Here is a 121,896-nt window from a genome sequence, read left to right on the forward strand (position 1 = left end):
AAGTCCCGAAAACAAAAACGAATTTTCTCCCATGTTATGATATTGGTCCATTCCGTTCTTCGGAAAAGTGTTAACACCAAATGATAAAATTACCAGTGATTTTAATAAGCGTCGTCGAGTGTATTTCTAAAGTTAAAGAAAACAAAACTAATTTCTCTTCTCTCTAAGGAAAAGTCATTTATAATGAAATACCTATGTTTGACTAATGTCTCTTTCCAACTGTTTTCTTTCTTCTTTTTTTACCTTGTGATATTCTAGAAAATGCCTTTTTGCTGGCTGCTACTGACAAATTACTGTCAGAATTTTCTCATAAACTTCTCTCTTTACAAGACATAACGGACTCTCTCTCCGTTGCCTCGAGTCATTTTCCTTCTTCCTTCTTTTTAAGACACTTTCATTTCCGATTTGAGATCGTTTGAAATATTGCTTTCCCAAGGAAAAATAGTATTTTTTTAAAAAATCCGCAAAGTGTCGATATAGGGCAAGATAGATATAAAAACTTTAAAAAAAAAGAAAATGGGGAAAACATTTCTTAGAAGAAATGGTTTTTAACGTTGAATACTATTTCACTTTTTTCGCGTTTTTTTCCCCTTTTTTAGTGAAATAGTATTTTCTTCTCCACTCAAATATTTGTTATCCCTTGATATTTCTCTGTAAGCTCTTACTCTAAATTATGCGCAGTGTCTTCTAGCATCTATTGCAACATGGAAACCCAGGAATCTACCATTTACACTTGTGATAGACAGATAGCAGCACTTCTCGAACACAGAGCGCGTGTTAATCTGACGTCCCAGATGCGTTAAGGTAAGGGTTCTTAACCTACTACTAGACCAGACATGCATTTCGTCCATATTCCTCCGCGGACCTTCTAACTAATTGGTACACGTTGGAATGTGTGTGTGTGTGTGTGTGTATGTATAGCGAACCTGCCGTGAAGTTTGCTTCTGTGTAATGCTTGTTATGTGTAGTGGTGCCATCTACAATCAATTTTTTAAACTATGAGTTTTTTTTCTCAACTCTTAGTGAGTGATGTGTAATGAATGAATAATCGTAACGTTGTAGGCCTGGTGCTCTCTGCGGCGAGACTTTTTAACGGAGAGATCAGCTCGCATTCGCTGCTTGAAGTTGGAAACCGCAGAAAATCAACTTCAGCCATCAACTTCAAGCCACTGCGCCGACGGTGGGGTTCGTAACCTATGGGTCGTCACCAAATCTAGGGTAGCAGAGGCTTCTTCCGACATGGTTCGTTCAAATCCACCAGCAGCCAAGGACTCGCGAGCAACGAATCCCGACTCAAACTTGATTCGCAAGGACTTCTTCGTAAAAATTCACTTACAGCCACTAGAGCAGTGGTGCGCAAACCGTGGGTCAATGAACTAGGGTGGTCACGACAGACTCTCAAAAATGATAACTTCCTTGTTTAAAAATATGTTAAATCTAAAGAATATGTCTTTATTCAGCTGAGCTAATTATCATGTGTCATGCAATGTAATTTTATAAAATTCTACTTATACGATAATTAGGGTGGCCATGCATCCCGTATTTCCTGGGACAGTCCCGGTTACTTCTGTTTTTCTGCTCATCCCGACTTTTTTCACAAACATGTCTCGGTTTTTCCCGGTTTTCAAACAGAGTTTACTTGAGCACTTGAATTTGTTATTTTCATCATAAATGCTGACACAGGTATGACTGAGAGTTGACTTGTTGACATTATTTCCAGTGTTCTGTGTTTTCTCTCAAAATTACACGTATTGACAACATTTGAATTGTCAAAAGTAAGTCGAAGGATTTTGAAATAGTGAGGCAGTATTTTTCAACATACATAAACCATACAGAGTAGTAGTAGTATTTTTATTAACTTTTTTTTCTGTCAGAATCCTGCAGCTTTTCTCATTGGACAGGCGGCTGTAAATAAGTTAATTTCATTCAACATCCTCTGCGTTGAGTATAACATTGGTTTTGAAATAAAACGTGGACATCCCTTTTTTATTATTGTATATTCTGCAGAATAAACACATTCAGAGCACAAATTAAAACCGAAAACAAATGTGTGAAAATGTTATGGTAGCAGTCTCTTCTCTGCACTTGGGGAGGAAAGAGGGGGGAATGGAAAAAATTAATTTAAATCCATGACTGAAAATAGCCATGTTTTGTTATATTTTAGAAAATTTTGGTTACTTATAATCAGCAATTTCGTCGTAATTAGGTGGCAATTGGTGATGTCCCGTATTTGTGAACCGAATTCCCCATATTTTTCTCGAAGAAATATGGTCACCCTTACAATAATCAATATATCGATTCCGTCATGCCAGAATCACGAATGTACAATGTCCTTGCAAAAAAAAAGAACATAGAAAATGGCGTTTGAATGTTTACTTTACCCATGTTACTCTATGGAAGTTATTTTCATAAAATATTGTGTAACGCGTCTTTCAATAGGGGATACACATTAGCATTTAAGGCACAACTTAGACAGTAAAACAAGCTATCCAAACAGCTGATAAAAAAAGAAAAATTTGTACATTCGTGCTTCTGGCATGCGGCGGACGATATCAAGTTAGTACTTCTACAGGGTGACTTGGAAAAAATCACCCGATTTCAAAATTGTATATTTCTTAAAAATTAGAAACACAGAATAGAATAAGTGATATGTGAATATACGGGGGAAAATGTGTCTACGTTTTATAAACAACTTTTTTGAATGGTCGATTTCAAATGTAGAATCATTTTGAAATCGGATGATTCCTTCTAATCACCCTGATCAATCACCCTGTACACGAAAATTAAGGACCATACATCTCGCCGCACTTCCACCTTGCATAAGGGACACTAAATACATCAAAAACGAAGTAAATATTTGTATGATATTAATAAAACCGAATAACTTTGGAAGTCAATATCGCGTGATTAAAATCGAAACAAGAGTTCCGAAAAGTGCTTTCGGGGCAGAACATTTGCTGGAAAAAAAATCGGAATGTCCCGGAAAACCAGAATATATGGTCAGCCTATGTAGGGATAGCAGATAAATTTTTTTGTTCAAGAGGGGGTGAGGCTTCTCAAAAAGTATGCACACCACTGCACTAGAGGGACATCAGCTTTGGGAGGAACTATGGACGGTCGGTACATCAAAATGCATGAGTTGCGTTTGTAAAGCGTAAAGAAACTCATGCGTGAGCGGAAAGAAGGAAAGCAAAGGGGCTGATTTTTTTTTTTTTTCTTTACAGTCAAAGCGAGTGAGCATACGTAGACGTAACTTCAGATGAACCAACTTTCATCAGCTTGAGAAATAATGCAATAAAACGCTTCTTAAAGGACACCTCTCAAAGGCGGCCGCCCCCTCTTTTATGGCCAAATAATATTTTCCCTCTATCCCTTATAAATAAAAGTATGCATTTTAAACTCCTGGTTAACGGTCACCCCCTCTAATACGGATGAAATTTCTTGTCCCGTCGGTGACCGTAAAACAGAGGTTTTACTGTAGCCTATGTTTTTCGCTTCCTGGCTTCATGAAAAGCGACACTGATGCAGATTCATTGACAAATCTATGAAGTATATGATCCGAATGTGATTGACCCAAGCTATTAACGGCAGTAACTCATTTTTAGGGAGATGAGTTTGAGTTCGGTGTCAAGTTCCGAATGCCATGAGTGATTACAAAGTTATTAAATGGGTGAGATTGTCTGAGGAAACCTGATAGAACGTGCTAATTATGCATAAGATCGTCAGCAAGTACACTGGTGACTAGCAAATACCTTTCTCTTCCATTCATTGTACATTCCAGTACATACTACTGGTCCTTTGGAAGATCATACCCTTGTATTCAGTTGAGTGTAATTTAAGTCTTGTGCTGTTTTTTGTGTTATTTGTTTGTATTGTATTTATACGAGTGAAAAAATTTAAATATATGTCTTTCACATATTCAAAGACATGAATTCCATACACTGCATGTCAAAGATGTCTTTCGACTGATTACGCTATAAAGATAATCTTAAACATTCGTGAAATGAAAAGACAAATTCAAGAACCACAACAGGCAAAATTCCAACTATGTGGTTGTTTAAAAAAATGCAAATAAAACTATGTCAGATAGATATAGTATCTAAAAAAGCAACCTAAAATAGAAGAAAATTTTACCAAATATTAAGAACTGTGAGCTAATAAAATGCACTTCCCATAAATATTAAGACTGTCTTAATTTAAAAAAAACTTGCAAGATTAGTTTTTAAACGTTAGTTTTATTAAATGTGCAAGGCTAATCAAGCTTGAACATTTCACTGAGGAGCCAAACTAAGTTGTTTATGTAATATGTGTTAGGTAATGAATACTATTTGATGTTTACATTGCGATACAATTGGTCATATATGCATGTGTTATTTAATTCTATTTTAACGTCAATCACAAGCGCATCCCGAGTGGGATAAGCATAAAACGTTAACCGCAACTCTATATAACACTACAAGTATTATACTAGCAGCTTTAGAGAAATATATATAAAAATATACGCTTTAGAGAAATGCTCATGTATTATTCATGTGAATATTCTTTCGACCAAACTCAGTTAAATTCAGTTTCGCATAAGAAATAAGTGAACAAAAATATTCGAGGATAATAGAAAAACGAAAGTCTTTAGTTTTTCTTTCGAAAACACAACTGTACATATTAAAAATGCATTTTTCAAATCCTACTGAGAAAGAAAAAGGAAACGAAATAGAAGTTTTTCGAATTGAAGTCAGACAAGAAAACGGTAGAAATGAATTTAAGCATTATTTCTTTTTTCTGGAAAATAGAATAAAAGTAGGTTGTACTCCCATAATGGAGCCATCAAGAATAAAATGTTCAGTCGTAAACAAAAAGGTGAAACAATAAATGTTGCCTTGTTACCTTCATTTTATTTCTTTTTCACTAAATGTTCATCGTGAACAAAAAAAGGCTGAATCAGGATAATGAAGAAAATACAATCCAAATTTTATTTTGCTCGCCATTTATTTCTAAAATGTTATGTTATCTCTCTTTCCTTTTCTCTTTCTCTCTCTCTTCCTCTATGAAGGTTCAAGAAGGAACTTAATGGGTTCAGAAGCGTTTTTATTAAAATAAGAGCGCTTTTATATGATGGTACTTTCAAATATTTCTGCTTTTAAAAGCAAAAATGCTCTTCTTTTACTTCATTTTCTTAATATTTCAGATTCTTAGAAATAAATGACTGTTTTCTCAGTATTCACTGTATGTATTGATCATTCGATAAAAAAAATTATTTCTTATAATGTGGGATAAGACGAATGAAAGATGTTGCTCCCTGTTCCATCAGGTTGAGCAGGAACCTTCAAATTTTTATAGAGCACAGCACATTTAGCATTTTAATGAGTCCCGTGGTCCCACTAAGCTGTATTACACACACGTTTCTAAAGAGCTCGTTGAGTCACAATTTGTTGTGGCTCATACGTTCGAGACGTTTCCCATCTCTGTAATTGGGCTCAGCCTGTTGAGATATGTAAGTATTAAATAAATAAATAAATAAGACGCATGAGAGAGTAATGATAAGCAAACTAGGACCCGCTAATAATAAGTTGTTAAAAAAATTTACAAAATATACTTATTCTCACCGTTGTAAAGGGTAAACCATTTTGTCTCATTTGCAATGAGAAACAGCGGCAGTTTTCAAAAAGAATGCAACATTTCCCCCACTATATATATATAATTAGGATATCTTATTTTATAACGTTAATAAATTAAGTGGTAAAGGTTTTAATTCAAATGCTATAATGTCATCAATTTATTAAAATTTATTTATACTAACAACAGCTAAAAGCAGTGTATATGGCTTTTGCGCTACATAATGATCCAAATAGACCTTATTTCAAAGTTAAACGAAGGAGACGCACCACTATGACATAAAAGATTACTTTACCACACACCAACTCCTACCTAGGACTTGGGTATTGCTGGTATTGGCCATACTCAATTTACTTCCATTTACGAGTTGGGTCGGAAATGAAGGCACCATGTATCGGTGGTCGCCTGAAGCTCATTAGGGAAAATTATCTTTTCTTTCCCCTGTTCGAACCTGGGACCTGGCAGCAACCTTCACGGTGGTAGACGAGCATCCTACCGTCACACAAAACACTGACAGCTCTGACAACATAGATATGTTATGTCACTCATACACTCAGAACATAAATTCTGGACTTTCAATTCCTTAAAAAAATCCCCAATGCAATGTTTATGAGGTGTATGTACTTAAGTAGTGTGGTATATATAGTGCAAATAGATTGATACACCATAACAGCTATGGTATAACAGCACAGTACTACGATGGCGATCATGCTCCGAGTAAGCACTTATTTGAATTCACGTTTCGAAAACTACATACAGTAGAACCGCGACTATCCAGGCTAATGTTGGGGAAAAGTTAAAACGGATAATTGGAAAACACGGTTGAACCACCGGGAGTGAAAAAAAAATTATTTTAAATAACAAAATATATATTGGAATAAAAAAGTATTTATTTATTTTGCCTGTATAAAATGACTATTCACTGGTGACCTAGACCTAGAGAGTGTGCAGGAAAAGGGGCGACAAAATTTACATAACTCACAGGTGGCAAAACCATAAATCTGCCTTCACCTATGCATACCGGTTTCTGGCCCGCGGACCGAGAAGGTTGTGCAACAGTGCTCGGCGGTCTGAACAATAGTATTCCTGGGCTATAAATGTTCTATAAATATTTCGTAGGGCCACTAAACCACACATGCACCTCGTCAATATTCCTCTGCGGAACTTCTAACGAAATGATACATGTTGGAATGTGCGTGTCCATGTTGTGAACCGAACGTGGAGCTCGTTTCTGTGTAATGCGTGCTCTTCCATCTGCCACCACCTTTTTTTCGAACAATGAGTGAAGTATAATGATTGAATAATTGTTCCGTTGTGAGCCTGTTGTCTCTGCGGCGAGCCATTTTAATGGGGAGATCGACTCGCATTTGCTCCTCGAAGTTGGGACCCACAGAAAAACAACTTCAGACGACCACCACTGTGGTGACGGTGGGATTCGAATCCGGGTCCTCGAGATGCGAGTCCGTCACTATGACAATTCGACCACCACAGCGGCTATTTCCTAGGACTTGGGTATTGCTGCAAGGAATCCCCAGGATATAGATAATGTGATCATGGAACAGTATGTTTTCGAGTAAAATTAAAATTTCAATCAATAACATTAATATGGCCTCAATCGACAGAGCTAGAGACCGTTAAAATTCAAAGACGTTAACGCGTCGAAAACTGACCAGAAACAATGATTTCTCGGCTTCAAACAATGGCTTTCGAAGTGTTCAATTCAACTGCTTGTTTTCGAAAAGCATTTTTCAACATTTCTATACATTTACAATGACTAGCTACCTCCAGGGCAGCCACTTAAGGGTGTGCGCAACCGGTGTGGTCGCACCAGGCCCCCGTGGTTTGTTGGGGGGGGGGGGCACCGCACTTATCGTAATAGAAGTGGAACAAATATGTTCATATACACAAAAAAGTACGTTTTTTAGACATATTTTCAATTCTAGGATTTTTCCTCATTAATTCTGAATTTTCATCAGTACTGGGATTTTTTCTTTAATTAATTCTGAATATTATTAATTATGGGATTTTTCCTCTCATTAATTATGAATTTGCATGCATTTTGGGATTTTTTTCTCTCGTAAATGCTGAATCTTTATCAATTCTTGGATTTTTTACTTTCATAAATTCCGAGTTTTCACATTGTCAAATACACTGCTCAAAACAATTAGGGGAGCAAGCAAAAAAGTGAAGAAAACCGTGCGAGACAGCCACGGCATACAATGGATAGTACACGCGTGTCAATGCGCAATACAGAAAAAAGACGTAAAAAAATTTGGAATTAAGCTTTAATTCTTTGAAAATATGGAAAAAACATGAAAAGATGATTTAGGGCAACAATTTGGTTACATGTAAACGATAAAAAAAAGTACTGTTTAGACATGATACATGAGTTTTAATAGGGCGTGTGGTCTCCTCGAACAGCTAAGACTGCCGCACACCTGTTTGCCATGGATGCGATGAGGTTATCGATCAGACTTTGGGCAATACTGTTCCACTCCTCAAGAAGTGCAATCTGCAAGTCTCGGACAGTAACAGGCGGCCTTGGTCGCGCAGCAATGCGTCGTCCGAGCATGTCCCATTCAGGTCAGGAGAGCACGCTGGCCATTCCATACGCTGTATTGTTTCAGCTTCAAGCATGTTCTCCACCAGACGAGCTCTATGCGGTCGGGCATTATCATCCTGGAAAACAAAGGAATCTCCAATGGCTCCAGCGTAAGGGATGACATGAGGTCGCAGTATCTCGTCTGTATACCTTCGGGCCGTCAAAGTGCCATTCCGAATGATATGCAGGTCCGTACGTCCGCCTATGCTGATTCCACCCCATACCATCCAACCAGCTCGTCTGTATTGTGACCTTTCCCGAACGAATGCGGGGTTATTTCGAGTGCCCCTGTCCCTTCATACCTGAACACGGCGGGTGTCACACTCCAGACTGAATCGGGACTCGTCTGTAAACAGCACTTCGCTCCAATCATGTTGCTCCCAATCTCGATGTTCAGCAGCCCATCTTCTTCGGGCCGCACGGTGGCGTGGGGTCAACGGAATGCAGACCATTGGCCTACGTGCATAGAGCCCTCCCTCATGAAGCCGATTACGTACTGTTTGGCTGGACACCCTCCGTCCTGTTGCCAAGAGCAACCGTCTTTGCAGCTGCGTAGCATTCTCTGTTCTGTTTCGACGGGCTGTTAACCGCACATACCGGTCATCAGTTGCTGTAGTGGCGCGTGGCCGACCTTGCCCTGGTCGACGTCTAACATTTCCTGTTTCTTGGAATCGATTCCACAGCCTTGCAACAACACTTCTGGCGAGTCCAACAGCGTCCGCGACACTACGTTGTGTTTGCCCGGATTCCAGTCTGCCTATAACACGCCATGCCATGGATTCCGGGAAATCACGTTGTTGAGACATCCTCAAGTCACCTTGTCTCACAAAAAAAAAACTGCGCAATCGAATTTCACAGTTACGGCAGTAAAACAGACGTTTCTGCAACATCCCGATTTCTGCCCTTATCTCCTTTTTCTGGTTTTTGACGTCATGAACTTTGATTTGCATATGAAGTTTTCTTCTTCCGTTTCCTGCTAGGCTTTAAATTATGGATGATTCATTTTATGTTACTTATTGGTATACATCTTTGCGTAATTTTGTTAAAACCATGTGCTCCCCTAATTGTTTTGAGCAGTGTATATGTGCAGATGGATAACTATATTAATGAAATAATATGAAAACAACTGAAAAAACACTCGAGATGGAAGTTTCCCCCATTGTTTACGTGCTGAAATAGCAATGTTTTGCCCGTCTCTCTCGCTCCGTCACGCCCTTCTGTGTTATTGTATAGGGAGTCTTGACTTCAGTTTACTTACAGCTCAGTGGGGTCCGTAGACACTGATTTGGTCATGTCGGTAGACATTGGACTTGTAACTTTTTCGGTCTGTTCTGTTCTTGCGGACTGATTTTTCACAGATTTTTCGGAGAATTCTTGGTGTTGTTGCGTGCCTCTCTGAACTTTTCCCACACGCTGCGCGGTAGGAAAGTGGTGTTCCCGTATTCTTTTCCCGATTTACCACAGATGTTCGTTGCAATTTTTATCTTGTCTGATTTTGCGGGACGAGTCCCGTTTCTTCTTGCCGATTGTGTGCCGCTTATTTAGTTCAGCAAGATAAACGCTACACTTTTTGTAGTTAGCTAGGTGCACACGAATATGAGGGAAGCCATCCAATATCATCGATAAATCCAGTATTTTATGCTTTCTTTCAACTTTATCCGGATAACCTTCATCCGTCACTTGCCACCAAGGCCGGAACTACAGGAAGGGAAGGCAACTTTCCCGGACGACAAACTTTGAAGAGGGGGGGAGGAGTACATTTTAAGAGAAAGAGGACAAAAAATCGGGGGGGGGGGGTCGCAAAAAACCATGCCCCCCCCCCACAAAAATCCTATAGTTGCCGTCCGGCTTCCCACAGACGTGGCAGGGGCGTCATTTCAACTTTTTCCAGTGCGGGGGGGGGGGAGCACATGTACTTAATGTATGTATATATATTGTTCCGGATAATTTTCCACAAGACTTCGAGATTGCAAAACAAGAAGCGGTTCGACGGACAAACACAGATTTATTTACAGAACAGCAATTTACACGTATTTACAGGCTAATCAGAGAGCTAACAACTTTCTCGCAAAGCTTAAACACGACTGACTGAATCTCCTTGTGCCTCTCTGAGACTGTCTAGCCTGCCATCTTGTGAGCGCCGCACTATTTATAACCCCGGAGAAACTTCGAGAAAAAGAACATTCCAAAAAATTCTATTATACAGTTTCCTAGTCGGGAATGTTCTCACCAATAGCATTTTCCTCCGATGAACCGAAACCCGCATCAACCGATTTCGATATTTCTGAGAGCCATCGAACAAATCGCGCCATCTATCGCCTACAGATCGTAACAATATATATACCATTTTTAGTGTATTTTCAAAAAAGCTGGGGGGGGGGGGGACATCCCCCCTACCCCCCCCCCCCCCAAATGGGCCTGAGACATGGCGTATTTCTCATAAGTCTCAGACCCTGCACACTCACCAATTCAATGCTCCCCCTCCCTATTTCCATATAACATTGTTTGAAGCATAGTTACGGGGTATTAATGAGTATCAATTATGTGTAATCACTGTCAAAATAAATTCTGAAATATGCGATGATAATTTTTTCTTATTCCGCCTCTTCGTCAATTCAAAATATCAACAAAATAGGAAAATGGCAATATTGTACAAAAAGGTGTACGAGGGAGATAGGGGACTAAAATATAACATGCAGCAATGTTGCCCCCCCCCCTCCCGCGAAAATTTGTGGGCCTAGTGAGCACATTTCTCGTTTGTCCATGCGAGAAACAAGTACTTGCCACGATGACATCAAGAAGAAAATCACGTCCGCTTGAAGAAATCATTCCCCCGACTCATGTCCGATTCTATACTGAATAGATTTCGGATCGAAAATTCCCACCCTTGGCGATACTGGCGAGTTTTTTTTTTCCTGCATTTGATGAGATTTCCCACACACAGTGTGACTCGCTTAGATGAAACCTAGCTCAGACACACTCCCTTTGAGTTGGATTGGTGAGGACCTGTTTTATTTCAGAACGAGAACTCAGGTCTATCGCCAAGGGCAATTACTTAGCACTACATTGTGAATTGTGCCGGAAGTGTAACTGCGTGTGCCTAACAGTCTGAGTGGGTATGTAGTGTTGTGTCTGATTTTTCCTTGTAGCGTTTCGAAGCCTGTTGCTCTCGCTACAACATGGCTGAAAAGTTCAACCGAGCGCTTGGGGGCTCAACTGGGAGCCCGCAACACAAAGTCAACACCTGGACCACTAAATCGCACATGCACCTCGTCTATATTTCTCTACGGAACTTCTAACGAATTGGTGCATGTTGGAATGTGCGTGTACGTATAGTGAACCTGACGTGAGGTTTGTTTTTGTGTAATGCTTGTTATGTGTAGTGCTGCCATCTGTCATTACTTTTTTCTAACTATGAGTGAAGTGTAATGATTGCAGTGTTTACCGTTGTAGGCCTGTTGCTCTCTGTGGCGAGACAATTGATTATTCATACATGAATTATCATGTACAATATATCATGATAATCCATACAGTATGGCATAGTATAATTACGATTCATCGTGTTTACCATGACCGTCTTGAGATAGGTTAGTTTTAACCTACTGTGTGTTGATGGGCTGGGTTTCTCCAGATTGATACAGCTTGGTGCACGTAGCACTATGCCATGGGGTCAACGGCTTTGGCGCTGTAGCCATAGCCAAAAACCACACTACGGACATTAAGAGGGTTGGTACCACCTCTCGAATCACATTCTCGCCGGCTCTCGATTCGGAGAATCATTTTCCGTTTCGCCCGTCGGTCTTAAATATGTACTGAGCGGGATGGTGACGTCTGTTCTGACTTAACCTGTATGACTGGGTCAGGGGTGTATCCTTGAAGATTATCATGATTGCCAACAAATTGACGCATGGGTATTATTAATAATAGCTAATAACAGTGATAAGATTTTAGTACTTACTAAATTTATACCAGGATACTTGAGAGCTATGCATAATCGCCGGTAGATTTGGCAAAAATTTAGGGAAATTTATCAAACTTACTAAAATACTTGGTATATATATATATATATATATATATATATATATATATATATATATATATATATATATATATATAAGTATGCATGACAGGTTATTATATATATATGATAACCGGTTGTTATACATACTTACCAAGGATTTTGGTAAGTTTGGTAAATCCCTTTTAATGTATCACTTTTACCGACGATTATGCATATTATCCAAGCGTCTTGCCGTTGGTGAACATGATAAATCATACTATATGATATATTATGCATTATATGTCAAGTCTGAATACTGAGTGATTATAAAAAAACTATCCCGACATATGGGCCCCTAACTATCATACCATTCACAGAAACTGAATGAAATTTTGGCGGCATAAGGTATTTTGAGGTATGCACTCAAGAATGATATGGAAAACAACAGTGTCACTCTAACAGTTACGGTTACAGTGAGAAAATTTCGAAAATATCAAATGGCAACACCAAGTTTTTTGTATTGGAATGCGATCTCCATACTGAAAAACACTAAATAGCGTTGGAATGGCACCTGTAGCACGAAAATCCCCGGAGCTAGGCGAGGAAAAAGTAAAAAGGACTTTGCCGTGCACCGGAGCATTAATGTTCATTTCATTCGCCTGAGATGCCAGCCTGATTAGTCCTCCACAAGGTCATGTGGAAAATTTGTGAAACACTAAAATGCTTTATTTTATGCTGATTCTCTGTCCTTATTGGTTGTCCTCACTTTTAGCCTATCTACCGCCGGTGATTTTCATGCTACGGTTGCCGTTCGAACGCTATTTAGGGTTTTTCACAATGGAGATCACATTCCAATACAAAGAACTTGGTGTTGTCATTTGATATTTTCTCACTGTAACCGTAACTGTTAGAGTCATACTGTTGTTTTCCATATCATTCTTGAGCGCATACCTCAAAATACCTTATGCCAAAATTTCATTCAGTTTCTGTGAATGGTATGATAGTTAGGGGCCCATATGTCGGGATAGTTTTTTTATAATCACCCTGTATATTGCACATTGCAAGTCAATGCAATATATTCAGATTTTCGCTTCTGCATCAGCTGCTACAAAGCCGTTCTTATCAGAGAGGTGCAGAGACCTCGATCCTTTCATTTCCGCGAGCAAAGCGTTCCATGAGAGATTTAGAGTACTGTCAACAGAAATGTATCATACACATAATTTCCAGAAAGCAACCAGTCACAGAGAGTTTGTTTTTCCGTTCAGCGAAACTGACTTCATCTAAATTACATCAGAACGGGTGAGTTCCTCAGTCTTACACACGTTATATTTCCCATTGTGTTTGAATGTTTAAACGGATCGTCATTTAAATCCGGCTATCGCGGGGGTTATGATAAACCTAAATGGAATTCGGGTTCGATAGATAATGCCTATAATGAATAATCGATGAGGCATTTCTCTCCGAATGGGGTGGGGGGTGTTAGGGTGTAGCGATACTATTGTATAGCAACCAATAGTCCAGCAGATGGCGTTAGTCATCCATGATTGTCGCTGTGAATGCTGCGAGTGTATACTTATATATATGTATATGTGTACTACGAAGAGAGAGAGTCGAGACTTCGGAATGTCCGAATGTGTTCTGATACGAAGGCCGGTTGTATCAATTAAAATTAGACATGAATAAAATAATTACATATAACTCCAGATTCATTTTCCTCACATTTATTCCGTATCCATCTCACTGTTCAACAGATAATAAATTACATGTTCATTTAATTACGCGAGGTGGCAAGTAGTGAAGAGGAAGGAGTCAGTAATTAACTTACCGCCGCCAGGCAGGGGTGTCTACGCACGTCGAAGTTTCTTGTCACTCTGTCTCTGTGTTACGGCTTCTTCCTGAAGGTCTCATTCTATCTCGCCAAACACCTTATTGTGCGCCAACCGACACCCTCTTTGCGCCAAAACAGCGTAGCGTTCCCACATAACAACTTGCAGTTACGGTTAAATTGAGCAGGGATATTATCACAATTTATTTCCCTGTATCATCCCTCCCCCTTTGTAAAACTTGCCACCGAGGGATTTTCAACTAAATTTACAGTTCATTGTTTCGTAATGTCCTATTCTGTCCACCGCTGTGCATGCTGGTGTGTGTCTGGGTGACACTTGGCCTGGCCGACGATGCCTCGATGAAGCTTGCCAGGGTGCTGCGTTGTGGTGATGGCTTTGCATACTGGTGTGTGTCTGGGTGACACTTGGCCTGGTCGACGATGCCTCGATGAAGCCTGGTCGACGATGCCTCGATGAAGCCTGGTCGACGATGCCCCGATGAAGCCTGGTCGACGATGCCCCGATGAAGCTTGCAAGGGTGACTTGACCCTGACAAACCATGAATGGACCCTGGTGTGGCATGGTCATGATGCAGCTCATCGTTGCTCCAGTATGGATGTGGATGTTTCAAAAAGGAAAAAAAAATATTCTTTGTTATATTGATATGTTACAAAACAACACACCTCTCCTGGCGACCACTCCTTCCTTCTCCAAACTTACCACCTGTATACTATGGCTTGCTGTACAGATTTGCCAAAAAAAATTTTTTTCTATATTCAATTTGGAGAGACAATGCATGTGACTATACCAAAACAATCGAGTAGAGAGTGACGCCAGAAAAATAATACACATTCACAAAATTCAAACATATACATCAATACACAAATGTCATTATCAACTCAAAATTCCTGTAAACTGAGAATTCAAGAAAAAAAAAATTTCCATATCAACAATTGCTTCTCTCTGCAATGATGAAGAAAACTTCTTAGACACATTCACCAACTCTAAAAAAATTTTTGATTTTTGCTCTTTCTCAACCTCTCAACAGCAATCTCAACTCTAGAACAAATTCAAATTCCTAAAAATTCAATCAATTTCCATATTCAATTTTGGCATACTGCAATTGAAACAATGTCTGGTTCCAATAATTCAAATTCAACAAACAAAAACAAATTATATTCAAAAATTTCCATCTATACTGACTTTGTATTTACAACAGGAGCTTGTTCGAAATTCATTCAAATTGTGGTGCGATTTCGTTTATATACACTTATCAAAACATTCGAGAACAACCAAAATTAAAATTTGTTATCTCATACAATTATTATCAACAACTATCCTTGAGAACTGCAACATTAAAATTACTGTTAAACTTTAAATTAATCTGATTTCATATGTATATGTATGTTGTTTCATATGTCAAACTGCAACTCAACCACGGGATCAGTGTGGAAGTGTTATAGTTCAAGTTATGCATAGACACACTAATCAATGACAATTGTATCACCTCAACACAAGTTATTTTAAAATGCCTGCACTGAAAAAATTTATGTTGTAGGCATGGATAGCATATCTCATGAAAGTATATCTCAAAACACTCATGTAGTCAATCAGAAAAATTTTGCATCTTGAAAAATTTAAACGGCATCATTTAGAGTTAAATTCTTGGCCTTAGGTCGTACCTGGCTTGAGGTTCTGGGTTGTCATTCACCTCAAGTTCACCTTCTGGCTCACCAATTGCATTCCCTTCTGTGTTTACCAAGTGCAAGTGTGAAAATCGTTGAGTGTATGGGATCATTCTGTTTACATGTGTGTTAAATGTTTTTCTAGTGTTATGTACATGACGAACTTTATAATTAACTTTTGAAAATCTCTCCAACACTCTAAAAGGACCTTCAAACTTAGATTTGAGCTTCTGTGACAATCCTGGTTTTAAGTTTGCAGTTTTTATAAAGCATAATGACCCAATTGGATAATCAAATTTTTCATTACTTTTTCCAATTCTACTGTGAGCCATATGTTTAACTTACTGTTCCTTTAAATTTTGCAAAACTTTTTGAAATACTTCATTTAATGTTTGTACCAAGTGTTGTATGTACCCAAATTTAGACTCGTGTGTTTGTGTTTCTGTGTTCAAAGTGTATGGTAATCTGATATCTCGACCATGTTCCAAAAAGAATGGTGATGTGTGTGTTGCCTCATGTATTGCTGAATTCAATGCTAACATTGTCTGGGGCAGACAAGTGTCCCAATCATCATTACTACATATGGAAGCCAAAATATTAGCAATGGATTGGTTTAGCTTTTCTACTCGTCCATTGACGTGTGCAGAATATGTGGAAATGTGTCTTTTCTGTATACCATGAACTTTACAAAATTCAGTGAATTCTGCACTAGTGAAATATCTAGCATTGTCTGTAATTAATGTGTGTGGACAGCCTCTGTGTACAATGTAATTGTTGAAAAAAGTTTCTGCTATAGTTGTCGACTTAAGGTCTGACAGTGGAACAAGATGTATGTACTTCGAAAAAGCATCTATCATGGATAGAACATAACTGACCTGATTTAGTAGTTTTCAAGGGACCAAACACATCCATATGACACCTTTCACCTGGACACTCACTTTGATCTACTGGCTCATTTGGGGCAGAAGTTTTGTTTCATTTTCTCATTGCATAAATTTTTCTAAATCGAAACCACCTTCGGACCTTCCGAAAATTGATTCCTTTCCTTCTGTATTTGGTGTCTTGCCTAAAAAGGTCACTCTTCCACCTTTTTCAGACAATATGGTTAAAGTTAAAATATCTGTTACTGATTTCCCTGTCAACTCCTGTGTTCTGCTAGAAAGCAATATTCGTCGCCTATCAAGTAGATTTGTGTCCCGTTCAGTAAACACGGTTTTGCGAAATCGTGAAATTTTTGTAAAAAGTGGCGAATTTCACTGACCAACCTGTGACCCTAAATAAGCCGATGAAGCTAGTTTCTCTTCTAGATGAAACTCATTTTGAATCAAGCGAAACCGTTGCTTCCGTAGATACTGTTCATGACACTGAAGGAATTATCTCAGACTCCTTCGATGTGTGGGGAAGCGAGCAACTAGGCCTTTCCCATTTAGATGATTTTCAAAAAGAAGAACTCACGAAGTTGTTGAATCAGTATCCAAAATTGTTTGCGAAATCTGTAAAAGATCTTGAAGGTTGCGATACATTGTATTATACCATTCCGTTGAAGGACTCTATCCCTGTTCGACAAAAACCAAATAGAGTACCGTTTCATTTAAAACAAAAACTAGACAAACAAATAAAAGACCTCCTAGAGGCAGGTATCATTACCGAATCTACAAGCTCATATAGTGCGCCAGTCTGTTTGGTACGGAAAAAAATATAACTCTTTCCGGGTGGTCACGGATTTCAGGAAATTAAACGATAAAACGTTAGACGATTCATTTCCACTTCCAAATATTACAGAGCTTGTGGATTTTCCACATGGGGCACACTTCTTTTCCACATTAGACTTGACATCAGGGTATTTTCAATGTGCGATTCATCCTGATGATGTGTATAAGTGTGGTTTTAGCGCACCTGATGGTCATTTGTAGTTAAAAATGCCTTTTGGAATGAAGTCTGCTCCAGCCACATTTTCTCGTTTGATGCAAATTTTTTTAGCGAATTTGTCCCCATTCAAAATTGCTTTCTATTTAGATGATATCGTCGTCTCATCATCTGATTTCTCATCCCATCTCGAAAAGCTCAAGATCTTATTTGACAGACTTACACTACACAAGCTAAAATTAAAACCTTCCAAGTGCATCCTTGCGAAACAAAATATTACATTTTTGAGGTTCCATATTTCTAAGGGTGAGGTGTCCCCAGATAAGGCCAACCTGAGAGTTGTACAAGCTTTTAAATACCCCGAAACTAAGAAACAATTCCTCCTAAGTAAGACAATTCCTCGTTCTCACCAATTTTTATCGAAAATTTATAGTAAACTATGCAGAAAAAGCCTTGACCAATGCGCTTGACCAATTTAACAAAACAAACTACTTCCTTCAATTGGAACGAAGAAGCTCAAAACTCATTCGAAACCTTGAAGGAAGCACTCTTAAAGGAACCAGTACTCATGTTAACAGATTTCACACTGACAACCGACGGCTCTCAACACACTTTAGGTGCGATTCTGTCACAACCAGATGCGTTGGGTCATTTACATCATATAGCGTATGATAGTAGGAAGTTAAAGGGCGCCGCGAACTCAATTATTCCACCTTTGAGAAAGAGATGCTCGCTGTGGTTTGGGCTTGTTCTAACTTTAAATACTATTTGATGGCACAGAGATTCACAGTTATTTCGGATCAAGCATCCCTTAGTAAAACCTTACATTTGCGAGGTCCTACTAGTAGCATTGCTCGTTTGATCATGGCTTTGGCGCAATTCGACTACGAAATATTCCACCGCCCTGGTAAGCTGAATGCTGCGGCAGATTACTTGTCAAGAGAAGTTAATAATATAAATATCACTCAGATTGAAGTCGAACCTATCTTGCGACAAAGAATTATTAACTTACAATCTTCCGATGCCAAATGTTCCAGAATTATGGACGATTTGGAGTCTGGTAAAACACCGAAACCAAACAAGATGTTGTTTTTCATCCAAGACAATTATTTATATTGTACTGCTAGGAAACCTAAAAGTAGGTTGGACCGATTAACAAAAATTGTCGTTAGTTCAGAACTGACCAAACATATTTTGGATATGAGTCATTCTTCGCCTGATGCAACTCATTTGGATTTAACCAAAACACTATCTAGGATGAAATCATTATACTTTAGTCCGGGAATGTATTTTCAAATTAAATCTTTCGTTTCTAAATGCCAATGCTGTTTGAGTCGACGAGGACATGTGACCAACCCCATGGCACCACTTCCGCGCCTAGAAGTTTGTGAGCGACCTAATCAAAGGGTTGGGTTCGATGCAATCGGTCCACTCCCAGTGACACCAAATGGTAACAAGTACATTTTATGCTTTTGTGATGCTTTCACCAAATATCCAGAGGCGTATGCGGTGAAGTCTATTGATTCAGCCACTGTGGTTGATATTTTGGAAAAATATATTTGCACGGTGTACCCGAGTCCATTGTCACTGACCGTGGCGCAAATTTCATTTGGGAGGTTATGCAAAAGGTATACGAGAAATTGGGAATTCATAAATTAACCACCACCGCTTATCGACCTCAAAGTAATGCTGTTTGTGAACGCATGAATGCCAAACTTATAAATTCGTTAAGTCATTTGGTCAACCAAACTCATTCCGACTGGGATCGTCATTTACCTTTTGCCCTGTTGGCCCACCGTGTTTCAATACATTCATCCACAGGTGAAACACCTGTTTTCTTAACGTACGGAAGAGACTTGAATATTCCCCATCAATTGTTAATTCAGCCTCCTTCTCGTTCATACTCAGACACACAAGAATTTGCAGGACTTACATCATAGGCTATCAACAGCATTTAAACTGGTAGAAGAAAATTTTAAAAAATCTGCAAAACTCCAGGAAAATACCAGATTAAAGGTAGCAAAAATCAAAAACCTCAATATTGGTGACCTGGTTTTGTTGAATACTCCTCGTATTGGCCCTAATATCTCTCGGAAATTCAATAAATCAAATAAGGGTCCCTACGTCATTCTTCGTAAATTTGGTCCGGTCAACTACGAAATTGCACTTGTAGGTGATTCCACAAAGAAGCTTAGAGCTCATGTTGACCGAATAATACGAATTCCTAACACATCTATGAACATTTCTCAGTTAAATGGTCAACCTCCTCACAGTGAAGGGATTAGGAACGCAAATTCAAGTCAAAGGGAAGTACCATATAATCTGAGACCACGTGATGCTGCTGGTTTTGTACAGACAGCTTGAGTTGTATATTCTTCTACCTTAAAATGATGTTTATACTCATGTGGCACTGAATTATTTTATATAATATTATTATTCGAAATTTATGTCCCTAAATTTGTATATATTCAGTTGTTTGGGAAAGTTTCGTTATTTTGTAAATTTCTGAACGTGGATCCATGTGTCACACGACAAATGATATTTTGTTTTAGTAGGATCCAATGAAAACTGTCTACATTTTAACGAATGTGTGTGATGATTTACATACTATGTTAGTTATGTCATGAAACAATGACGAAGTATTTCATGAAAACGAAGATGTGGAATATGTGTAGGATAAGGGTTATAGAGGAACTCCTTATCAAGCTATGATTGATTGTTATTAGGAAAAATTAAGATAATATGTTTATATACTCAGTCAAGATAATTTTTTTCCCTTACTAATATATATTTCAAGTTGAGTGTTAACTAGATTGTTGATCTAGTAAGAGATAGATCAATGTACCAAAGATTAGATAATATGAGTTGTGCTTGCATATATATACACTGTTTATATCTGATACTATCGTTGGCATTATTCCTAAGTAGTGTTTCAATTGGCCATTGAACACTTCCTTGATGAGAATGCTTCTTGCGATCGGGGATGGTTAATCAGTGATGTTGCGTTGATTGGATCTACAATAGACCAAATTCAATAAATTCTGTTTTGCATTGTGTTGTCCTCCATATCCAACCAGCACAATATCCAGGCTTCTCTTCTTCCTTTCCATAACTGCATCCTTATCGACGAGAATGATACTAACTTATTAAATCAAAATCAGATTGGAAAATTGTAAGCATTGAACTGTACGGATGTGTTTTGAAATTCTCGCACATCGTTTTTTATGTTTAATACTGTGTAGAGATTGTGTCCCTACTGAAGAACTTCACGTATATTCTCACATTTATATTATGAATATGTATATACACGTAGTTTTGGTTTGTGTTCACGTATTTTCTTGAGTTTTATTTTTATTTATTTATTTATTTTATTTTTTTGTATTTTAGTATATATTTCACTCCCTGTCATCTTTCACACTTGCCTAATGAGCCATGCAGATCACTGTGTAATATGCATATTAATTAGATTCGTGTTTCTCACTTTGGCTTTAATGTAATCTTTTCGCCCTCGATTTTAACATGTTAGGGATCTCGTAGTTTAAGGCTAGCTTTTGCCGTTCTTCGCGTGGAATTTTCATTGTGAAAATTCTGGGGAAACCGAAGGGAGTATGTTATGTTAAATTGTCAAAATTCATCATAACATTACATTAACTTAATCTTAAAATAGTTTTAATCGTAGAGAAAAGAAAAGATTATTATATTGAATGGATTTTTGCTTTATGTTTTATTTGTACCTTGCATAATTAATCATATGATTATACCTATATTTAATTGTATATTTTAAGATATCATATAATAATAATAATAGTGGAAAGCAAAATCTATTCTATAGAAAGTTTAGGCCTTAAGATACAGTTGTACACGGTACTGCTGCCTTGGGGCCCCAGATGAGAAACACGGGTCGAGTCGAATTACAAAGGGTTGTAAAAGAGTGAAGGAGATGGTCATCGAGCCATATAAGGTAATGTTTGTTTTTCAGGGGGTGTGATTAAGGGCCCTTTGCAACAAATCCTCTGAAGGTCTTGGCGGTCCTCTCAAGATTTTTCCCTTTTTTCTGTTGTATCTCTCTCTCTCTCTCTCCCTTCTCCGCCAACTCTGAATTAAAGCGCCGAATAATTCCCTTCAGGACCTGTACCCAGGACATTTTAATATAGTTTTGTATCGCCAAGGGGACTTCTTAACGGTACCCTCTAGGAAAATTCTCGCGGAGACTCTTGATATAATTTAGACGCTACTGGCGGGTTAGAGTTTTTCTCACGCTTGTGATTGAAATTTAAAATGTGTTAGTTTGATGGTTTTACACTGCTGGAAATGTAGGTTGTCCTCGTTTTCGCTCTCCGGTGTCGTGGAAGCAAATAGTATGTGAAATATTGTAAAATAGTATAATGTGAAATATTGTAAAATAGTATAATGTGAAATATTGTAAAATAGTATAATGTGAAATATTGTAAAATAGTATAATGTGAAATATTGTAAAATAGTATAATGTGAAATATTGTAAAATAGTATAATGTGAAATATTGTAAAATAGTATAATGTGAAATATTGTAAAATAGTATAATGTGAAATATTGTAAAATAGTATAATGTGAAATATTGTACAATAGTATAATGTGAAATATTGTAAAATAGTATAATGGGAAATATTGTAAAATAGTATAATGTGAAATATTGTAAAATAGTATAATGTGAAATATTGTAAAATAGTATAATGTGAAATATTGTAAAATAGTATAATGTGAAATATTGTAAAATAGTATAATGTGAAATATTGTAAAATAGTATAATGTGAAATATTGTAAAATAGTATAATGTGAAATATTGTAAAATAGTATAATGTGAAATATTGTACAATAGTATAATGTGAAATATTGTAAAATAGTATAATGTGAAATATTGTAAAATAGTATAATGTGAAATATTGTAAAATAGTATAATGTGAAATATTGTAAAATAGTATAATGTGAGATATTGTAAAATAGTATAATGTGAAATATTGTAAAATAGTATAATGTGAACTAACGATAACATATAAATAGTGCGGAGTGAAGTTAGCGTGCAATGGTAAAACGCGACCACATGACAGCAGACAGCTTTCCGAGGGTTTGTCCACGGGCCATCGTCATGTAGATATTCATGTAAAATAGCTCCTGTCCGATTTTCACCTAGCATCAGAGATACGTCAATAGTTCTTGCCTCTTTGCACACTGGCTTCTAATGGAGACCTCGCCACGAATTCACTGCCAACGATTACCAGTGTAAAGACAGAGGGCTTTTTCAAAATGTGGACGAACTCACGAACTAGTGTATTCAGAAGTGCATTCACGTTCAGCTGCCTTCGCCCTCCATTAATTCCGAATTCGTCTATCGGCTGGTCACCGTCTTCGGACATTAAAACCATGTCAACCTCATGTAGGTCAACCTTTGAAATGAATTTCGTAATCTGCATATAACCATCCGTTAGCAACCTACACCTTGTCTGAATTATTTTTTAATTGTTAAAATTACATATTCTTTTAAACTTAAACCCTTGAACTCTGATTTATTTGTTCATTGAAGTGTTGTGTTGTTTTCCTCTTGTCTTATGGACATCTCTTGCATTATGGTCTCTCACCGGAGGAGATTCTCAACCAGGAACTAACTGAAAACTCCTATTTCTGTATAATTCCCAGGAACGACAAACGCATGAACTTGGACTAGTTTTTGCTTTTCTTGCACCTGCTTTCCGACTCCAAGGGCAAGAGGCCGGAAGAATTGATGGAGAAACTGACAACAGTACCAACGGCTGGACTCAATGGAACTGTATGGGGTTTTTTTTTATATTCTCCGATTGTATTTCAGTACCTGGGAAGGAGTGGATCCACACAAGGTGATGTGTGTGTCGAGAAGGAGCGACTAGTATTGTAGATGTTGATTCATAAAATCCTATATTTTACGGGACAGACCACGGTTTTCCTTCTCTGGATCCGCGCCTGACCCTGTGTGTATATGAAAATACGTGCAACGGTTCATTTTCTCTGTCTTACGGTATTTTAAATTACCGAATGAGATCTCCTTATATTTGAAGAGCAACCCACATTGCTGGGCGAATGGAAAGTCTTGAAATAGCGGAAAAAGGCGGAATTAAAATTATTATTAAAATATAAACTGACTTTAGAAAAAATCAAACATGGTTGTTGGTAGAAGAGTCTGAAGAGTATTCTTTTAATCTCACCTGTAGAATTAGTCCCGCACATCGCTAGTAAAAGTTAAATATAATGCAAGTACCAGAGTGAACTGTATTTAAAAATTATATTTCTATGAATAAATTGTTAAAATTAAAGACTTACCTATAACTTTCGAGTTTCCGTTTATTGGTAAATGTTTAACGTCCGGGTTAGGATTTGTGGATTGCTCTTCCAATTCAAGGAGACCCCAATTCGGTAGTTTACGGTCACAACGCAAACTTTAGTATGACATTACATTCACTCTGATAGTGAAAACAATAATGAATACTGGAAGAGTTCGTAATAATTCCTTGGTCACGGCCTTAAAACTTTTCGATTCCTTTTTGCTTTCAGATGTCAAAGGAAGAAAAAGAAGAATTTAAAGAGATTGTGAATCGTAGGGTTGGATACGGTCTGATGTTCCGTGAATTTTGTCAAAATGGCTCAATGTCAAGCAAGGACCTCTACGCCTGGTGCAAGTGTTGCGGAATTGAGATGAGTCGGCGAGAAGCCGAGTCATATTTCTTTATCGTAGCCGGTCAATTTGTCGCACTCAACTTGTCGCGCTCAACTCGTCGCGCCTCAATTTGTCGCGGTACAAATTCGTCGCAGTGCCAATTCGTCGCGGTACAAGTTTGTCGCAGTATCAATTCGTCGCGATACAAATTTGTCGCAGCTCCAATTCGTCGCGATACAAATTTGTCGCAGTGTCAATTCGTCGCAGTGTCAATTCGTCGAGGTACAAATTTGTCGCAGCTCCAATTCGTAGCTGTACAAGTTTTCCGCCGTGTCAATTCGTCGTGACGTCAATTTATATATTACAGCGCAGAATCAATTCGTCGAACCGTCGATTCTTCACTGTACATGTTCCACGCGAGCTTGTATGTAGGTTTTTGTCTTACACGTGAAATAAAAACATGAACAAAAGTGTACACGCAGTTAACTGAAAATAATTAATTTTTGTCTATGCAGAAAGGTCATCGAAATTAAAATTACAATATCAATTACATTTAAAAATTTAACTGCATATAAAAGTTTAATTATATTTGAAAATTCGGTTAGAAAAATTTGAAATGTTAAATAATTGATTTTTGCTCTGATAAAACTTCAATATCATGTGGAAAAATTTCGGTTTGTATGATATTCCCCAAATTACAGTGAGCCTATCTTTAACGGTAAATTTCTATCTGCCCCATGGACTCGAGAGTTTCTCCCGCCCCCCCCCTTCAAAAGTCACCAACATTTACCATTACAGTATCTCCATAAGAACCTGAAATATTTAATTAATTAATAATTAAATTAAATTAATATTTAATTTTCACCGTATAAGCCGCACTTCCCGCTTTTGTTGGGATTTCTATTTCTCACAGCGAAGGGAGTTGGACGGAGATCAAGGATGGAAATGTACAGTGCTTATGAATGGCGATTCGATGAAGTTTTCATAATGCCCACAGGATGAGCACCGACAAAGGCAATGTAATCACCAATAAGAAAGATGACTATGGGTCAGTCGCATAGATACAATATAACCATTAATCTTATGTTTATAATCAGTCGCATATCTTTGGCTGGCTTGTTTGAATATTTTCACAAAGTTTTCATTAGCGTCTAAACTTTTGGAACAAGGTTGGTGTGCTTGGTCTACATATTTCTGTTGGCATAAACATGGAATATTGCAAAACCGAACGTGGAAATGATATGTTGGTTTACGTGTGTGTTTAAAAGTTTTTTCCCCCATAATTCATGTTCCAAAATTAGAAAAACTTTTAATGCAATTCAAAATGAATTAGACTATTATTAATTTTCTTTATTTGAGTTTTTTGTTGTATCTTAAAGAGAGATACAAGTTATACGGATGACAAAAAATAATGTAGTACTTTTTAAAATTAAATTGTTTGAATTCAATTTAAATTGGAATAAATTGAAATCTTCTATGTATCTTAAAAAAAAATTATGGTAGTTCAAAATACCATCACGTATTATTCTATAAATCATCATCGGGTTTTTACTGCGATATTCACGAATATAAGTGTAAATAAAATGATACTCTCAAAGCACTGAAAATAAATAAAGGTTTAGATATTGTGGAGTGTTTATATGTACGATACGAATTGTTTTTAAAATTAAAATTATCCTAATAAATGTAGGCTATAATCAGAGGCGGATTTATAGTTTTCCCACCTGTAGGCTGTTCAAACCTTGCCTTCCTTCTTCCTTTCTAATTCATGTTCTTGATCACCAATTACTTAATTTTGGTCACGCCCTTTCACTTGAACTTGTCATCTTGGGATAAAGCCCACATACCCCCTCCCCACATAGAAAATATACCTCTGAATATAATCTTACATTGTCTGTTAATGTTAATTACTTGTATTGTAAGAAGAAACTTTTACTAATCGTTGACTGGAGCCGTAGACCAAGCACACCAACCTTGTACCAAAAGCTTAGACGCTAATGAAAACTATGTGAAAATATTCAAACAAGCCAGCCAAAGATATGCGACTGATTATAAACATAAGATTAATGGTTATATTGTATCTATGCGACTGACCCATAGTCATCTTTCTTATTGGTGATTACATTGCCTTTGTCGGTGCTCATCCTGTGGGCATTATGAAAACTTCATCGAATCGTCATTCATAAAAAGCACTGTACATTTCCATCCTTGATCTGCGCCCAACTCCCTTCGCTGTGAGAAATAGAAATCCCAACAAAAGCGGGAAGTGCGGCTTATACGGTGAAAATTAAATATTAATTTAATTGAATTATTAATTAATTAAATATTTCAGGTTCTTATGGAGATACTGTAATGGGGCAGATAGAAATTTACCGTTAAAGATAGGCTCACTGTAATTTGGGGAATATCATACAAACCGAAATTTTTCCACATGATATTGAAATTTTATCACAGCAAAAATCAATTATTTAACATTTCAAATTTTTATAACCGAATTTTCAAATTTAATTAAACTTTTATATGCAGTTAAATTTTTAAATGTAATTGATATTGTAATTTTAATTTCGAGTGTCATGTATATGAAGTTACATACAATGATCTAATTAAAAGTCTGATTTCATTCTTTTCACTCGAGAGTTGTTACTTTAGAGTTGAAAAAAAAAATATCAAAAATCGATTGACATGGCAGTGGTGTCAGAGACAGAGATGCTGTTGGTGCCCAGGGTACTTTATGGAATGGGTAAGAGCACCCAGAGAAATGATTCAGAAATCAAAATTTCCTACTTCAAGATCAAGACAAGAACCCACAAGTTCCAAACACTTCCGGCATCCTTGGCCAGTCAAAGGTGCCGACATGAAGAAAACATTGAGGAGGTGGGGGGGGGGCTGAAAATCGCCATTCATTCCGTTTATAAGGGACTCAAACCCGTACTCAGGGACTCAAATCCCGACAAAAAGTGGGAAATGCGGCTTATACGGTGGAAATTAAAATTTAAAAATTTATTTGATCTCAATTTTTTATTTGGCTGAGCTCTTCAACATCCCTCACTGCGAGAAATGGAAATCCCGACAGAAATGCGGCTTATATGGTAAAAATTAAATTTTAAAAATTTAATGACTTCAATGAATACTTTCCTTTATTTGTTAAAAATTAAAACAGATCGGCAGGGGGAACATTTCCAATAAATGAGAGAAAAAATTAGTTCCATTTTTACGCATAAAGCAACTACCCTATTTATAAGATCACAACAAACATATGAATTTTAAAGCAATTCAAATTTGTCGCGATGAAATGAGCTTGCGACAAATTTGTACCGCGAGGAAATGAGCCTGCGACAAATTTGTACCGCGACGAGTTTGTAGCACGACGAATTTACGCTGCGACAAATTGACTGCGACGAATTGACCTAGACCCGCGATAGGGAACGGGGGGGATACAGAGCTCCCTGTTGGGAGGGATGATTTTTCTAATTGTTGTGAATGGGTTGACATACATCCCATATTGTTCAGTATTTTCGTGACTTTCTCAGAGGAAAGATTGTTTTATTTTCGTTTAAAATAAGTTGATAAAAGTAATTTCCAGCAAATTATTTGAATGTAATATTCCATATGAAAGCTCCAAAAATTTCATGGGGGGGGGGCCCTTTACTGCACTTGTGGGGAGGGGGCGCGATGAAAATTATGATTGAAAATTGGGTCGCAAATACTGAAAGATTGAGAAACGCTGGTCTAAGTATAGTGTGTTTTTTTTCCCCTTACTTTTTGTGTTTATATGGCCGATGTTAAAAATGTATGATGAATTGCTGCGATGATGATGCGACAATTCTATAGCCATAGTCATTTTTCAATAGGCTTTGTCTATCAATAAAATTAATACAATTTAAACAAATTTGTGTGGGTTAATTATTAGCATACGATACACAGGGACATTGTAATTGCTAATGTGACCTTCATCTCATGAACCGACCGTCGTAGAGATATGATTCCAATTTAAAAAATGCTCATAAGGCATTCAAAGTTAACCTGGACCAGTTTCGAGAGTGTTAATGCAAAATGTCACTGAAGCAGTTTGCTCCCCAGGCAAACAGAAAAAATTCCATGTTTCTAAGTGCAATATTTGCTAAGATATTTTTGAACTCAAAAATCGGAGAAAAGTTATGAAAGAACAGCAAAAACTAACGGACAACGCTCCTTTCCCTTATTCATGATGTCCTTTCCTTACTTTTCTCCGAGTTTTGAATTCGAATTTCTCAGCGAATATTGCATTTAGATACTTGGTTTTTTTTTAGCCTCAGAAGAGACAAGGCAACAACTTTCTAATTGAAAATTAGAGGGCGGGGGGGACCGTATAAAAATTTAGATTTTTCTATTTTGTTTCACACTGTGTCTCTCTAAACTGGTACATGGTAATTTTTGAACACATTTGAGCACTTTTTAAATCGAGATAATATCTCTGCGACTGAGGGTTGATTAGCACTTGCAGGACACCCTGTATGCTATCAAGTATGGTATCCCATTATAGATATTTGTGTGAAAGAGTTCATTACACCAGCGAAACTGCAAAGTACATCTAGTAATTGCTTACTTTAGGAGTTTTCGAATTGTGGAACGCGCACTGGGGTTTCCTGAAGGAATAACCAGTGCACAACTACTATAATCCAGTGTAAGTACATCTCTTTTATCTCTTTTTTTCCCCCCATCGACCCCTTCCTAAGCGATTCAATAGGACCTTATATTGTATCCGTAATTATTACTGTCGTCCCCCTTCAGTGGGCAATATCGCCCAATTTGGAAATCACTGTTGTCGAGAAACAACATGGCCCTTCCTCATGATAGACATTAGAATTGCACTACCTCCGGCCCGCGAAAGGATATTCTGGGTAAAAAAGCTAACCATATTCCTTTTATAAAATTCTGAGAAATTTGAATTCATACAGACATCGCCAAAATAAAACTCGCTTTGACATAGAGAGGAAAGCATCCACAAAAAAATCAAAAATTAATTTTTTTTCGCGGATAAGATTGAACCCACGCAAGTAGGATGGTAAAGCCAGTAAGTCGCTAGAAGAAATAGTTTAGTTTCTGCAGCTCTCCAAACACATGATGTAAGCAATAACAGGCTTACAAAGTTTTTTGCTTTTCCTTTAAAATTTGATTTTGTGACTTGCATGCTTGCCCGACATTATTGTCAACAGTAAGTAAAGGTGCCAACTATCGCCAAAATTACCGGTAGCTGGGAATAGTGAAGTCTATTGTATGTCAAAATGGATTAAAATCTAATTTTTCAAAAAAAATGAAAATGTTTGACAGTTTGGGTGAGATAAACAAGATGGCCATATGTCCCGTATTCGCTAGAGGTTTTATGCCGTCCCAACAGTTTTTTTGAGAAAAAAAACAAAAAACATCCCTTTATTTTCCGTACTTTCAACAAAGCCTACTAGCGCAGCGCTTTATTCCTTACTGAGTTCAGGGCCTCCGGGCCAAGTGATTTTTCTGAGGCCCTAACTGGCAAATTCTCGAAAATTTGAACTGGTTCTCAATTTTGTGAGCCCCCCCCCCCTCTTCTCTTGAGACCCCCGGGTGGGCCCATGCGTTAAGACAGCACTGACTGAGATCAAGGATAAAAATAATCTTAACTGAAAAATTGTTATTATGGTAATTGTGACTGAATATATTCACCTGAAATGTTTTCCGAATGAAATAAAAATACCATAAAAAAGGGATTTGCAATAGCGCCGCATTTTTGCCATGGTGGTGATTTTTAAGTGACTTTCTTCAATGTAAAGTGAATTTTTTCAATAATTGGCATCATTTGTTGGTAGCCATTGGGAATTTCAGGTATTTGAGATCCAAATTCCCCTTATTTTTACCGGGTGAATATATTAGCTTAGAAACTTGTACATTTTCAATAGTCGAGACGGCGAAATTTACGGGAACGTCCTATGAAATACGGGTCATAAGGTTACCCCACACATGCCTATTTCTGGCCCGCGGACCGAAAATGTTATTCGCCCCTAATTTTCACGTTCTCTTCATGGATTTTGACGTGTTTGAATACCTGCAGTGACTTTTTCCAACGAACGGGGGCTCATCCTGCTTTTCTTGTACATTTTATTGTTCCAAGTCTGTCACCCAATCATCAGTTCCCATCCACTCGATTGGATTCCTTCAAATGGATTCCATTTGATCAGCTCTTATTTATAAGCTGGAGCTAACAAACGTGATCGGGATTCCGATAATAACTCTGGTAGAGAAGAGAACTCTCTTATTGAAAGAAGCGTTAGCTTTATACAAGCTGGATTTTCATTTGACAATTCATTTACTTTGGCAGTTTCATGTGCATCAAAAATGCGAAATAACTATTTTTATTCAGGGTCATAATTATCATAATACAATTATTATACATTTACAAATTAAAAAGTAACTAGTTTTATCCCCCTATTTCAGTAAGTTCAAGTACGCTTCGTTGAGAAAAAATGTGATAGGTATTTTCTATTAGAAACGGTTGGAATCACTGAAATTACCGGAAAAGATTGGAATCTCCTAGGAAATACTAGTTATATGATTAACCTATATTCTAAGGTCCTCTCATCCTATTGTAGCGGCCCCTAGAGAGATTTTTCACATTTCCTTCCATACAGAGTGAAAAAAATTATAAGAATAGTCCCCAGACTAGAAACCCTTCCGCCACATATCCTTGTGGGGGGCATGGCCAAGAATTTAGGATCTATATTGCCGTATTTGTTTCGATGAAATTTGGTCATCTGTGTGTTTCCAGAGTTCATTTGAATACGTGTCTTGTTTTGCCAATATCTTTTTTTTTTTGTTTTGTCCGTTTCGTTTCGACTCCAGTTGAATTCAAACTTCTAGAGCAATCAGTAACTTCAAAAAGAGACATGTTCGCTAGTCATGGCCCCTACAAGGGTGAGGTTAATATTAACGAATACAGGTCTCAAGCCCGGGGGCAAGGAATAATTCTTTTGTTATTTATTTATTTATTTTATTTTATTTTGCTTTATAGATTCACTATTGAGAGGCCGCGAAAACTCTTGAATGGGGATGGGGGACCACGAAAGATTCCAGTCTAGTGGCCCCTGCTGCAGGATGTGGGAGCCATAGGGCTGGTACAGAAGTTTTAAGGCCGGACACGAATTTCCGGCGCTACAAACTACTTTATTCCCCCCCCCCTCGCTTACAAGCGATTTTCAACAAATTCGGATGAACTCTGTTTGCCGAATCAGTGATAAATATGATAACTTTTTCCTAACCAAACTGCACGTTTGAAACAGGAAAAGAAAGAGAAGAAAAAAAAATAGAAGGGAAAGGGAAGGAAAAAAAAAGAGAAAGAGTAAAACAATATAATAGTACATTTCTCTTTTCACCCTCACCCTAACTGCTCTCTTTCACTCTTATACGTAAATAGTAGAAAGATACATCATATAAGTGGGGGAAAAATCAGTATCAGGGTAAGGGAAAAACGATGAGGGGAAAAAAATACAGGGTCACAACAAACTTCGATGACGATGAGGGGAGAAGAAATAAAACAGAGAGAACTTATTTGAATTTATTCCACTGGCGTTTGAACGCAATATCACGTCCTCGATCGGAAAAAGGTTAAAGAAATCCCTGGATGCAGTGGTGGTTAGAGAAAAATTCTCTATCCTTACGGGATCTATTTATGGCGCCCCCTAAAAATCGTTTTTTGGTCATTTTAATTCGGATTTGGTACTGACGATAGGGTGGCGACCATATGACCCAATAGCCACTCCTGCCTAGTAATATAACACATAAATTTTGAAATTTTTTCATAGTCGCTTTTAATGCAGTCGAATCCTATTTTAACGAATACCGTTATAGCTATAATCTCGTTGTAGCGAACACTTTTCTAATCATCCAGATAAGTTTACATATAGGAACAATGTAAGAATCATGGAATTCCTTTATAACGAAATTTTGTTATAACGAAGTGATTTCTCTGGTCTCTTGGAGATCGTTATAACGAGATTCGACTGTATACTTAAATATCTAACGTTGATGTGCAACCACTAGTTCCGGTTTGATCTTTCCGTTTAATTTTTTTCAGATTCGATTCGTGCTGCCATCTATCTACTCGTAAACTGTTTAGAAACTACGATTTTGTAACCGTTTATTACCCCAAGTTTTGTCGTCTGACGTCAATAAGAACGTTTTTTGGAAGTCATAAAATGTCTCAAACATGACGTTATAAAATGGTCATTATGTCCGTCCATTTTGGAAACGTCAAAAAATGGCCATTTTCAAATAGTTCGATTGTCAGAAGATAGATGGCGCTATCCGATGAGACGGGCGGAAAAAGTGTAACTCACTGCCGTAGGTCGGATTCGAATCCAGTCCGTTCGAGGATTGTCTCTACGCATTTCACGCCATGCCTCTACCGATCACGTTATCGCCACTCGTTGTTATTTAATGAACACTTCAAAAATATTGACTAGTTCTATTGCAATTATCGTTAAGTAATCTCTTGCTGTATTTAGCCGATGGCAGTTATTTTTTCGTTTTAATTTATTTTTCTTATCCTTGAAAAATATAGTAATATAATTATTTGCGTTATTGATAATTAACAAAAAAAACCATTTTTAAAAATTCATTTTTTTAGTTCAATGTACACGTCAAAGAATTCGTTGCATCTTTTTCAATTGGTGACAGACTTCACAGATCCTCTGATCTTCCGTAAAAAACATGATATTAAGTCATCCGTGGCATAATTACGGATCGCTTTTGAGTGATATGCGTTGCACAATTCCTAAGCACTTAAGCGGCTCGCACATATATACAGAGCACTTGAAGGATCCGTGAAACATTTAGAGATCGCTGAAGTGACTCCGTAATGGATTTATCATTAGGGAGAAAGTTTTCTGGGAAAAAATTTTCTCGTTTTTGGCGCACCGAGTAAAATGCCATTAAGAATATAGCCAACTAGCTATAATACCCGGCGGTGCCCGGGTTTTCTTCAATGAGGCTGTTTGTATCACGTGATACCTCAGTCTTTCTTTGAGGGACATGCAAACCGTGTCTAAGTTAACCAATATGGCGACTTCCTGCGCGACTTCATGAAATAAACAAATCTGGATTTAAAGAAACATAGAAACGAATATATATATTTTCCTTTTTTTAAGGGGCACTACGTATTTCGATCCCCCCCCCCACCGCTGAACTTCTAAGTTATCTATTTCTGTATGGTGACCATACGTCCCGTATTTCCCAGGACAGTCCCAGTATTTTCTGTTTTTTCGGTCGTCCCGACTTTTTGGCAAATATGTCCCGGTTTTTCCCGTATTTTACACGAAGCCTACATGAATATTTACTCTTTATTGACGTCAAAGATTGACATTATTTTTCATCTCATAAATTATTTTATGATAATTACAACTATAAATAAGAATATTAATCTCCCATATTCGTCTTGGTGAACGTTTTTCTTCGTGGAATTCATTTTAATCCACTTCAATTTGCAGTAATGGTTCATTTCCCACCATTTTGATTTTCCTGTAATTTCTCTCGAGGAAATATGGTCAGCCTACTATTTCTGCCTGTTTCAGCTTTCAAAAATGCTTAATTGAAGCTGTGGAATTTCTTCAATGTACTTTACGGGGCCATAAATAAGTTTAAAGTAAACTAGAGTATATGAATTTATGCAGTTCAATATCAAAAGACAATACGGAGACATTAATTTTGTCAAATACCTGAAGTTGAGTCAAAACCGTTGTGACATACACCGTCCTGGTCAAAGACGTGCTGAAGTCATTGTTTGTTTGACAACAAACTAGTTTATTGACCTGTAGCAGCCACATTTTCACATAAATATTTTCATTGCCACGGCCCTTATGGTTATTGGAGTGCATTCAGTGTGAGATGGCTTCGTATTTGTGTGCCGTTACAGCGGACAGTGGGCTTCCTTTGTTTACTAAACGCACTGGGGACCTCGAGTCAGTATGTATTTTTTTATTAGTACAATGAAACCCCTGTTTTGCGGACACCGGTGAGATAGAAAAAAATTGGTCCTTAAAGGCGGGTTTTCCTAGGAGCAGGTTTCCTGTTTCGCGCGCAACGTGATTCGCCCAGGGCGACACGCCGTCCGCTCACCAATAAGAGAAGCAGCATGACTGTTTTCTTATAGAGCGCAATACGCATCACGACAGCGCTTTACGTCGGGCGTAATTGGCCGACTGCTTCTGAGGAGTCAAATGCGTCGTTCGCCGCGGTTTTGCCGATATTTTCTTCACTCTTGTGTGTTTTCTTTCCCTTCCCTTCAAACCAGAGCATGCAGACGACAGAGTAGCTGATGCCAAGGCCATATACTATAATATAGCCGCCCTGATTTGATGCGCCTCGCTAGGAAAACACAAACGCGTATCGTGATTATGTAACACGTTTCTGCTGGCGCAAAATGGTCTAATTCGGTTCACGCGGCAGAATAAACCTATTCCTAGGCAAACCCGGCTTAACAGAGTAGTGACCGTTAATTATGGGTTTGAAATGCATACTTTTATTCATGTCCCTCCCCACAATGGTGGGGCTGACTGAGCTCAGGATCCGGAAATTTCGCCTCCGATATTTCCCCCCTGAAAATCAGGCGCTGAATGACTGAGTGGCTGTATGAATGATCAAGGTCACTCACCTGGTCAGTCTTACGATCATGCAATCATATAGCCACTCAATTCTATCAGTTTAACTGTCATGCACTGATCTGGTCACTCATGTGGTCACTCATTTTGTATTAAAGGTATATTTGTAAAAAGGATTTGTATTGAAGTTTTGTGTTATTTCTATGGTCACTTGCTTGATCACAAAAAATAGGTCACTTGGTGACTCAAATGCTCACTCATTCATATGGTTAGTCACACTGATCTTAACTGATCTTACTCACTTGTTCACTCACACATTCGCTCGGTCACTCATCCACTCACTTGGTCACTCATAGGGTTACTTATTTGGTATCTCAAATGGTCAGGGCAGGCGAAACTTCCGAGGTCAAAATGTACTGAGAACAAAGCATGCCAGGGGTGAAATGTTGGAGGCGAAATTTCCATATGCCTATATGGGGTCTAGTTTTGGGGCTTCTGGACAATTAACATTTTTTGTTTTTTTCATGCTATAAATTCACTGTAGGATGACCGGCGAAAAGTCTGGCTTTACTTGCACCATGGATCCCAGCCTAGGGCCCCTTCTTTTATTATACAAGGGAACTTGTTATTCAGCTGTGAAAAAGGAGGTGACCATTAAGAGGGCATTTTGATGTAGTTGTTGGATTTTGTTGTTACTGATTTGTATATTATATGGGCGGAGATACAGGTGGGCATTGTCCCTCATCATCAAAGATGGAGTCGACTGATCTAATGTATATATAAATTGGCATCATCATCATGCCTCCCCAGCAATAATGACCATGCCTCTCCCAAGTCTATCTCCGCCTATGGTATATTAATTTATTGGTTATTAAATTGTTGATTTTTCTGGTGAGTTATGAATATATTTTGTTTACATTTTGTATTTTTTCATTCTTTGAAAGTTACCATTTGCGACAGTTGGCTTGCTGAATGGCGTTCATATGTTTTCACATCTACAAGGAGCTCAATTGCAAAGTGCTTTCACTCCCGAAGAAAAGTTGCTGTGGAGAGTATATTATGATAAGTGAGCTTTTGAATTTTTCTCCCCTATATTTCTATACTAAAGGTAAACAGATTAAACGTGTTAAGTAATCAAGTATTGAACTAAATTTTAAGTTGTCATGTGTTATAAAATCTGTCTCAACCTAAGTAATCACATGGTGAATGCTCATTGGTAGTAATACTGGATTTCAAAACTGAGGATGGTAGGTGCCTGCGTGAGCATCCTTTTTAACGTCTCTTTTTCCAGTTTTTACAGCAGACGTCGCTACTACTACTAAACTACTCATGCATCTTGTCCATATTCCTCTCCAAAACTTCTAATGGATTGGTAAATGTTGGAATGTGCGTTTATGTGTAGAAAACTAGACATGAAGTTTATTTCTATATAATGCTTGTTGTGTGTAGTGCTTCCATCACTTTTTCTAACTATGAATGGAGTTTAATGATTGAATAATTTATTATTGTAGACCTGTTGCTCTCTGTGGCGAGACTTTTTAACAGGGAGATCGGCGCTTTTTTGCATTCATGCCTCGAAGTTGAGAGCAACCGAAAACCAACTTCAGCTGACCACCACCGGTGGGGTTCAAACCCGGGTACTCACAATATGAGTCTGTTACTATGACCACTCACCCACCACAGCAGCAGAAAATGCCGCCACTACATACCAGCATTGAGTGTTGCTTGTACCCTGTTTTCTTTGTTTCTGAATGGAAGAGGTAGCACACTCTCCCCTCCAGTACATGGCATTGGGCCTTTTTCTTTCAGCTCTTTTATGCTATCCTTTATTCAAATTGTATTGTATGAGGAAAAACTCATAAATATATACTGCCCAAAATAATTGTGTAGAGAGTAGAAAATTATTTTACAATCATATTAAATATATATTCTTTGTATAACATAGTCATTTTAAATATTGATGCAATTAACGTATTTTGATTGGGAATTTTTATATTGGGAAGCACTATTTGAGGTTTTTGATATGAAAGTGTATACTGTCAAAAACTGCCTTGAGTTAAAAACCTGCCAACCCTGCTTTCAAAACATAAGCGCCTATAAAAGCAGGGCCATCTTGATGCACATGCCCAGCCTTGCTTATTCTGGAGACCCCATGTTCATATGGGACATACTTGATGAGATTTGTTTCTATGTTTTTCGAGAATAGGTGTATACCATATATCCTGCAAGTTTGGGGGATTTACCCAATTTGTATTGGGAATTTGCCTATTTCTGAAAATTATACAGTTATGTGGGAAAATAAAATTTATGTTTTCTAATATTCATTTTCTTTTTCTAACTCAGAATAGTCTTGATTCTAATAACACGTGATGATGTCTGTGACGACTGCCACTACTTGAACCTCTTGGACAACATATTCACATCGATGGCAATGCTGATTGGACTCGATAACCTTGTTTTTTCTTGTAACACTGAGAAATTGAAACGTGAATTAAAGGTAAAACATTACTTTAAGTGATGGCAATGTTATAATAGTTAAGCATACTGTAACTAATATAGATGGAAATGTCTATAGGATGATTGCAAAAGGACAGGAGGAAAACTGTTGTTATAGATGTAATTTAATTTTCTGCTCATTATTGCAATGGGAGATGCTAAACTGTTGTGTAACAGACAGAATAGTTCTTGTCAAATCAAAAATATATTTAGGTGCCAGCACCATATTTCTTAACAACGCAGCTACCCCCCCCCCCCCCCATCTCCTAGAAAAACAACATTTCATGCTTTTTTTCCTGTTAGTAGACAAATTGACATGAATTCCAAAAATCTTGTGTTGCCTTCAGGTCCCCATTTAGTCACACATAAAAAAAATTAGGTGCCAATTTCATTTTTTTATTTGCCATGGCAACATGCTGCCATGCCCTGCCAAAGTGGCTAAAAATAATATTGTTATTTATCCTCCAAAATCATTATTATATATAATAATGCATACATGCACATAAGAAATACATATACATGCATATACATTTCTTTTCAAGCTTCTATGTTATAAAGAAGTTTAGGAACCATGACTGTAAGTGATCCATAGAACTGAAACACATCTTATATAAGTGTCCTGGGGTTTACAAAGACTGAGGCTTTGACATAAACAAAACTGGTTATGGATTCTGGAAATCACCATATGGCTATAGTGCTGACCATAAATAGATGAAGGGGACAACTGCCTTCCGTGAAGAAAATTTGCATTACTAGCATATTTGGGAGGGTAGAGGTGGAATATCCAGCCCTGGTTCACTATACAACCACACCCTCCTCTTTTGAAGAGCCTGTATCTGCTTATGGCACTGACAGTACATCCATTTGCTGGCTCTCAAAATAGTATGGTATTACTTCACATTATGATTTCTGACCTCATCACATTCTGTCTCTGAAAGAGAACTTCCGATTTTATGAAACTTAATTTTATGGAAAAAAAAATATATATTCTTCCCAAAAATTTCATTATATCCATAAATATGGAAATTGATTATAAGAAATTTTTAAACATTATTTTGGTATTGCAGGCTCACTGGGATGGAAAATATTTTGCTTAACTGATACTTTGTAGTATCCCATTTCATTATAAGCGGGTATGACTGTATGTCAGGAACAGCTTAGCAGCATTAAAAAAAATCTATGACTTGGGATGTATGCCAAAAATGATAGATTTTCCTTGCCCCCCATCTTTGAGAGCAGTGGTTCTCAACCAGTGCTCCAAAGCTACTAGAGGAAAATATAAAAAAAAGCAGTTCATTTGAAAAAAAATTATAAATGTTTTCAAATAATAAAAATATATCAGTAACTTTTTGATGTAAGGCCTACGGGGCTCCACCATCGAAATTATATGCCAGAAGGCGAATCAAAAAGGTTGAGAACAGCTGTTCTGGAGGAACAAAAGCACTGACTTGAGAGCCCTGACCCAGATATTATTTTAAATCTTCTCCACATGTGGCCGCATGTCTGTTTTGGGCAATGACTCATTTTCTTGTCATACAGATGAAATGACAGGTTGAAATTTTGATTATGTATTGCACCTCATCTACCAATAACATTTCTCACATTTGCTGGCAAAATGTCTGGTTATGCTCTCACTGTGGAACAACAGTGTTGTACCCAAGGGGGAAAGATCTATGCATCGTATTAAAAAAATCGTGGTTTTTGATTACAAACATGCATCATTATTAATGAAATATTAAATTTCTATTGCATTTTTTTTAACATTTTACAGTCATGCTCAAACTTGGTTGAATACCTTCTTGATCAAACCCAGAAAGAAAATTTATGTATCGGTGATCTGACCCAGAGAGTTGATGTGCTCTTGTCTCACGAATCCCAAGCTATAGTGGTAAGAGTTTACGCCCACATTTTTAAATGGTGTATTTTTACATACCGTATATACTCGTGTATAAGTCGAGTTTTTTGTGGAAGAATTTGTTCCTCAAGGGAGGGGGGGGGGTGCTGGCTTATTGTCGGGTCAGTTTTTGATGAGAAAATATTGACCTCTGCAATCAGAATTTTTGTAGCAGTGTTCAAGAAACCGACATTATTGGTATGGGGTACATTCAAACCCCACAGAACCGATAATGTTAAAGCAGAGGCAAAGAAATCGAAAACATCATTGGCTTTGGTACCAGGTGGGCTAACATCAATTGTACAGCCTTTAGATGTGAGCATCAACAAGCCTCTCAAAGTCTGTTTGAGGAATTTGTGGATCGAATGGGTGAGTTCCGATGATAAAGAAATTATAAAAAGTGGTGCTTTGAAGAAACCTAACATTGGCCTAGTGGGCCAATGGTTACATGAGGCATGGAATTCTGTTTCCACCGATCCTTCAAAAATTGTTGCATCAGCAATGCAATAGACGGAACTGAAGATGATATCCTCTTTAAAAGTGACAATGGCGATGACAGCCCATATGAGGATGAAAACAAAGATGCCGCACCCATATGATAATCTGATGGATTACGATGAGCTTGGAGACTCCGAAGAAACGGATTAAAAAGTTTGAATCATTTTCTATTTCCTTCATATTCCTTTTCCCGCAAACTTTTCATTCTCTAAAATTCACAGATTTTTTGGGGTCGGCTTATACACGGGTTTTCAATTTATTGTGGTTTTGGTAGTCCTAAAGTGAGGGGGCCGGCTTATACATGAGTATGTGTGGTAATTAAACTTGAAAAATTATGTTTTAAACAAAATTTTATCTTTCTGCTCTCATTTCAGCCCTACCTCGAAAAATATTTAGAGCTTGCCAACACAGCATATGGCTGTTTATTGATACAAGGCAAAATTGTTCTAGCTTCAAAACAGTGGTGGACGTTAGCATCTCAGGAACTTGTACTGCTGTCAGCTCTCGTCAGTGCCTTACCAAAATCAGCATCATTTTGCATACCCATTTATCTTCCAGTTACGTGCCCTAAGGTATTTTAATTTAAATCATAAATATTCTATGGTTATATAATGTTTGATTAGGACGCAATGTTTTCCCCAAACCCTTTAAGCATCAATTAGAAATCACTGACCCCCCCCCCCCCTCCTCTCAGAGGTCTGTCTAGCCAAAATTTGGGTCCATTTTAAGAACCCTCTGCAAAATTCTGGATCTGAAAAACAGACACTTCACAAAATAAAAATTAATGAAACCATAAATTGGACATTTCATTTTTTGTGATAGATTAACTCACGGGTGGAGATATGGCAGCTCCTCCCAGCATCAAAGGTGGAGTTGACTGATCTAATGTATATATGTATTGTATGCATATGTACATTACATATATACATATAATGTATATATGTATATGAATTGACATAATCCTCATTGTGCCCCCCCCCCCCGTGATTGACTTGGAGTGACTTCCAAGTCAATCTCCGCCTATGGATTATTTTGCTTCCCACAAAATCTCTTATTTTCCACAAAACTGATGATCCTTTTCATAAAAATAAGGACAATTTTCACAAAAACAGAACCCTACAAAAAAGCCTGGACAGACCCTTGCCTTTTTAAAACCAACTCCTCAGAATATTTTTTGCCCTTTATTTCCTATGTATTAACAATAATGCCAATTTTTGAAATTAATTTCTGCTAGTTTAATTGCAAAAATAGTCCAAATTTTTGTTGCCAAAAGCCTGTACCCGAGAAGGGAACAGTTAAAATCACTTTTGTTTTTACCAACATATACTGGATTCTGAAATATTTTTTACAGGAATGCAATAGACTGATCATACTTCAGCTGCTGAAAGGAGTAGAACTGTGTGCTATATGTGGCAATCAGCCCGCTTTATCAATGCTTGAAGATGAGGTAAAAATCTGAGTGAATTAAACTGCATTTTTTTCCAAAATGAATTAGATTTATGTGCTTAATTTTTATTTTACAATTTTTTTTGATGAAATATATATATATATATATATATATATATCTTGCTGTTTTTTAGGCACCGAAAATTTGGAAAAATAGCTTCGACTTGCTCAAAACTTTGAGCAACCTACATCCAAGAAATTTTCCTATCAATGTTTCCCTTGACCAGAACATTTTAGGGTGAGTATTTTAGTCCCTCTTTTCAATGCTTATTTCACTCAGTTCACTCATTTATGATACAAAATATATTAATAGACATGTTCGAGAATTGAGTGTGTTATGATTACTGAATAGTTACACATAAAATTTAGTTACCAATCACAAATAAATTAGTTGAAGACAAAATTGTAGTTTCTCTCTGATATTTTTTTATAGTTCATCGCCGATTTGTGTATACACTAATGTGCCATTGAACTAGGAATATCCAGTTAATAGCCTTGATTATGGCTGCTGCAACTAGACCACACACCTACCACCCAATGCTCATGTGCATAGCCTTGGTAATGGCCTCCACATGACAAAATATGAATTCAGCCATCATGTCAAAAAGTGCTGGTGAAATTGCTTGCTAAGCATCCATTGCAGCAGCCGAATTTGTACTGGGTCACAAGAGTTGAGTGATGTATGCATACGCTTTCATCGAAGTGTACCAAACATACATGATGGGATTCAAATAAGGGCTTCTCTTCTATATGGCCGATTCATTACGGAGAAGTCTGTGAAATGCTTCTCAAACCAGAGACCAACTGCGAAAGCAATCATCCTGGTGGTGCAATTCATGCCCATTGGGATGAATTACAGAAATAATGGACGTTCACCTAATGATGATGATGATACAGTTGAGTCATCTCTAACCACAATCAGTCAACGCTGATCATCCTTGGCAGTTTGTCTGATTACTCATTATTATCATCTATCTGTACTCATTAGTTTTTTGCCATATGCGCATTCTTGCTATACTCTTAACACAAAAACCCAGTATTACTCTATTTTTCATACTGAATGGCTCATGTATCAGATACTCATTATTTGACTGCTATCAAAGCCATTTAAATCACAAGCTTCACTTATTCTTTTATAACTTGAAAGCAATAGGGCCAAATTGCTAATTATACTAGCAGCGACCTTTGAAAAGTCACACTATAGACAAATTGATGTTAAAATAAATGTAATACATTTGTGTTACTTGAATAAACAGAAACCATTAACATGTTTTTAATTTCATATTAGTAGAATTATTTATTGTCAGTCTCTCTCATATTTGTTTTACAGATTCACTCTGATCAACAAAGAATTGAATCAGACAGTTTGCAGTCTGTATCCAGTGGAGGAATCTTCAATATCAAAGAAAGAAAAAGAAACGATATTGAAGTTCAGGCAAGAGGCTATGAGGACGTTTTATAAAACTGTTGTTGGAAAAAATTTCAGCGAGGATTTTTCTTCTGCTATCAGAATCAGAGCAGATGGCTTTGAGAAGAAAAAAGGTAACTACAAATAAAGAATACATGGATATTCAGTTCATGCCGCTTAATGTGATCACATTTGAACTCGGGTTTCTTATAACAATAACTGAATGATAACTATATCTGAAAAGAAGTCCTGTATGCAAGTAAAGTGACCATACATTCTTTGTTTAATTGAATAGGATGTATGGTAAATGGGTATCGGTAAAACAAGACAACTGTTTTTCTTTCCCACATAATTGGAGGAAAAATATTGCTAAGTATTCAAAATTCTATTCTAAAATGAACCTTTTTCCCCTTTGAGTTAAAATCCTGCATTTTTGTTATTTAGCCATTGCATGGACCTGTCTATGTATATATCACAAAAATTATGATATTTTTAATGTACACAATATGTTCTGTAGATTCCTTTAGAAAGAGATTTGAATCTGTGAACTAAAAGAAACTGATCAAAAACTGAAACTTTCTTTACTTTACTACTACTACTTAACCATACACGCACTTCGTACACATTCCTCTATGGCAGCGGTTCTCAACCTTTCTGACTCGGGAAGCCCTATTCAGGGTATAAATTTCTATGGCCGAGCTCTTTTTAGTATATTATTTACATGGCAGTACGCCCTTTAGACCTCTTTTTTTGAGTGGCTGCGGAGCCCCTGAGAAGTACACACAAAGCACCGGTTGAGAACCGCTGCTCTACGGAATTCCTAACGAATCTGCACATGCTGGAATGTGTGGCCCTAATGCATTTATGCTGCCGAGTTGCGCTTGTTTTGTGTTCATGCTGCCATCTACCTTGCATTTTCTGAAGTAAAGATGGAAATGCTTGAATTTTCATGTTATGTCAGTATCGTGTTGTAGGTCTGCCTTCTCTCTGCAGAGAGACTTTTTCAAATGGGAGACCGGCTTGTGAATTCGTGCCTCAAAGCTGGAAAACAACAGAAAACCAACTTCAGCCGGCCACCACAGTGCCATCAACAGGGTTCAAATCTGGATCCTCAGGACAAGAGTCCAGCATGATGCCCACAGGACTACACAGCAGCAGCATTTCTTTACTGTCAAACATTTGCCTTCACTATAAAAAGGCCATTGCCAAAACTCATACATGAAATAAATCATAGTGAATACTATGAACTGATTACAATATTAAGTACGGAAATGGTCATCAACAAGAAAGGGAGAAGAGGACACCTTCTAGTCTCCTACATTATCTTGTAGCCTGATAACGATAACTTACAGGGGGAACAACCCTTAACTGTTTAAACCTGTTTAACTGTTAACTGTAACCTGAACTGTTTAAACCTTAGCTTCAGAATGTGCAAGAAAACTTTTGACAAAAAAAAAATGATAACATTATTGGAAGTTCCAATAACTATAGACACTTTTTCCCATATTATGATATTAGTCACTATGTTCTTTGCAGAAGTGATAACAGTCAGTGATGTCTTAACTCATAGGTCCACCCGGCATAGCCCGGGTTGCCTCAAAAGACTAGGGGCCTCAGAAAAATGAGCAGTAGTTGAATTTTTTGAAAATGCGCCATGGAGGCCCTCAGAAAAATCTTTTGGCTTGGGGCCCACGATGCTCTTAAGATGACCCTGATAACAGTACCTGGATGACATCATCATCCATGATTCTAATAAGCAGCATCAACTGTAATGAAAATAAGACTACTACTACTAAACCACGCATACACCTCCTCTACATTCCACTGCAGAATTTCTAATGAATTGGTACATGTTAGAATGTGTGTGTGTATGTGTTGTGAACCTAATGTGAAGTTTGTTACTATGTAAAACTTGCTATATGTGGTGCGTGCTGCCATAAATTTTTATAACTATAAGTGAAGTGGAATGATTTAATAATTGTACCATAGTAGGCCTGTTCCTCTCTGTGGCAAGACTTTTTAACGGGGAGATAGGCTCATATTTGGAAATAAGACTGGCAAATTTATACGCTCTTTCACATTTGCAAAGTTATCTGAAAACAAAATCTGTTCAATTATTACAAGAATATGCTCTAAATTTCTTTGAAACGTTTTGAATGATTTGTATTTTCTCCTTTAAACTTATTATTAGAAAGGGTTCTTTCTTCACTAATTTCACCAACATGCCAGTCATACTTCATGGGTTAATCAATTGAATGAAACATTTTTTTTCCCAAAAATTTTCGCTGATGGTTTGTTTAATTTAGAAATAGGTATTACTTTGAAGACAACCCTCATGTGATATTTAAGCACTCTACTTTTTCAATATCCATCATCATTTTATAAAATTTTATGTAAATTATAATTATCTTATTTTTAAGAAAAAAAAGTAAAATTAATTTTTATTGATTTGAAATGATACTGTTTTGTTAACGTGTCAAATAATTATTAATTTTGATTATCACATTTGATGACTGTGATTTGTATCAAGAACCATCATGCCATTGATAAGGTGTCCATCTAATTTCAGCAAATTCCAGTGAGGATACGGAGAACAACAATGATTCTAAGTGTGAAGTGAAAGACTTCTATCTTCATTCGGAAAATCACAAATGCTATGCTATAAACGCAATGCCGTACGAAATATTTATCATCTATAACAGTGAAATTCCTTTTTATGCTATTCGGTAAGTTTTCCTTTAATACAGTCAAACTTGGATAATTTGAAGCTCATGGGGACAGCAAAAAGTTTGATTTATCAAAAATTTTAACTATCCCATTTATCTATATAGTATAACAAAACTTTCACAAAAAGTGTCAAGTTCTTAATAATTATAAAAATGTATTTAATACTATCATATACTGTGCCAGTTTCCCTGCTGTTGCTATTGTTTGTATGAAACACAAACGATTACGGAAACTATTTCATTTGTAAAGCTGTGATTTTCATTTGCATGCTCTTCAACATTGTACAAAATGTTCCAAGTTGATTCAGAGAATTAAAGATGCAAGTTTCAAACTTCAACAGCTCTAAGTTTCTAGCATGTCCGCAGCCTGTGCAAATTTTAGAATATGGACCTCTCTTGTTGTCTTAGATATGTTTTTGATTCATCTTCATGAAAAAATTCAATATGTGTGTGACTTTATTTTCTACTTCTTCACCAATGTTCATATTCGTAAATCAACCACAATATTTTTGCTAGAGGTGAATAAGCCTATGAACCTCCTTTTTATATGATGAAAAATGTAACAAGGCTATATTGATATTCCAAAATAAAGGAACAATAATGCTACAGAGACATGAATTTTCATCACATTTTACCAGACAATAAATAGGATTAATAATTATAGTGTAAAGTTCACTTTATTTAAAGAGGATGTCAGCTTTCCAGCTTTTGAAAATTCTGTATGTGGAGAATTGTTCTGTATGTGCGTTTATCAAATACACACATAAACTTTCATAGTTCCTGAGTAGCATTCCATCATTGCATCTGCCATTGGTAATTAATCTAAGGTAATGGCCTTTTCATCTGGTAAAATTATAGCTGCCAATGCAAAGACAAACGCCAGTGTGTGGAACTGGCAATGAAATCATTGCTTCTTACCAAGAATCAAAACAAAATTCAGGTTTTGTCGATTGCAACTTTTTTAATGCATCAATGGACCATGATCGGTAAACCATGGAAAAGAACCAACCATCTTTGAATTATCCAAATGATTAGGGAAAAGATATAATTAAACAGGTGAATATTCAACTTAATGTTGAAATCACATCTCAAGAGGAATCACTAAAACTTCAATTATCCAAGTTTAAATCACTGAAGTTTGCCTGTATTCAAAGAACATAAACTTTTTAATTGTGTGTCGGATAAAATTTTAAAATCATTAATAATATTGACATTGAATCATGATTGTTAACAAAAAACCATGTGATTATTTTTTTTTCCTTTTTGAGTGCCTAATAATGATGCATCAATTATCATAGAATAATTTAAAAATATTTTATTTCCAATCAATTTAAAATTTCATTTTGCATCCTATATTGTGTTTTATTAACCATTGTAATGCTTTTCACATTATTGAAGGTATATGTATTTTGAGATACAATTACTATATTATTTTCTTTATAGGTCAGTCTCACATAGAACCTTAAAAAGTTTGATAACAAAGAAACTGACTCAACGACACGTAGCATCATCGTAACTATTGACATTAATTTTCCTTAGGCAGATGAATTATATATTTTCTAAATCTTTCAGAACATGGTGTGCCTGAACCAAAACATCAGACTGATGATGTGACTCCTGATGAGGCCCACTACTACTTTACAGCACGCCAACTCCGGTTGTATCACCATACATCAATTTGTTGCCGATCGAGTTGGGTTGGAAGTCATGTTTATTTCTGTCCTCGTCTCATACAGAGGAGACTTCCAGTGAGCATATTGAGTTGCTATCTATTGGTAGTTACCTCTGTATTTCCTAAGGATGGAACCCATGAACCTGACAATAGCCTTCATGGTGGTAGACGAGCATACTACCACTGTGTCACTCCCACCCTTGACATGATCAATGTTGCGTTCCACATATTACAGTAGATGTCACACTCAGAAACACTGTTTGACAAAATTTCATTTCTTTGGTATTTGGATCTCAAGATCACCAGAGTATAAGAATATATTTTAAGAAAACACCTTCATGCATTATCTCCCAGGCAGCACGACCTGACACTTGACAGGCCCTGCTTTAACACTTATTCTAAAAAATGTATAAAGTAATTTATACATACTCTGTAACACTTTACCTTAATTACATGCAATATATATACACTGTTTCCAAAAGCGTGTACTTTTTTGAGTTCGGATATTGTCTCAAAAAATACTGGGCAAACTTTTCTTAAATTTCAGTCATATGTATACCTCATATTGGTACTCACCATTTCCAGTGAAAATTTAGTCTTGTGCATTTAGGGGACAAACACTTAAATAAGAAAAAAAATGTTTTTGATCAACCTTGTGTCAGAAAAAGCCACAAATGACATGAAACTTTGAGAAAATATTGTACAAACTTTGTGCAATACTCGTGCACATTTTTGTGAGAATAGTATGTATATTCATGAAGATACATTTTCTATAAAATTTGATTTGGGCCTGTCAGGACCACGTGTTCCTGAGGAAGTGACTATCATCTATTATGAACAATAAATGCCGTCCATTAATACCTGTGATATTGTAACCACTGAATATTTATTAAAATTTTTTTCTATCTCCCATAGTACATGATTTGTTTCTATGTGAGAAAACTTTCACTTGCTTTGTATTTTTAAACTTTCCTGATGGTAGTTTCAGGTTTATATACATTAGAAATTATCTAGTTAAAGGATGTTGCCTATCACAATCTCACTAAAAAATATACATCCAGATGAACAGTTCCTGTTTCTTGTATGGGGCATGCGCCCCGAAATTGGCTTTCTTTTGCATTTTAAGCATGTGCCCATTCGCTCCTTTTTCCTGCATATGCCCCTGCCCCAAAGAACGCTGTACATAAGGAGCCCCAAACATGAATATTGTTCCCAGGGCTTGAAACTATAAGGAACAGGTTCTGCAGATGACATTGGATATATATATTTTTGGAATTATGAGTATGTGTTGACTATATTGATCCCTCAATTCACATTACTGGAACTTTTTATAACATATAAAGTGAAACATCTTCATAACGTCACTCTTGGAGACCCGAAGAAAGGACCTAGTACAGCGAAACCTACAAAACGGAATGCCAATAGACAAACAATATTCAGACAGATTTCTGTTTTATAAAGGCACAAATAAAAACAATGATCATTGAACAGACTATATTTTGATTCTGTTTAAGACAGGTTTTCATCTCATACAGTGTCTGTCTTAGACAGGTTCCACTATACAAGTCAGAAGACCTTAAAAGTCAGTATTCTTATTTAAGAGAGTCAGTTTGGATGGGAATTAATCAACTTATTCTTTTTACATTGCTTTATAATGAATATTATTCTATAAAGCGATGTGTGTGTGAACAACAAAAGGTTAACAACCCCTCGTATAGGTTATAAAAGAAATATCCAGATTTGGAGAGAAGAAATTTAACAGCAATTTGTTTTTCTCTCAAAAGGTTCTGGAAGTTGGTAATTTTTTTAGCCCCAGCATATTTCAGCCAATTACGCAGAGCTGTGCCTACCCTCTCATAGTTTATAACATGCAAATTTTTCTTTCTTGGTCATCACAATTTTTAACCTAATCCCAAACTAAAATACCATTAAAAATCCCTTGTTTCTTAATAAGCTATTCTAGACAACAAAAAATTCTCAATTTTTCAAACAATATTTCTCAAATATTTGAATAAAAGATCTTTCAGAATTGACATCAGCTGCTTTCAACATTGTCTTATTTTTCAGCCAGGAATATCAAAAGCTGACAGCATAAATGTTTATTCACATACAACAGTCGCACCCAAATGGCATCTCAGTTTCGGGAAATGTTGCTTTTCTCTGAAATATACAGATAAGATTCTGGATGAGTGTGAATGAATAGGCTAGTAGAGGAAAGTAGAATATTATTGAACTGAAATCTCTAGGAATGGCGATGGGCTATGACTGTTGAGTGTGAATAGACCTTACATATAGAGATCGTTTAAGAGAGAGTGATAACATAAGGTGGCTGTGCTGTATATGTGTGCCCATTTCATAAAAAAAAAAACCTCCAGAACTGCTATGTGAGCATCTCATAACGAAAATATTTAAAGTATTTCATTGTTTGAAGCTTTGTTTCCCGAGGAAGACCCCATTCAAAATTATTCTTGATTATGTCTATGATTTTTATATAAATTGGTAGTTCTGGAATGTAAATCGTTTTTGACACATGCACTCAAGAGCAATTTAATCCAAGAGAGACAGATGACCTGAGATCACAACATGGACATGAGTAGTACTCCAGCAATAGCAGTGCTGTTCACAGGAGCAGTCATGGTTGGTCGTATTATGCATGAGATGAAGGATCCTAGTGCATTGATCATTGCACAACTGCTGGGCCCAACATACAAGTCACTCCATCACAGTAGCTATGCAGGCACTGGGATTTGAACAGTGTCAAGGGTCTATCATGACTACATATATTCCAGTAAAAATAATCACTGTGAGGGTCAGCTGCTGTAGACATGTGCATGAGCGTAGTCAATATTGCCTAGCTCATGTGGCAACAGCAAATAGATGGACAACAGAGCAGCAAATCAAACATAGAAGCAACCACATCATCCAGAACTATTTCCTTTATAGCTTTGTCCTATGGAAGTAGCACTACTGCTGCTGACCCCATGTCACAAGGTGCTATGATAAGCATGTGCACAGTTACCTCTAATTCAACTGTTCTTGAGTGTATGTGGCTTTATTTAGACCTGAATCTTGTGAAAATCTTACTTTACAAAAATAAAAATTACGACAAAAACTAGGAGACTTTCTTTTAATTAAATATGGTGCTATAAGAAAGACAAAATATAAGCTAAAATTCGTGAAATCCAATGTCATGGTCTGGAAGAAAAATAGAAGACGTGAACTATAAGCAGACATTTTTTTCAGACTGCAAAAATACTTAGTCTCCATTAAAAACATTTAAAGTCATCCAATAAGCAAATCCTTTTTTTTTAATAATAATTCTACTCTCTAAATATTGCATATCATGTAGCAATAACTGCTTCCTTTTACAAAAACAATCGATACATTCATTAATCAAAAATGACAGCTAAAGATTAAGTAGTCAATCAAGGAATGCTATACGCGCAGCTGCGACCTACACAGGCTACTGTAAAAATCAAGGAAAGGATTTTTATATCTTTGAAAATGTAAACGACATCTACCTTATATATTTTCTACTGATTCAAACACTAAAATAAAAACTATGTGAATATATACACACATTCAAAAAACATTCGAACAAACAGAAATGAAATTCATAAAACAACTAAATCTCTAATACAAGTAAAATGTACTCAATATCACAGTTCAATAATGTTTGAGCAGCACACATTAAAAATGAGTTCAACAGCACAGCAGCATCAAACCATCCCATCAGTAGAAAGTGAATGATAATTTAGATTTCAATTTAAAATCAATCGTTTTAAAACAAAAAGGTTGAATATATAACTAATTAGTGTTGCGGATGAAACATTTATTTACATGGTACTCATATTGCGATACATTGTTGAACTGAATGAAATATGTGCGACAAAAGTCATACAATTCTCCTAGGATTCTCATTTCTCATATACTGAATGTTTTCCACAATGGATATTTAATTTTAAAACAATTATCTCTAAACTATTTTCTGTCATGACATTTTCCAAGGAAAGGTTTTTTGTGTGTGTTTCATGTGTTTTTTTTTACAATTTAGTCAACTAATGAGAAGTAAAGTGGTATCTACAGAAAATAAAAGCTTCAAAAAAATATGAAAATTGAGTGTATCGGATAAAAAAAAGCTTTCATTACAATACAAAGTATAAAATGTAAAAATATTCCTTTCCTCACAGTGAAGGAAGGAATAGATTTACGTGAGGGTTTTGGAGTAACTTTGTAAAGTAAGATCACTGTAAGGTTTTGGAGACCATACCTACGGAGGGACATAGACTTGGTTGCAGAGAAGAGCTACGTGTGTTCTTATTGGCACACGGGGCTTGAGTTATAAAGAGAGACTAGAACAGGAAATGGGATCTTATATGAGGTGAAATACAAAACGTCACCAATTTTTAGAAGAAAAAAAATACTGCCATAAGTCGGCAAATCATCTCCATTGTAGCTAAAATTTCTGAAAAATGAAAACTTTGAACTTGACAAATGTGCGAGAGGAATATATTCGTATATTTATAGCCATCATCATCACAATAAGTTATGAAAACTTGGTTTATTCACGATTTTAGTAAACATTACAAATTTAAATAAGCCCGGTGAAAAAACAGGGCAAATGCATAAAAAATTTTGGAACAAAAATACAGGAATGTCCCCTAATACTGGACACAAATGGGCCATCAAATAATGGCAGACATCTTACTTGTGCTTGGATTCAGAAAAATTGAGAAACGCTCTTATAGTAATTTTCAGAGTGAACCACACAGTTCCTAGAGGCATCATTGGGAACTGGCGATATTGATGTATCCCTGTTCTGTGCTTTGAAATGATTCTTTTACAAATGCACAATATCCACTAAACAATACAATTTTGCTAAAGAGCCGTAGATTAACAATGACTAGGACAAGTTGGGGGGGGGGGGCACGTTTGGCAAAAGTTTGAGAACTCTTACTATTTAACCTTACATGTGATGGCTTATACCAGTACCTTGTGCACATTCCTGCTAAGATAAACCCCTGCCATAAACTGTAGACAAAATTGGCCTCTTTAGATATAGACAATAAATTCCAGTCAAACACCAGTATAGTAGTCAAAATATTTGCAACAATTTATATTACTTTCAGTTACTTTTGGGCTTTATTTTATCTTATGTCACTTTTTTTTAAATGCAACACAAACTGTACTTCGATGCATAAAGATTGTTAGACAGTTTTCTATCCAAATCAGGTCAATATAAGCCATCACTAATCAAATTATTCACATTTTAATTTGCATAAAACAAGACAATAACTTCAAGTACTCGCCTTATGTGTTAAAATATAAGGATTTGAGTGGTGGTTCAAAGTCATACTCTTTACTGCTTGCAACATTGAGATATTACTTCACCACACACCAACTCCAGCCATATTGTTGTATGCAATTTACTGTTATTAATGAGCCGGGTTGGAAATGAAGGCACCATCTGACAATGGTAGCCTCAAACTTATTTAGGGGAAAACATCTTATCTATATTCTTTTTCCCAGATCGAACCTGGGACCTGACAGCAACCTACACTGTGGTAGATGAGGAGCATGTTACCAACATGCCACTTGGACACTTTGCGATATTGAGCTATATAAGGCTTCCTATCTATCTGTGAAATAACCTCTTGTCCATAAAATGCAATTGCACATATTAAGTCATTTGTTTTTGGCTAAGAACTTATAAGACAAGAGTTTTCAATCTGTAATAGACTACAAAGTGGGTTTTTTAACTGTTTCCGTCTGATTAAGTGGTTTTGTAATGCAGACCACTATCCAATGATATATAGCCTCAATTTGATTTTTTCGGGAACTTAAGTACAAAAATCAGTATTAAAATTTTGCATGGCACCAATCTAAGGTAGAATTATATGCAGTTCCACTAGTGGCTTGTTAGAATTCAGTGGAAACAAACCATGGAAAGAGCACAACAAGTCAGGATGTCCCTTAATTGCAAGAAGGGGAATTAATTGAATAAAAAAAGATACATCTTTCTGAATCACATTAAATTTCAGTCATTTCCCTCTCAACTTTTCTTATTGATCTTAGTTAATGTTTTAGATCTGAGTTCATGGGCCACATTTGGCCTGCGGGTCATGGGTCGAATATGTATGCATATAATAACACCAACCAGTAAATGTATATAAGCAGTGTAACACAAATTTGCAAAAATATATAAAACAGTAACAAAGTAAATAGTTCCAACTGTTCAACAGCATCTATCAACAGTTATTTTAACCATAATTTCTTTTATAATAGCATGCAAAGTTACACAACTGAATCACATTATTGAGGCCACCTCCTATTTTTGATGTAAACTGCATGTAGCTAATGAAATAAGGCAAGAGTTACAAGCAGGCTTGATGGGAATGTAAGGTGAGATGTGCGCATTCTGAAAACGCGTTAGCTATTTCTTTCATGAGGTGCAGAAGGTATTTATCAGATTTAAAATGAAGGAAATAATTGTCAGCTTTCCAGCCAATCATCACATAATGCCTGAAACTGAACAGTTTGCGAAGTAATGTAGACTTTTATACAAAATACTAATTTGCTAAGCAGTTTCAAGATTGGACTCCTTGTAGGCAAAAAATTGCCTCAGTGGATGACTTTCATCCTTTTCTGCATGGAATGAATGGATGCTGTTTTATCCGACGACAAATTTCTGACAACAAGACCCTGTAACCATTGATGGAAGAATACAAGATGGCAATAGCAGTACAGTGGAACCTCAATAACTCGACATCCCAAGCAATGGATTCCCCCTCCCCCCCACTTAGAACATTTCAATTTAGCTTTCTCGACCATCTCTCACTTGAAAAATTCAGACATCATTCACACCTGTCTGTGGCTTTTAATGTCTGCAAGTTGAGTTTTCAGGTTCTAGACAGAGAATATAATGGGAAGTAATCCTACCTAAAGGTGTGAGAGAGAATCTTTGACACATTATCAATCAACAAACAAGCAGCAGAAACAATGGAACATAGAATCATAATCGACTTAAGTGGGATGTGGTTGTCATGGGTTGAGTTAGAGGGACTTTTCTCCATTGAATTTAGTATTGTGCTAACCATGGGAATAGTAGTAGTCAAGTTACCAAGGTAGTCTAGCTATCGAGATTGTACTGTGTTGTCTGAGATGCTAATGTAACATTACCTAGGCTCATAGATACTTCCGGAAGCTAATTTCAGCCACTGTGATCATGAATGCATGCTTGCAGATTATACACTTTTTTTTCCAAAAATATAATAAAGAAATGTTCATCATCACCCCTGGGACAGTAAGGAGGAATGGGATCTTCTGGAACATCAATATGACAAACCATGTGGCCCTGAAAATAATTTCTAATCCCATTTTGCCAGACTTGGGCCCAACTGAACACATTCAGGCCCAATTCGATTATCCTGCTCTCTCTACAGATTTTTTGCAGCAAACTCACCAACAGCTATTAAACCAAATACAATCTCTGCTTGGATCCAGATAAATGTAATATTTACAACCTTTCAACATCTTATTGTGTCACTTCTAAACTATCTTGCTGCAGCAGAGACTACACAAAATCATTTCTCTGCACATGAGCTGGTGGTCACATTAATGTGACTCAACTGCGTATTTATCATAGAATAGCTATAATAAAATTTATGCAAAATTATAAACAAGAGCTGAAACAATTACTACACATTCTTAGAAAGAAATACAGCAATACTTTGAGTTATGAGTATGAAAATTAAAAAGAACAAATTTTCGCTAAAAAGATATGACTAACGAGCATGAAAAGTAATCAAGAAATGATCTTTTGACATACACAAAGGTTTGCATGCTCTAAAGTTGTCAAAGATATTTGTCACTGTACATTATTCAGTTTTTATACAGTGAATACACATCAATCATGCAGCAAATCAAATGGCACGTCTAGGGTATTGAAAGAATGAAATATAAATCATATTTATTAATCATAAAACAACAATTTCTAACAATGAAAAATCAACACAATATTGTTTTCTGTAAATATGTATAAAATATAACAAAAACGTCAAAACTAAACTTTATATATGTATCATACAAATACACACTAATGCATGCACAATTTATTTACAATCTTTTCTTTTCTCGACAGCAGAATAAACTGGAAGATTATTTTTCATTCAAAAACTTTGCATTTATTTAATAATTATAGATATATGGGAGATATATACACATAAAAATGAATAAATTCATGAATACATTATTTCTCTCTTAAGCAAAATAATTGATATGTTAATAATCTTTTCGATTTTTAACTTGTATTTGTGGAAAGATATCTGTTAACATAGATATAGACACAAATCTGACATTTCTTTGAATATTTTCAAACACTCAATATAATACTGAACATTAAAAAAAGTTATAAATCTTGATGTGTTTTGAAAAATATAAATTTCTGATAATTCAAGACTAGTATAAACATATAAGAATCATCTAGATAGTGAGAGGACATGTGCAACTTCATGAATATGGAAAGCCATAAAACAATATCATATGGAAGTTACTCAAATGCCTCCATAACATTTGGCATGATTTTTACAAGCCAGGAAGATCATGCCATTTTCGAAAATCTCCAACGGGAATATGGATTCAAAATGCTAATTTGAAAAACATTGATTTCAGCACAAGGGTTGCCTAAATCAGTGCTTTTAATTCATCATTTTAATCATTTTTGTCACACCAAGGTCATTTTCTGCACACGAGTGCTAATTAGATCGGGACATACAATTTATAACTGCCGATTCCGAACGGCAGGCTTGTTTGTTATACTCATCGAGAGGTTGGTGTGCTAACTCCTCTATGGGAGTCTCCCTGCGGTAGAAATTTTTTCTGGGGTCATGTCGCCGTTTCTGCTGTTGTACCCCTGCATCACGAAAGTTTTCTGACAAGGACGAACCGGGTATCAAACTCGCGACACCTCTAAACATCCTTTGGTACTTTAGGCGAGTATCTTATTTACCTGGGCTACCATGTTTCCCCCCCCCCCGCTTCTAAACCACCCCATGGGGCTTCCCTGCTGGTTTGCCCAATTCATGTAGCTGCTAAATAATTTTAGTTTTAATTTACAAAATTATATTTCTGACAGCTTTTTGAAAATTTGAATTGAATTGTTCTTTTTGTAAATTAAATTATTTACTTACACAAAGTAAAATAAAAAAATTCTGTACTACAAAAACTTCTTATTTTATAGTTCATAAAAAGTTTTAATGTGTAATTAAACGGCACAAACAAAGCAGGCCCATCATTTCAACATTTTCAGGGGGGGGGCATAGAACATATATTGAAGGTATACTCAATATATGTGTATATACAGGGTGGGCAAAAACTTCAAACTTTAGAAATGAAGAAAAAACAGAAAATAACCGAAATAAAAACAGTTAGCATCGTTAGGTCATGGGAATTTTTTCAAGACAGGAAAAAACAACTAAAAAAACAGCCAATCGGTGGCGCTGGTAACCGTGACTGTGGCGGAAATATGCAAATGAGATGATTATAAAAACTTACGCTTCTAATCCACGACCAGTTCACTGTTGTAAACAGGTACAACAGTAACATGTACGTGAACCTGCTGTACTCTGGCGTTGCTGGATTTGTAACTCGCTTGCAATGTGTTATCCCCTGTGGTGGGTGGTCATGTGGAACACATACTGCTGTAATAAACGATTTGGAGACATTATGTTTGTTATTTACGTATCCTTTCTTTGACTTGTGTACGTCAGCATCATCTATTGGCTGTTTTGTGTTTTTTTTCCTGTCTTAAAAAAATTCCTGTGACGTAGTGATGCTAACCCTGCAAACCATTTTTTATTTTGGTTATTTTTCCTGTTTTTATGAATTTTAAAAGTTTCTACTGACTTTTTGTCCATCTTATATATATATATTAAACCTTGTCTGTTTATTTCTATTGTTCTATTGTATTTTTAAATTTTTTTGTAAAAGCCAGGTGACTGCTTCCCCCTTGATTCCCCAAATGATGGACCTGAAATAAAGCATGATTTTAGAAATGTTTATATCAAACGAATTTGACTGTATAATATTTATTTGAATACATGCCAAATAACACACATTTAAAATTTTAAAAGATGTTTTGTATACATAAACACAAGAAAATTACCTCAACCAGGGCCGCAACTAGATGTTTAATCACCTGGGGAAAGTGCACATTTCGGTGCTCCCTTGTAATGTTGAAGGAGAGGTTTGAGAATAAAATTTGCGCCCCCTGGTCCAGCGCTTGGGGCACAAGACCCACCTGCTCCCCTCTAGTTGTGACCCTGACCGATTGGTGTACATAGTAACATGATAATAACAAAATTTATGATTGGGATAAAGCTAAATAAAGCTCAGATTGACTATTTTATGAGAAAATGTCACAATTGTCATTCAATTTGTATAATTATTGTTCTACAGATATTGTGGCAACAAAACAGAACTGTTACATATATGAATAGTGCACAAAAAGTTTAATATGACCACACACCATACCAAGTTCCAATATTTTCTGATACTTTTGCAAAAACATACCAAAAAATGTATGGCAAAACACATGAAACATAACATGACACACACTCGAACATTTATGAACAAAACATCATTCAAGTAATAACATAACAGGGATTCATATTTGATGAACACATGATTGGTCATTAACTTTCCATATTTTAAACAGTTCTTAACGTCATGATTGTACACCATAAATATTTTTTATTATATACATTTTGTTTGTTTTGTTAAAAATACAGCTTTCTCATTTAATACTATCAGAGAAACATGTCACACTTACACTATTTAAGATTTCATGAAGACGAAATATTTTCCTTGTATCCACAATATATACCTATATAACTTGCACAAACATTTCTTTAAAAAAAAGCTGCAGTTTATATTTGTTCCAATTAGTCATCATAATCACGATCACCACAGTGCTGTATATATAGTATACAACAGTGGTCCCCACATCAAACCTCCATTACAGCAGACACAATTTTCTTCAAGAATGGCAGATGCATACGTCCAAATTTATTTAACAACTCATTAACTTTTCCCAGACTCCAAAGGAAACCACGAACGGGACCATGGAGTGCATACATACCTAGTTGGGGAACACTTGTAAAAAGTGCCGGAACTATGTTATAGCATTTTTCTATGATGTTATTTTATGCTTCATATATCCTAATCAGTACTGCCTCCATACATAAATTAAAAGCTCATTATACTTGCATAAACATGAAAAACATCACGATGAGCCCTGTTAATTTCAGTGACATAAATCCTGCATACTTTTTGAGCTGACACGACCATTAGCTCAGGCTTATGTATTTCCAAAAAATAATAATGTTTCAAATAATATCTGAAATGTGCATGCGCACTAGGCTTATCAGCTTTAAAAATCAATTTATGGATCTCTATTTGAATCAATTCATGGAACTCAGAAATACACCAAACCACTTTCGTTCTAGAATAGATGTAATTTTCTTGAATATTTTTATTCTGACATATCAACCAGTGAACTGTGCAAAAAATTCCATCTTCGTTTTTCAGTTTCATTATTTTTTTAGTTAAGGAACAATTAGTTTAAAATATATTTATATTGAGGAATAATAATCTCTCTGCGAATTGCAATACTAACTTTTTCAGAAAAATTACATCCTTTGTTTTATTAAAAAAATAATCTTTACAATATTGCATCGATTGCTCATACATGATTGAGTAATTAAAGCAGGATTGTTCACCTTTTTATAAAGTATGGGCCACAACTGATTTGGAAATCTTTCGCCAATCACTTAATTGAATTGGAAAAACTGTCAAAAGCCACTCAAGCAATTTGATGAAAATTCATGAGCCACAATCCAAGTCCTATTCATGTCGATACCACACATCCAAGGAGCAATCAAACGGTCGGATGAAATCAATCAGATAATTTTCTCTCATAACATATAATAGAAATATTCAGTTGGCAAAATTTATATGTGCTTGGATATTTAACAAACCACCCATCACCAGAAGATTTTTGACAAGCTGCTTGCATCTGGATTGAAATATGAAGTGCTTTGTTACTCCCATTTTGACTGCATGAATAAAGATTTTTTTTTGTTTTTGTTTTTCAACACATCTCAAAGGTACTCATTTCACAAATGAAAAACTCAATACCACTTTGAATCTAAACCATACTGTTATTCATACAGTAGGGGTTGTGAACCATTGAATCATAAAATCACAATTATGAATCAGCTTACATTTTTTTCTAAAAATAAAAAATGAATTACATGTAACGTGAATTATATCAAATTTGAAATTCAAGATATGAAACTTTCAAATAAGTAAAAAAAATGTTTTTTTAAAAAAAACTATAGAGATTGCATAAAAGTATGCATTTTCCTTAAAAAAATTTTATGTTCATATATTTAATTATAATATTATTTAAGCATGTTCATAAGCGATTTCAAAGCACTGAGGTATCCTGTGGGAATAGACAGAAAATGTGACAATCGATTAATACCTAATGTACTTTTGAAGTGTATCATCTTTCAGTTTTGCTGCCAGATTTTTTAATACAGACTGCACAAATGCCTTCAGGTAGACAGGGAGTGTGGTAAGTATGTCCTAATGAGAGAATTAGAAATGAAATTTCAACACCAATCATACAAATTAAAACAATATATATCTATACAGTGATACCTCACAACACAATGATACTCAATATATAATGATAAATCTCTCTGCAATAATATTTTTAAAAATCTTGTTTGGAATTACCTACAGTCTAATGTTAAACTCCTCTTGATGTAACAATCTATATACATATAATTGTATAATTGATTTTCTGTGTGTGTGTTCTCTATACAAATCTACAATTTTTGATTGATCGTCACCAAATTTTGTATATATACCAAATGGGACCCGACTTTAACAATAGGCTACTTTAAAAGTTCCCAATTCGCAGCAAACTTTTTCTGATGTTGAGACGAGACTTTCATAATAATCTTTCCCACATAACTGGTTTCAAAATACTGAATTGTACCCTTTTTTCCCCATGAACCCCTCCCCCTAGATAGTATTGATAGGGTTGATAACTTATAGGGAAAAAATGTGTCTGCTCTAGCCCACAAATATGCAAAGAAAAAACTTTTGACCAAAAAAAATTGATAATATAAATCGAAGTCCCAATAACTACAAAATGCTTTTCCCCCCATGATACGGCATTGGTACGTTCCATACTTAGCGAAAGTGTTGTTTAAAATCATTGTCCATGATTTTAATAAGCAATGCTGACTGTATTTCAAACTTGTCACTTGTTTTTGTTCTTCCTGGGAAATCTAATATTGATATTTTACATCACCTGATCACAGAAAGTTTCAATGAAGTTGTTGGTATTGCTAATTTCTGCATAGTACAAAAAACTGTGATGTGGTCAAGTTTTCTACAGGGGCAAAACATGTAATTGAATAATCAACTCATCAATTATAGTTTTCAGTAGTGAATAAAACACTTTTAAAGTGCATTTTCTAGTGTTACTAACTGTGCTGATTCAGAAGGGAAGTCAGCAGAGGCATAAATTTGGTCATGTGTGATAATATGTTGCCTCTCAATATAACAATAATCCCTCTACAATTACATTTTTTCCTGGCCAGTGGAACATTGTTATATTGAGAGATTTCGCATATAAAATTCATAATCTAAAGCCAGACTCAATCCCACCATCCTCATTTTTTATAATTCTTACCACTTATGATATAACAGGTAACTATTGGACATCATTTAAAGTTTTTTAACTTGCAACATACTCATAACAAAAGTGAAAAGAAGAAGAGAAATTTAATTCATAACAAATCTCAAGTAAAATTTGCAAAAACATGAAATGTTATAAAATAGCTTGAAAGAATTTCAGTGCATGCAACTCACCACAGGCACATACAGTGACACCAGAACAAGAAGAAGACAATCGTGAAGTCAAAGGTAATTTACATATCCTGCAAGGTGCCATCAAGCAGGTTTTTCTTCCCCAGAAGCAATCTGGCTCTTCGAAATGATGCTTTCCAGAAAATGAAGCAACTGCATCATCATCAGCAACAACCTTACATAATAATACAAAATAAAAAACCTTCAATAACCAATAGTCAAAAAGATAGTTATGGATGAGAATAAAGTATGCTTTTTAAGAATTAGTGGGAAAAAATTGTTTTAAAAATTCAGTCATTTTATAGTAATTGTACACACATATTTAATGAATTATAAAGCGCACTCACTTTTTCTGGAGAAGATTTTATCGGTTGCTGGCGTTTTTCTTGAAGAAATTGCTGTACCTGGTCATAGAAATAAATAAATCAGCATTCTTATAAATGCAATAAATGTTAGATAATTAAATCAAATTAAAAAATAGGAAGCAAAGATAATTGTTATTAATAGAATTGTTTGGAATATCACTTACATATGAGGGCTAGCATGGCTAGAACCAACAATATTTGTAGACAATTATGAACAATTTTCACCACACATCTTCCTCTGATTATTATTAACCGCTTAATATACTTTTCTGTGGTAACCATATTTTTGTACATATGGTTTGAGTCATATTTCTCTTTCACAAGAGGAAAAAAGTACTTGTGATTTTAAGAACATGTGGCATTATTGGATGAGCAACGATATCAGCTACTAATGATCAATAAATATTATTTTTGAATCAACTTGACCTCCCTACTGATTTTTCTTTCAAAAAGGACTAAAAATTAAACAATTTTTAACATTTCTGAATATCCATACCTCTGGGGAATAAGTAACAGGCCTCCTCGACCACAGGTAACTTCCAACACTGTTCAGCATGCGATGACTTAAGGCACTGAAGATAGAAAATTTTTTTAAGTTTTGGTAAAATAAAAGAGAAATTTTACCAAAAAATTATATATATGTAGGAGTAAAAATTAGATGCAAAAATAAACAAGAAAACAAATACTTTCTTCCCAAACTAACCTCTGTTGCTTGTCTATCAAACATGTTAGAATAACTGAACGATAGAAACTGGATGACAAAACACCACGTCGGATTTCGATGTGTTGTAGCAAAGGTATGACTGCAAGAGGTCCCAGCTTTGATAAGGCTACAGTAGCTGCACTCTCCCAATGCAATGTTGTTTCCCAAACTTCTTCACTCTCACAGTTCAACGAGAAAGAAGTTTTTGTACAGTGTTTTTCCCCACAAGTTAGGCAAGCTACATAACCCTGACAACAATCTTGCTTACTGATCTCTGCAAACAAATGTTTCCATTCTTCTTCATTGCTTGGAAGATATCCTGCAATATATCAATAAGAAATTATTAAAATTACCTACTATTTCAATCTTTGCACTTAATTTGGTAATTCATATAGGTGATATTGTCTTTTTTTATTTTATTTCTATTTATTCACCTTCGTTATAGCATTACATTCAATATGATACCAAAAAATAGATAATGTATATAGTCTCAAAAGTACATCAGACATTAACCAGAAAAAGTAGTAAATGTACATAGTATATGATAACACATTTAATTAGTGCATTTCAATGATTTTATGGCCTCATCGTTCATACCAGTAAAACCATAGTCATTGACTCATTGAGTGAGGGGACGACGACGACTTCAACTGATTACAGTGTTTACTTGTTGAAACAATGTTTTCTTTTCTTTCACTGCCATGCTAGCTCATACAGGTGAGGAGAGGAGACCATAAGCCCCTTAACATGCACCTACTTTTTTATATTGTGTTTCAGCTCATAAGCAGATACAGGCTCTTTGAATAGCAAGGAGGGATTGTTCACCTCAACCCTCTCACCTGCTAATAATACAATTTTTAAGTGGGGGGGGGGGTGCCTTTATTGCCCCTGTATCCACCTATGCTTCAGCTTTTATATTTGGGTTCTATCTTAGAGGAATTGTAAGGGTGAGGGGGGGGGGGGGTGAACACTTTTTTTCACTGCCAACATTATGTCATGTGTGACAGTCATTTTCTTCTGTGCCCACAAATTTCTGTCTATGGTAATTTCCTATAGTGAGCAGGACAAGCAGTTTGAAAGTAGCTTGAGATCATTGTAAAAATTATATCTGCGTGTTGCACTACGACTATTCCAAAGTAAAAGAAAAAGGAGGATACTTAATCTTTCACAGGTGTCTATTACATTACATATTTTCTTGTTTTTTAATAAATATAAGGTATTAAAGCTTGAGATTTTGAAGAAAGTGTTTTTTGATGTGATAACTCTTTAGATCTTGCATACTTTTCAATAATATATGTATTAATTTATAACGCTATTAATAATTAATCGAACAACTATGCCTTTTTGAAGTTATATAGGAAATTAGTTAAGATTTGGTCCTTTTGTTTGAATGCTGTACAATGTTTCTATTTTTGACTGAATTTTTCACTAAATAAGATTTGATGTTTGATGGCTGAAACAGCCATTGCAATTAAATTTTTCATTGCAAAAAACAACAAGAAAGGCAAATGAGGATTCCTAGAATAGCGAATTTCATTTTCTAGGATATTCTCTCTTTTTTTGCAGCATTGTATTTATGCATTACATTTTTCCCGCATTGTGTGGTACATTATATTTTCAGCACATTATATTTTTTTCCACATCATGTTATTCATTACATTTTTCCCACATCATGTTGTTCATTATATTTTTTCCACATCATGTTATTCATTATATTTTTCCCACATCGTGTTATTCATTACATTTTCCCAGCATCGTATTACACATTGTATTTTTCAGCATCATTATTTATTATATTTTTCTGCATTGTGTTATACATTATATATTTTTTTATTACATATTATATTTTCTTTATAAAGTGGCTATATAATTTTCACAGAATTCAAAACAGTGAAACCTGTATGAAACAGAACGTCAACAGACTGAAATAATATTCCACTTTAGACAGATTTCCATTTTATAACACTGCAAATAAAAGCACTAATCATTGACAGACTATATTTTGATTTCGTTTAAGACAGGTTTCCGTCTCATACAGTGTCTGCCTTAGAGAGGTTTCACTGTAATAATTTTTGCAAACTTTTAGGCTAAAATTTTTTTGAAGTAAAAAATATTAATTCTTCTTTTGTAATTTGTTTTCAAAGTTGATGATCATCTGATGGACAAAAACTAGACAGTACTGAAAAACACAAGGAAATTTGAATTTCTCTAAGATAGAAAGGGAAGAAATAAAGCTTATATCTTATTTAACATTCACTGAATTTCTTGAAAGTCCTAACTTCAAACTCGTTGAATTCAAATTATGATTTAAAAAATTATCAATTTTGTGGAGCTCCTTTAAGAAAGGCAATTCAAAAACCATCGAACTGAAAAGAGCTGAAGAGGGAAAATAACATGTCGCTAAATTAGAAATGGTAGCTAACCTCTGCAACTCCTCTCAGGACAGTCATGTTGATGTGAGCAGTGTGAAAGAAATGAATAGGCTTACCTACTCTATTATATCTCCTCTAAAGGTTCTATTTATAAAATAGGTTTTTCCTTACTAATGAGAAGGAAGTGTTAATGTTTCCGTCATGAATATAGAATGTATTTCAACATTTTCGTAGCTTTAAGAAAAATTTTAAGTAACTTATGGTCTCTTTCCAGTTTGTTATGTATAAAAAATGTGATGATGGTAGGTAAAAAGTTGTGAATCTTTTTTATATGCCAAAGATTTTTACTTACCAATATGAGCATCGGAAAGCAAAGAAACATCAGCCAAGTGAACAACAACTTTGCACTGCAAGTTCTTCAGTTGCATTTTGCCAACAAGCCACATATATCCTGTCCAGAACCTATTGGAAGTAAAAATCAAACTTTGTTGGAAAAAATGACTTTATGCACACAAGAAAAATATGTACATTAATTGAATTTGGGTCCCTTGAAAGAATGACACAGTTTATAAATATATAACAGAAGCAACTTTGATACAATGACAATCTTATCGTATAGGAATTCTTATATTTTCGACCATTTATCAACATAAAAAAATTATCTCAGCACAAATGGTTTTTGGTTGTGGTATGGATATTTTCTTATATGTATATAATTAGTAAATATCAAAAACTCTGAATATTTTCTCACCCAAAATTAAAACATAGCTCCAGCAGTTTCTCATAAATATTTACAGATGTTTTAATGATGTGCAGCAACAAATCAGAGTACTTCCAAAAATACAAGTGAGATCCAGGCCTGAAATACCAAGGGAAATTACTTGCATGTTGATTTTAACTAGAACAGAGATAAAAAGGTATAATTTTCTTGCTGCAAAATTTAACATAAAAATATAGTCATGAACCACTAAATTGCAAAAAGCACTAATATGAAAGAGGAAAATAAATAGAGAAATGGAATGGAACCAAAATAAATGCATGAAAGAGTAAAAGTAAAAAGTTAGCATATAAATGAAAGAAATAAACATTTATAAAAACAACACTGAAAGTAATACATAATTATTCGATTATACTAACTTTGGCCATCCACATTTACACTTAAGCAAAGGATCAAAGCCCGCTTGTAGCACTCCACTTATCCACTCATACCGTACTTCATCTAAATGCAATAATTTTTGCAGCACTTCAGGTCTTTTGTGAACATGAAAAAAATAAATAAAAAAAGTGCTGAGCAGTTGAAATTATTATATACACAATATAATCGTATTATACCAAAGAGGAAGTGATATGAATGTGGTAAATGCAACTTAATATGGTGTCGTGATCGTACAATGTAAACATATTAATGGGGAAAACTTAAAAATGCCAAATGCTGTCTATATAGACAATGGAAAAAAAACCTTAATTAAGATTTTTTAAATGAAAAAAAACTTTGAAGTGGAATCATTTAATCCACTGCACCACGGAATATATTTAACAATACTCACTGTTGATGACTTGGCAAACAGTCTATAACACTAGCCATGTAATTAAGAAATTCTGGCAGCATATTGCATGATTTTGAGAGATACAAAACATCTAATGGTGTGACATGATAGCTTCTATGCAAGCACAGCTCTATTGTCCGTAAAGTATTGGCTCTGAACAGTCTGTAACAAAAAATGATCAAAAGATTCAAAATGATCAAAAGTCTATGAAAGTGAAAAAAACATCATGAAAAATGTAAGACATGTTTCCAAAAATTTCAAGAAAAACATTTTTGTCTATATCAATCTCTCCAAGAATTTATGTGTCCTTTGAATATAAGCATTGACAAGAAAAATCTCAACATTCTGTATTTGTCTTAGACTAAATTAACTTGAAAAGCACATTTTACCTCAACAAATGAGACACAAGAGTAGCTCCAGAATAGTTTCTCTCAAGTAGATCAGTTGCAGCATCCAGTTGGCCTGAATTGATCTTCTGTGTGAACTCATCTTTCATGTTGAGCATCGAAGCTCCCCTCAGCATCATGCTCCATGTCGACAGACAAGGTTCATTCCAAATAAGAAGAAGCTCTCTCAATCTACTAACATCCATGAAATGAAAATAATTTTGGACAAACAGATCAATGCTAGAAGTAAAAGATTTGGCAGATATAGCTAGACTATTGGCACTATTCATCAAATCACAATGACTTGTCGATAATGGCACACCGGATTCACTAGAATGTGATAACTTTGTCTGAGTACTCTGAGCTGGATCATGCTCCACAATTAATTTACATTCCGATCTATCTTTTGTGTAATTCTCTAATCCATTTGTAGTACCATCTGGAGCGTTCAAGTCCACTGTGCTATCTTTAGCTTCCAAAGAACTCCTGCTGCCAGATTCAATTTTGATCCTCTTAAAAGAAAACATTTCCCTCAATGAATCAACACTACCAAAAGTTTTCATTTGAAAGCACAACATAACCAACTCTGACACAACAGCATGGTCTTCTTTCGTTAATCTGAAAGGATCATGCACAAAAACAAAATCATCAACACTCAACATCCTTTGTAAGCTCTCAGTCTTTAAAGTACTCGATTCAGACACTTCAGTATTCAATGAAGAAACAGATTCATAGTGACGTTCATCTTCAGTTGATCTTGGCTCAGACACAGATGCTTCTTCAGTCTCAAGTTTATCACTTGGATCACCATTCTCACTCGGGGATGAACCCGTACTTGTGACTTGGCTGCACGTACTTTTTATTGTATCATCATCTTTAACAGAATGACTGAGACCAGAGCAAGAGGATTGAAAGTAACTATGTACTGAAGCTATAACAGACTTCTGTGATGCATGCAGGTGGTGAACCCAATCATCCAGAATATTTTTCAGTTTTGACTCATTGAAAAGAACTTCTGAATCTCTAATTTTTAATCTGAAAAATATTAAATGCAAAAAAAAAAAAAAAAAAAAAAAATTATTGAAATGACAAACTGAAATGTTTGAAACATAAATATCATTAATAAATAAACAGTACATGGGCATCATAAATGTATTTGTATTGTAATCAAATATAGGATAAATGCAAGCACAGTTCTGAAGTTTAGTTTCTTAGTGTAGTAGTATTAACTTCATAGTTCTTAGTTTCTGAAGCATAGTTCTATTGTCTCTGAAGACTCAGCTCTGATAGTCTGTGAAAGTGATTCTTAAACTTTTGTCACTCATGGCTTTCTTGTCTCAGTCAACGGCTATCTTTGGTTCTGCCTAGAACAGTCTAACAAAGAACCCTTCAGAACACCCAATATGCATACAACAATATTGACAGCTCATTGTGACACCCTAGACAAAGGTTGGTGATGCCCCTAGGAATCATGATGCACACTTTGAGAATCACTGGTCTATGAAATAAGGGTGAAATATACCTGGTATTTTTTGAAACTTCAACAAGATTAGTAGAATCAAAAGGAGGAAGAAACGACCAGAAACTTTTTTCCTCTATCCTTTCACTACTTTCATATTCCGAAACTGAAAAAAGTAATACAAATTGCAAATTAAAAAAAATCATAAAAATCAGGGACACAACATATATTACTCTATCCAGCACACATGAAATAATAGATAATTAACAACAATCAATAACCAAGTTTTTGTAGAAATAAAAGATAAAAATAATTCACATTATATCTGAGGTAATAATCATGACTTCACATCCTTTTTCTGTAGGATATTTTTCACATGTAAATTTGAAAAGTAATATTTTTGAAATGTACAATATACCTTAAACCTTTCAGTACTTTAAAACACCATCAACTTTTAACAACCCCCTCTTCCTAACATCCCTTACATGCCTTGTTGAGGGTTGGTATTTTTAAATAACAAGGCTGTATAACTACTTTACAATTACCAGATGACAGCACAAGTGTGGGACTATTATTTTTTAAATATGTAAATTAATAATATTCAGTTAGATATGTTTCACCCTTGTAAAAGTGTTTATCATTATGTATTAACCATTTTTTTTTATTTAATTTTTTTTATTTTTATGTAAGGGCATAGTGCTGACGAAACTTTCAAAAGTACCAGGTTAATTAAATACCTTGTTAAAGTACCTTGTGCACTAAATATTTAAAAATAAGAAAAAATATTGTTTTTAGGATTTAATTAGAACTAAAATGACTTACAAAAAATTTTTCATGACAATTATTTCATTTTTTTATAATGTGGCAATTATAATTATCATTTTTTCATACTTAAAGCGTAAAATCCCCAAAGATTAATGACATAGTGAAAATGTTAATTACCAGCAGTCTTGGGTGATAACATGTTTTCAGTTGTCTTCTGTCGAACATCAAGCAATTCCAGCTTTGAAGATTGGCTTTGCTTCAAATGCTCTAAACCTCTTTTCAGCAGATTTTTTCCTGTTGATAGCTTGTTTGCTAAACTGGAAAGTTCAGACAAAAACATTTGTTTTTTGTAGAAAGTATGAGAAAAGTAGGAAATATGAGCTTTTTACAGGTGCAACTCTAAAAGCAGAATAATACCAGAAACTGTGATGCACGTAACATAAAAATCAGTGCTGTTGCAGAACAATCTTCAGAGGAATTTAAAGAAATTTTCGAAAAAGAACTCTTCTATGTATATCCACAGCAAAATTTCCCACAACATTATTGTGGGAATTTTTACAGCAGAACAATTTCGGGCAACTGAGCAGAACAATACAAACAACATTCTGTATTGGATGGTGCAACTGTTACATGCATTTTTTTTCTTTTCTTTCTAAATTGAACATTTGGAGTAGCTTACTTAATAACTACCTTCTGAACATCATATAACACAATACTGATGAAAATTTTGAAAAATATGATATGAATAACAACATCTTTCAGGACCTATTCGTATTTTCTCAAGTTTAACATTGTTTTTACATACATGCTCAACTCATGACTATGGGTATAAGTTAAGTTCAAATGAGAGTTATCTGATGTGTCCAGAAAACTCAAAACCTGTCAATCAATCAACTCAATAATTAAGAAATAATTAAATCACCTGAAACAGAATTTTTGTTTTTAGTTTCATTAAACTTTCAAAGAATTAAGAATCATTTTATCTCATTGTAGCACACAACAGGTTATCAAATCCTTTAGTGGCCCATGCTTTTCAAAAAGTAGACCATCTCATGGTAAACACACAAATTTAATAAAGCAATATCACTGTATTTTGTTTAACTGAATGAACAGCACAAGAGAATATTGTGGTTCCAATGTGGTCCTGTACGAAGTTCAGATGTTCCCCCCCCCCAAATGTTTTGATTATTTTTCATTGTAATTTCAATACCTTAGAAAAGTTCTTTTTTCTCCTATAAAGAATGTAAATTTTTTATGTCCATTTATATGCTGGTTTTAAATTTTCTGTTGTTTTGATGGTCCTCAAGTATAGAGAAGGAGGAGTTTTCTTATACACAGTATACATACAGTAATCTAAACATTGTAAACGTAATAAAACTTACAAATTATTAGTAATTATGGATTACGTTGAAGAAAATATGTAAACAAAAAATGTCAGTTTAACATCAAATTCGGTTGCACATGGCACAATTTATGTTACATTAACTGTGATAAATTGATAATCATCAATCATCTCGGTAAGTTTGATGAACTGCATTTATCACTTTTACCAGCAATTATGCATAATTCCTGAACATATTTTCAAGAGAGAAAACAATAATATTATCATTCATATTGACGAGAATCCCCTTATATGTACAGTAGACTCCTGATAATCCAGTGCTTTCTTGTCGGTTCTTTTGTTCTCTCACCGGGCAATTTTCTTGGGAAAAGCATAGGCATATAAACATGCCCCACAAACACTCGGACAAGATAAATACACAACAAAGAAGAAGACAAATGAAAAAAGGATACGCTGTGTGTGTGTGTAGGCTCAAGGTACTATATGTAATATTTGCTCCCTAAACGATCTTAACTATGAGGGGCATTGATTCCTTTCGAATATGGAAAAATAGAAAATGTTCTTGCATGCATCTGTTGCTTAGAGAAAAACAATACTGAACAATATTCTGTAATGTAACCCACCCATTGCATCAGTTCCTTCTTTGCTTTGATTCTGTCTCTTTCATTTGTAATAATGTATTGTCTGCATCTCTGTTGTTTCTCTGGTGTGCGTAATGTCATTGCAGTAGAAACATTAACTTTTGTTCAAAAAAATGAGATTATTAAGAAGCTTGAGAAAGGCAGCAAATTGGTTGGCCTTGTCAAGGAATATTCGCTCTGCGCACCTCCAGTTTTTTTACTTTTTTTTTGGCTTTATATGGCGTTTTTATTCATGAAAATATGGTGTACAGTGGATGAAGTAATTTTAATGCATTGTTTTTTTTTTTTAAAGTAATTCAGTATTTTTGGTAATCCAGCATGCCACTGCTTTGACATGTGCTGAATTACAGAGAGTCCACTGAATTAGCCATAAGATGGCAATTTAATGAAATAAGAATGAAAAATTTAAATCTGCATCATAATTTTTTACATCATCTGTATAACAAATAAAATGTATGTATTTACATAAATGTTATTATAATTCAACTGATAATTGTTAAAATAATTATCCACTGACATTCTACAATTGATTTTCTTGCAGCATGATGCACACAAATGAATTGAGTTCAACAGAAAAAAAGGTGAATGATGAAATACAAACCTCTCTTTGATATTTTGTAGATCCCTGTCCGCGTTGAAAATAAGTGATAGATCAACACTTGGTAACATCATTCCATACAGTGACATGTTCATATACTGATAGGTTTCTTCGTACAGAGCATCTGGATAAAAAGCAGTGATGGCTTCTTTTCCCATTGTGTAAGGTCTGTCATCAGAATTAAAACCATTCACAAGATTTTTTGAGCCGTTTTTAAATTCATTCCCATTTTTGATGGTGCCATTACCATTGGAAGGGCTTTGGAAGCCATTGCTTTTACTACCAATAGGAGGCTGGAAAGACACCCGTTTCCCAGATGTAATGTTAGCTTTTGACAAATCATTAAAATTCAGATTAATTTTCAAGCTGGTTTCTCCATTTGTAGCCTTTGATGAGCTTGGTTTTGCAGTAGTAATAAGTGCTGATTTGATTGCACTGGAACGTGACTCACTTTCACTGTCTTCATTATTTTTCTGGTCAACATCAGTGGGTTCAGTGACAGCCAATGATAATGAAGCATCACTTGGCAATGCAGAGCTTACTGGTTTAGAACCATCATCTTTTTCAGCAAAACTTGCAAATACTTCATCACTCATTTCAGATGTCTTTCCTGATGTCTCTGAGTCAACACTATCTGGTGTTTCCCCTGACAAGCCTCCTGGAGAAGACTGCTTGAGCTGTGTGTCTTTTAGTTTGACAGTGGTAGATGCACCTGAGCGCTTTCGTTGAGGACTAGATGAACCACTATGTCTTGAAGGACTAGAATGAGTTGAGGAACTTGTGTGTCTGAACACAGGTGATGCTGAACGCCACCTACTAAGACCGACTGTTTGTGAGGGTTCATCAATGTCTTTAGTTAATCGATTGATAACGTACATTCCTGAACCCAGACGGACAGGTTCAGACATCGCAGAGCTCGAACGACTAGATTGAGAGAGCTTGTCTGGACTGAATCCAAGACGATTGAAGACATTTGAAAGACTATTGAACAGATAAGTCCTCCCCATATCTGACACTCTTTGCAGCATGTCCAGGAGAAGAGCTGGTGGCACATGGACATTCAGTCTTGAAGCACATAAGGTGGCTTGTTTCATCAAGAGCAACTGAGCACTATGAATCATCAGTCCTTGCTGATACAAACGACACACTGCATGCTCAACGGACATCAGGGTGTATTTGGAAAACTTGCCATCTTGGAAGAAAATGAAGATATCACCAAAATGACACTTGACATCTTTCAGGCCTGAAATTATGAAACATAAATACAGAATATGCTTATGAAATAGAAATATATGTAAGCACAGATATTTTAAATCAGATTAAAGAATTTTTTAAAACAAAACATACAATAAATACCAAATAACATACCAATATTAGCGCCTAAGGTAGCCTGAATATATATAGTGTTAAAAACGCAACGAAGATGAAATTTGAAAGCAAATAGCATAGTGCAAAATGAAATACGAAAGTAACTTAAAATATTAAGTCAAAAGAAAGTGGAAAAATGATTTGAAGAAACAAAGCCATCTCTGGGTTCTTCATCAGAGGAAATACCACAGAAGAGTGGCTGAAATAGCAAAAACGTTTCTGAAAGCACTTAGGCCTGAGCCTTAAACAAAAGTGTTTGTTACCCCTATGCTTTTGCCAATGCAGCACATAAGCCTATCAAACAAAATAAACAGCGAAAATCCAATTTCTCCATACAAACACAATTTTAACATAAATAAACTGTGAACAATAAACAAGCGATGCAGGAAATAATTGAAATACAACATGTAAAATAGGCTCACCCCTTTTCAAACAGCAAAAATTATTATTGTTAGTTGATGAAAAAACTCATGTGGTGTGTCTCTGTCTGTGGAAAATATTTGAAAGTGAAAACGGTAACTGTTGCCAGCTATGGATTTCTTAAAGTTGTATATCGCATCAAAATAATCCCTACTGTTATTACAAATGAATTTTATTCTGCTGAGTTGAGAGAAAATGATATTTTTTAAAAGATTTTTGCTAATATTAGAATTAAATTAGTCAAAAAATTGACTCTGAATTTGAAGTCATTCCTTTTGTCATAAATACCAATGAAAGCAGTGTTGTGAATTTTGATTTTCAAGTCCAAAACATTTGCTGAAATATGGTCATCATTGTTTTCTTTCAACGGAGTGTGCTCAGATATATTTTATTACAGATTTCATGAAAATTCTGAAAATTGATGATAGTTAAGTCATCTATACATCGAAAACCACACTTTTTTTTTTCCGCAAATTGGATTTTCATAATAGTGCAGTAAAATATTAGCAAAGGCACTGGAAAAACTAGTTCCCATAGGAATACCAGTAATATGTCTGAAAAGATTAATACCATTAACAAGGCAGTTCTTCAAAAAACTTGGAGAGACATAACCAATCAAGTTTTTCCATATTAACACAGTCTCTGTATTTCTCGAATAAATATTCACAAATTTTTTAAATATCACCATGAGGAATGTTTGTAAACAGATTTTCAGTCATATGTTCCTACAGATTGCAAATTATCATTCCTGAGAAATTCCAATACTTTTTTGTTATTATTTATAATGAAGCCAGTGTTTTCATTATGTATTCCGTTAAGAATTTTTTAAAGAATGTGAAAAATTGTAATCAGGTTTTGTGGTTATAACTATTGGTATTACAAGTAACATATTTAAATTTTACCAGATTTTTTATGAAATTTAACAGTGATGAACAAATATGGAAATTTCAAATTGTCATTAGAAATTTTTAGTTTTTTAAAATGTGTAAGATTTCTTTTGTGAATTTCCTTGATAGGTCTATGGGACTATCTACTTTGACATATGTATTATTGTGCATATATTCCTTAATTAATAACTCTTTAAAAAGTACTTTACAAATGATAGCAAAATTATTGACAGCTTTGTCAACAACCAAAACACATTTTTCCTGAATTTTTTTCACTTGTAGTAATTTTTTATTAACAAGGAAATCATTAAAAATAATCTTTTGTTTACTTAAAGTTGCTTTGATGTCCTTAATAATATAGTATTTCCATTACAGAAAGTCGTTCACACACCAGACATATTTATGTGAAAGCTTAGATATGGATTGATTAATTTCACTTGAAATATCATACATTATATTCATTATTGGAAATTCTTTTTCTCAATCTAAACTTAGCACCAAGATTCAAAATATTTCTCAAATGCATTGTATTAACAATTGATAAATCACTTGAGATAACGTGCTTATATTCTTTGTCAATATGTTTATGCAAAATATCATTGCAAAAGAAATCATTGCTGTTAATTTTGTTAAGATTTTGACTGTAGTGATTGTAGTTGCACACAAAGAAGTACCCAGAATCTGAACTAGAGGGGGTAACATACTGGTACTAAATTGATATGTGGATGCCGTGCATCAATTACTACACTTTAATATTTCTCTTCTCTTCCTTTGCCGGGTACACCCATAGTTGCACACAATACTTTTCAAAAAGTTGTAGTGTATCTGTATGCAATTTTCGGAATGCAAGTTTTTTAAGAGGAAAAATATTCTTATATTTATGAAATAAAGCAGATAATTTTAATCTGCCAAAGATTTTGGTCGAGAAAGTAATAATACAATATTCAACTTCCTGTGTGTTTCATTTTTCAAAAAGTTTGCAAAATTATTAATTTTTAGTTCATATTAAATCAAATCAACAATTAATAATATAATGTTTTCATTATTAAATTTGAAAAGTTAAAATTCATTTTTGACAAACAACATTAATTGTCTATTTTTCAAATATATATATATATTGGTTTTTTTATTTTGTATGTTTTTGTTCTAAAAAATTCTTTAATCTGATTTAAATTATTTGTGCTCAAATATATATATATTTTGTTCAAGAAGGTTTGGAAAACATGGTATATTAAACACATGATGTAATAATAATTGAAAAGATTCATTTTTTTATATATTCTATATGAGAATTTAGACAACTCTAGTATCACCCAGTAAATCTTGCAAAAAATTTTATTTCAATAATATGTTCAAGGAATATAAAATTAGCAGATTTGACTGTCGACATGAAAAATCAAGTCTAGTGACTTCTGTATCCTATTTCATTCGTTATGGACATTGTATCATGTGTATATATAGTTTATAATTTTTGTGATTGTGTTTTTAATTGGGTTGCTGTATTGTTGAAATATATGACATCCATATTTGTTACGGGCATCTTTTTCTCAGCCACCTCGTTAGGCATTTTGCCTGTTGTGGCATTGTATTTGCATCATTGTTGATTACTGAATTTATATATCCTATGACACCAAATATTAGCAATTTGAATAACTTAAAAGAATAAATGAAATCAGCTTGCTAAATCTTTTGATAAAAATTAGAATTATAAGGAAAAATTACCAATTAAAATCCATAAATTAATTCTGTGTGAGTGGATTGATTGTTTACATAATTTCCAACCACTACAAAAATATTGTGATGAGCTTCACTTTTCCCAATAATGGAGTAAATAATAACATAGATTAAAATGCAATTAATAACCTTTCAACTCTTCTGTCCACAGAATGACTTCCACTTGCTTTGGATCAAATACATACGCCCCATGTTCACTCCATGTGAATACAAATGGCATATCTTCTGAGCTGAAAAATATATTTGTAAAGAAAGATTCATTTTAGATACCAACACAAAGTATTTTTCATTTTATAAATTTAAATTTTCACATCTTGATTGAATGATAAATACTAAGAATGAATGTTTTGGATTTACTTTGACTGAAAACGAATTTCATGCATTTTTTTAAGTGCAATAACAGACGTCGTGATTTATTTTTCTACACCATTAAAAATATTATTACAAGAGTAAACTTTTTTCAACTTATGATAAGTGAATCTACCAGTAGACATAAATCAATAATCAACTGATTCAAAACATTTTTCAAAGCAATCCAAATCACCAATTTAGTAACAGAGATCCCATCAAACAATACAATGCATAAATAGCATTGTTATATTAATTTTATTTTTCTGAAATGTATTCGAAGAAAGCAAACCAAATATAAATAATAGATAATTTTGACAATGCACTATTACTGAAGTGATACCATTTCACCAATTTACCTTGGCCAAAGCAACAAGAGTTTGTTGAATGAAGTAGCACATGGTTTTGCTTCTTTCACATCATCATTTTGCAAGTCTACCTCTTCCCTATGTACAAATAAATAACAATAGTATCACTCCATTATCTCATACACTTTAAAAATGCAATAGTTACAATAAATACAATGAATCCCATCTGATATGATGCTGTTGTTGTTGGAATCACACTATAGAACAAATTAAGCAAGGAAGCTCATAAACAGAAAATTTTCCTACACACGGCAAAAGTTAAGACTAGAAATGTGATATTCTTGACTGAGAAAACATCTTTAGTGAGATTCACTGCAACATGATTACATATACAGTATAATGCATGCGCTTCCACTCAAATATTAGTAGTAAATTTTAATTTAATTTAATTGATCAAAATTGTTTTCTATGGTATATTATTTCTATGGTGTATGGTCCAAACATGATATCTCCAAAAAATGGCTTTTTGATCTAGAAGTAAGTCTTGCTAATTATAACTAATTAGAAGTGAGATAAATGCACAAATATGTGTGTACAGCTAAACAACATGCTGATGTATATTTTCATTTGTATTTGTTTATGCTTTATTTTTTTATTTTTAAATGACAATAAAAATTCTTATATCTCAAAAATGTGATTTTGGAGTCATGTTCTGACCAAACAGCACAGATTTGTGAATTTGATAACTCAACAGTGAACTATGAATCACCTAATGTCTAAACACATTGAACATTTTATGCAAATGCTGAATAAAATAATTTAAATGAATAGATAATTTGAAAGAAATTCTCTGAAAGAGAAAGATCAAATTTGGAATGATAATTATGATGCAGATGATTCTAAACAACCACATAATTATCACAAAAATAAGAAAAGTGTCCCAACCACCAGTTATATTTAGAAAAAAAAAGACAAATTTGAGAAGAAAGAAAAAGTGAAATGCATTCAAATAACTGAAAAAGTGATATTTCTAAAAAGAAATAAAACTTTTTTCCCATAGGTCAACAAAATGCATGGGCAAAATCAAATGCATTAAAATATTATTATTAAATAAAATTATCATTTTCACTGTTTACCGGAATGAAAGAACTTTCTCAGAGGGAACTGCTAGAGCAGACTTGAATTGATGAGTGCACTGAACTTCTCCTTTGATGTTAACCTGTGTTGAAGAAAATAAATACATTTCACATTTACACAAAAAATTTCATGCTTTTGAATCATGTTTTTAAAAATAATTTTGGAGGCTTGCTGTATTAAGGTACATTGGTTCTCTACCCTATTTGTAATAAAAAACAGTTACAAAGAAGAAATTTGTTTACCATTAAAATGATCAATTCAAAAGTTTATAGAAAATTTAAGTTAGACTTCTTTGTTGGTTGAATAATTATTTTAGTCAGTTTTGTGGTTGGGTTGTGTGTTTTGCGGGTGTATTTACTTATATAGCTAGTTTAAGCCTCAATGGGAGTTGTTCTTTAGGTGAGCATTTTTGTGATGAAGTGTATACTATCTGCAATTCACACTATTAAAATAATACCTGCTGTTACTAGTGTAGAACCTAAACCTAGTGTGAAACCCCTGAAAAAAAAGATAATCAAGAGATTTCTATAAATCACATAGGATTTATAGGTTGTCTTTTTCAATAAAAACAAATTTAGGAAAAATGTTAGAACTCTTTTTAATCAAAGCGAGACAACAGCCGCAAACAAAAAATATGTAGTTCTAAACAACTAAATTTTTAGAGGCATTCACATAAGTTTTAGTGTATTCTAAAACACTCAGAATTTTTCTTTTCAAAAACATATAACAGAAATTTTATACACACTTCCCACATCCGAGAGCCTGGTCTGGCTGAATATATAGAACATGGATCATTGGACCTGTAACCTGGATAAAAGCAAGCACCATATTCGCCATCCCTTAGTTTCTTTCCTATTTGCCAGAACTGCTCTCTGTCAACAGGAAAAGTATTGATTAAAATAACAATAATCCAAATCTGGAAAGAATATGAATAAATAAATGAAAATAAAGATTTGCGAGTTTTGCAATTAATGATTTATAAAAATGATTGATAAATTCAATACTCTTTTTTAATTTATAAGATTTGCCTTCTAGAGTGATTACTGCAAGCATCTCAATTTTTACAAAGATTTGTTTTCTTTTATTTCATATTACACAAAATCAAAAAAAAAAAAAAAATTGGAAGTTTTCCAATAAGAATAAAACTAATCAACAGGAGTTCAATCACTACTTTTTTTTTACTTTCAATGTCCTACCTGCTGGTACTGCATAAGTAACACCTCACCAAAGTTGAAACTAGCAAATGGTCTTGAGCAAAATCTAGCTGCACAACTTTTGAATCCAATTTTGCCAAAGGGGATGTTGGAATTTGAAATATATTTCTTGCCTATGGAGAAGAACAATCAACAAGTAAAATAAATAATAATCAACAAAGTGTATTTAATATCTTGAGATTTATCTTCATGAAGTCAGAAAGAATATTTTCAAAATGAGACATCCTATTACAACTAACAAAAATTACAATGAATACATTAATAATAATTCCATACTCTTGATGTTGTAACGTTTACAGTTGAGACTTTTCCCTTTTCATCACCAACAAAAAGCTTAGTAGATGAAAAATTCCACTGCAAAGCTGTTATTGCAGACCCTTTGTGCTCATGTGAAAGCTGTAACCGTTGAGGAGCAGCTGTTCCTTTCTCTGCATTATGTTCCATAACAACTGTTACACCTCGACTGTAAATTAAATCATCAAAAAGTTAAAAAAAAGAACATTTTATACTATGTAAATTAAAGAATTATTTTTTTATAATTGAAAATAATTCAGTTAACCCATTTTTAAGGAACAAGCATATATATTTTTATAGAATAAGAGCAAAACAATACAATTGAAACTCTCTGAATGGATACCCATGGGACTGTAAAAAAAATTGACCTAAGTAGTTTATACACTTATCTGGTCAAGGCAAATACAGTGGAATTATTACAATAAATTAGTTTGCTAAATATTTTATTACTTATTTATGTATGACAGCTCATAAATTTCTATCACAAACAAGTTTTCCATAAATTTTGTGCAGACATGTGACAGAGGAAGTATAAAACTATTATGTTTGAAGATGACAGACTGAAAATGAGCTGCTGGTAAAGTTATTTTACTCATTAAAGCAATATCTACTTATTGCTAATACTACTTATTTTTCATTGGAATCTGAAAGGGATTACAAAAATTATCCACACATCAGGTTTATCATCTTAGACTTACAGAAAAAATCTTCCATAAAATATTTTTACCAATATATGAGCCCCCAGTAGCCACAAAAATAAACACATGTGCATAAAGTTTGAGATATAGATGTTTCAGAGCATGTGCTCAAGAATGAAAGGGAAAAACAAAAACCCAGCTCTCACAGTTATGTGGTTACAGTAAAAAAATTTCTAAAAAATTCAAACGGCAACACTTAGTTTTATGTATTGCAAAGTGATCTACGTAGTGGAAAACCCTGAATGTGTGTGATGGTACACGACTGTAGCACCAGGAAACCAAACACTAAGTTACTAGTGTTACGAGACCACAACACATGGTGTGCTAGCTCACAGTTGGGGAACTTCAGCAAGAATAATGTAATCACGTTGGTTATTTCCGCATGTTTTTTGTCTCTGTGTAGTGCCAGCTTTTATCATGCTAAGAGGAATCAGTTTAAAATTGTTCATGATTTTTTACTAAGCCAATCACTTAGCAATGCATAAAAGTGAGTGTTGCCTCAACTGAATTTTTTGAAACTTTGTTATTGCTATTGTAACTGTGAAAGCTAGGTTTTTGTTGTTCTCGTTCTTAGGTTCTCGTTCATACTCAAACATCTATATCTCAAATTTCATTCGCATTCATTGATTTTTGCTACCACTAGGATGGGGCTGCTAGATGTCCCAATTTTTTGCTGCTAAATTCCATGTCCTGAAGAAGGCATTCAAGACACCTATTTGTCCCGGTTTCTCCTTGCATGATCAAAGATTGAATGAAATAGATCTTTTTCAGATACAGTCGGTCCTGCTTAACTGGGTAATGGATAAATGAATGCCCCGCTTAAACAGATATATATATATAAAATTATATGAAATCAAAATTTCTTCCAAAGAGACAATGTTAAGGTTCCGCACTAATAAAATAATATGAACATTTTCTTGCTTAATCAAATATTGCAATTCACATGACAGCTGTAAAATGTATATTAAAAACCATGTGTACATGATTATTATGTTAGATAAAATATTTTTAAATAAAGGCAAATATATATTTAAAATTGATAAAAATCTACACTTGGGAATTTGAAGCATCAAAGCTGTCTTCAGTACACACATTTAATTACTTTAGTTTTGTTCTCTGTGAAGAAAATAAAGGGTGCTAATATTTTTAATAAAAGTGAAAATCTCAGTTTTGCATAAGTGCCATGGACTTCATGAAATATTTTCAAATTAGAAAAATTATCATGAAAAGAAAGTATTTCTGTTTGTGCTTGAAATTAAAAGTTTTGGATGCAATAAAAAACAAAAAGAAAATCACCCCATGGCATATGTTCAATCACCAAATGTACGACATCCATAGTCCTATCCTGATGTTTCACTAATTTTGGTGCCTTTGTGTAGAAGCACTGCGATAATATTTTTGTAATACATTTGTAAATTTGCAATTTCATACTGTAATGTCCCTCAAAAGAGGGTTTCTAAAATGTCCTGGTTTTTAATTAGGTATTTCTGGATTTGTCCCAGTTTCTCAGGTACCTCATCTGGCAACCCTATATAAGCTAGGGTCTTATATATCAGCAAAGTAATTTTATGATTCGCTGCACATTTGCAGAGATTACAAAGACTGCATTTAGGGAAAGAATTCCATCGTGAAAAGATATGACTCTCACAGCAATACATTGCTTATACATCAAGCTAATAAACATTGATTATAGTTTTGTGAGTTGCGCTGTATCTGCCTATGCAGCATTTATTCTCAGAACTATCGAACATTTATCAGGTATTACTTACAATATTTTATACAATAAGTTTGGATATTTTATCATACCTGGTAGCAAAGGCAACCATAACTTCATCTGGGGAGACTGCAACTTGTGATACTGGACCTTCCTTAATGTTGAAAAAATAAAAGAGAGGAGAATTAAAAATCATTCAAGAGAATATTAATTTTGAAACTTTTTTAAATTTTATTCGTCAAAAAGTGTTGATATATGATCATAAGGATTTTTCCTCCTCCCACATGATAGGCTACAACACTTATTCAAATAAATGTTAATTAAATACATAGTTAACGTGGCACACATAATCTCAGTAAATGCATATCAATGTTTAAATGACCCAAATTCTAAACATTTATGTAATTTCTCAAAATTTTCAAACACAACAGAGCTAATTTATCCTGTAAGTTCAAAATCTCCGTAAAAATTTGACATTGATTGCTGCTCATGTTTAAAGCATAAATTTTTATGCAATATTCAATGTTACTTCTTTATGTTCCCAGTATATAGAGAAAAACCGGGCAGAGGCGGGTGTTTTTGCTAGTATATACAGTGTGATTCAAAACTCAATGTGCAAACTTTTAGGGGGAGGTAGAAAACAAAATCACACAGGAATATACGACCGGAAACCTCAACCTGATCAGCTGAAGGATAAATGGAGATGCCAATAATGGCTGGAAAAACTCTTTATTTAGCTATACTTTACACGAGGACAGTATGTGTACATGTTAAGTTTTACAAGTAGTTAAAGTTTTTACCATCCATAGTTATGCAAGCTTCCCAACAGCGATGCATTGATTGTTGAACCCTTTCAAAAATACCCGGCATTTCGCGGGCGTTTACAGCTGCGACTGAGATTTTTCCAACAAGGTCGGTGTTGGTGTCAATGGGCATCTCGTAGACCATAGCTTTCAGGATCCCCCACAAGAAATGCAAGCTAGATAAATCAGGCGATCGTGGTGGCCATGTGACATGTCCCATGGAAGTATTGCTGACCCTAAACCAGCCCAACAGAAATACCCCCTCCCAGATCATAACACTCCTTTCAGAGGCTTGCATAGTAGCCTACTAGTACAGTATGATATACTGCAGCTTTTTTTTAATTGATGATGTAATTTCAAACAAAAATTTCATAAATAACTTATACATATTATTATTTCTACGATTTATATTAACAATCCATTGGGATATGATATGCATGTACTGAATTTTAACGTGTATAAGGAGCCCTTGATTTTTTTGGGCTAAAAATCGGTTAAAAAAAATTTCATAAACATATTTATATTACTATTCATGTATAAGAAAGCCCAGCTATTTTTGGGGTCCCAATTTTCGGCAAAAAGGGATTCTTTATACACATTGAAATATGGTATATTTGCAAAGCAGCAGAGATTGCATGTTGCTAAATCAATATTACTGTTATCAGTTTTGCCCACATTAGGCCAGGGTTCTTAACCTATGGGTCACGAGTGCTTTCAAGATGGGTCATACGAATCCATATTTACAGCTAGGGATTCAGCTATGGTTCACGACACAAACTTGAATCACAGGGCTCCCTAGATAAATTGTATAAATGCACTTACTGCATCACTTGTTCCACTGATTTCGAAAAACAAACAGTTTCATGGGCCACAAAGCGGATCTTGTAGCTGATTTTGGGTCACAGTGGAAAAAGGTTAAGAACCTCTGCATTAGGTATAGATTTTTACACCCTTGGTTAGTTACATCAGTAGGATCACTACTTACTTTAGCAGCTAACGTTCTCAAATAAGCAAGGCTACTGTGTTGCAGCAGGATAACACCCCCAGCTGAAGTGCCAAAAGCTATGTATCGACGGGAAACATCAAAACAAGTGTACTGCAAGACAAAGTATAAAAATCATAAAATTGACCATTGGGAAACATGATAGTTTGACCGAAAAGGTATGTATAATAATTATGCGAATAATGTTGTAATGCAGTGCAGAACGAATTAATTTAACGAAGCAATGCAAAGTAAACTGCTTAATTTTTGAAATCCTAATGGTATCCAGTTACAGAGAGGTTCTACTCTATACACATTTGTCCCATACCCGATAAAACTGTGAACTAAAATCAAGAATAATTTGAAGGAGATACACACAAAAAAAAATATATACATGTATACTAGTATGGTCATAATTAATTTTAAAATTAATTCCTGCGGATATTTATTACATTCTAGCTAAAAAAAAGATTAACAAGGTAAAACTTCTTATGGGTCATGACCATTTCCCCAAATTTCTCATCACCATCATCATTAATATACAGGTTGATTATAATTAAAGTTCCTGTACTCTGAGTAGATTTTCTCAAAAACTGCTTATCAGATTACAGCCAAATTTTTAAGATATCTTAATGATACCATGGGAGAGAGATTTATGAAATTGAAAAAAAAAAATTCAATTTGCAACCACCGGGTGAAAAAGTGGCACTTTTTATTGCATGGTACATTTTTCCATTTTCTATATGATGTATATACCAAGTTTTAATACGTCTACCAGAACGGGCACTACATAAGTTGGCGTAGTGTCAGCATGTACTGAAACTATTCATGCATGATGGTGCCCCTGTGCATTTTTCATGTGAGGTGTGTAATCACCTCAATGTTACTGGAAGTGCAGGACACGTTGCTTGGCATTTGCCAGATTTCAATTCATGTGACTTTTTCCTATGGGGTCACCTTAAATGACTCATTTATGCTATGCCTGTGAAGAATACAATGGAGGATCTCATAGCGCGGATTATCATTGCTGTGGCAGACATCAAAAGCATACCCAGTATCTTCGAGCGTGCATAAGGGAACCATTTTTAGGTCATTGTAGGCTGTGCAATGACATAAGCGGCCGCCACTTCCAACAACTCTTGTAATAATTAATCAAATAAGTCTTTTAGTAGTTATCACTGTACGTTTTGTCATTTCAGTGTGATGTCAAAACCTGCATGCATTTTTTGAGATTTTCACCGTCTCAATGTGGTTTTGGACACCATGTTCCACTGCAATTTTTGTTCCTCTTGATGTCTACAAACAACCCTCTCAGTTTGTTGGTCCCCCTATTAACAGAGCACCCTGTTTATCTTATGTATAACAATGCTTTTCATTAGTCTTTTGAGTATCATTATACAGGAGTTTCAATGGATATAATTTGGTTCAAGTTATAGGCACATCATTTAATTACCTTCACTCTGCTTGCAGTTTTTATGGGGGCAAAAACTGCCTCCATATCTTCAAGCTCAGCTATTACATATGAAGCTCTGGGAGGTGTATCACCTCCAAGCGCCATGGCTAGAGGAACTAAAGTGTCGATATTCAGACCATCATGAAAAGCAAATTACTGATCCAAGTATCAACGCCTCCCTGAAACATCGAAAAATGTCATTTTGACAGTTAAGGATAAAAAACCCACAAAATTACATTTTCTTCAATCATTCACAAACTATAAACAATATGCCTTTGAAAATATTACCTTCATTATTACATATATAATACTTTTAACACATTTTACTTTATATCATCATCTATAAAAGCATTTGCTTCAAGATCACAGTCGTACACCATTTTCATTCTACGGGACAGAAATGCAAGATGGTTAGGCTTTTATGGGCAACTTGTCATGTCATGTGAATTTATACTTTTTTTATGAACCCCTTTCGCAGGCCATGGGATGTACCACATGGTAAATGTAAGTATAGCCTACTTGATAAAGTGTTTGTGGTCATTATCAATCAAAAGAGAGCTCAGTGCAAAATGCTCTCATCAATATGAGTTTGCTTTCTTAACATTGCCAAGAATTTAAGGAAACATTACTGAGTGCGGGAAAGAGAGGTGTGACAGTATCCTGAAGCCCAGGTTCTAGTGCCTTTAAAAAAAGCACAATAAACCAATATATTCAGACAGCAATATGATAATAGTAACATGGAGATATGTAATGCGAGCTTATATCTAGATATAGTCTATAATGGGACAAAATCCATTGATAAAATAGATAGACAATTCTTGATGAAGAAAGTTGCACACGGAAATACATAAATTAATTGCTAGGTAGCTGAATTAGTTGCTAAACAGGTGCATTTCATCCCAGGGAGTTAAATAATAATAAAAGATGTGTCCAAGGCGTCTTTGAAGGTGACGTTTTGTCCATTACTATGGTGGACATCTTTGAAAACTGCACTGAAGATGTGTCCACTTCAGTAGTGGATGAAGCGTCTGCTTTAAAGAAGCCTTGAACATGGCATAAAAGCTAGAAAGGTATGGACTCTTTAAAAAACATTATAACTAGGGGAGGGGCAATGAATTTTAAAAAAGAACAAAAACACCATTACAGAACCATCAATTTTCACAGTGGGAATAGGTGGAAAATCCTATTTACTGCCCTGCCAGTTGCAAAAGAAAAATTTTGAAAGTGCCAAACCAATAGTGATGGGGGGGGGGGGGAGAACTCTGCCAATTTTGCTGCAACCTTACTTAGGGAATCATAGCAGCACTTTCAAGCAGTTTTTTCTTTAAAAGTAGGTTTATTGTGCCGCATGCAGCATGACAATTGGTAAAAAACACTGAAATTCAAGTTTTTTTTAGCAAATCCTCACCCTATACTCAAAAGTCTTGCTTTTAGAAAAGCACAGCTACACCCCGTGAGCATTTGCGCCACATCTATTCGTCAGGATATTTCCCTATTCTTTAGGGAATTCAAGTATTTACCTATATTCAGGTATTCAAGAATTTCCGTATTCTTCAGGTAAGTCAAGTATTTGCAGGTTAAAACATCAATAGACCATGAGCAAAGTGATGTTTTGGAGGTCTATGTGTGACTACTAATTTATGTAATTCTAGAAATTGTGGTATCAGATCTCATTAACATTGAGACAACCCTAGGTTGTGCGAGGGTTAGCCTATACATTAAAGAAGGACCTGATTTCTGCATAGGCAAGTAGAGCATTTGCCTTGTAACCCATGATTTTATTGGCCACAAAATTTACATATAAACATCTATTCCTCGACAACCTACTAGTGTGATTAACCCTCTAGCTGCGGACAATACAAATATTCATATTTCAATATTTCACACATTCTATAAAATTTTGTGGGTACTATCACGCTCTGTATATAAAGTAGATAAAAACATCCTGCGATATTGAACAGAAAAAATCAAAAACCAACCACAGCAGGAGGATCAAATTTGAAGGGACGGCTACTTTGCATGCCAGGGCTTTTTTTCATCTCCTAGGTACAGTATGGGTGTGGCTACTTTCATTTCTCCTCTCTTTCGCTCGCAAAAAAAGCAAGATTGACGACAATAAGAAGAAAAAAAAAGGAACAGGGGGAAAAAAAGGAGATACTCACTTATCTATTTAGTGATTTTACTAGTTCTGTGTAATTGACACTCAATGAGGTAGTTGAAACCAGGAAATTTTTTTCCAAGGGATTTTTAATGATCTATGCAATGTATGGTATATACACTTGCATTTTGGGAGGGGGGAAACCAAAGTCATAGAACAATTTGGCCATCTTTTTCAGTCAATTTCTCACATTTCGGGGGAGGGACCACCCCCATTCCCTTAGACTTTGCTTTAGAGAATAGCTACTAAACTCACACCAATGTAATTGAACTTTTACACCACCAAGAACCCCTGAGCAAATTCAATTTTTTCTTTTTTTTTGGGGGGGGGGGAGGGGCTTCTTTCTGAAATTATATGATACCAGATCTCTCAGTAACATTGAGGGGCTCCCACGCAATATCAAAGTAGGCCTTGAGGAACAGTAGGGCCCGATTTTTGATTTGGTAAGTGGAGCGAACTGAATATGCATTCAATAATAATAAACATGAGTAAAGTGATACCTGAACACAAAAAACCCCATTAAACAACTTTACAAAGATCATCTAGCAAATGATTTCTAATGAATAACATTCATCAATGTTTTAATGAGTATAACAATCACGCATCTAATTATGAGCTATAACGAAGAAATCAAGGGTATAAATAAAAAAGTAGAGCATCAAAAAACAATGAATATACAAACAACAAACCAAGAAAGCGGGACCGAGCCCTCGTCCCTGGAACCGAACCCGCTCATCGCGACCCTGGAAATAAAAATAAGTGAATTCCAATTCGAAAAATCAAAGGAAAGTTAAAAAACCAAACGACAGGAAGACCAAAATGTAAATCGTGACAAATTCAAATTCATATGACCAGAGAGACAAATAATAAAAAAACCGAAACAATAAGCTCGGTTCAAAGAAGGATCAACATGAAACACATGCACATTAACAGAAAGGAGGGGGAAAAATGATATATATATATATATATATATATATATATATTCACGTTTTTGTTGTTAATGAGATAGATTTATTATTTGTTAGACGAAAACGAAAAAGAATCACGAATTATCGACAGTCACGTGACTAAACATCATCCGTTTGTAAAGTCAACCCTCGGTTGCCGCAATGTTCATAGTGAAGGAATCACATGGCGTGGACATTCGAACCCCACCGTCGGCATAGTGGTGGTCGACTGAAGTTGGTTTTCTGTGGTTCCCGGGCCGTAACTAGTCTGGGGCAACAGAATCAATGGCGCAATTACAATCAATTTACACAGAATCAATGGCGCAATTACACGGGACACCAGGGGCGTAGCCAGAAATTTCGTTCGGGGTGGGGACCACTTTCATTTTGGGGGGGGACTAAAGTGACAGAACAATGGATTTGGCCATCTTTTTCCTTTTTTTCGGTCATTTTCTCACATTTCGGGGAGGGGGGAACCAGACCCCCAAGTCCCCCTCCCCTCGCTACGCCCTTGCGGGGCACTGCCCCGAGATCTCGAGCCGAAGGGAGCCTCACAAATAATGTACATTTATTTTGCAAAATTATTTTCTCTTTTGAGTGACCCCCAAGAAAATATCTGCCCCGGGACCCCGAGAAGGAACGCCATGGCCCTGTGCGGTTCCCAACTTCCAGTAGAAAATGCGGGTCTATCTTCCCACCGTTAAAAAATGCCTCACCACAGAGAAAAACAAACCTAAAATGATACAATTATTCAATCATCACACTTCAGTTTATAGTTAGAAAAATAGATGGCGCAATTACACAGAATCAAGTACCATGAATGTGTATTTGATCACTTTTATGAGCAAACATGAAAATTAATAAACTAATATAGTCATTCTAAATTCAAAGGCAAAATGTATTTATTGCAAATCCAAAAAGAAAAAAAAGAAGAATTGCTCTCCTCATTCCCTAGTATTTATACTGAAGAGCTAATAAAACTGATACAGGCAAGCGTATGCAAATAAAGAGATATGGAACCAATCAGAGTACGGCGCTGCGGTCGGCAACGCCTATATAACACAACAAGTGTCTGGTATAGTTGTTAGAGCGGTTACTGCTGCTACAATGGCAGGTTATCGGGATTTAAGTGAGTTTGAACGTGGTGTTATAGTCGGCGCACGGGAGATGGGACATAGCATCTCCGAGGTAGCGATGAAATTTGGATTCTCACGTACGACCATTTCACGAGTGTACCGTGAATTTCGGGAATCCGGTAAAAAATTAAATCTACGACATCGCTGCGGCCGGAAAAAGATCATGCAAGAACGGGACCAACGACGACTGACGAGAATCATTAAACGTGACAGACGTGCAACCCTTCCACAAATTGCTGCAGATTTCAATGCTGGGCCATCAACAAGCGTCAGCGTGCGAACCATTCAACGAAACATCATCGATATGGGCTTTCGGAGCCAAAGGCCCACTCGTGTACCCTTGATGACTGCACGACAAAAGCTTTACGCCTCGCCTGGGCCCGACAACACCGACATTGGACTGTTGAGGACTAGAAACACGTTGCCTGGTCTGACGAGTCTCGGTTCCAATTGCTTCGAGCTGATGGACGTGTACGGGTATGGAGACAACCTCATGAATCCATGGACCCTACATGTCAACAGGGGACTGTTCAAGCTGGTGGAGGCTCTGTGATGGTATGGGGTGTGTGCAGTTGGCGTGATATGGGACCCCTGATACGTCTAGACACGACTCTGGGTGACAGGTACGTAAGCATCCTGTCTGATCACCTGCACCCATTCATGTCCATTGTGCATTCCGACGGACTTGGACAATTTCAGCAGGACAATGCGACACCCCACATGTCCAGAATTGCTACAAAGTGGCTCCAGGAACACTCTTCTGACTTTAGACACTTCCGCTGGCCACCTAAATCCCCAGACATGAACATTATTGAACATATCTGGGATGCCTTGCAACGTGCTGTTCAGAAGAGATCTCCACCCCCTCTTACTCCTACGGATTTATGGACAGCCTTGCAGGATTCATGGTGTCAATTATCTCCAGCACTACTTCAGGCATTAGTCGAGTCTATGCCACGTTGTGTTGCCACACTTCTGCGTGCTCCTGGGAGCTCTACACGATATTAGGCAGGTGCACCAGTTTTTTTGGCTCTTCAGTGTAAAATCGCGACCATAAACGCAATGTTGTTCACATGCTGTTATGTTGAGTAGCAGTTTTTTCTAAATTTTTATTTCTACGTTGCTGCTAAATTTTTTAGGGAAGCGACATCCTTGAGTTTATACTGTTCTGGATAATTTCTCACATGTCCTTGAAATAAGCAGAGGATGAAAAGAATTTGAAGGACGTCAGATTTATTTAAACAGAACAATTATTTTACACGTATTTGCAGATAGTGATTTCACGAAATTAAGAGCTCTCGCACTGAACTAACAGTCCAGCAACACAGTGATCACTTAATCCCATCATTTTTATAGACTCGTCGAAGGTTCGAAAAATAGAAGAAGCCAGCATTACTCGTAATTCTTGAAAAGTGGCGCTTCAGGACGGGGGCAGACTTTTGACGGAATGTTTTCGACCAATAGAAGGATCTCTTTCTTCTTTTCTTCATGACTTTGTTAAATTGAGGGGTGGGGTCGTCGTCAATAAATTACACTACCGATATTTTTCGTAACACTTCCCCCTCCTTTAAAATTGTTTGTCCTGCCAATTCAGTCCTCAAGTCGGTGGATCGCACTTGCTCACTCACTGTGGTTGGGAGCCAGTCTGTTGAGATGGACCACCCTGCATTTTGACAATGGAGTCCGAATTAACCACATTTTGAATCCGAATAACCACATCATTCAGTTTCTTCACGATTTTGTAGGGTCCTTCCCAAGTTAACTGGAGTTTCGGGCGAAATCCTGTCTGGCACTTCGGGTTCCATAGCTAGACGAGATCTTTTTCCTTGAACTCGTGAGACGTGGCTCTTGCATCATAGCGGTTCTTCATCTTTTCGGAGCCAATGTTTATCCTGTCTCTGACGATTCGATGCACATCCTGAAGGCACTCCTGGAGTCCTTCGACGTGTTCTTCCGGTGGAAGAGGAGCATCTGGCGGTCGCCCGAACAGCAGGTCACCTGGCAGCCGAAGATTTCGTCCCATGATTATCTGCTCTGGTGAAAATCCGGTGCTTCGTGGACGGCAGTTCGGTAGACCAGCAAAGAAAGTGATAACTTTTGAGTCCCAACCTTGTTGGTTCTGTGACACGAAGAGCTAGAGGTGGTTGATAATGGTTCCGTTGAATCTATCAACCATCCCTCAGATTCCGGATGAAGCGGCGTAGTCTGCGTCTTCTGTATTCCTAGAAGCTTGCACATACCGCCGAAAACTGCTGAAGTGAAGTTCCTTCCCTGGTCGGAATGAATCAGCATGGGGACTCCCAATCGAGACACCCAATTCTGCATTAAAACTTCATCCATGCATCACTTTTGAATTCACAAGAGGGATGTGTCGTGGCATTGTCCCGTTAACAGCATAGTGCTTCTTGCGACAACTGCTTTTCGGCCATATCAGCTCTAACTCGAGGCACGAAAATATTATGGAACCATTCTGAAAAAATTGTTTGGTCCACATCCAAGTTCACAGGAAATGCGTTCATATTTAAATTTTTTTTTGGATTTACCGATTAGAAGCAGAAGTAATCTATGATTGCCGGTAGCATTTCTACAGACCATAGCAGTGATCCGATCTTTTGGGGCCTTGAGACCTTGGGCTGTTTCATCCGTATATATTTTTAGACGATGGAGGATAACAGAAACTGACGGTTAAAAGTAATAAAAGTAATGGTTAAGAGTAACGGTTAATCGAAGTTTTATTGTAAATAAATAAAATACGAAAGACGGAAATTTTTGGGGCCCCTGAAAATTATTGGACTCTGGGCACTTGCCCTGTTTTCCCATGCGATAAACAGGCTCTGTCCATAGCTCGAAATGTGAGAAAATAAAAACGAAAATAAGGTTAGCAACCATGTTTGTATAGACTGAGCTTCGCAATCATTGATTCGGCAACATATTCGTGATGAATAGCAATGAAACATGACCTTGCACTTTTATCTTCTTTTCTACATCAAAACTAGTTCAAGCGACGACGTATTATGTTAATTAACGACGCGATCTGCTATTTCAAAACAACTCCCTTATTACGCCAGACTTGTCTTTACCACTTTGATTTACGACGTTAGAGTGTCTTTGATTGTGCGACCACTCCAATCAGACAGGAATCTTGTAACTTTAAGAATTTGAATATGATATAAGACTCGGTATATATATATATATCATATATACTCATATCTCTCATCCGGATGAATTGATTGTTTTGCAGCAAAATTAGTTTAAATAAAATTGATTCACTGCAAATCTGTGCTCAGATTGTTATAAGTCATTTTCCCCAAAAAATTGAGTTGTTCGCATTCGTTAAAATTTTGGAAGGTGGGAAAAAATTTCGTCTTTCTCTTTCAGTTTATGAGGAAACAACGGAAGTAAATTGTATTAAATGAAAAGGTCACAGAGTTGTTGTCAAAATTTATTCACAAATTTGTCATCGGGAAATGTAAAAAAAATAGAGACTGGCAACATTTTGCCATTTTGAGCGCAGGAATATAGTGCCATCTACTGGAAAGTCAGGATACTTTCACAGTTTTTAAATCTCTGATAGATGGCAGCAGAGGCAATGAATGTGTATAAAGTAGAACTAGGCTGACTGGTTAATTCGAATTTGGATAATTCGAACTTTATCACGAACTTTCTCTACAGTTTTCTATCTAGGTTAGTGTTCAAATTTCTTGTTTAATTCGAACTTACTCGAATTTTTTGGCTAATTCCACGTGGGAGAGAGAAACCATGATATTTCTATGAGCAGATTTAGTTGGGAAAAATTTTCTACAAGAAGCCAGACAGTTTTTCCCGATGAAGTTGTTAAACACCAAATTTTTAGACAAATATGCTTTAAAATTCTATTTTTCTCTATTTTTTTTGATAATTTAATGTCCATTTCAACATCGTTCAGCTGGAGTGTATCGAGTCTGTGTACCACTTGATACTGATTTTGCTTTTCAACCTATGGGACCAAGATGTGGGCTACCGTTCAAAAATGTGAATTTTTTGTCGTCATGAAGAGTATGGAAAAAGTTTCGGAAAGTTCAAATTGTAATACATTAATAAAAGTATATTTCCTTGATAGCATAAGGATAATTAGCACTGTTGGGAATTTAAAGTTGCAATGTGAATTCATTTTACGGAGGCATAATAAACATCTCACCCATCCATCTACAGCCGAAGACTAAATATTTTCATTGGAAATAGACAGACAGGCTCATAACTATGCAGGCGGAAACCGGGGCACGGCCCCAAGACCCAAAGTCAGATGAGTGGTCCCACAAAAAATGTACACTTAATTTTTCACAATAATAACCTCTTTTTAGGAAGGGAGCTCCCAAGGAAAAGTCTGCCCCCGGGCCCGAGAAGGTACGTTATGGTCTTAGAAATAGACATACAGTAGTAACTTCCCGCCAATAATTCGCCGTATAAGAGCCGAAAACAATAACAATTACTGTTCGATATTGTACAGACTATATTGCACAAAAAAAGATATATTGTATTAATCTCCAAAAGTCCCTCAGAATATTTTCGATGTATTTTCATTCTTAAACTGAAACCCGTAACTCACTTTACGCAGTTTAGTCTTATGCGAATATGCTTTGTATTCTCTGCACTTGTCCGGCAAACGAGAGACCGGGGTTCGAGTCCCCGTGAGGGTAGACATGAATTTTCCTTTCCTAAAACATCGATATCTCCTCACTCAGCCAGTTTTCCGTATCTGCCGTATTAAAAGAGAGAGTGACGTCTTTCGTCATAAAGTATTCAAGTCCAGTCCCTCCTGATTTTCGTTTGAGCAGTTTCCTCTATCGACAAAAAATTCAACTAATTTTTTTTTTCAGAAAAGAAAATTTTCCCTTTAGTTGAGAAGAACTTCGTTTGCAAACTGCGTTCAAATATACAAATTCCTTCAGTTTTTATGAATTTCTAAACAATTTACGAATTTTTGGGACATCTTAAATATCAAACGTGACTCTGAAACCGACTGTTACGGATTTTTTAGCTTTCAGCTTCCAATATTTGAAGTATCAATATTTTTAAAAATTTAAATGCAGAGAGAATTCCCGTACACCCTCAATTTATTTCTTCAAAGTGGTGGTAACGATGGCTAGATCTGGTTTAATAATTTCCCCCGTAAGATTTTCCTTCTTTTTCCAAACCGAGCACAAATCTGGTCTATCGCCCTGAAAAGTTCACTACCGAGGGAGTGAGTTATGCCGGGAGAGTGTGTACCTAACAGTCTGAGCGCGTATGATTTTTTAGTGTTTTACTCAATAAAAAAAAATGCGATTGAGGTGTATTCATATAATATATTTGTACTATTATAGGGCTGTTGCTCTGTGGGAGAGATATTTTAACAGCGAGATGGGCTCGCATTTGTGCCTCGAAGTTGGGGTACACCACAGAAAACCAACTTCCGCCGACCACCGCTGTTCCGCCGGTGGGGGTGCCATGGAATGGTTTATTTGCTTATTTCTTACATGGATCCAAACCTACAATACTTCTATGTTTGACAAATTCGATGTGGAAGTCTTTCTGTGGATTGAAAGGCTTGTAACTCTCAACGTTGCATATGCCAGTGCTCTTCATCCGCTGGTCCGCGGACCGGTGCCGGTCTGTGAGAATTCCCCCTACCGGTCCGCGAAACATTTCTCTCAATCTATATATAATTATTTTTTCCATTTATTTATGTTTTGTGTAAATATATTCTCCCATTCATTTATTTTTTACCGGTCCAAAAACTATTTTCTCTATTTATTTTTTATTTTATAATCCAACTCCTACATTTTACGCAAATTATTCCTCCCATTTGTTAAGTTTTGCCGGTCCTCACATTTTTTCTCCCTTTCACTTACTGTTTTCCGGTCCGCAAATTATTTCTCCAATTTATTTATTTTCGCCGTTCCACAAATTATTTCTCTGCTTATCTTTTTCTGGTCTGCAAATTTTTTTCCCCTATTTATTTTTTATTCTGATTCTACTTCACCAGTTATGAATTTCTCCTTCCCCATTCATTTACTTTTTGGTGGTCCAGAATTTATTTTTCCAATTTTCGCCAGCCAACGAAATCTTTCTACTACTTTTACCAGTAGGCCTACGCAGCTGTAAAAATGCTGAAGAACACCCGCATATGCAATACATCAATGTTGCGAACATTCGTAGTTTATCGATTGTTTGGTTTGTCCTCGAACAGAAATGCTCTTTTCGAACTCTAATTATATCAAATATTAAAACAAAATTCATGTTTCTTAACGTTGTTCGAAGACAAATATTTTCTCAATGTCTTTCTTCATTAACGAGTTTTACCCTTGTCCGTTGGAAATATTTTTAGTTCAACGAATCACAAACTTTAAGTACTTCTCAAAAAATGTCTGAATGTGAAGAATTCGAGAATTATTTCAAGTTTCCGAGATTTCCCAAAGACGTAAAATTCGCTTCCCGCAATTGTTGGCTGTGAGGAATTCGGAAAAAAAAAGCCAGGATGGAGAAACCTTACGTGAACTAATTTTAGATGGGAGCTATTGGAAAATTGCCCGTGAGGATCACAGACATGGTATCTCTCTCTTCCTCTCATGTAGCCCACTGCTTCAAGCGGATCTCTCCTTCCTCTCTCCCCCCCCCCCCCAGCTTCTCGAGTTATACGTGCATGTTACATGTAACAAATGATGAACTAATTTACAAATAGATAATAAACCTCGAGAACACACTCATTCACCTCTTGCATAGCTCATAATGAATTTTCATTATCTTCTCAAATGTAACTTCTACCTACGCAAATCAAAGTTTACTAAATAGAAGTTCGATATTCATCTACGAAATTTTTATTCGACTGAAACATTTATGATAGAGTGAGATCGCCATGATCATTTATTGTGCTTAGAAACATCGGATTTTTTTTTGTTGGCCTCAGGAGATACAGGGCAACGACATTTTGATTGGAAGTTAGAGAACGGGCTGGGGGAAGTATAAAATTTAGATTTTTTATTTTGTTACACACTACGTTTCCACTCTCAAAACTGGTACAGGGAAATTTTTGAAAACCATTTCAACAATTTCTATATTGGAATCATACCTCGATGACGGACGGTTGCTGAGATAAAAACACATTAGCACTCACAGGACACTACTTTCTGTATTACTAAATGGTTTTTACAATGAGTTTTCATCGAAAAAAAAAAATATTTTTTCTCCAGAAAAATCTTTTCAATCATAAAAAAAAGAAGCGTCTCTCTCTCTCTCAAAACAACGGGCAAACATGTGAGAGATCAAAACAGTGTACAAGCATGTGAATTACTAAAAGAGTGAATTTAGAGACGGGTGTAATTTAGAGACACAGGTACAGGAGTGGGACGGGGAAGGCCAAACAGGCTAAGTACAAGGTAGCGAATTGGAGGAAAGGGTGGTCAAGAAAATTAGACTAGATTGGGAGAAGGGCGGCAAAATTCTTTTAGCAGCAAAACCATAAATGCGCCTCTGGACACTAGTAAGTGGCTAAGTCCGATGAGAAATCAAATCATGTATGCTTCATGAAAGAGTGAATGTAATTCTTGATGAAATAGCATGGTCCCCAGAAGAGGGAGAATAACCAGGCTGTGTGTACCATAAATTTCGACGGGAGAGAGGTATGGGTGACGCGAATAAATTCTCAGCCTTATTCTTAGTCCTTCAATGAAGTATGTGTGGGTGCTGGATGTGTAGATATGAATTTCCTTAAAAATTTCACTGATGTGTGCTATTCTTCATTATTAGGGTCCGGAAAAAATATTTCAAGGATCGTATATCTAGTAGAAAAATTTTCGATTCATGTGAAAGCACCCCTAAATAGTTAAACCAGTAGAAATCGTATCAGTGTCATGGTTTCTCCCCTGTTAAGGGTGGGGTTGACTGAGATTCTGTACTAGGGTCCATGAAACATCTGACCAGGGGCCCGCCAAAGATCTCAGACTAAGGCCTGCCACTATGCGGTCGTGTTGACATCATCATATACACACACCGCGATGACCTAGTCATAGTATAGTCGGCTGAAGTTGGTTGTCTGGTTTTCCAACATCAAGGCCGACCCAATTTCACATTTAAAATAAGTGTGTCCACAGTGAGTAATCAGGCCTACAACATTTAAAAATTTACGCATATTACAACAGGCAAAATAATTTGCTGAGTTATTCGTTCCCGAAGCCGGGAATGAGATGGCAGCACTTCTTAAACACATAACAGGCATTTTTGGGAAACAAACTTTATGTCAAGTACAGAACACATATACGAAAAATTACACCATGGGGTGGGGGGCGCCGGCGGGCACTTGTCCTGGGTGACAAACTTAAGGGGTCCGGCAAATTTTTCTGTAAACAAAAAGATTGTAGTAAAATTATCTAACTTCACAGTGGTTGGGGCGTCATAATCATACCTCCGCCACAAAAATCCTAGTGATGGCCCTGTGCTTAAATGTATCGATTCGTTAGAAGTTTCTCAGAGTAGTATTTACGAGGTTATATGCGATCTAATAGTGGTGGCCCAGGGGCTCTGCTGCAGCATATAGGGGATGATCAGCGTACTGATATTTATGAGTTACGCATAATGAAATGATGATAAAACCAACGTATCTGAAGAAATTCGTGAGGAAATATAATGCGACATTGATACAAATAATATTACAGTTGTATTTTTTTTTTGCTTGATTGTTTTCAAGGAAAGAAAGAGAGTTCAAGAAAAAGAACGATAGAGCGTCAAAGGACACCCATTGTGTCTCCCAAATCTTCGAAAAGAAAACCTCGATGCGAATGGCTTTCTTCCTCCTCATCCCGCATCTATCCAGAAATAGAACGGGCTGGGGAAGACTGGCGGAGTCAAGTAAAATGAAAAGCACTACTGCCGCTGGAAAGTTAAGGCGCAGGGAATCCAACACTTCTCACTTCTCTGACGTCACTAGAATTCACCCAAGAAACAGCCAACTAAGAATTAAACAGAGTGAAAAAAAAATAAAAACAAGCCACCCTCGTTTGGCCTGCAGAAAAAGTAGACCAGAGAGAGCTTTTCAGATCCGGCGCCTGGGCCCGACGACGTACTTCTTCTTCGAGTTCCCTTTCGGCAGAGGAAAAAGCCTTTCCAAAAAGTTTTATTCAGGTAAATAAATAATAATTAGCCATTACCCTATTTATAATCAATGGATTAAAGTAAAATGGTCAGTTGTAATTTTATATTTCCCACTTATCTTTTCACGAATTACTTGGGCAAAATTTCATCTATATTGAATCCCTTCCAGTTACTGACAACTGGAAGATGGAAAATAACTGGAACTGGAATATTTTTGCCTTTTAATTCCTTATTAAATGAGTAAGAAAATATCGTAAAATGTTGAAACTGGATATTTTGCACGCACATATCTAATATATATTTTGGCTCTATAAAATTGCAAAATCTTAAGAGCATGGAAGTTTTTTGTTTTGCTTCTATGGTATAGAAAATCACTATATAAATCATTCCAGGTGTTTGTAAAAAATCGTATCTCTAAATTATATGGTCATCGTATTAAATTTGAAAAATATATGATAAACCTAATTGAGAGAGCTTAAATTTTCTAGTTCTATGCGGGACGTGTTTGATGTTATATTCATACAAATTTAATACAAAAACCATCTCAGGTAAACTGCCCAATATGGTGGCTGAAGAAAACGAAACAATTCCGTAATGTCAAAGCCAATTCTAAGTTAAAAAATTCAACAATCCAAAATAAAAACATGTTGGTATAGTCCACTGAAAAATTATTGTTACCCCATTCAGTGCCGATATCAATCCTCAGAAACGCCCTCTCTTCAATGTAAGTAGCTAAAATTCAAAGCAATTCAGGAATCTCTTGGACCAGTGCTGAATGTTTTTGAACCAGTTTTCTTAGGGGGAAACAGCTTCAAATAAATTGAATAAATTTTCAGTATATAAATAGTATTAAAAATAATGTAAAAAGATTCCAGTTCACTGAATATTTTATAATATAATATTATACCAATATTTATTATATATACCTGTGTATACCATTCTGATTAGTACTGTACAGTATTTATTATTATTTGAAATTTATATTTTCGAACTTTATAGCTTTCTTCACTGTTATTTTCATTGAAGTATTACTTCTTTAATCTTTAATCGATGTAAGTGGTTTTGTAACCATTCCTGATGAGAATTTCTGAATATCAGTATTCTTGATTGACGAAATGGGTACGTAGGATCTCAAAGCATATCTGAAGAAAGAAAAATAAGCATATCTGAAGAGTGAATCAAATAGATTTTCTTGTTGAACGGGAATATTCTAAATGAATGGCCCAATTTTGAAATGTTGACTCTACTTGCTTCATATTTATTCTGAGCAGATTGGAGTGATACTTTGCTTCAGATAAGGCTATCAATTCTACAGCGATAACAGTTCATTCTCCTTCAAGGAAAATAAAAACTATAATCTGAAAATATATATCATTGTAATAACATCACACTGACGGGAAAGTTTATAAAAGAAAAAGATATAATAACTGAATAAGAAAAGTTCTTATACGGCTGACATCTCAGCATTAGTTAAATAAATTTCCAATAATATTAGACTTTTCTGAAGTAATGTACGTTGCCTAATCATGAATATATTTCACATGGACTGAATAAGTTATTGCCCACAATTACCACCACGCTTACTACTTTTTTCTTTAGGGTTACTTCAATTATTTATGTCTACGATAGAACGTCATAATCTGTTGCCCCATTTTGGCAACATCGCAGAATAATTTGGAGTTTTGCCATATATTTGATTCATCAATATAGATGATCGAAATGTGAAGAAGTACTCAGCAAATTAGATTACAGAGAGACACGGGAACTTATTTGTACTGTATTTTATATTCTCACACGTTACGCGTTTATACGTAAGAAACATGCGTGATGATTCTAATTTCAAATCGAACTAAAAGTGTAGTTTGTGCGTATGTTACAAACTGGAAAGAGTTTAGGACCATGAGTTACAAGCGGTATCCGGGCAAAATAACCCGCAAACCGCCTGTGACTCATCGAACGCCACCCACGAAAGTATCAGACAATTTAGGTCCATGTTTGCCCTATTTAAATCACGGGAGTCTTCAAAGCCTAGAACACAGGCCTCTTGACCAGGATTTGGTGGATATTTCCATAGGCCAGACCAATTCTATTTCAGAATTTCACACGATTCCTTTTTTAGAAAATTTATAAGTGAAATGATAATGAGGTTGATCGCGAGCGTGAAAGTCTTGTCAGTTACTCCCATGTTAAAGCCATATCACTGGCAATAGGTGATCACATTTTCCCGTACATATGCGTTGGTAAATAGAAGTTCATGCTATTTAAGACAATGAAAGATTTCTTAAGAAATAAAAAAAAAATTGAAATCACGGAAAAACTGTATGAGGTGTATCTTTTTTTCTTCTGAGAAGTGAATTTCGATTTTTTTAAATTTCAAAAAGACAGTAAAGTCATATGATCATGAATGGTTTCCGAAAGTAGGGCAAATGTCTCACGGAAAGAATAAGTTTGGCCAGAAGTAAACGTGGCAACCAACTCCATTGGGATCCCAAGGGAAAAAAAAGAGGAAGAAAGCGGAAAGAAGTTGGTGATTACTGTTTTGCCTTTTTTCTTTTTTTCCTGTCGCTTCTAAACAACTCGGGAAGAGACTCGATACCATTCAGTGCGGATCCCTACGATCCATATTTAGCCACGAGCTCAGTAGACGCATAGAGTAAGGAGGGAAAACCTATTTTTGAAGATGGGAACAGGAAGAGGACCCAACTGCTGATCCAAAGTCCTGGTATGACGACTACAACAACAACAAGCACAATTCACTGTATGGTTGACCTGAATTATAAAGAAAATGGACAAATAAGATTACATGAACTAGCATAAAAATTAAAAAAAACAAACAAATATATGTTGAATTCGTACAGTATTTTCTCTCATTAGCCGTAACTGCAAGTCGTGAAACTTTGGGACACTAGCTTTTTAAGTGTTGGAGTCTGCTCCATTCCCGGTATGAGACGGGAATAACGAGATTTGATAACCATCAGAATACATTCAAAGATTGATATCAATTTATGCTAATCATTGAATGAATACGTGAATCAGAATAAAATAATGGCTTTTCATTGTAGAAAACATGTTTTGTCCAGGAACTTGATAACGAAATGAACTGAGAATTTACATATTGCTTCGATTTGATTATCGTCAACTTAAATACGAAATAGGTATTCTCAGTACTTTGCATGCTTTTTTTCATGTACAGAGATTAAAGAACTATGCTGTTGCTTTTGTATTACAGCATCTTTTTTCGCCATGCGACTATTTGATTTTCGGCTCTGCTTATTACAATCTTAAACACATCAGAGGTGCTGAAATGCAGAAAACAATGAAGGGGATGAAAGTCACCAATTGTCCATTATATACGGGACTCAAGTCATCATGAAGGAGGGGGACGTGATGCATTTCATTGTATATTTATTATTTATTGGGGGGGACAAGCTCACTCACTGAATTTATTGTGAAGAGTGGGGGGGGGGGGATCAACCTCAGCTACCAGGTTCAGGCGCCCTATAGAACACATTATCAAGGAATACAAAAATATTTCGCAGAATACTTGTATTTCTATTCAACTCATTTAATTAAGGCTAAGGAATTGCATACTGAATATCAGAAATTTTTGACTATGTGACATGGTACCAAAAGCAAATATGAAATTCTATCCTTTCATAACAGAAAGGATCCTGAAATACAGAGAGCAGACAAAGGATTCAAATTAGGCAATTCGATATTCTTGGAGTTCAGATATTTAAAAATATTCAGAATCTGTTACTCGAATTTTCCGGCATGATAGCTATTGCGTGAGAATATGGTATATGGTTATATCCACGTAATTATCAAATGGGGGGGGGGCATTTAATTTTGTAATTATATTTTTGATGATGTAAGATTGCATGAACTACAGTCTTTAAAAATTATACATCAATTTTAACAATGCCTTTTTTTTTCAGGACCCATCTAGGGCCCATAATCTTTTGCAAGAATGGCAGAGTGAGTATTTATGAGTTATATCTTGCAGCTTATAAAATTATCATTATTAATAACATAGGTGGATACAGAGGGAAGGGGACAATATACCCCACCGTTCGAGGAACCTGTATCTGCTTATGGTTAATAGTGTGGTTATTCAATCACACTGAGAGATTAGAACATTTTACCCCATATGATTGATTATTCATTGATAGCAGGTGTGTGCATGTTGGCCAAAATAAAATTATTATTATTTTAAAAAAAAGAAAGAATAAAAGATTCTTTAAAATGTCTTGTAAGCTGTGGAGCTTTTGTTGAAAGAGTGATTTTCAGTAGGGGCTTGAGGCAAAGGGTAACTATAAGGTGAAAAAAAAAATCATTAGAAATACTAGGAAAAATTGTTTTAAATTCAGAAATACTTCGATCTCTGAAACTGTTGTCGTTAATGACAATCAAATCCATCATTTCCTAAACAAAAAAATAGGGGTAGGGGGCACAACGATCAAAAACTTATTTTTTAATGCAAAAAATATTTTAAAAAATAATTAAAATTTCTGAAGAAAATACCTTTACATGTTATTATAATATTCAATTTCTGTTCATTTCAATGCTATTTGAAGGCTAAGAACTCAAAATTTATCTTTAAGAAATTCATTGCGACACATTTTCCAAGCCATATATTGTAAACCCTTGACCCGCTGACTAAATATGCCCATGGGGGTTATCTGATGTGGCCTGCCCCCCTCCAAACCTAATTTTTTAAAAATGAATTAAGCGGCACATTTACAGATCTCTTAAGTGACCCGTGGCACAATTCCAGAGAATTTAAGCGGCCAGCGGCACAATTCCAGAGAATTTAAGTGGCCAGCGGCACATTTTCAGGTAACACAAGTGGGCTCGTGGCTCATTCACAGACCACTAAAGTGACCCATGGCATAGTTCCAGAACCCTTAAGCGATCCTTGGCACATTTAGAGATCCATTGGGCGACATGTGGCACAGTTTTAGAGCACTAAAGCGGCCCCCAATGCGGGTTTACATCACCCAAGTTACCCGCGGCACATTGCCAGATTACTTTAGTGATCCGCGTCATAATTACGCATTACTTGAGTGATCTGCGGCATAATTACGGATCACTTGATTGATGCGTGACACAGTTCGAGAGCACTCAAGTGGCCCGGATACATTTCCAGATCACTTGGATCCGTGAAACATTTAGAGATCACCAAAGTGGATCTGTAGGGCACTTATCAGTAGGGGAAAATGTTACTTCAAGTGCCCACAAACTACCGAAAGGTTTTTCTCGTTTTTGGCTCACCGAGTAAGATGAAATTAAGAATATTTCATATTTTCATGGTGGTTGATGACGTAAGCATTATTAACCCCCCCCCCCCCGTTGTCATCAAAAGTTAGCAAATCGGAAACCTCCTCCCCCATCGATGCTGACGTAATACTTGAATGTATTACGTACTAGATGAGCTGATGCTTCCAAGAATACGAAAAACTACTGCTCAAGTGGAGACAATGCATTTTGTCTTGTCTTCTATTAACTCCAATCAAACTCAATTTGAAATTAAAATAATCAGTTTTCGTTGAATCGAATTAGATCAGAATATTGATTCAAATATTTTTAAATAGTCACTTATCCAAAATGTTCTGTATAGAACATGATTTATAAGATATCTCCAATCGGGTTTTTTCAAACAAATCAAGTTAATTCACAAACTTTTAATAAAATTTTAATTGAATTCGAATTGAATTGATTGAGTCGATTAACTCAACTAAAACTTTTAACTGCAATTAACAACTCATCTATTAACCGACCCTATTGATCGGTTAATCGCACCAGCCCCATGAGAATTACACATATTAAATATATAACAAATTATTTAATATGTTGATGGCATTAATTGATTAATGTCTACTACTTCACACTAACAAGCCTTCTATAAGCCTCATAGAATTAATCTCCGATGGATAAATTTGAAAGAAATCCAAAATTATTCGAGATGACAGCCTTCTGTAAAAGTCAGCAGTCGATGTAATAATAAATGAAGAGACGGAAATTCCTTGAAAAGTGTCTATTATAAAATTAATTTAGTATTGTCGAGTCTGGAGAATTTATATACAAACTAATCTTTAAACAGATCGCAGATGAATTTAATTTGACATCATGAGGTGAAGTATACAATTATGTCACAAGGATGAGCTTAATGTGTCAAGTTTTTCTTTACAGAGAACTGTCTTGATTTTCAGAAACATTTCTCCGTAAACATATTAATGAGTTAAAAATTAAAAAACTAATGTCATTAAAGTTGAATTAAAATTTTTTGAATTTTTTTTTGGATTTCATAAAATTATTTGAATTTATGAAAAAGTTGACATTTTCTTTTCGTTCTTCTCGCCGTTTTTATTTATATTAAAAGAGTCATTAATAACAATTTTAATTAAAATATATGAATAATTAATTTTTTTAAATTTGTCAAACACATTGTTTTCTTATCAATTCAAGAAAATTAAATCTATAAAATATTTTTGGAAAATTATTTCGATTATCTTGAAAGTGATTGAGGTGATTAATGTTTGTAGGCAAATAATACTCAAAATATACGTTTTATTTTTCTAGTTCAAACTCAGCTTAAATAAATTGATCAAAATATACCCTGCTCAAAACAAGAGTTTTTAGAGATAGACGACTTTTTCCTAAGTCCAACATATCAAGGAAATAGATATTTTCTGGATTTCATGCCGAGGTGAACTCGGAAAGCAAAGTCCCGGTGGAGAGCAGATACTTTTCTTTCCGATTTTTCCTCGGAATAAAATCAAGAAAATACCGTATCTGTTTCCTTAAAAGAGTTTTTGTTTTTAATGACTTTTGAGGAAGCATTATTTCCAATAGAAATTAACTGTAAAATTAAATGAAAAATTGGAACGCATAAAATTTTAGAGCAAAAAGTCTCAAATTGGCCTTAAATTCTGTCTAAAATAGTTTAAGAAGGGCTCAGAAATAGAAAATGAACAACTGACATCCGAATTTCACTTTAAAGCACAACTTAAATTGTCCTTGTTTGTGCATTTCATGAAAAAATAAATTTAATTTCTTGACAGTTTAAGAAAAGTGGGGTGACTTGAGCACATATTTTGGAAATTTTTTGTATCATCTCCCTTATGAATTAAAATATTTTACCGCTAGAGAGGAGTCGTACCTAAGTCATCTCCTCAGGTAGGGTGACTTGGGTACACTACTCTATTATCTCGATATTTCGTTTTTTGAAGTAATATATGCTTTCATCTGATCCCACTGAAAATAATTAAGAAGTAAAAAAAAGTATAGATACATAAATTTTGTTTTTATTGCAAACATAAATACAGGAACAATCTTCTTAAAATTTGTTCTTTTAAATTTCTCTTAAATTTGTTTCTTAAAAAGTTTCTTAAAATTTGACTTTAATACCTCAAATTAATTGAAATGTCAATCTCGTCTTTTCAGAAATTTTTATAGTGCCTGAGATTAGCATTTTCCTATATGTTCGTGGCATCTGCATAACTGTGTGTGTGCCTCTAACGGATATAAAATACTGTTCTCAAGTCATCCCGCAAATGTTAAATACGTCACTAATAAAACAGCCATTAATTTAGAAAACGGATTTAATTAGAAAAATTACCATTCACAGTTGAAACAATAATTACACCTATCAAAGCAAACCTCCGTGAAGACTACTACTAAGCCACACATGCACTTCGTCGATAATTTCTCTACGGAACTACTAACGAATTGGTACATATTGGAATGTGCATATACGTGTTGACCATAAGAAAACCATAAAGAAAAACAAAGTTCTGTAAACAAAGTTCTCAAATGGTTTTCATGAAATTTTAAAATACAGGTTGTGATGAATTTAGGCTTAAAAAAAAAAAGACGGGATTATAATGAGAGATTTGGGCACGATTTTGAATCATTGAGGTTCACTCTCGTGGCTGGACCTGGAATCATCTCTATTTCATTCGCAGTGGCTATGGCGTCATCTGAAACAAAAAATTAGAGCATATACCCAAGTCACTCTGCTAGTCACCAAGTCACCCCACTTTATTGTATGTTTTCTGATTAAAGCTGAAAAACCTGAAATTGATAAAGTAAACTCTGAAGGACATATTAAATTTCTTACAATAATTATTTATAAATTAAATGTTATCTCTTGGTTTCTTAGGAATGCGAAATATATTGAGGAAAACAAAATTATAATATATTAAAGGGGGTAGTATATAGGTGATGGTTTAACAACGTAATATGTCAGGTAAGATCAGTGTAGTCGTAGTTTCAAACCTCATATATGCATATTATTTCATGTCGCATTACTATTATTTCTTAAAATATTGGTATACTCAAACGCAATTGAGAAATTTTTCTCGTTTGATGGTTAGATATATTTGAGGATGTTCTTCAGTTTCTTATGTACTAATTCTTTTTTCTTCTTCAACTGTTTCTTTTCCCGATGCTTCACGAAAATTCTCAATTGACCGGTTACTTCTGACAGTGATGTGAGTATACGTTTTTGTTCCTGCACTTATTAAATTATCCTAAAAATGTTTGAAAAGTTACCAAATCACCTACAAACACTCTCTCGGGTTTTCTTAATTGTTATAGTGAATATGTTACATTTTTATAGGAAGCCAAGAGGAAGCAGGAGGAGAAGGAGCGGAAGAAAGCCGAGGTGCGAGCCCGGCTGGAAGCCGCTGCCCAGGCCAAGAAAGGTGGCAAGAAAGGTTTCATGACACCTGCCCGTAAGAAGAAACTTAGGGTAAGTCTTGTTTTTCACACTCACGAAATACTCTCCAAAAATCTTAAATTAATTTAAAATCAAAAATCAATTAAAAATAACTATATTAATATATAACAACTATATTGTTATATAATATAATAACTATAATATATAACTTTTAAAATGCGAGTAAAAATCAAAATCTGTAATTATTCGTATGTGTAGACCTTGCTGAGGAAAAAAGCCGCCGAGGAATTGAAGAGGGAACAGGAAAGGAAAGCTGAAGAAAGGAAAAGGACGATCAGCGAGAGGTGTGGACCCGCCAAGAATCTCGATGGCATCAACGAAGGTGAGAATTTTCATTCAGAAATATATATTAAAAAAACTTTAATAGTTAAGCGCGATTAATTGTTTCTGCGATATAAAATAATTATTTTAAAATAATTATCGAAAATTAAGACGGTGGGGGGGGGGGAGGTGCAGAAAGGAAACTTTTAAAATCCCAAAGTATTTAAGATTCAGTTCAAGAAATTCTCTGAAAATCGATGATTCAATATTTCGAGTTAATCATGAAAGTTTCGTTCTTGTTTTCAACATTTTCCTCCCGCAATATGAGGTATTCCATTTTCAAATAAATATATTAAAATTAATTATTAATAAATATTTATTGAATGTTCTTCGTTATTGTAGTGATAAATAGCGTCTGATATACCGCTATACCTATTCCACCAAGAATTGTTCCAATAAACAGTTCTTCATATCATTAGCAGATTAATATAAGATGATCAAAATGAACGGTGACATTAGAATCTTTTTGTTTAAACTGTCAAATATGGAATGGGTTTTTATACCTTAAAACACAGGGCGCATATTTTTCTGCAGTTTATCTTATTAGATCATTACTTTGATGCAGTTTTACTTGATGCATACTTAGTAGTTTTAGAGTAGTAGTAAATCGTATTTCTTCCTCGTTTCCCTCAATGTCAACGTTTCATTTTACTGTTTTTCCATTAAATGTGCTGATATATGTCGACTTTTTAAATTTTAGTATATGTGACGGTAAATAGGATGAATCGGGTTATTATAGAACCGATTTATCACATTTAATGTTAAATCGTCGACGTTCAAGCAGAAGTCACTAAGTTCAGTTTTGAGATTTTGTTAATTTAATCTTTTGAGAGTCGGTATGAAAAATAGCAAAAAAGTATTTTAAGCATTTCTAACTCCTATGGTAGGCTTACTGATACTTAGATAACTGGTTCTTTGTTCATAACTGTTCAAATCATGAAATAAATAATTGGAAATTCTAATCAACTACAGTAGTACGTCAAACAAAATTTTGTGGTCTAAGTGATTTTTGCTTGAACACCGACGACATATACCATCTGCGTGAGTTTTGGTTAGGGATTAAAATTTACATTGATTAGGTGAAATCAACATTTTTATGATTTTGAGTAATATTCAAAGTGCTCAATTTTCACAGAACTATTCACGTTTCTTGATTTAATTCATGCATTGATTATGCACATTTGATAATGTAAATGTGATGAAAAGTTATTAAATGTTAAATAAACACTAATTGTGAAAATTAATAGAAACAAATTTATAGAGGTAAATATGAAAGTTATTCTTTTATTAAAAATAATCTCAGACAGAATTTTCTTGTTAATCCTTTAAATGTTTGAATGATGCTATTGGAAAAGTAAAATTTATTTAAAAAAACAGCTACTGTGATTGGTGATAGGTAATGGAAAGAACGTTTATAAAAGTATAGAAACTAAAAGAAAGAGTTTTAATAAAACGAGGAGCTAGTAATTTTCAATGTAGGGCAATCACATTTATACTTATCACAAGATAGGGTAAATCGCCTTTATACATTTCACTTATATACTTGAAAAAAATAAGATACAGTTCTTATAGATTGCTTTGTGCGAATTCATAGTAGTGTTTCTATCTCTATTTCTTGTGCATTCTTTGTATTTTATGTCTTATCAAAAAAAAGAAATTATACTTATCATACAATAATTTTTTTTAAATCAGCTGCAACTGCTAATGCATAAACTATTAATTCAAAACATTTCAGAGAAATCTATCTAAAATATCATCGATTTAAAATATCAATAAGGTCTTTATTTTTGGTAAAATATGGAAAAAAATATAATACCATGAAAAATTTAATAAAAATATAAGTTGTTTTTTTTGCATGGAAATGGTGATTGTAGGAAGTGTTGAGGATAAATTGAGATTATTTTATGTTGTTTAAAGTTGATGATTTTTGATAGAGCCTTTCGGGTAAAAAAGTAAAAAAGAATTGCATACAGAACCCTTATTAATTGCACTCGGTAAGCTTCTATTTAGCAAGAAGTAATTGTCACTCTTGAAGTTCAGAACTTTGTCATATGATGAAAAATATTTTACTCTAAAAATCACGAAATTTTTTCCCGTAACATGTCAACTTCACATGAATAATTGAACTTGAAAGATTCAGAAAACATTAAAATTGGTATTAAAGCGGGGTAGGCCCTGTTTATTTCCAAGAAGTTGCCTGAAAGTTCTATCAAAAGAATTTGCGTGATAAAATCATTCAATTGGATGAATTTAATGAAGAAAAAGTTCATCCAAAAAATGTGCGCACAAAACATTCATCCAAAAATAAATGCAAAAAAAGTTCATCAAAAAACATTAATTTCCAAGAATTTGCACATCAAAAATTTATCTAAATAATTTATTTCCAATAACTTTTCTGTTCAAAAAATATTTCTTAGAAATTTATCGGAAGAAAATAATTCCATGAATATGTCTTTTACAATTATTGAAAGGATTTATTTCCAAGAATAGGAAAATCAAAGTATACTAGTAGTGTCATCAAGAAAGTTTAAAACCAGAAATCGCAAAGAAAATTAATTAAAATACAATTAGTTTTTGAGATTTCAAAGTAATTTTAAATAAATAAAACTTGTAGTAATTCTTAATTTTAACCATTTAACATAAGCAATTGCAGCTGATTGACTTGTTCATTTTTGTGTATAGTTATGTGTGTTATACTGTGTATGTGCTTATCTAATCTTCAGTGCTAGTTGTGATCGTTTGTTTGACAATCAATCCTTTATCCTTTCCCTCCCCGTTTTTTTTCTCTTTTTCTCATGTGTGCCTACCAATTATATGTATATGTAAAATCATGTCTACCCTGCAACATTACCTTCCTCCAAAATAAAACGTGCCCTTCACACACTGCACCATCACCACCAAACAAAATCAGCCTCGTTGCTTCACGTCTGCAAGGAATACCACCAAAGGATTGGGAAGTTAGAAGATGCCAAGTACGATTTGGAGTTCGCCGTTAGGCAGAAAGAATTTGTGGTATGAAAAATAGCCAGTTACTTAAGAATTGGATGAATGGGAATGTGAAATATAGCAGCACAATTACAAAATGACATTTTGTTTTTTTGTTCGCTTTTGAATGTCGTTCTTATTTATTTTTTTGGAAAACGAATTTTGGCTTTTTTTTTTCAGTTCGCTTTAGACGCTACGCAAACTACATAACTATTTTTTTTACGAAGCATTGCTTGCTTTTTTATTTTTCTACGGATTTTTTTTTGGCTTCGAATACTTTTTCTTTTTTAATTTTAGTTTTTTTCACTGATTTTGTTCGTATTTGCAGTTACGCAAATAAAAAAATCCATTTTTCACGAGAAATTTTTAGCTGCTACGAGAAAAGAGCATATTATCACCGAGAAATACTGTATGTTTCGTATTCGCACTGATTCTCTATATAAAATACCCTCTATAATCCTCACCCGTTGATTTCCTGATGTGCCAAATTGTAATTTTTTTTCTCCAATATCCGATTAAAACGTTATTGTGAATTCCTCATTAACATCCTTTATTTATTATTAAATGCTTTTATTGATTAAGAAAATATCGTATCACTCACGATAGGATGACATAAGCGTAATTGCAATTAAAAATATAATAATTTTTATGAAAAATAATGAGTGATAATAATAAAATGATAATAAATTAGTCAATGTTGAATTTAAGTTCTTGACGTTGACTGGAAAATTTAATTTGCATATCCTCACGGATTACCTGGGAAAGGTATAGAATTATCAGTCAATATGAATCATTTAGAACTATTACGATTAAAGAAGATTAAGCCATGAAAAAAAATGAACGCAGGGAAAATTTATGAGGTTTAAAACCTCAAAATACTTTTTTAAAATAATTTTTCAGTTGCAACTGGACTGCTATATGATATGTAAAAATTTACCTTCAGGTAACTTACATAAGAAATTGTCTTATCTTTTCTATGGAGGCATCACGAAATCTTCCACGGTTCATAAAATTCCACGTTCAGTAAAATGATGAAAAAAATCGCTCGTATAGTTTAAGAATTTTAAAAATCGCAATATAATATTTTAGTGATTCCACTAGACTCAAACAAGTATACAGGGCGTATCATGAGGAGTGTCCAAAAAAAAGAATAAAAATTCTCATGTTGATTCTACGATTAAAATATGGATAAAAAAATATTCAGGAAAAACAAAAATTAAGCCCACAATTTCATTCACGTGAAACAATGATCAAGAGAAGAAGCAAAATTAATATTCATACATGACCTCCAATAACAAAAAAATTGATTGGTTATCCCTTTATTGCATCGAAATAAATTCAACTTAGCATTTCAATGAAAACTTGTCAAGATATCGGTAGATAAAAGTTTCGAGTTCTGCCAATTTCTATTTGCTGAAGTAACAAAATCTGAAAAGAAATTCGGAGATATTTATGAAACTGGATTTTCTTCTTTGTAAGATCGCATGTAGTATTTCATTTGAATTTTATAATCATCCGTCAAATTTTTAACGTTCTCGGACATCCTTCATGAAACATCTATATTGCAGGCATCACGATATGAAATGTTTGATGAAACACAGCTCAAGTCGACAAATGAAAAACGAAATTTTAAAAATATGTCGTTAGAAATTTATATCCCAATCAATTGAAAAATATAAAAATTCACTCGTACATGAAATTAACTTCAAAATAGGATAACATTTTTGTCAAGTTCAGTTATCCGTTCATGAAACTTTGTTTTAAAATATTATTTAGGAGCGTAATTTTTTTGAACCATAATTTCGTTTGCGCTATAAGCAAATGATTTAAAGGAAATAAAAATTTATATACAGAAACAAGAAACAAAAACTGTGGATTCGAACAAAATTCGGTGAAATTGCTTTCTAAGAGGAACTTCAACAGCATTAACAGAACTTTTTTTTCTTCTTATAATCTCAAATCAGCTTCAATTTTAGCTAACTTCTGCTGGCAGTAGAATGTGAAATCACTTTAGTTCTGCTTATTTATTTCTTTTTCTTTTCCCTTATGTCTTATCTCTCTAATGTCTGTCTTAACCGCTTTAGTTTTTATGCATCAAAATTACGAGTATGTCATGTCATGTACACAGCATTTTGTGAAAAACGATAAGAAAAAAATTAACTTTTACTAACACTATTTTTGTTGCCTGTTTTCTTTTTTTAAACGTTTAATTCTGCAGCTGAATTAATCCAGATCTGCCGAGAGTTACATGAACGTACTACTAAACTGGAAAGCGAGAAGTACGATATGGAGTACCAATGTAGGCATAAGGAGTTTAAGGTCAGTCATAATGCTCTCAGTACTTTTGCCGGAAAGGTGTTGGCAAAATTCAAAAATCAGTATGTAAATAATAAATTAGATTTCCAGTCGATTGATATTATGAATGAATTTCATTGAAGATCACTAAGGATTCACTTCGAATCAGTTTCTTTAGGAAGAAATTTGCATAAGTGTAATTCTGTGGTTATTATCAATTTCATAAAATTTTAATCCATAAGGAAAAACATAATTCAATAAATAAATATTTAATAAATTAAGTCTAATGAAGTTTAAAATCGTTTTTTCGAATAATTCGTTTTCACGTATAGTGAAATAGGAATATGAAAGTGACTGTGAGTGTTAAAATTCTCGTTGAAATGTTGCGCATTATAGCAACTCTCAGAGAAAGCAACTAAATTTTTTTAATATTAAGCTAAACGTTGAATGTATTGAGTCAGACGATTAGTGAGTAATGAAAATTATTAGATTAGTAAGAAATTTACTTTTCTTACAACGGAATTAAATTAAAATCGCTCATATACAGGGTGAACGTGACATGTTACGCCAAACGAAAGTGGGTGATAGACGAGCCCAAGTGGAGCATGAAACCCCCGACCAACCATGTCCTATCTCAAACAGTTTTCGAGTTATGGTGGATAATGGGTAATGGGAAAAAAATGTGTCACGTTTAAAAAACCCGAATTTGTGAAGTTTCTGAAAGACTTATAAGCAAACTAAGCACATATTTGGGAAAAGAAGAAAAAGTCTTGTAAAAAACTGATACCAATTTTATAAAAATCTCTCTCTCTCTGGATTTAATGATGAGCTACAAGCACTGTATTAATTTATCCATTGGTGGGATGTTTTGTGGTCCACTTGGGCTCGTTTATCCCACCCACCCCCATTTTCATTTGGCAAGACATGCCACGTTCACCCTGTATATCGCTGAAATCATGCGTGCGCTTCGCTTTTGTGCTATTGATTTGCATGCGTAATATTTATATTGTATCTGAGCACATATATATATATATATACATTTATTTTATGATTTCATAAATATATATACAGGGTTCAAAGTAAAGTGTACACCCTTTAACTTCTTACCTGTTAATCATAAAAAGATACTTCTTTCTAGGAAAAAAAGAGTATTTAAATAACATAATTAATTTCAGAAATACCAACTATTTTTATGTGACCCTCCTACATACAATATTCATATAGAATTTTTTTGTTCTGAATCTAATGAATCTAACGAAAAATTATTCCATATTGATCATTTTTGTCGCATCATGGTCATTTTTTGAACACGAGGGCTGATTAGACCGGGACCTACAATTTATTGCCGGTTCCGAAAGCAGATTTCTTTTACACTCATCGAGAGATTGGTTCACCACTAACTTCTCGGTGTAGAACTCCCTGCGGTAGCAATCTTTTTCTCTGGTTGGTCATGTCGCCGTTTCTATTGTACTTCTGTGTCAGGAAAGTTTCTGACAAGGACGAACCGGGTATCGAACTCGCGACACCACTGAACATCCTTTGGTACTTCAGGCGAGTATCTTATCGACATGAACATCAACTCCAGTCATAGATCGCCATACGGTAATTTCCAACCAGTGCATTTGTGTGGGAAATGAAGGCGCCATCCATCGGTGGTGTTGGTCCCGGGCTCGGTATGCAAAGAACTTGTTTCTGCTGTTCTTCCCCGGAATCGAACCCGTGAACCTCGACATTAACCCACACGGTGGTAGACGAGCATCTTACCACTGAATCACTCGGGCGTTTGCCTCACAGATGGCACCCTAATTTACAATTTTTTTTCACTGACACACGTGTGCAAAAAGTTGCAAAAATCTTGAATTTTAAATGCTAATACTCTGCCTAACTCGAAAATGTCAGAAACGTGGAACTCTTTCTGTCACGATTTAAACGCAGATAAAATTTTTTCTGATTATAAGTTATAATGATATCAACAAGGAACCGTATATAGCATCAAGTTTCTATTATATCTTTAGCTCCGCTTGTAAATTAAATGACGTATCTAAAATGTATGTATGTTATTTGAATACTTTTTGTAATTGGGATTATTTTTCTACGACCAATGGTTTAGAAGCCTAAAAATAGTCTAAAGTGTTTAATAATGTGTATCAGTACTCTATTTTGCACTCTGTATATAGACTATTACTCTAATCTTTTTTTTTTTTATTTCTGTTGTAAATGGTAATCTTATTTGATAACAAATATCAGGAATATATCAAATAATGACAATATCAAATGACTTATTTGGAAAACAATTTTACTTGAAAAGAAGATCAACTTAAAAGAGTTTAGAACAATGAAATTCTAAGTAAATGAATCCTTGTTTCGATTTACATATTTAATTTCCAACTTCTAGTACGCAGTATTTCACATTATTTTTTATAATAGTAAAATCTAGAAAAACTTTATAAGAAGATCATAACAGAAAAATAAACTATAGCAATAATAATAAAAGTATTGAATTTCGTTTTTAGAAACAATTAAAGAATATCTATTATTGTTCAATAATATTTTAATCGTTTTCGAAATTTCCAAACATGTATTTCATACAGACATATAGCTAGAATAATAAATAACTGAAATCGAATACAGATTCGTACCGAAGATTCGAAGCAACGGATTTAACAAGCTCATAAGTTATAGATAAATCAAATGTTATCGAAAACGCCGCAAGTTTTATTCAAGTTCGTTAAACGCTTAAAAATTAAATGCAATTTAAATAGGAATGTGATTGATAGAGCTTGAGAAAACTGAGATCCTGAATAATAACATGCATATTTAATCGAAATTTCATTCTCATTAAAAATTTCAGATCAACGAGCTCAGCATGCAAGTGAATGACATGAGAGGAAAATTGTGAGTATCATCGAAAGAGAATGTTATCTATAATTTATTAAAATTGGAAAAATATCAGAGAGAATGGAAATTAAAGTATATATTGCTGTTCTTGTGTGAAAGGTGTATATATTTATTTATTTTACAGCATCAAGCCACCACTGAAGAAGGTCTCCAAATTCGAATACGGCAAGTGAGTACTATTAATGAAACTATATTTCGCATTTGGATTATTAATCAGTTTTCTGGTAAATATATGATGTACATCAAGAGTGCACAACCTTTTTAGTCCGTTGGCCCATATATATACGGTAATTCTGTCGCTATTGGCTAGAAACGTATATATATATAGGATAACCTTATGACCCGTATTTTACGGGACATTTTTGTAATTTCGGCCGTCCAACTATTTTATAAAATGCCTCGTTTTTTCCCTTGTGTTTAACGAGGCTTTACTTGAACCTTTGAAATCAAGAATTAGTAGAATTTTCATGATGATAAAATATGACTCCATCATAATTATAGTCATATAAATACACTCATGTCCGTAAATTAAGGATAATTCAGAATCACACGGAAATCGAAATCTAAAGTAAAAATTTCACCTGTAGAATTATCACACACATCTGCAAGAATGATATACAAATTTCAGGAAGCCACCAGAAGATGCCGATTGTACGTCACAATGACGAGAGTGTAAGAGGGGGGTATATAAGGAATGGTGGCAAAGAAGTAAAATTGTTCACAAGAGTTCTATAAGGCGCTCAGTGTCATAAGCGAATAGTTATGACACAGAGGGCGCATGTGGATGATTTTTTACTACGTGGTAGAAATATCGGCCGCCTGGAATGTGGGCGTACTCAGATGGAAGTATCCGAGGAACTTGGAACTGCCCAAAGTGTCATCTCTAGGCTTTGGCAACGATTCCAAGATAACGGAAATGTCAGTAGACGTTACAGTACAGGTCGCCCCAGAGTTACAACGTCGAATTAAGACCGGTATTTGGCAGTAACTGCCAAAAGAAGCAGACGGAGCACAGCATCCGACCTGTCTCGTCATCTATCTGCAGCCACGGGTACCACAGTTTCAAGGCAAACCGTGTACAGACGTTTGGGAGATATTGGTCTATATGCTCGAAGGCCTGTCAGATGTGTTCCGCTCACGGCAACTCACTGTCGGCAGCGATTAGTCTGGAGTAGAGAACATGCAATGTGGACATCGTCACAGTGGGCTTGTGTGATGTTTTCCGAAGAGTCCAGGTTTATCTCGCAGTCTGATTCACGTCGGACTTTCATATGGAGAACGCCAGGTACCCGTTACCACCAAGACAACATCATTGAACGACACCGTTACGGTGGTGCAGCATTGCTCGTTTGGGGTGGAATTATACTGGGTTCCAGAACAGATCTGCATGTTGAAACCGGAACCATGAAAGCCCAAATTTATCGGGACATCATTCCGGAACAACATGTACGTTTGTTTAGGGGTGCCATGGACGCAGAATTTGTGTTTATGGATGACAAAGCCCGTCCTCACCGAGCAAACATCGTAAACGAATGTCTTGAATCTGAGGTTATAACCCGTATGGAATGGCCAGCATTTTCACCTGATTTGAATCCGATAGAACATGTGTGGGACATGCTTGGCCGACGAGTTGCAGCCCGTAAACCACCTCCTACATGTGTACCGGAACTTCGGAGAGCATTGCTTGCTGAGTGGAGTGATCTTCCCCAAGATCAGATCGATAATTTGATACTCAGCATGCCTAGGCGTTGTACGGACTGTATTTCATCGCATGGGAGACATACAATGTATTAGCCACCATGTAATAGTAAGTTTTTGTAAAGGAGATATTTTTTTCAATTGCTCCAGGGAGCAAAAATCGTAGTTTTCGTGAATGGTATCATACATATACCATCGTTTTTGTTCTTTATCTTTTGTTTAATAAATGGGCTTTATGAATAAGTAACGTTTGTTTTGTTTCTGAACCTTTATTTGCCGGAGCTGGCATTATCCTTAATTTATGGACATGAGTGTATATTCATCGCATCGCGCATAATTTTCAAATATATTTACTCTACGTTTTTTTAGTGAATTGTTTGCTTTTGCGATTCTTTTGGTTAAAAGTGACAATTCCACTTGAATTTAAACATTTTTTGGCGATAATTGGTGATATTCCGTATGAATGATAACTTTCGTACTTCTATGAAGGAAATATGGTCAGACTATGTATCTGTCGATCTATCGTGTTGTTTGTATTCATACTTTATTACCGGAGCACCTTTCGCCGGCCGTATGGAGTACTCTAGGTAGGCTGCAGGTTATGCACCCACTGACGTTTGCTACTTTCATTTGCTGTACGTTTTGCTACTTTTCATTTGCAGGTTTGAGAAACTCATGCGAGCAGCCAAGAAGGCTGACAACGACTTCCGTGCAAACCTGAAATCCGTCGGGCCATCCACCAAGTTCAAGCTGGATGAGGATGTCAAAGAGGTAGGTTCTGAAAGAATTTCACTGAGTGAATGCTTATTGCTTCTCTTCATTTTAATTACAAACGGTGCTTTTTTTGCGCTTCACAATATTTTGCGAATTCCCGCTCTCAATTTTGTAGATGGCAGAATAATTTGATGATAACAGTTGTAACAAAATATTTTCCATAGACTATTCACAAACATCACATTTTTTTTATCATGAGGAATTAGTTTTGGAATTTATAAATTTTATAGAATGTATGAGAAAAACAAATGTTTTTGTCAATATGATGAAACATATTTCTTGAAATAAAAATAACCATTCAGAAAAAAGAAAATGATGTCCAATTCAAAATTTTATGTTTTTGTATTGAAAATTTGCTAATTTGGAATTCCGGACTTTTTTTCCAAAAATTTGTTTCTTATAAGAGATTTTCGGAAGAAAAGAAAGATTTTTTCATTGAGTTGGGTCGAGTTTTTTTTAATGTTAGAATATTTGAAAAATAAATAGAGAAGATGTACATTTTTCATAATTAATGGTTATAGTTTAAATGCATTTTATTGTGCAAGAGAATGTATTCAATTCTTTTTTTGTAATTATTCATGGGATTAATTGCTTTATGTGTTTCTGTTTCGCAGAAGAAGAAAGGCCCTGAATGGGCAACTAAATAAGGCTCTTTCAACTCGCTGATGTTCCTGATCGCAAATTGTGACATAAATGCAGTGAATACACATCTAGTGAATTTATACGAACCCTAAATACTATAGAAATATTTATAATGAACATTATAATAAAATCATGGATAATAAATGATAATACAAATAAATGATTTAATTTTTGGAAAAACAAAAAAAAGTTTTTAGAATTTCTTCCAAGTTGTATTCTTTAATATTTTCAAGTAAGAAAGTTTTAAAACCTGAAATTTACTTAAAAATGAGATTTACAGTTCATGAAACTACATCTCACAAAATTTTTAACATAAAATCCTTAGAAACATTTTTCTCTCCCCTTTCCAAAAAAAAAAAAAAAACAAGACCCAAAATTCAGATTTTTGATCGAATTAAGTTTTTTAGATGACTGCATTTTGTGTACAATTTGTATTTTGTTTTAAAATTATGTTTTGTAATTTTAGTTTTTCATCCTTTTTCGTATTTTAAAAGTCAGTTTTTCGTTTTTTCTATTTTGTTTTTGTTCTCTTTTTCCACCTTGGCTTATGCTTTTGAAATTTTAGCTTGCGATTCCAGAAATAAAAATGTTTTTGCATGAAACATTCATTTTTCAAGTGTATATTATCTGCAGAAAAATTCCAGCATTTAAATAAGAAATTTAAAAATGAATAACTTTTATATACTTAGTATTCTCAAAATTTTTCTACTGTGTTTCGTTTTTTTCTCTGATGAAGTGTTTTTGTGATCAATGAATTTTTTAAGATCAATAAAAGTTTTAAGATCAATAAAATTTTTATGATCGGAAAACTTTTATATAACAGTTATTACCAAAGGAATATAACTAATGAAAAAAATAAAAATTATTTCGGATAATTGACATTTCTCACGAGTGGATACGTGACATGTTTCGCATTTCTCATCCGCAGGTAAGAGAATAACATTCATACATCCCTACTTGATTTATAGTACCCCGTTTAATATTTCTCCCCTTTTCCATTTAAAGGGGTCTCCGACTTTTTAACATGGTGAAAAGTATGCTTTTGTAGAAATTATTATCACTGAAATTATTATTTAATTAAACTTTGATTTATTTCGAATTTTGAACACAAATACTTGATTGTAGATGCTATCCTATGGTAATAGAATATCTTACATATCTTCAGTACTTTTTTTTTATTGCAAATCAAAAAAAAAATAATTGCATTATTAACACCTTACGCACATGATAAAGTAGCATAACATCAATGTAATTCAAAAAAAAAGAAGAAAAATTAAGAAAAGATGTTGAATATTTTTTTTCTTTAAAGATTTAATTTCAAATAAGATCGAGTCAATGAAACCGCATTCATCATTTTTTGTAATCTTTTTTTCATCATTTTAATTCAATGATAATTTTAAATCGTTTTCATCATTTTGTAAATTGAACAGTTTCTTTTATTTTGAATCAATTCGTATTCAATTAAATTGGTGCCATGCTATTTTATCATGCGCGTGCTACTAATGCATTTTCTAAATTGCATGTGCGATGTAGCAGTAGTAGGTAGGGCCTCCAAAAAATGGCTCGGGGATCCATGATGTTCTTAAGTCAGCCAACTCGTTGGGCAATTTGCCTGTTGTGGCGTTGTATTTGTATCTGTATATTTGTATTTGTACGTTATCGAAGCATAGTTAACATGTTGATCAAAAGGTTGCATGTGGTAAAATATTGATCAAAAACAACATCCCGGTTTTCCTTTGCTATGGATAGTAAGTCGAACCAAAACAACATCCCACGATCCTGGCGGGGGTAGAACAGTGGTACGCAAACTTCTCAGTCTAGGGTCATTCTACCGGAACACGTTTGGTGGCCCGCAGGCCGTAGTTCACCTATCACTAGGATAGAATATAGAAGTATATGTGTATCAAATTTGAAAAAAATCAGGGCTTAAATAATATTTTGAATGCTATTTCTACTAGAGCATATTTTTCACCATAATAAAAGGAGGGGGGACCCGTTAATTAATACAATGTTTTACAAATATTAAAGCTCGCTATGATTATATATTTTCAATGATCACATCATATCTGAATTACTCAACCAAAAAAAACAAAAAGATTTTCTCATTTCAGTTTTTGTCAGTGGTTTTTGAAATTTTGCTCCAGATTTATTTTTTGGAGAATGTTTTTTTTCAACATTTTTATATTTTTATTAAAAATAACTGTTTATTTTTTCGATGATACTCAATGAATGTTTTTGAAAACAATATAGGCCAAACCCGAATGGGCCCTTGGAAAGGAAGGCGCTAAGAAATCCGAATCAGCTGACGCTGACGAGTAGTTTATGAACGTTCCATTTTCCAAGAATCAACAGCAAAAAAAAAAAAAAAATACAATACTAATCATATCACGCCAAATATGAAAAGATCTTGAAGTGGCGCTTGTAAAATGAAATATATATAAAAAAAAAAAGCTTTGTAATACAACAAGGAACGACGTACATCTCAAATTCCCATTTATTATGAAAAATAATATTGTTTTTGCAATACATTGGTTTTTTTTTTGTTTTTGCATCGCAACCGGATCCACTGGAAAACATTTTTTTCTAAATAAAAAAACCACAGAGAAGAGAAAAAGTTGTGAAAATCTTCTAAAAAATTGTAACTGTTTTATTTTTCTTTTCGTTAACTACGGAATAATAACGATGTCCAACCTTTCGTCAAGAGGTCTTGTATTTATTGTTCAAATCGCCAATAAAGAAATGTTGTGCGTTTTATCGTGTTTTCTTCATTTTTGTCTTCATTCAAATAAACAACTCAGGCCACACCAAAATACTGCAGATGCAGAACTCCAAATTCAATTGCTTCAGAATTCAAAATAAAACGATTCTTTTATAGGTCAGGGAGGGCCAACAGCTGTCTCCGGGCAACGAGAGGTGATTTTGTGCGGCCTCCGACTAGATAAAAGTATTCAGCAGCAAATTGAATTTTTGATCCTTATTTGAGTTATTGCTTCCAACAGCAGACTTCCCGATGAACATACTAATTACATAAGTTATTTTTCGTGACGAAATAATTTATACTATGGTTTAACCCTACTGCATTTTCGAACACACAGATCGCTCTTAAAGTTATGTTATGGACATTTTTTTTAAAATATCTTTCAGCTACCTTTTGCGCAAGCAATGTTTTGTCGTTTCTATTTGTATCTGAACGCATATTGGTGTTCTACTCACTTTGAGACTGTAACGAAACTTTTTTGAAGTGGTTGCCGTATGACAAATCTAAACTTCAACCAGTTAGGCTAAGCTGACCATTATAATTCTAAAGTGCAAAAAATGTGTCATATTCTATAGTTGGGTTCATGTTGTGCCATTGACGAAAGCAATGCCAAATCAGTGTGTCTGTAAAAATTCAATTTTTTTTGTAAAATTTAAACTACGGATGCATTAGAGAAAACAATTTGCAGAAGCAACTAATGCTTGATTCATTACATCTAGCTAGGATCACAACCAGATAAGCAAGTAATATGTGTCAGTTTGTTATGAAGTGGAGGAATACAAAGCCAGGGTATATGTTTAAACGCTAAATTGCCGGTGTTTCAACAACTTGTCGCTGTGGCAAAGGCATATCTGTTAGTTTCCCAGGACTATTTACTGATGCGGCTTATACACCGGAGTACCACCCCTGGTGCGGCAGCTGACTATTGCGTTAGTCTTCGAACAAAAAGTTGGCCACCC

The 121,896-nt window shown here is 35.0% G+C and overlaps 3 protein-coding genes and 1 long non-coding RNA gene across 4 annotated transcripts; 3 read left to right on the forward strand and 1 right to left on the reverse strand.

The window, feature by feature from the left end:
- The first annotated feature begins 33,997 nt into the window (after positions 1 to 33,997).
- Positions 33,998 to 47,942, forward strand: fy (fuzzy planar cell polarity protein-like protein). The gene is made up of 10 exons (XM_089234551.1): positions 33,998 to 34,220; positions 35,800 to 35,921; positions 37,199 to 37,352; positions 39,123 to 39,239; positions 40,118 to 40,315; positions 41,095 to 41,190; positions 41,324 to 41,427; positions 42,520 to 42,731; positions 45,167 to 45,323; positions 46,767 to 47,942. Exons 1-10 carry the CDS (start codon positions 34,143 to 34,145, stop codon positions 46,837 to 46,839), a joined length of 1,311 nt encoding a protein of 436 aa, XP_089090677.1. The 5' UTR covers positions 33,998 to 34,142; the 3' UTR covers positions 46,840 to 47,942.
- Positions 47,943 to 55,254: 7,312 nt separating this feature from the next.
- Positions 55,255 to 87,494, reverse strand: p (WD40 repeat domain-containing protein pink). The gene is made up of 23 exons (XM_089234553.1): positions 87,325 to 87,494; positions 84,478 to 84,656; positions 83,028 to 83,138; positions 81,332 to 81,393; positions 78,810 to 78,996; positions 78,516 to 78,646; positions 78,065 to 78,191; positions 77,319 to 77,401; positions 76,234 to 76,320; positions 75,656 to 75,756; positions 71,121 to 72,360; positions 68,714 to 68,853; positions 67,835 to 67,937; positions 66,316 to 67,347; positions 65,927 to 66,088; positions 65,517 to 65,630; positions 65,131 to 65,238; positions 64,732 to 64,841; positions 62,008 to 62,326; positions 61,801 to 61,876; positions 61,287 to 61,343; positions 60,943 to 61,114; positions 55,255 to 59,643 (listed from the first exon to the last, which is right to left on the reverse strand). The coding sequence occupies exons 2-23, from the start codon at positions 84,580 to 84,582 to the stop codon at positions 59,561 to 59,563; spliced, it is 4,710 nt and encodes a 1,569-aa protein (XP_089090679.1). The 5' UTR covers positions 84,583 to 84,656; positions 87,325 to 87,494; the 3' UTR covers positions 55,255 to 59,560.
- Positions 87,495 to 97,291: 9,797 nt separating this feature from the next.
- Positions 97,292 to 101,797, forward strand: LOC149084210 (uncharacterized). The gene is made up of 2 exons (XR_016192951.1): positions 97,292 to 97,853; positions 101,762 to 101,797. It is a non-coding gene; the product is annotated as an uncharacterized LOC149084210 (long non-coding RNA).
- A 4,270-nt stretch (positions 101,798 to 106,067) lies between these two features.
- Positions 106,068 to 120,933, forward strand: wupA (troponin wings up A). Its single transcript, XM_089235281.1, has 8 exons — positions 106,068 to 106,091; positions 106,447 to 106,578; positions 106,765 to 106,888; positions 112,091 to 112,191; positions 115,019 to 115,062; positions 115,190 to 115,234; positions 117,426 to 117,534; positions 120,430 to 120,933. The coding sequence occupies exons 1-8, from the start codon at positions 106,068 to 106,070 to the stop codon at positions 120,496 to 120,498; spliced, it is 648 nt and encodes a 215-aa protein (XP_089091407.1). The 3' UTR covers positions 120,499 to 120,933.
- The last annotated feature ends 963 nt before the right edge of the window (positions 120,934 to 121,896 follow it).

Source organism: Pholcus phalangioides, unplaced genomic scaffold (genome assembly GCF_987345545.1).
Source record: "Pholcus phalangioides strain wild (caught in Gottingen) unplaced genomic scaffold, Ppha-v1.0 ptg000008l_1, whole genome shotgun sequence".
Lineage (NCBI taxonomy): Eukaryota > Metazoa > Arthropoda > Arachnida > Araneae > Pholcidae > Pholcus > Pholcus phalangioides.

Excerpts from the sequence above, each read along its gene's own strand:
- wupA (XM_089235281.1), top strand. The coding sequence starts at position 106,068 with ATGTCAGGTAAGATCAGTGTAGTC. Across the intron at positions 106,579-106,764 it reads CCCGTAAGAAGAAACTTAGG|ACCTTGCTGAGGAAAAAAGC; the intron begins GTAAGTCTTGTT and ends TCGTATGTGTAG. Across the intron at positions 115,235-117,425 it reads TCCAAATTCGAATACGGCAA|GTTTGAGAAACTCATGCGAG; the intron begins GTGAGTACTATT and ends TTTCATTTGCAG.
- fy (XM_089234551.1), top strand. The coding sequence starts at position 34,143 with ATGGCTTCGTATTTGTGTGCCGTTACAGCGGACAGTGGGCTTCCTTTG. Across the intron at positions 37,353-39,122 it reads AATTGAAACGTGAATTAAAG|TCATGCTCAAACTTGGTTGA; the intron begins GTAAAACATTAC and ends AACATTTTACAG. Across the intron at positions 42,732-45,166 it reads TGGCTTTGAGAAGAAAAAAG|CAAATTCCAGTGAGGATACG; the intron begins GTAACTACAAAT and ends ATCTAATTTCAG.
- p (XM_089234553.1), bottom strand. The coding sequence starts at position 84,582 with ATGGCGCTTGGAGGTGATACACCTCCCAGAGCTTCATATGTAATAGCT. Across the intron at positions 61,115-61,286 it reads TAAAATCTTCTCCAGAAAAA|GTTGTTGCTGATGATGATGC; the intron begins GTGAGTGCGCTT and ends TTATTATGTAAG. Across the intron at positions 59,644-60,942 it reads TGTCACTGTATGTGCCTGTG|GACATACTTACCACACTCCC; the intron begins GTGAGTTGCATG and ends TTCTCTCATTAG.